A 124,641-nucleotide genomic window follows, 5' to 3' on the forward strand; every position below is an offset into this window, starting at 1 on the left:
TTATGCCATGTGAATGTGGCCCCGCCTCAGAGAGCACAGATCAAAGTCCTCACACCTCCCACTGTGTCATTTCTCTGTGCCCATGGCTGCTTCTGCCACCTCACCCTGCAGCCAATAATCCAATCTGCATCCTAATTTTCACTGTAGAGATACACTCTGAGCTGGACTGCGACACCAATAGGGATCAAAAATAATCTTGGAAAGAAAAATGGTCAACACAATACCTTGGAGGAGTTTTAAGCATCCATAGAGTTTACTGCACCTTTTACTTGCCCGGAGCAGCAGGGCAAGGAGAAGCCAGCAGTGCTGAGTCCAGCACGGTTACATGCAGCAACATCCCCTGGAAATGAATTTCAGGAGCGTGCAATGGCTCAAGAGCTTTCTGTCAGTGGAAGAGAGAACATTTTGCAGATGAGCAACTCACCCTTCAGCCATGAAGCATGGAGGCACCTCGTTCTTCCAATCCTATCGCACAAATATGGAAATATTTTGTAATGCAGGTTGTATTTGTGCTTCCTTTCCCACTGAATCCTTTTACAGCCACTACGTACATCCAAACCCGTGACTGTGGAACTGCTTGTCAGAACAGCTACTGTCTTTGTGTAATAACCACAAAGAAAAGAAGAGAGGAGGGTTCATTCAAAGGATTCTTTTCTCACAGAGAAGAAAGATTTTTTTCTAGTTCAAGAGAAAGAAAGAGAGCTTAGTCCCAAGCAATTCAGTCTGTTCAAGTATAGCTCCTCAGCATGGGGTGGTGGGGTTGGAAATGCACCCTCCTGACCTCCTATTCCCATGGAGGCTTCTCTTAAACACAGACCTACATGTGTTGAGATTTTCCTGGAATCTGAAAGGAACAACATGCCAAAAATATGGCAAGAAAACAAAAGAATTAATTATTTTATCCTAAGGCACAACTGTTCCCAGGAAGTGTGGACAGCTGCAGACAATTTCTGCTCTGTGATTCCCAGCAGGACTCAGAGCAAGCATAAGCTGGATCAGATCTTCTGAGCACACTGAAATGCATCCTGGCTTCCGCATTTTGAAAAAAAAAAAAAATAAAAACTTTGCATGACAAGAATTACCATGATTTTTGAAAATGAGCATCTATCCAGAGGGTTCTCCTTTCACAAAGTAAAAGAGCAGGTGGTTGGTTTTGTCAGTAACATCCAGGTTGGCATTATACAACTCATCTCTTGGAGTACAAACTCAGTGTATATTGGAGATGTGCTTTAGCCTTTTCATCCAGACCAATTTCAGACCATATTCCTGTCATTTATATTTCTATGTCAGATCAAAGAAGTCACAGAAATGTTTACAAATATTTAGTTATAGCAAAAATTCTATGGGTCAAACCAATCTCTGAGTTTCTTGAATGCTTCTGCATGGAGCAGGACCACAGCCAAGCACCTATTGACAAGCACTTCTCATCTCAGTAAAGGTGAAGGCCTTTACTTTGGAGATCAAACAGGGAAAACATAAAAAATAATTTTCTAGAAAGCAGGATGGAAAGCAGACACTTCGGAAAACCACATAAATGAATATATGTACTCATTTATTTAGGGATAGATTGGAGAAACTTTTTTAAGGCTTTCTTCTATTGGAGTTTGGTGAGCTTTATCCATATGCACATTAAGTCTGACTGAAGGCCACATCAGTATAAAAGCAATGCCAAAACCCTCCCCTTAATTCATCATCCGAAGGCACTGGTACATGCAAATGAATTATGGCCCTTCATTTATGATCAACATCTGTTAAAAATAATAATTAAATGTCTGCTTTGCCCTGCCTTGTCATTTGTTATTGTCACACAAGGAAAGCATTTTCCATGTGTTTTGGCAATTTTCCTACCTCCTGTTCAACAGAAAGTCAGGAATAGCTAATAAACAAAAAGGAACAATGCCAGAAAGTGGCTCACATGAAGAATAAATATCTGGAGTGGTAAGTGCATATGTGAGGGAGAGGGAGGATTTCCCTTTGCAGAGGGACAAACAAGCCTTTCAAACATCTTTGGCAGCTCTTATATTAACATACACTTAGTATTATCCTGTAATGATGTGGGGAAAAAAATTGCAAGTATACAAGGTATATCAGAATACATCAAAGGCTGAAGAGTGGCCATGAAGTGCAGTTTTCTTTCCCCAAATTAAAGAGGAGAAGAAATAGAGCTCAGCATTTCTATCTTGTTTGGATCAGCACACCCAGAGGTTGGCTGGCCTTATCTGGTTATGAGATAAAGCTGGGCAAGGCATTGGAGAGGGGCAGAGTGAGGACAGCTCTAAGGAGACTTAGAGGGAAGATTGGAATTCCTAATAGCTCTCCTGCAAAGAAGAGACCCTTGGCTTGTCAGAAACAGGTAAAGAGTCAGGGGAATTTGCCTGAAGTGGAGAGGTGTTGCTGTGAAAAGTCCTATCTTCAGGGATGGGGCAATCAGGAGGGCAATGGTCCCTCTGCCTTATGGTGACTTTTCACACCGAAGTTCTGTCCCACATGGGGTTGAGGGAAAGAAGATGGTTTAGGGGGAGATCTGCCATAGGTCCTCACTGAAGATGCTCTTCTCTCCTTGCTTAGTGCTGTGGGACTGCGCCCAAACCTGTGTCCTGCTGAGAGTCCTGCCCTGTGTCACCCTGTCCATAACACTGGGGCAGAGCTCAGCTGGACAGATATGGAGGGTGAGACCATAGTGTCTAAGACATCAGCATGAGGCCCCAAACAAATTTGTGCAAGGGCAGAAGGGCAGAAGGCACTCAGGGCAGGAAACTTGACAGATGTTTCTGTAGAAGTCCACTGATGTGTCAAAAGGTTTTGAAATATATCTTCAGAATGAATCAAAGGAAAACTGTGGGTGAGAGCAAATCATCATTTCCTGTTCTTTGAACTCATTCACTGTCATGCCCCCAGAAGATGCCCCTAGTGATGTGCTGGGCAGGGAATGGAGCCCAGGTAGCAGGTGGGATGCAGGCAGTGAGGGGCACACACACCGTGCTGCAGCTGGGAGGCTGCAAGTGCACTGGAAGCAGGGTGAAGAGGCTGCCTGGGTCACTGAGCACAGAGGAACACAAACAGGCTCTGTTTCTTCTCCCATCTCCAAAGGAGAAATTAAACAGAGCCAGCCTCCACATCTCCTGCTGGCACAAGACCAGGGAGAGCACAGCAAGTACAGATCATGGGACCAAGATGTGGGTGTGGGAGCAGATGAGTTTTTGGTTACTGGCCATCATTTCTTGTAGCTTTTGTGTGTCAGAGACTGGCTGAGGTCAAGCTGACTTCTGTGTACTCCACACTGGTGGCAACTTCAGGGAAAGAAGGGCTGGGGAGAGCTGCCACAGGAACATGACTTGTCCAGCCTCATATGGAGCCGAGACACTGTGTGAAGGCTGACCCAGCTCTGCTGCCCCCCAGCAAGGGCAGGTAACTCCTACCCCAGCATCTCAAGTTAGGGCTCACCTTTAAGGTACCAAAAGTGGAGACATCTGAGCCTTTTGCTTTCTGTCCCAGCTTCTGGGTTGCAAAGTTAGGCTAAGAGCAGTACCAGAGGTGCCAGTGGGACCAGGCAACATCCTGGCACTGGTCTTTTTCCAGCATCTTCTGAACGACTTCAGCTTCCCCAGCTGTAAGGGTGCTGGCCCCACAGTGGCAGGCAGCGAGGGGCTGTGCCCTGGGACAGACAGGGTTAGACAATCTTTCTCTTCCCAGAGGCCTCTAAGAAGTATCAACAACAGGGAGCTTTGGCCAAACATGAGAAACCGCCATAAACTGATGACCAATCCCACACTGGGACAAAGGACTTGCTTTAGAACCAGCTGGGTTTATTTTTAGGGTGTGAAATGGCTGGTGGACACAATGGTGTAAAAGAATTTATTGAAACAGTGCTAAATACCAGACTTGCCTGCACACCCTCGCTTTTAACCATTGTGAGGCTGAAATGGCAATTGAAATGATGCTATTTTGGTGACTCTGCCTCCCAAAACCTGGAAGCAGGATGGACGGTGTCTTTAAGTGCTCTGACAAGAAGAGGATTCATTGAGTGACACAGGGCAGTTACTGAGCTCTTTTTGGGAGCTGTTCTACTGGCACCCTGGAACTCTGCTGGGGAAAAAGGCAGAAAGAACCTGGTGTAATTCCAGAATTTCCTGCAGCCTTTACACAAGAAGTATTCCACTGGTGCCAGTTTCCTGGCATGATTTCACTGCCCTCTTACAGCAAGGGATGTTCAATGCTTAAGGAAGATTTTCTTTGTGATACAAATCCCTCAGAAGCCATCATGTTTGTCCTCAAACCATGTGGTCATAGTGTTTTAGATTTGTGCCTCTGAGGGCAATAAGGTGAGATGGACAGTACTGGGATGTGCATCCTGCTGCCTGGTGTATCTTACTTTAGAACACCCATTTTCCAGAATCCATCTATCTGCTCCATATTGCACAGGACTGGGATGCTGCCTAACTTGACATGTCCTGATGGTGACCACTCCTGTCAGGAGAATTCTCAGTGCCAAGTCAGTGCTTGATGCCTCCTGGCTATGCCAGCTTCAGTCTGCAGAACAGCATCCATTCCCTGCCTCCCAGCGCTTGCAGGATCGAGCAGCCTTTTATCCAGGGCCTGGGGAGGCAAAGCACAGTTCAGCACAGCACAAAGGAGCCTGAGATGTGCTATTTGAAAGCCCTGAGTGAGTGCTGGTATTCGCTGTTTTACATCACAATTTAGTCCTTTTGCTCAGCACTTGCACAGATCCAAAATGAATCCAATCTGTTGGTACAGCACTTATCAGTGTTTAAGTTATTACTAAAGCAAACAGAAAAATCTCCACCTATTATTTCCAGAGGTTCAATATTTACAATAGATTAACACAGTCAGCTACTATTTGCAGAATTATTTTTTATTCCTGTGAAAATTAGTTAAAATCACTCCGAAGTCCTCAAATGATAACACTTTCAGAATTTATCATTTATTGTACCAGTGATCTTCTTCATTCTTTATATAGGGCTTCTTAGCGAGATTCATACAGGTAGATTTTTTTATTATGTATGTTTTTATTACATATAGATTTTTGTTATATATATATAGATTTCAAATATGTATTTAATAATCTATTAAGAGCACAAAAGCAGACTCTGGCATGTAATGAATTAGAAAAATTACTAAACAATTAGAAACAAATTTATTGTCAAATTTAATTTGGGGATTTTTAAGTTTGCCTCAGATTTATATCTGGATATTCATAAAGAGAGAAGGATCTCTGATTCTTTTCACTGCCTTGTAAAAAGGTATCAGAAAACATCCTCTAACACAAACCTGTCTAGGACAACAGAAAGCTCACTGCTCAGCCTACTTTTACCTCAGACAGGGCTTGTCCAGAGGAAACAAAAGGAAAGGCCCTTGTCACTGCGTTGATGTACAGATTAAAAATGTACCCATTCACAGGACAAAGTCTTAGGTTAAAACAACCAAAAATAACGAAAAGAATGTTGAGCTTCTACAAAGACAGTTAGTGACTGATTCCAGTTCCACGTATATGCACTTGCAAAAAGGAGAGTCTAATGGGGGAGACATTTAGAAACAATGAAAGAAATGAACTGGAAATGTAAAATCAAAATAGTGAGTTTATTTGATATGCACCCAATAGTCATAACCCTCAGTTTCCACCAAGTCAGATGAGGAAGCAGCTCAGCTCAGCCTCTTCATCTTGGGGGACTTAGCCCACTCTGAAAGAATTCAAACTCTTACCCAGCTCAGTGTCTTGTTGGAAAACTAAAGCACATGTTCTTGACTTTGGAATTTGTGTTTGAGAGCACCAGCATTCCCTAAAGCACTGATGGTATTTTATCTTAATCAGATCTCTCTCTTCGTTCCTCTTCATTCTTTTGAGTTTTCATTGAGCTTGGTAGCAGCTTGCCTTTATAATTTGATCTATTTCTTTCAGTTAAAATACTTGCCCCATTATTAATTAAAGTCTTGAATGATAAGATCTTATTCTGTGCTATTTGACTTGAAAATGGAAGTAAAGGTTGTCATGTTTCACATGTGTAACCTTAAACATTCCTTTCCTCCTCATGCCAAGCATTTTCTGTGACTGACTGGATCACCTTTATTTCCCTATCCATCCAGGTAGCAAAGGATGCCTTTTACCCCCCAACTTCTGCTTGCTTTAATAGCCAGACAGTTCTGAAAAAAAACCCCACCTCTGCATTCCTTTGGGTTTCTGCATCTCTTAACTCTGCAGAGAATACTGCACCACTTGTTGCATTTACACACAGCCTCAGTGCTGCTTCATAATCTCTGACTCACCATTTCACCTGGAAATGCTGTTACAATGACCATGTTTAGGGATTTTTAACAATCTCCAGCTTTCCAGTCAGCTGAACTGAAGACTGGGGTGAAGCTAAGATCAGGACAGTAAAGAACAGCAAGAACATCACACCCTTTGGACTATGCTGCTCACTTTTCTTACTCTGAACTGGAAGAAAATCCTGTGGATCCCAGATTCCTGCTTACTGTCTTCTTTGGTTGACATGCTCTTGCATACATCTGCTTTTAAAATAGGGGGATGAAATAGCACTAAGTATAATTTCCTTTCATTTCCCCATAATCAAGCAGCAGTGGCAGCAAGGCTCACACTCAGTAGGTGAGCCTGGAGGACAGGCTCTGCTATTGCCTTGGAGTGAGTCAGAATGGGCAGAAATATTTGGTGTTAATCAGGCCCAGTCATCAGGGCCTTTGTCTCCACTTGTCATGGACAAGCAGCTCCAAAGCAGAGCCCTCTGGTGCGGGGTAGGGCTGCAGGGTTCTTGGGGTGATCGCTAATGATGTGGACAGCCTTGGCTTCCCATCCACAGTGTTTTCCATTGTCTACAAAGATAATAAGGACACCACAGGCTGTTTCTCATGTGCACCCTGCACTTCAAGGGCCTCCTTCGTAAGATACAATAAAACCATAGACACTCCCATAAAAGAAACCTCCAGTACATCTCCACAGTGCACACTTTTTGCATGTTTCTAGACACATTTTGGGCAAGGGCTCAGACTGACAACAAGTGATTGAAAGTAAGTTTTCCTCTGTAACCAAGGGAGGGAATGCATACCTCACTGCAATGCTATTTTGGTTTCCCCAGCTGCAGCAATGCAAGAAAACGCAGCATATTCCCACAGGAAATTCTGAAGGAACACCAGGTTGGACCCACCAAGGTCACTTTCACTGCACAAAGCCCCATGCAGTGGGCTGGAAGCAGGGGCTTGCTGTGGTCCTCTTCACCGTGTTGCCACATATGTGCCGACTCACTGCTGCCCCTGGGCACAGCACAGCACAGCACAGCACAGCAGCCGGGCACTCAGGCAGTGACAAAGTCCTCAGCACACTCTTTGTCCCTGCTGGGCTTCGGAGGCCAGGCAGGCGCGGGACCACCTCCGGACCCCGCAGCTAATCCTTTCCTAGGAGATGTCTATCACAAATACAAGCAGCAGCAAATCCTATAAGCCCTTCACTGCTGGCTGGTTTGCTCCCAGCAACCAGGAATGGAAATCCGTTCACCATTTCTCACCTAACCCTGGGCATGGGGAGCCTCGGAGGTGCCTGCACTTTTTGGGGGTGTTGACAAAAGGCTGCCAGGATCTTGGAGCTCCTGTGAGGCAGAGAAACATTGGAGACATGTCTCATTTCTGAAGGCAGAGTTGGATTCTTCAAAACACAGGGTTTGTTTATCCTCTCCCTTCCTGGCACAGAATGGAGCCTTTTTCTGCAGAAAAGAGGCGGGTTTCAGTAGGGCTCTGCAGGGAGGGGAGGACAGGAGAGGCCAGGAAGAGTGTGAGACGGGGCCCCAAACCACCCGCCCTGTGCAAGTGCCTTGGCGGCGGCTTGGGAGGAGAATCCCGGGCCGGGAGAGAGATCCGTAATGCATTTTTGCCACCAGAAGGCAGCGGGGAGCTGCGGTTGAGAACAGCTGGTGTTGGCAGGACCTGCCCCAAGGAGAAACAGCAGAAGCAGCTTCTCCCCCTGCTGGCTACGACACCCCTCGTCCAGCCCCCTTCGCTGTCCTTAGGAAAGCACAGGAGAGTACAGCTTAGAGAGAAAGCATTTTTCTTACGATTTTCTTTGGAAAATACATATGTATCAGACTTGCCTTGCCTTCCCGTCTGCTGAAACCCTCCTGGGGTGAGCATAGGCGTGGATCCCGCCCCAGCGTGGACCACCCCCCTTGAGCAGCTGCGGCACTGCTGCTGTTTTTGAAGAACGAGATAAATGTGCAAAGTCCCTCTGCCCTGCGGCTACAACCTATGACCCAGTGGTTGTTAGGGATACAGTGAATGCACATGAAATCCTCGCTGGCTGGTTGCAGCCTCCACGGCCACAGTGCAGCTGTGCCATGACCCTCCCTGTGGCCACTTGCTCCTCTGTACGTCTCACGCACGATGGGGGGCAGAGCTGTTACTGGGAAGTGGTTTTCTTTCGGGGGGTTGTTTCTCAGACTCAAGTCCCTCCTGCACATTACAGAGCTCTCTGACTTACAGGGCTCTTGACAGCAATTTAATAGGTTGTCTCAGTTTTCCACGGGGGCCATCCACCAGAAGGTGATGCTCCATAGCAGGGGCAACTGAATAGGACCTATGTCGCACCTGGGCTGTTCTGAGCGGAGTATTTCAGCACCAACCTGCCTTCATCAGCAAGTGTTAGAGGTTCAGTTTCTCAGGTCGTTCAGGCACATCCACATCTGTGCTGCTCCTCAAAAAGCCAGTTCTGCTATTCCAGCAGAGATCAAACCATGTGCTTTTTACTTGATTTGATTTCAGCTGGGACAGGCGCCCAACACCAACCGTGGAACAGCCACATGAGCATGCAGGAGGAAGCCACATGGAGGGTGGCACGCTGGTAATAGAAAGAGGCTCAGTGTAAAACCACATGCAAGATTTAAGTGAAAATGGTAGGGAAGTATAAAAAATAGGGATCAAAAGACAGCGTGCAGGGTACTGACCACATCTGGGTTTCTGTCTTCCTTAAAAGAAGAGAGTGGTGAGGGTTTTCTCCTCAGACACAGACAAAGATGCATTAAAATGGCTGAAATGTATGTTTTCTGTTAGCCAGCCTCTTCAGCTCCTGCAGCTGATGATTGCAAGTGGGAGAGTGGCCAGTCTGGAGAGGTTACTGAGTTAAGTGCTGCTAATTCCTTGTTTATTGACTTCAGTAAATTTGGATTAGGATGGGCTAGGGGCTCCAGGTGGTGGCCTTGTGTTGTTTACATGGCATGTCAGGAATGCAGCAACTCTACAATGATTTTGCTTGTTTTTCAAGAGGATGTGGTGGGGAATGCAGAGAGCCGAGGAGGAGCACAGGGCTGGGGCCAGCTCAGTTAACCCAGGGTTGCATCTGGCTCCAGATGCCTGGCCTCTTGTGCAGGGCTGGAAGAGTTCTTGTCCTCTAAAGCCAAGGGGAAGTGGGATGTGGGTGGGGGGCTCCTGGGCAATCCTGGCCATGGGACCTAGCTGTGCCCCAGAGCAATCACGTGTTGTTATGGGAGAAGAAGACCCTTCCTTTCTCCCTTTCTCTCTTTCTCTCTTTCTCCCTTTCTTCCTTCCTTTCTTTCTTCTTTTCTTCCTTCCTAGAGTCAGTCTGGACATTGTCTTGCCCCTCTTCCCCCTAAATAATAAACCGATGTACCACTTTCCTTTCTCCGTGGGATATTCTGTGTTTTAATGGAAATTCAGTTGCCATTAATCACCTCCGATCAATCTGTCAAAACTTAAGACATTCAGAAACTTGACCATTGAAAAATGATTGACTTTTGTTTGTTTGTTTGGAGGGAAATGTTTTTGTTTGGTTGGTTTGGTTTTGTTGTGAGTTTGTGAGGGGTTTTGCGGGTTTTTGTGGGGTTTTTTCTTAGTTTTGGGGGGGTTTTTGTTGGTTTTTGTTTGGTTGTTTTTGTGGGGTTTTTTTCCCTTAAAACAAACCACTGCTTCCAAACACACAAAGCACAAGCTCTGAACCAGATGCCCCCAGTGGTACCATGTAAGGTGGTACCAACTCAAGAGGTTATCATACAGGAATTATCACAGAGCCATGAGCAGCTGGGAGAGAGCAGCTATTGCCAGTCAATCTCTGATCTGGTGAATCTGAAACATGTGAGCTAAAGTGGGAAAACTCTGTTCCAGCACAGCATCTCACTTTTGGCCTTGCTGCTAATCACACAGCCTCTTCCACGTCCTGGCTCTCAGAGAGCTGTGGGGATTGAGCATTTTCTTATTTGCAAAGGGTTCTGGGCATTGCTGATGCCCTCAGGACACTAAGGTGTTGGCAGCCTCTTGCTGTTTCTGGCAAGTCTTCAGCTGTGTTTAAATCCAAAGGGTAACCTGCATTTCCCAAGTGAGGGAATAACTCCCATTGCACGCGTTGCAACCGTGCTTGGTTACAAATGCCTCAAGGGTGAGACCCTCAGGGAAGACACAATTCTGGGGATATATGAGGGCCACTCTCAAGCAATTCTACACCAGGTCAATGAAAGAACTGGCAGAAAGGGGCACAGTAGAAATCAAATGGTACTCAGCAAACTGTTGCAACGCCTATGGGAGCCAGGAAAGCTGTGTACAGCCATCAGGATTTCCCTTCCTTCTGTGCAGACTAAACCTGTGCCTACTGTATTGTCTTGGGTAACAGTGAATTTCTGGGTCCTAGAAGTTGTCTGTAAAGTTTCTCAGGGACACTTCCCAGCTTGTGCAAATGGTATCAGGTGGATAGATTGTCTTCTTCCACCTCAGTACTGTGTCTGCCTGTCTCTTTCCATCCCTCTTTGAGTGCTCTGTTACTGTTTCTCTGTTGATTTTTTCTTCTATTTATCTACTTCATCTTATTACAATTAATTTATAACACTTCTTACATTCATGTTTATTAGCTCATTATTTCCCTTTAAGATGATTATCCTCCCTCCATTCTGATGTCCATGTATCTTTTGCCATCCTTCTCTTAAGCATTATCTCCAGACGTGTCTTTGCAATGAAATGTGTTTTCCATGGAAAGCATTCCAGGGCACATGGACATTGCACCGTACAGAGATGTGAGCTTGCCTTCCCTCCTGCAGTTCAAAGTTTGAAAGAGCAAAAGTCAGTGTTCTCTCATTGGTTGTCTGCCTTGACTGCCTGCTCTCTGCCAGTGTGGTGTCTCTCCTGTCACGCTGACCTGCTGGATTTTCCACTCACTTCTTGCCAGTTTTCCAGAGGAGATGAGTCTTTAAAGGTGTACTACTAGTGCTTGAAATGCAAGGAGATCTCTAGCAATGCGGCAATGCCCTGAAAGGATTAAGGAAGGAGAAACGCTTTGGAGATCAATTTAGAGAGAATTAAGAAAGTACCAGTGGAAAGGACATGGGGTTTCTGTCTGATAACACTCAGGGCAAGAAAGTTTCCCAAAATGGAATTACTCAAAGTTCTAGTGCACTTATAAACTGAGCACTGCCTCTCACCTCTGAGGTGTGCATACTCAGGCTCTGCCAGTCTCACCACACTGCCTGATTTCTGCCTTTCCAACTGTACTGCCAAAGTCAGAGAACAACATACTTCCCGACTGTTTGTCAGTGGGACAAAGCAAATCTGCTGCAATAAAGCCTGAATACACCAAAATGTTTTTCCTTGGCAATGTCATGTTTGCCATGTGGTATGTGCCATTCTCTTTCTTTCATCTTCCCTGCCCTGGCACTCCAGAGTCTAAAAATAACACCTTCTCAGCTGCCAAAGCAGTTAAATATCTGTGCATATTTCTTCTGTTTCCTTTACTCATCCCTTTTGTTTTCCTTTTGGATTCTCTCTCTCTTGTGTTCATTCTGTATTTCTTTTATCTAAGTTCAAACGTCTCAAAAATCCCTGCATAGGATATGCTTTTAGCAGGTTCTTTTTTTTTTTTTTCTCCCTTTGTAACTTACATTGCTCTGTTCTCCTCGATGACAAAGCAGCACAGGCAGGACCTAGCTCCAGGGCTGCCTGCCTGTGCCATGATTCAGCAGGTTGTAAAAGGAAGGAATGGGTTTTTTTGGGAAAGGGTGGGAGAGAAACGGGAAGCACGCGCGCGTGTGTATGTATATTTGACTTCCTGGTGCTTCTGTGATTTCAGCAGGAGTATTATGCTGTCCTGCAGTCATGTTGGAGTCAATAAGCTGTTTCAAAAGAAAGGATTAAAATATATTTGCTAGGAAAATGGGCTTGCCTAGATTGAGATAAAATATACTGCTTTGTTACTCTTTAAAGTATTTTTCCATTGTGTTTTTAGATTCTTCTTTAAGCATTTGATATCTCCTGTGCTGCCTCTGTTTCCCTGCCTGTCTGCATCTTCTGCTCAGTCCGAGTATAGCTCAACAGAGCAGTTTAGCAGCCAGCTTGGTGTCTTTCTGGAAAAATGTGTTTGATTCCAAACTTTGGTGCAAGCAGGGATTTGCTGATTTCATTTATGCTGAGCCTTATTTCTGAGTGCTGGGGCCCTGCTTGCTTTGTCCTAACACGGTGGAATTTTCTCTGTGGGGAAACTTATACTGCTGACTCATTGCATCAACTCAAAACAGATTTATGTTTACAAAGGAAAAAAACCACCCCCCCCCCATTTCTTTCTTACTTTTCCCTAGTAATATTGGATTTGTTATTCCTACAGAATACCTCCTATCTTCGGGAACAGGCTGCAGCCCACAGACCACACAGGAGCTGTCTTTGAACTGGGTGGTTCAGACATAGCTTTCTATTGAACTGTTCTTAGCTGGCGCAGCTCAGAGACAGCCCAAAGGTGCTGCGACTTCCAGGAGCCTGTTTTCCTCACCGTGGGGCCATGTTCCTGCCCTCCCACACGGCTGTGTGTGCGGCAGGACACGGAGACTCCCCAAGTTCAATCCCGACCTCGTTCGTGCGGCCCCATCACACCCGGCATCTCCTATGGCCTGTCTGTCCCATTGGCCCCACAGGGACGCTCATTTCTGTATTTCCCTGTGTTTCTTTTCTGATTCAATGTACAAACGTTCGACATTTACACAGTATTTCACCTCTACAAAACTATGTTACTTTCATTTTCAACATGCACACAGGTTAAAGTTTCCGGAATTGCACAAGGCCTTTGGGCAAGCAGCTGCTGAGCAGCACTGCCATGTTCCGAACACACTGCAGCCTATGTCACTGTTCACTATTTTATTAAATCCTCGGCTTGAACTCGAGGAAAAAAACCACCGGATATATTGCATTTTCTGAATAGGCAAGAAAATCCGAGCACCATTTCTAATGAACGAGGAGATATAAAGATGGCTTTGCTGTTTCACACAACGGTATTTTATGAGGCAGCGGGTGAGGGGATGGGGGGGGCGAGGGGAGGGCGAGAGGCGGTGGCCCCGCCCCCTGCCGCCCCTTACCGCCCCCTACCGCCCGCAGCGCCCGTTCAGCCTCTGCAGCGCCCCTGGACCGAGACCCGGCGGGACCCCGCCCACATCCCAACGGCCTCCCCGCAGCCACCCAATCAGCCGGCACTTCCTGCAACCCCGCCAGCCAATGACAGCGCTCCACGAAGGGCAGCGCCGTTGGGGGCGTGTTTAGAGGCGGGCCGGGTGTTGAGCGGCGCTGATTTCAGCCAGTCAGAGTGCCAGACGGGCGGCTGGGCGGGCGGACGGGCGCGCTGTCCCCCAATGGGGAGAGGATGAGCGCCGTGAGGCGGGGGTGGGGCTGGCGCGCGGCAGATAGGCGGGCGGCGGCGAGCGCGCGGGCACGTGACGGAGGTGAGGGGAGCCCGGCGGCGGTGGCCGGGGCGGCGGAGGGTGAGTGTGTCTGTGCATTCGTCCGTGCCGTCCCTCCACAGCCGCCGCGGCTCCGGAACATCGGGGCGGGGGAGCGGGGAACCGAGCTGCCCGCGGCGTGAGGCGGTGGGGGAGCCGGGCCTGTCGTGGGGCGCGCGGCGGGTCGCTGCTGGGCCCTGGGGGGTGGGCGGCCCCATCCCGGCGGCGGGAGGAGGCGGGGAGCCCCCGGAGTCGGGGCGGGCGGACGGCTCGGGAAGGGCCCTGCGGCCGGAGGCGGGCGCGGGGCTGCGGCGGCGCCGGGTCCCGCCCGGCACCCGCAGGGCTCGGAGCGGCCTGGGGGGAGCGGCGGCTCTTCTGGTAAGTTCTGTGAGCGCCGCTCTGGGCAGCGGCTGCTGCCAGGGCCGCGGGGTGGAACCGGGATGGAGGCAAGCTTCGGACGTAGCTGTGGGTAGCGCGTGGTTTAGGTTTTACGTGTTCCGGTGTCGGAAATAATCTTGAAGGTGCTCCCAATGAAGCCCCGCAAAGGGAGAGCGGGAGGTGGGTGCGGAGCGTGGCGTGGGCCTGCCCGGGGCTGTGCGAGGGGAAGGAGAAGCCTGTGGAAAGGGGGAGCTCAGGGCGCGGAGCTGGAGGCCCAACAGGTGAAGTGCAGGCAAAGAATCTGCAGCAGGAAGATCTGAGAATTTAAAGGAATTCAAATGTCTGCTTTGATATTTGTCCCCCATATTCGTTCGCATTGGCTGTCTTTAAAATAACGTATAAAGGATATTTCTCATTTCTGGCTGAGGACTATGTTGTGTGCTTTTAAAAGAAAAACACCCACTTTGAATTAAAACGTGTACAGCACATTGCTTTCTTCTCTGTACCGATTCTGAAGTGTGAACTTTCACATGCGGATTTGTGGTTCGGAACTTTCTAGGCTGCAGAAAGAGAAACGCTGCAGGTGTTTTGGTTGTGAAGGGAAGCAGACATGTATTAATGGTAGTAGTAATGGTAAAGACCATTGTTATGGTCAGTGATATGTCACTGTGATATGTTCATATGATCAGGGTTAACATAATTAATGCTGCAGAGCTTCTGCAGTTCATCGTGGAAAAGTCTTTCTGGAACTTATTTAGAGTATGTTAGATGTCTTTAGATTGGTCTCTAGGCATGTAATGAATGTATTTCTAAATGTAGTATGTTTACTTAACGTTGTCAAGTAAGCATAGTTAACACGTGGGGTTTATGGGACAGTTTTGCACGTAGTGGTTTTGATGATTGCTGAAGTACTGCAAAGAGATAGCAGAACTATAATAATGTATGAGCTAATGCAGATAAAATAATGGTTAAATATAGGCTGGTATATATATTACTCTAAGTTCATGCTGAGGTACCTGACTTCAAACACCACCTTATTTAATTTGGCTGTATTTGATGGGCTCATGCAAAACACTTAATAAAATTAATAAATTCTCTTAATAAAATTAGGAAAAGGTCTGAGTAAAACTTAGTGTTTGTATTAACTTTTAGTATTTCTAGTTTAAAAGAACATTACTAAGAAGATACTTACACAAATTGCAGGTAGCATCATAAGCTGTGTATGATATGTAAACTGCTTTTTGGGATCAACTGCTCTCCTAGGAAGGGAATCTGGTGTAAAACAGTAAGAAAATTTTCAACTTCCATCAGATTACCCTCTCATTTGGTGTGCTGTAGCACTTTCCCCCTGAGTAAATGAATAAATCATTTACGGAGAATACACTGAGACTTGTACTTAGCTCTGCCTTTTACTTCCTTTTCTGGCCTTTGATTTTTCTGCCTCTGGTAGTAATCAGGGTGGCAGCCTGTTCTTGCTGGAATCAGTTCTGTAGCAGGGTGAACTTGAATTGATTTCTAGGTGTGATGGTCTCAAAGATCTTGGGGTCCCTCCAGATCTGCCCCCACCTAATATAATTTTTGTAGCAGTCCATCTGTTTTATGAGGTCAAAAAGCCTCATGGTTCTGACTTTACCCTCCAAGGACTTCCAGTTCTGCAGGAAGGATATCTATGCTGACAAACAGTATCTGTCTGCTTTTTGCTTCTCTACTGTATCTGCACTGTTGTACATTATTTTTAGAAACTGGCATATTTGAAATGCCTATTAAAAGCAAGCTTTTTTTGCTTTCCCTTTTCACACCTAATCCCTTGCCTGGTTTGTGCTCTCTACAACCCAAACAGGAGGGGGCTTTTTTTGTGGGGCTGCCCCGAGAGGTTTGGCTGATCCTTTCCTGGAGATTTCTTCCTCATGTAGAAGTGTATCCCAGCCACTCCTTACTGAAAAAAAAAAAAAAAAAAGGGGGGGTAGGAGGATAAACTACCATCATGGAGAGTTCTTGCCTCTCTTCTCTTGTTAGTAAGGTGGTTTTCTTTAGCCTTGTCTGCTGTTCATTGAGTTAAATGTTAAAGGCAGAATCTTCACAGTGCTGGAAGTTGTCCTGCTGAAAAACGGTATTTCAGGGGAAAACGTGTTGTCTGCATTATACGAGTTGTTGTATATACATGAACATAATTTTATTATATCCCATTTTGAGGGGTCCTGAGGCACTGTAGTGGTTGTTGGAATTAAAGTATTTGGCCACACAGTTTTTGCTTCACCGTGATGTCTGTCCTCCAAGGCTGCCTAAAGTCAGGTCAGGCAGGTGCAGGTGACAGACCTGCACTTGAAACTGTGGCATTAAGCTGGCTCTGCTGCCCACAGCTTTATTTCCTCTATCCTTGGCCACTTACTTTCACTGGTACTGCTACAGCTCTTTTTGCTTTTGCTTCTGGGCTGGCCTGGGGTATTGATTCAGGGGTAAAATAACATGGCAGAAGGACTTCGAGCCATCTTAAACCAGCAGCTGGTTCATCATGAGGCTGTGTAAACAGTTACCCTGGCACCGCAGAGGAGGCAGGATGTGGAAGGCAGAGGGATTGTGAGGTGTAGAAGAGATTTCCTCTGCTCTTCTGTAGTTCTGACTTTAGGAAATTAGTGAACTACCAAGTAGGGTAACTGAGCCTTTGCTCAAAACCCACAGAACTCATTTGAGAGAGAAAATGGTTATCTGTGTCTCAGCCTTTCTCTTCTTGTCTCCTTGCATTTTTGTGTTGTGATGAATCATCTTTATGTTTGACTTTAAATTTTTCTTCCCTAATTCTTGCCTTGTCTGAGGCATTGTGCTTGTTTTCACTGGTGTGCTGCTGGGAATACAACACTGAAATCCAGTGTTTGGAGCAAAGCTAGTGGGTTTTGTTCTTCCTTTGCTTAGGCCACTCAGCTGAGACTTCAGGTACTGCTGAAATAGAAACCATTGATGCTCATCCAGTTAAACTGCCTAAGTGTAGTTTGTAGTGACTTTTTTCCTAAGATCTCTTTGGTCTGACTGTTAATTATTTTTTAAGTAGTAAACCATATAGCCAGTAGCCATTCAAATGTAGTTATACATTCTGAAATATGCTGTATTAAGAACTGGCTTGATGAACCACTGAAATAGATTAGTAACCAAGGAGATGATTAAACTGGTTTTGCAGGCTCTGTTTGACCTGACAGGGAAGTTACTAAACAGTATGTTCTGGAAGAATGATAACAGAGGACTTGAAGATCCTCTCTGTGAGCAATTTCACTCTCTTCCAGGGGACAAGAATATGTTAGGGAGAACAGTGATAACTGTGTTATATGAGTGTTTCCAGTGTTGTGTCAGTAATTACAAAGAACTTTCTCCATTATGCCCGGAGAAAGGAGAGTACTAAATAAAAATTTATCTTTAAAGATGCATGACTTTCTTAAAAACCTTGAACTCCAGAGGTAGCATTCACTTAGTCCTACATGTCGGGAGTGCTGCTTTTGGGGTAATGTCCTGATTCTGTTTCTGAATCAAAACCAATTTGGTTTTGGTTTTTCTTTGTCAAAAAGTAAAGTCTGTAGTGCAGATGTTCCAGGAGTCTGTTTCCAGCACTCTGCTATAGATCTTATAAATATTGCGGTAAAATATTTCAGCCTTTTGACAATCAGATGAATAGTGCTTAAATGTCAGCTCTGAAGTTTTCTGGGGTAGAAGCTGGCCATGGGTGTGTGCAGAGAGAGAATAAGTAATCTGTAGCACTGACAGTCTCAAACTTTGCAGTAGTTTTCTCTTCAATCTGAGTGGTGCACCAGTGTCTGTGACTGAAGACCTTATTTTAAAAAAGTACATGGAATTGTTATCTGACTTGAAACGTTGTTATGGTGAAAGTGATGGTTGCACTGAAGTAGGATGGAGACGTCAGAAGCTCTCACCTATTATGAAAGTGTTCCTTTGTTAATGGCTTTCAGCAATTGCATGATCAGAAATACACCAACCTTCAGAAATGCTGCACAGTTTAACCTGAAGAAAGGAGGTGCAAGCATAGTAAAAAATGGCTAAGGATGGTAATTGCTTGGAAACTGGACACTTGTTTAATGGAGAAGTCTGATCATGAATGAGTAGGTGAGAGTGTCTGAAGGTTAGACTGTTTTTGAGGTGACTAATTGAACAGCTGTAGTTGCCAGCAGCTTAAAGTTCCACTGAAAAATTGATTTATGCCTGTTTTGTATTAAACCTGAGTTGCATCTCTCTCCCCCTCCCCTCCTCTTCTATTTAGGAGTAACCTAATTTACTAGGGCGTAATTGTGTTTATGTTGCGTCCCTAAGGATTGTGTAAAGTGAATTTGAAATTTTTCCTGTAGCAGTACATCCATTATGGATAGAAGTAGCTTTTTAAATATCGAAAATGTGTACTTCACTTAAATTGCTCTTCTGAGAACATAGTGCCTTTTTTCTATAATTTAGTCAGCTTTTTATATTGTTTCAGGTTAAACAGAATAAAGAGTTTGGCATAATAACTGACAGTTGCAGAAGAAAAAGCTACCAGTCTGTACTCAAGGTATATGAATGGTAGCTTATGTTGAATTTTGGACTAAGTTAATGTGTAGGAAGTGTCCTAAGCAGCTTTCTGCAGGTATATAAACTTGTGACAACTGCTTGCCAATGACTGTAAAGAGGTAAGCACATGAAACTAGATTAGCTTCTCTACAGACTTTTTTAGCTTTTTTTTTTTTTTGCAAAGAAGGGTGAAGCTTCCTTGAGAACTTGACCATAAAATTTTCCCTTGAAATGAGGTTTAGCAAGGCCTGAAATTCAGACAGCGCATTAAATGATAAGTGTAGCTGGGTAGATACCTGTGGCTGTATCAGAAGCACAGATGTGCAGCAGCAGACTTCTGCCTCTGCTGTGTGGTCCCTGGCAGAATTGTCTGATTTCACTAAGATGCTTTGACAGAATTTCTGAGGCCCCATGGCTTTGCCACTTGGGTGTGAGCATTTGCCAAAGTCCATTTGCTGCTGACAAATATTTTCAAAGGGTGGTAGTTGAGGTGGGATTGTGAAGTAGGTAATTATTAAATATGGAGTCAGTACTGGAAGGAAAGTTGTGGGGGATGATTTAATTCTTTCACTGAAACTTTCGTGCTGGTTGGCTACTGGTGAGATTGCTTAAAGGATTACTTGCATGCTAAACCATTAATACCCTTTGCACAAGGTTGGGAGGAGGGGTGCAGAAACTCTCTCCTTTTAGGAAAGGAAAGAATTGGCTCATTTTTAACCTTGGTATATTTTTAAGATTACTTTGTTGTATCACTTTCCAAATCATGACATGCATATTTTATCTGCTTGGTATAATTTGAAAGCAGCTGTAAAACTGTATTGTCTTCCTGAATTTGCCTCTATTTAAAAATACTTAGTGAGGCCCTGTTGGTATGGTAAGACAAAATGAAACCCTTTCCATGGAAAGGTGTTTTTGTGGTGTCTCATCCATGGTTGCTTCAGTCACACAGGGCACATCCAGCGCCATAAAGATAATTTTTTCAGATGAAGTTTCAGGCTCTTGTTTCTGTACTGCCTTTATGATGGTGGGTATCAGTTTATTCAAAGAGCACATTATCTGTGCAGAAAGAATTTGCAGCTCCAAGGGTGCTGATGTCTGTTTGACTGTTTTCAGTCCTTGGTTTTGTGTTCTGGCTCTCACAGTAATATTAAGAGCTGTGAGCTGTTTTGAGATCTGAAACTTCTCAGTTTTGGCTGTACACTGTGCATTAAGCAAACAAGCTTTGCTCATATGTAACAGCCCTTGGAAGTTTTTGTCAAGTATTCCTTCTGGAATGATTGTCGTTTTGGCTCAGAGGTGTTGGGGTGCAGTTGTCTGAACTGCATGGGGAGGTCTGTGCACATGCATTTGGACCATAATCCTCAAGGCCATTGCTATTGTTGGAAAACTGGCTGCAATTGCATGTTGCTGTCAAACTGGACATGGCCTCAGCTCAAGTCTTTAACATACAATTTTGTTGTAGTTCTAAAACTACAGTTACAAAGTTTAGAAACCCTGTCTGTCATTAGAAGTAAGTTAAAGAATAATCTAAGAATGGTAGATCAAGTCGACAGCATAGTTTTGGAATATTGGATAGTGCTGATAAGCCTTTGAGAATGTAAACTCTTTTAGTTGCCTAAACATGCTTTGGAAAGTTGAAAGTTTGTTTCCTAGCATGATCTTAAGCCCCTAAAGGCACTGTTAACTCTGCTTGAGTTATGTTTGAAAGTCTGCAGCCCTACAGTGTGAGGTAGGAGTGTAAGGGAAGGAGGAGGGGATGTTTGGTTTTATACTTGTTTTCAAAAGAAATTCAATCTCAGTTACGCCTCTGGTTTTGGAAGGAAAATTTGGAGTGAGATTAAAAGGAGAAGAGATGAGCAAGGTGCAGGTTGTTGTGAGGATTTTGGGCAGATAAAACTGAGCAGCGTTCTGGGAGCATTGCCTTTGGTATAAACCTAAAGATGCAGTGATCTTGTAATTTTTCTAGGAGGAAAGTAAAATTGAAACCCATTTTACTTACAAGATATTTAAGGTACAGCTTGCCGATGTCCATTGTGTTTTAGATGTGACAATGTGCTGAGCACCTTATGAACTAGTTTAAGTGTGATATTTTAATTCTTAAAGGCTTCAACAGTTAACAGCTACTCTGGTCATCTTGTTACATTAGAAATTGAAAGGAGGGAATTGAATCAAGTGGCAGTTTCCAGGAGCTTCAACTGCTCTTAGGCATCTGCCAGTAGTAACAATGACTGTTGGCAGTAATTCTACAATAAAACCTGGGGACGAGATTTGATGACTGAAAACAACAGAGCTCTGCATTTGAAAGGACAAAAAAAATATTGAACAGGAGATGAGGATTGATTACTCTGCAAAAATGACTATTTTTGAATAAAATAGAAAATTTTATTTCAATTTCTGGACTGAATGGAAGCTTGAGTTCCTGCGTGGTGTATTTAAAGTCCTTCATAAGCACGAAATAGATTTTCTTTTTAAGCTTTTACAGCCACATGTTGTGGTGTCATGTATGTGTCCACTGTCTGGGCTGTAGCAGTGTAAGAGCAAAATTACACACTTCTGCAGCATGATCTGCAGAACATGCACATGTGGTTCTCCACTCAGTTAATATCTGTTTGGTATTAAATACTTAGCTTTATGTTGTGTTCCTCCCCAGCTTTTAGAGCTGTCTCGGGCAGATGCAGTAAATAACAGAGCTGGAGAGATAAGTTTGCACTTCACCTGTTGCCTTGGATGCTCGGATTTGTGCCGAGAAGCAGCGCGTTGCTCTGCGTGCAGTGCTGGCTTGACCACTTTGCCTTGTCTTATTTATTCAGAACATGGAGCTAAAATGGCTACTGTGTGTGACCCTGCTAGCCCTCGGGATCTTTGCTGTCCAGGCACATGATGTGGATGAAGACAATGATGCTGATGATGTAGTTGATATTGAGGATGACTTGGATGATGGTATTGAGGAGGTAGAAGAATCAAAGTCTGAAACAAGCAGTCCTCCTTCAGCTCCAAAGGTTTGGCACAGAACTTCTTTTAACAATTGAATTATTGCTTGTGTTTCGGTTAATGTGAATCTGATCGGTCTTTATTTTCTTAACCTTTAATATGCTGTAAGGTTGTTAAAGATAAGGGAGTAAGGCTTGGAATTAAGGTTGGCTGCTTTGTTCCTGTTCTCATGTCCCCTATGCTCTTCCAGAAGACTTAGATCTAACCTTGATGTGAGTTAGATTTAACATGTTACGTATCAGGAGTTAATACTAAAATTTCCAGCTAGATATAAACTTGAGTTTTAGTTGCAGACAAGAACACAACTTGGCACAAGCAGCAATATTTACGTAGTTTCTGTGTTTATGCTTCAAGAATGTGCAGGTGAGCTGTATTTGAGTGTAGGAGGGAGTGTGAGCTTTACATGCCTGTATTTCTGTAGAATGAAGAATGTGTCTTGAAGGGTGCATAAATTCCCCCCTTTTCAACTAGGTTGCTTACAAGGCCCCTGTCCCGACTGGTGAAGTGTATTTTGCAGAATCTTTTGATAAAGGAACTCTGGATGGGTGAGTATAATCTGAAGGATGATTTTGTACAACAAATAATGTAAAATCTCAGTGAAAGGCAATGAAAACCTTCTCTGCAGAACTTATGTTATTCCAAACTGAATCAAAGGGCCACTGTTCGGTTGGATTACAGTAATGACCTCTTGAGACTAGCTGCTCAAATGCTGAGTTAAACCAGTATTTCCTTAAGTTCTAGTAATAAAGGGGAGGTGAGGCCATTGCATGTGGCTTTTTTACTTTCCTTAGGTGATGTGAGAATAGTAAGGTGCTACTTCTGGGGTTTTATTACAGGAGTGAGGTACTTGCTCTTGAGGCCATAGTCCTACCTTGGGGTGGGAAGCGGCAAACACAGAAAAGTTTGTGAATTTGGGAACAGAACTCCTCAGGGGATGGAGATACTTGGGGTGTAGTCATGAGATAGCCAAGGGCTGCCTTATCTTAAGGGCAGGATTTTTAGTGTGTGTGTTGTGGAGGGGAAATATGGTTTTCCTACCATTGGATATCTGTCTTCTAGATGGATCCTTTCCAGAGCCAAGAAAGATGATACAGATGATGAGATTGCCAAATATGATGGTGAGTCCAACCCAGGTTTTGGGTGATACATGTTTCTGATGTTGTTTGTCATGTAGGAAAAAGAGATGTAAGTCTTTCTTTTCTGTTTCTCACCTAATATTATATTTGCTGAAGAAAATGGCAGGGATATTTATATACCTGGCTAACAATATAAGATTTAGTTCTGATTTAAACAAAATAATCTGCTTGGAGAGTCTAAAATAGATGAACATTTGGTCAATTCCTTCCCCAGGTAAATGGGAAGTCCAAGAGATGAAGGAAACAAAGCTTCCAGGAGACAAAGGGCTTGTAATGGTAACCCGAGCCAAGCATCATGCAATTTCATCCAAACTTTACAAGCCATTTGTGTTTGATACCAAACCTCTTATTATACAGTAAGTAAAGAATAATTTAATGTTCTGTTGATTCCAGGGTGACATGATAGCAAGCTGAGGTTAATTCCATAACTGAGCTTTTGATGACTGGGGGTTAGATGATACAAGATGCTGTAACATATTATTATACTGTTTTGAGTAAGAGTAAAATAGTAACCCAGATTCCCAAAGTGGAGAGTTAGTAACAGCATGGGTCCTTCTGAAGCCAGAAAAAGAAAGAAATTTCTGCAAACTAGACTTGGTAACCTGTCTTGTGGCTTCAGTTCACTTGATTTAATTGTAGTAACAAGGTCAGGGAACTGACTTTTGTACAGCTAATTGTGGAAGTCTTTGTCCTTTTGAACGAATGCTGGCTGTAAGTAGGTCAGTGTGTTTTCTTATACAGTAAACTGCCTCCTGTTTCTGAGGGGAAGTGGACAAAGGGGTAAAGATGCATTTGTTTCCTCCTTCCTTAGTTCATTTGCCATGGAAGATGAACACCTTGCATAGCTCTGGTCACAACTGTTTTAGAAGAATCTGCTTCCATATATGTGAGACAAGCAAGGCAGGGGAAAAGCACAATTTCAGTCAGAACAGTTGAATTGTGCATTATTAGTGACATTATAAATTTTAAACAAAGAGTAAATTAATTTGTATTTGCACAAGATAATGAATTGGTCACTTTGCTTTGCACTGTTTCGTTTTGGCTCAATAAATACAAGGCTAAAAATAAAGCCCAGTGGTCATCCACTCCAGCTGCTGGCATTGTGAGAGGATCAAGCATACTTAGCTTATTCCTGAGAGAAATGTTTTGCCTTTTTCAGGCTCCTTGGCATCCCTAAATAAACTGTTGTATGCTTATAACCCTAAAGGGGCTTCTCCTAAAATCCAATTGTTTTTGCTTTGTCGTCTTGCAAATTGACTTGTCTGTCTACTGTAGCAGTTGTGGGGAAAATAATTGGTTTGCCTCAAGTTGCCACTTGTTGAAGTGTCATATATGGGAAAGCTTTTTCTTCCTCCTCTCTCCTTCCAGGTCATTATCTTCTAGGCCAGCACTCAAATTCTTTAATCTTTTCTGTCAGGTTAATTCTCCTAAATCTTCAATTTTTAGCTGTTTCTCAGACTCTTGTGAATATTTTCTTAGTTCTTATCTTTATATATCTGTATGACTGTATCTTTAATATTCACTGGTGAAGTGATTAAAGCAAACAACAACAAAACAGTGTTACTGTTAATTTGTACTGAAGAAATTGTAATTGTGTATTACAAAAATAAATTTTCCTCATGTATAACATGTGCTCTCCTCTCTTCTATCCAAAACTAAAATTAGGTATGAAGTAAACTTCCAAAATGGAATAGAGTGTGGTGGGGCCTATGTGAAATTGCTTTCAAAAACCCCTGAGTTGAACCTGGTGAGTAATGCTACTACTTTTGGGTATTAGCTGTGAAACAACTTGAAGTTTTTTCACTTTGCTTCTTTCTGAAGAGACCCTTTTAGTGAAGGCTGTGGGCCCTGATTGCCCAAGTACTTTGCACTCAGCATTTTCCCAGTGCTTTCAGTTGGAGAGGATAAGTACTGAAATGTGACAGCCCCTTGAGTGGAAACTGAAGTTCTCTAATAGCTGAGCAGTTGTAGACCTTTGCCAAACTCTGCAGTACTTCAGATTTTCCTGGGTTCTAGAAAAAAACCAGGAGGTGCTTAGGAGAGCGGCCAGCTCCTAAGGCCTACGAAATGCATTTTGTCCTCTCATTGAAGTGGTTTAGCCTGTTCAGATGAAGCTGAACTGCTGGGTAACCTTGAAGCCTATGGGTCTCTTTAGTATCTTGTACAAGTTTTCTTTAGCCATGTTCCTAGACTTTATAGGATGTACCTTTTATGACTTGTTATCCACCCTTCTCCTTCTGCACACCCTTCTGCAGTCTCATTGCAGTTGTATTATTAATACAATTGCCAGACTATTGAAAAAGAGCAACCACAAACTCCAAGAACACAATTTGGCTGCCTAATCAGTTTCGTATGTGCATTGAATTTTCAGATAACATTAACAAGAACAAATACACCTGTGGAGTTCAATGGTGATTATATCCAGTTACAACTTAGATTGAGGCAGTACCCCAGTTTGTAGGTGTAGACTAAATACAGCTTGGCTTCACTTAGAGTGCTGCTTATCACTTTGTGTGAAAGAAACTCAGCGGCCTTGCTACCCTTTCATTATTGCCAGTACCTGATACTTCTAATAGCTTTTAAAATATTTTGTTTTAATGTGGAGATACACTTTAACATTGTGGATGTCACACTAATCTTTGAGATGACGCTTGACTAGCTCGTGTTTTCCATGTGGAAAATAGAGCCCGGAGGTGCAAAATTAAATAGCTGGGATAGTTCTCAGCACATATTTTTTTTTTTCTGGAGGCTTATATGAGGCACATAAGCTTTAGTGTGGGGACTTCATGGGCTTGACATCCAAGTTGCAGAATAGTTTTAAATGTATTGGGAATTCTTATACCAGACAATGACTCAAGTTGTAATTCAGAATAACAGAATGAAGTGTTGCATTGTTTTTAAAGGATCAGTTCCATGACAAAACTCCATATACAATAATGTTTGGGCCTGATAAATGTGGAGAGGACTATAAATTGCACTTCATCTTCCGGCACAAAAACCCAAAGACTGGCAAATACGAGGAGAAGCACGCAAAGCGTCCCGATGCAGATCTGAAGAGTTACTTTACTGACAAGAAGACTCATCTTTATACTCTAGGTATGGTGACTGCTAACTATGCATATTAGTAATTACTGCATTTTCTGCACCAAAAGCTCATAAAGTGAGCTGTATGAACAGGTGAATATTTGTGCCAGTGCAATAAAACTGAAAACTGCTTTAAAGCTTCAAGTGCAAAAACTGATTGTCTATGCAAAGGCTTATTTCATTCTTCCAGGAAATATTGATTCATGTAAGAAAGGTCATATGACTTGAACTTAATACTTAAAGGAGAACTGAATTTCAGGGCAGCTGTAAGTAACTTGAGCCAAATATATTTGAAATAATTATCAGCATGTGTAAACTGCCTGAATGCTGCCTCTGGGTAACATGGGGTACACTAAGCTTTAGATGTAGAGACATCGTGGTTTCTTTTTTTGGGTTTAGTTTTTTTTTTTTTTTTTTTTTTTTTCCCTGCTTTCATGTACCAGACAAACTCAGGAGTTCTTGAAATAGTGTCTGGTATATTAGCTATGATCAAAATCTTTCAGGAAGTACATAGGAGTGTCTCTAACTTTTCCTACTACAGAGACAGCAGTAGATAAAGAAGAGAGATTAAAATGCTCTTAGTCAGTAGTAGGAGGCCTTAGTCTGGTGTAGAATATGAGAATATACATTCTTACTACTAAAGCAATTCTTACTGTGCCAAAGTCAACTTGTTGTGGTAACTGCTAAATCACTCTACAAATCTCTGTGCTTTTAACATATGTAGGACTTCTGCCAGGAGTCTGCCTTCTCACAGGGTGAAATGTGGTGCATCATAACTAGTTGCACTTTGGTGTAAGGAAAAAGGTTCTTAGCAGTTGTTGATGGGTAGGTGGTAGCTTGGGTTGTACAGTGGAGATGATTGATGCTTTGACTCATGCTTTGTATTGTACATGCAATGACTACATCAACTTTTTTCCTTACAGTCTTGAATCCTGACAATAGTTTTGAGATACTGGTTGATCAAACAGTTGTCAACAGTGGGAATTTGCTAAATGATATGTCTCCTCCTGTGAATCCACCCCGAGAGATTGAGGACCCAAATGACCAGAAGCCTGAGGACTGGGATGAGAGACCAAAAATCCCAGACCCAGATGCAGTTAAACCAGATGACTGGTAAGGTGTTGGAAGTGTGGAATTGAGGGAGTCCTTATAATTTGGTCCTGATCAAACTGTCTTTCTCACGTGACTTATGGAAGGTTTTGAGTCTCACCCTTGTAAGAAAAACACTGTCAGATTAGACATCTTAACAGCACTTCAGTAGGCAAAGGCAGAGAGGTTCCACATCCTCTGGGAATTTCTGTTGAGAGATCCTGTTTCTGTGTTGGCCACAGACAAAGATTTTACAGAAATACCTATTGAACCTGTTGCTTTCGTCCTTGATGAGATAAAAAGGTAAGCTGCAGAAGGTATAACTGAAGGATCTTTGTAGCTGTTTGTGTAATGTATAGATAAGGTAACTTAAAAACCTGACTCCCTAAATCAGAAACTGATCCTGCCTTTCTTCCTGTGCTTTGTAAATCATAGACTCAATTTCAAGCACAAATGTGTGTTTGCAGCTGTGAAGAAATGGCATTTGCTCTAATGTGCCCCTTTTAGATTGGTTTAAAAAAAATCAGTAGTAGTACTTTGCAGTTGGCACCTTGATATGCCATGAGGTGCACCTGTTAGGATTGCAAGGCAATTCCTTTCTGAAATCATGGAGTGGCCCTGACAGAAGGGAAAGTGGCTGGCTGTCTAGAGCAGCGGACTTGTTCAGAGTCTGTAGAACCATGCCTTGGGCTTAAGAACTCTTACGTGTTGTGTGTTGACACATAATGCTCTGCCCTCAAGGGATGAGGATGCTCCTGCAAAGATTGCGGATGAAAACGCTGTGAAACCAGAGGGCTGGCTGGATGATGAGCCAGAATATGTAGCAGACCCTGATGCTGAGAAGCCTGAAGATTGGTGAGTTTGCTGCCTGTTGCAGATGGCTGCAAATATTTCATGACTTCGGTACTGATGTTTGCAGTTCATTGTTGCTTGCTGACAAAGTTGCTGTTCAGGCTGTTTTTCTTCAAAATTAGAAGAAAGTAGAAGGCCGTGGTCTGAGGACTCATGTCCTGCATTTGCCTTTGCATTTTTTGGCTCTTCTGTGACTGTAAGCAGAACAGGGCAGGGATGTTCACCTTAAAGTAGAACCTACTTGGAAGGGGCAGTGGGGGAAGCTGTGCTCGAGCCTGGATTTTGTTGATCTTCTGTGTTTCCCAATTAGTCTTTGAAATCCTTGTTCCTTCTACAGTATATTTATCTACAGACCTATGCTATACAAAGTTTCCATATCTCTATTTAGAGGTAGGAATTTTGATTTTCCTGGAAGTTGGACATTGTCTGAGCCTTATTCTGTATGAAGTCAAAGGGTGGACTTCAAAACCTTCAAAACTGAATTTGCCTTTTCAGGGATGAAGATATGGATGGTGAATGGGAGGCACCTCAGATTGCAAATCCTAAATGTGAGACAGCTCCTGGCTGTGGTACCTGGCAGCGCCCAATGATTGACAATCCAAACTACAAAGGCAAATGGAAGCCTCCTATGATTGATAATGTGAACTATCAGGTTGGTGTTTTCATTGCTTGAGCTGGCAGCCAATGCAGCATCTCTCTTACAAAAAAGCAGAATGATTTGGATTCAGCAGATGTAATTAAAAATTCAAGTGCTATCATGATTGTACTGTGTTTCAAGTGGACAGATTTAAAGTGCTTTCTTACCAAGCATCACTTCATTGTATTGATTCCCAAAGACTGATGAGTTGCACCAGTAGATGTTGTAATTAAGTGCAATGGATTGTTATATCTCTCCATTCATAATGGGCTGAAAACTGAAATTTGTCTTCTAGTAGATGAGGCTGCATGTCTTTTGTCTTTTCTAGGGTATATGGAAACCTAGAAAGATCCCAAACCCAGATTTTTTTGAAGACTTGGAACCTTTCAAGATGACTCCCGTCAGTGCTGTGGGACTTGAGTTGTGGTCCATGACATCTGACATCTTTTTTGACAACTTTATCATCTGTAGTGATAGAGCTGTGGCTGATGACTGGGCCAGTGATGGATGGGGACTGAAAAAGGCAGCTGATGGTGCTGCAGAGGTGAGAGAGGATGGTTTAATTGTATGCTGCTGAGTGGAACAGTAGAAGCATCTCTGCTGTTCTCTCTCACAGCCTTTGTCAATATATACCTGTAAGTGCTAAGGCTGAGGATTTAGCTAAACCAGGTCAGAGCCTCAGTTCATAATTACACTATGTTAATATAGGTAACTGAGAGTACTCACTGCTCTCTTCTGAGTTTTTGCTCTGAATTTGTAAGCTATGGGAAAAGTACCTGTGCAAATTAGCTTGATTTTTTTTTTTTTTTGAGGTCTGAAATACAATGTTTAAAGTTGCAAAAAGCCTATTTGAAAATTCTGTAGCTTAAACTTAGCTGCTGAACTTGCTGTCTGGGGTGGAATTTGACAGTTCTTTTGGTCTTACAGCCGGGTGTTGTGGGCCAGATGATGGCAGCTGCTGAAGAGCGTCCTTGGCTTTGGGTAGTCTACATCCTCACTGTGGCTTTGCCAGTGTTCCTTGTTATCCTTTTCTGCTGTTCTGGGAAGGTAATGCATTTCCTCTGATAATTAGTCTCACGTTTAAAGGGAGGTTCAGTAAAATCTGCCTGAATGTCACAAATAATTTCCTGGGTTTGCCTTTCAGAAACAGCCAAGTGCTGCAGAATACAAGAAGACTGATGCTCCTCAGCCTGATGTGGTGGATGATGAGAAAGAAGAAAAAGATAAAGGGGAAAAAGAAGAGGAGGAGGAAGAGGAGGATGCAAATGAGGAAAAGCTTGGTAGGTAAACTAGATAACCTTGAACGATGTTCTCTCTGATAGAGTAAACCAGCAGGATTGACAGATATGGAATAAAGCCAATGGTGAACTGAAGATAAGTCAGGAAGGAGAATGATTTTTTTTATTTTTTTTCCCCCTTAAAGAGAAGCAGAAAAGTGATGCTGATCTAGGAAGTGCTAGTCAAGAGGAGGAAGAAGAGGAAGAGGAAGAAGACAGGAAACATGCATCAGAGGTAAGAGTGCTTAAACTTTGAAGGAAGTTTGTGCATTTTCTTTCATATGTTATGTAGAACAGGCCTTTAACTACAGTGTTAAAAGTTAACCTGACTTGCATCATGACCCTCTCTCCCAGTTCAGAACTTTGGAAAATTTAATCAACCTGAAGAATAGGAATTGCTGTGGCTGACTTCAGCAGACTTGAGCACCCTGCTAAAAGCACTGCTGTAGAGCCTGCCTTGGGAGGGGAGTGGGACTGTTGGAAGGCATCTTCTTGAGACAAAATACTTATTCAGCTTCGAGTGCAGTCAGGATGTGACCTTGAGTGCTCCACACTGACACAATGGCTGACTCAGAAATGGGTGGAGGTGTTGCTTGAAGTTAAAGGATTCTCTCAGTATCAGAAGCTGTTGAGCACTCCCCCAGCAAATAATGTACATCCACTGTGAAAACAAAGAATTTGCCTGTTTGCCACAAAGTACTTTCAGCAGTAGGTCCTTTCAAGAACTAAATTCTAATGTAGAAGAGAAAGTGGAGTCTTCATAGATTTTCTCAAAATGGTTATTAAGGGTATATTTAGGTTTTGTTTTATTTTATTGATGCTTACACAAATTATTTTCTTGCAGGAGGAGGAAACTGTGAATAGATCACCCAGAAACAGAAAGCCAAGGAAAGATTGAAAAAAGTCATAAGAACTTGATCTGTGATTTCTTTTTTTTTTTTTTTTTTTTTTTTTTTTTTTTTGTTGCTGTTTTCAAATATGGTTCTGGGAGAGGACCTTGGACACCTTACATTGAAACTTGGACAAACCTCAAGATTTCACCATCCACAGGTTCCAGTCACACGATCCAATGTAATGGAGTGTCTAGCAGTAAAATATTTGCAATCATCTGTTCTAAAAAGAGCATCATTCCTGTAGAAAGAAAGCATTTAATATAATGGGCTGTGGATTTTGGAATGTAACATAACTAACCTTTTCATTTTTGGTTTTAAATATTCTTTTCTGTTCTTAAGTAGATTGGTAGAATTTTTCTGGACTCAAACCTTGGCTTAATTTAATATATTAATTAGTGAAATATAACAATGAATCTTGAAAGTGCTAGGTGATAAAAATACAGTTTTATAAGTAGTTTGTTGTTTTTTTTTTTTACAAATATGTAAATTCCTAAATGCACCAATATACCCCGTAAAATTTGATAATTGTTTGAAGAAAAGTTGTCAATGCATTTGACAGCACCCCTGCCCTCAAAAGAAAAGACAACTGGGGGGGATGTACGGGGAAACCAGTAGTGAAATTCTAACCAATCAACTTCATTCTTTTGGGGGGAGGGGAAAGAGGAAGAAGGGGTGGACGGGAAGGGGTTAGGCAGTCTATAGAATATATGCATACTGTGCATGGCTAAAGCCCTGTTAAATGTTGACAAATGATCTAAGATTTGGAGTGGGTCATCTTAATGTGGCATTTGATCCTGCGGAGCTTGCAGACAACCAATTTTATTTGTTCTTGAACTGTTTTTGTAAAGCTGAGGGTTGCTGGAGAGGTGTGGTTAAGCTACTTCCCCCTTTGCCCTCTGTTCAGCCACCAGTGTTTTCCTCTCTGTGACGGATACAGCTCTTCCTGAGAGCAGCTTTGCCTCAGTTGCTGAAGCGTCTCATGTTCAGCTCATTGTCAAACTCGATTTCATGGCTAGGCCTACTCCTTTCCAGGGTCCAACACTGAGTAAGACCGTGTCCCATATCCTCTCACTGTTGTCACTGTATGTCTGCTGTAGAAATGGGGGAGGTAGGCAGGTAGACAAGTTGAACTGAGTATTTGTTAAGGAAACAAAAACCACAACCAAGATGTCAGTATTGTAGGTGGGGAAGGAGCATGTGGAATCTCTTTCTTAACTGGTATGTGAAACTGTTTTAAGTCCTTTTATCTGCTCTTCATGTAACAAATGCATTCTAAATTATATTGTGAATGTTAGGAAATTCCAGTTCCAGCTGAATAAATTTTTTTAAAGTGTCAAGTCTACCATACTACACTGTTTCAAACACCTTTTTTGTTTTTGTGGAATGCAGGTGAGCACTACAAGAGCATTACCTCTGAGGGTGAGATGGATGTAATTCATTACACTGTTCCTAATATGTTGGCGTTTGGATGTCTATATAGATAAACTTTTGCCTTTGTTTAGAATGAAGTTAAATGTCCTGAAATTATTCTTCTTGCACTGAACTAAAACACTCCAGTGTTGTTTGGTCATATGATAGGTATAGTGTGTGGAATAATTCCCAGGGGTTATGGGGGGAAGAGTGTTCCAATTACCTTGCAAACAATCTAACCAATTACTAAAAGATTCTTGTTTTGGGTTTGGTTTGGTTTTTTGGGGGTTTTTTTGTAAAACACCTTTTGCTGCCTGTCCTTATGTTGTATCCCTTGGTTGTTGTGTTTGAAATATTAGTGATCACAAATGCATAGCAGGATTTCTTGATCTCTCTGCAGTGTACAAATAAACTATTGTAAGCAAGATACTGGAAGTAATTTCAGACTTCTGTTGGGAGCTATTGCATGTTTAGAATGCCTTTGCCTGTTGAACACCTGGTCAATACTGCTCCTTATTGCAAAATAGCTTATACTCTGACATGGAAGATGTCATAGCTTAAGCATTGCTACTAGCTTGTTCTCAGGACTGTATTTTTATCAAGGAGCAGCAGCTATTTATGACTCTCAGTCCTTTGAGATGAAGTATGTGTAAATGGTTTCAATTCAGCTAATGTTTTGAGCACAACATAAAAATCTAATTAATCTAATGTTTTTTTATCTTAATATGCAAATTGCCTTAAACTCCCAAATGATCCCTGTGCATACATGTTCTTTCCAAGCATCAAAAGTGAATCTGAGATCTGCTATCAGCTTTTAAATAGCATCATATTAAAGCTAATTGTAAATCTACATTTGCTTCTGCTAAATCTCCTGAAAAAGTCTCCTGTCTGCATGTTACGGCTTTTTTTGATACCATAGTGTATGCTTTAAATAATCACTACAATAAATGAAGACTTTCCAAAATGGATAGACAACTCAAGTTACTTTTTATCTTGCTTATTGGCTTGGGTGCTTCAGTTTGACCTTAGAATTGCTCTTATTTTTCAAGTCTTGGAGGAAAAAATATAGCTCCCTGCTTATCCTGAATGCATAAAGCATAGCTGTGTTTTTTAGAGTAGTGAAGCTCCACCTGGCTGTAACCTGTGCACTGTGTTTGGGACTGTTACAGATCCTTGAAGCTGTATTTGGATCCTTTGTGTCTGTGCGGCCAAGGGTGGCAGCTCTTGGAAAGGATGCTGAGCTTGATGTGCTGTCTGACAAGGGCTGGGGAGGGCGCGTTAGGCTGACGAGGTGAATCCAAACACAACCCCTAGGATCTGCCACACACAACACAGAAGTGCTGAGAGCAGCTTTGCTCCTCCTGGAGGTTGGTAGGGGCAGTTCGTAGGTCAGGGTGCATCTAACCCACTAACCCCTTCCAGCAGTGTCCCTGGATGTGATCTGCCCTCGCTGCCTCTGCTCGGTGCTGAACTGACGCAGCTTGAGGCTGTGACCTCTCCAATGCGTTACAAATGTCTGTTTTTAAGATTGCCTCCTGGGCCTTGGGAGGGTTTCTTGCAAGTACTGACTACTTGTACATGTCCATGGTTTTCTCTTGCTCTTTTCTTACTGCTCCCTCAAAAACTCAGCTCCTCCACTGAGGCTGTGAGTATAGACGTGGGGCTTGTGCCTGCTCTGCTCATCCCAAACTGATGGTTAATACCCTTCTTGCCTCATGGTTTGTAAAAGGGGTATTTGGTTGACTGGGTTTTCGTTTCGGTTTTTTTTAGTGTTGCTGGACACAACGACTGTGAGTTCATGTCCATTTCAAACAGGTACTTGTAGAAGCAACTTGAAAAAAAACATGTAAATCTAATCAATAAAGCAACTTAAATCTGTTTGGCTTTCTTTGTCTAATTAGCAAAGCTGCATCAGGCTGAGGGTGAGGTGAGCCGTGCCTGGTGCGGTTTTTTGCCAGTCCGGAGCCAGGTAAGCTGTGCAGGGCAGAGCGGTGCCCGGGACACGGGGCCGAGCCGGGCTCCGATCCAGCTCCCGGGGCGCTCCTGCTGCCCGCCCCTTCCTGTCAATCACCCTCGGCTCCGCCCACCGGCCCCTCTGGTTGGCTGGGCCGTGGTCGCCCCTCCCCTCCCTACCTGTTCCTTTAAACCGCGCCGAGCGCCGCCTCCAGCTCGCCTCCGCGGCTTAATTCGCGCCTCCGCGCCCGCCTATTGGCTGGGAGGGGCGTCGGTCACGGCTCGTGACGCGCCGAGCGCCGTGACGTACCCCCCCACCCAGGAAGCTCCGCCCATTTATTCTCAACTCGGCTCTGGAGGGGAAAAACAATTTCAAGATGGCGGCGGCGCGGACAACAATGGGGGGCCGGGGGTCCGGGCCGGCCCGCGCCTGAGGGCGGCGGCGGGGGGAGCGCGGCAGGCTCCGCCGGGCCCCGCGGGCCGGGCAGGGGTGAGGGAGAGCGGGGCAGCGGAGCGGCGCCGGGCTCGGGGCAGAAGGAGGAAGTGGGGCGGGGGGTAGAGGAGCGGGCGCCGGGCCGGGCGAGGGCAAGACCCGGGGCGATCCCGGAGGGGAGCGCAGGTAAGGCCGGCGGGAGGGGCGGCGGAGGCCCCGCCATGGCGGGCGCCGGAGCGAGCAGCCGGTGAGCGGCGGCGGCCGCCCCTTCGCCGCCCGGCCCATGGTGCTGCCCCCCTGCCCCATGGCGGAGTTCGTGGTGCCGCGGCACAGCGCGGTGATGGAGCGGCTCCGCCGGCGCATCGAGCTCTGCCGGCGGCACCACAGCGCCTGCGAGTCCCGCTACCAGGCCGTGTCCCCGGAGCGCCTGGAGTTGGAGCGCCAGCAAACCTTCGCCCTGCACCAGCGCTGCCTGCAGGCCAAGGCCAAGCGGGCCGGCAAACACCGGCAGCCGCCCCCGGCGCCGCCGCCGCCCGCGCCCCCTCCGCCCGCCGCCGCCGCGGGGAGCGCCGAGAGGAGCGGAGCCAACGGGCTGGACGGCGAGACGGCGAGCGGAGAGCAGCAGCACGGCCGCAGCAGCGCCCTGATCGCGGTAAGCGCCGCCCGGGGCCGGGTGCTGGGGCCGGGAAGGGACCGCGGCTGGCGCCGGGACCTCTCGTCTGGAGCTGGCCGGGGGAAGGAAAACAGGCTCTCGCGGTTGGTGCGGTGGCCTGCGGTACTGGGGCTGGGCTTGGGGCTGCTTTGCGGAGTGCCCTGTCTGCTGTGATACAACTTCGCAGCCGATAAAGGGCTGTTTTGTTGTCGCTCGTCACCTCTGCACGCTGGAAGAGTACATAAAAACTGCGGCGTGGTGGGGTAGGGATAGTGGCAGATTTCTGTGATGCTTAAATCATTCAGAGAATTTTGTGAATCATATTTCTGGCTAATTCACCTAAAATGCCCCCGTAGAAACTGTCAGGGGACACTAATACCGCGGTGCCTTTGGATTTTTGTTTGCTTGTGTCTTTAATTTGGGGTGTCAGGCTTTTGTGGAGTTATTTGATAAGAATACGCTTATTACTGGGGGGGAGTTGTAAGACAATGTGTCTGTTAATTCTGGTACATATTGGAAGGAATTTCAGTGGAAAGGCAGCTGCTTGTTTGCCACTCACTTTAGTGGGTGTGAACACTATGAGAATCCCACTCCACCCATTTAAAACTGGCTTAGCTCAAAATCTTAATGTTTCTCTGGCTTCTCTAGCATTTCTGGTTGTCGGGACATATTCACATAGCCCTGTTTGTATATCAAGATAGCTATTGCTTAACTTATTCTGGGCCTTTTAAATATACTGCTCTGTGCTAATGTGTCAGTAATGTAGGTTAGTAGGATAACCTCTTAAAGGCTGCCTGTCCTAATACCTGTCTGCCTTAAAACCAGGTATTTTTAAATGGTGGCCTGTATGAAAATGATTCAGTACCGCTCTGAGTGTCTTTAAAAGGGGACTGGATTAAACTAAGATATTTCCAGGTTAATATATAGAATAAATCATATTTTTTAGGATGCTCTGTGTATTTGATTGAAGCAGAAAGGAAGGAGGATATACTTCTCTCTGTCTTGGACCTCATTTACTGTTTTTAAAATAGAATCACGATAGAGCTTATTGCATACTTGAGTGTCCAGGACATAATGTGAAATACTGAAACATGGGGTTTATCAATGTCATCTTTACCCAGCACTAGGCAGCCTGGGTGCAGTTTGTAGTATTTACAAGATGAACTGGAAGTGTTACTTAACTGAATTGTGTCTGTTCTTGCTAATACACCTATGAGACTCGATGCCTTGAGAAGACTGAGGTCCTTGTGACACAGTTAGAGCACTTCAGAGGGCTGCTACAGAAGGGTGCTTGAGGAAGAGAGGAAACCTTGTGCATTCCTGATACTAATTCTACAAAACTTTATAGTTTAGCTGTTGTTTAGTAGACTGACCTTGAATGTAAAGTTGTGTCAAAACAAAAATGACTAAAACTTGTGTTTTTATTATCTAAAAACTTGGTGGGGGTTCTGTGTATTTCCTGCTGGCCTCTCTGGTGTTTTGCATATGGGGCTCTACCCCTTAATAATGTGTATTTTCATTACACTCAGGGCTCTTTAGCATGTCAAATCCCGTTGCTTAAACTGCCACCACACGACTTCATATTGATCTTCTAAAAGAAAGATGTCTCTTATTCACTGGTGTTGTTTCTCTTAAATCACTTTGGATGTGGATTTGATCTAATTAGCATCCATTATAATGAGGGCTCTCAACAGCAGCCGGTTCTGAAGTGCACTGCACATCTGGGGAAGCCCTTGTACAGGAAGCTGCTGCCAGTGGCCAATTTACACAACAGAAGAGGGTTTTAGTGTATGAATGACTCTTCCTCAGGCTGGCCTGTTTCCTTCCTAGGATCCGTGACTGTGAGCTTAATTGCAGCTGCTGATTCATCACCTCCTTACTGGGGTATAAAGTTGGTTTGCTTAGTAATTCAAGTCTTGGAAAAAAACACAACAACAACACCTCTGCTGCTAATTTAATTCCTCTGGCCCAGAAGGTCCCTAGGTTGGTATTTTACCTCTACCCATCGTGTTGCCATTATCAAGACCAAGCATGTGCTTTGAATGGGAAGGACTTGGGCTTGATTTCCAGAATTCAATAAAGTTTGGATGAACACCAGAATTGTCTTTTAAAGCATCCTGGCCACATTCCTTTCCAAAGAATGCTGCTAGCTCAGTGCAACATGCGTTATATCAGCAGTTGCTGCAGTAGCAATCCAGATTTTTCTGTGAAGCTGCATATGAATCTGCTCTTGGAGATTAGTACTTTATGTTGACCATTAATGAAGCATTTATTTTTATCCCTGAAGGAGAAAGCAGTTAATATAAAGCTGAAAGCTTTTGGGAGGTCCTGTAGTAGGAGGACATGAAGCTACATTGCCCCAGGTGTGGGCACTGCCAGGTGCTGGGCTGCAGAACATCCTCTGTAAATGCACCGTGGTCACAGGGAACAGGGTGGCACCGCCACTTCCTCCTTAGTGTCTTGTGTGATTTGTCACGTGGACAAAATCAGATATTTTCTCTTCCATTAGTAGTTTCTCTGATTTAGGTCCTGAAGTTGAATGGCTCTTGCTTACAGGCAGAAGTAAGGGGTAGTTTCTTCCTTGTTTTTTTAATAAGCAGCTGTAAAATTTAAGCTATAGAAACTGAGAGAATACAGTATTGATACAGAAATACCTTGGATTATTTATGCATCATGTAGGCCTGTCCTTCATTTGAGGAAAATGTTGAAAAACCTTCTAGCTTCCTTCTCCTAAAAAACTTCCAGACCCTTATTTGATGGGAAATCCAAATGTTGGCATCTACTTCCCATTTCTGTTGTTTAACGTGACATTATTAATGCCGTGTTCAAAGTAGAAGATGCTTGATGTTTGGATAATGTGTTTGCTGCTTTAATCTTACATTTTTGAGAAACTGGGAAGTTGGGAAGAGATGGGGCTTGTCTCCTAGAACATTTTTTTCTCTGCCAGGTTCTGATACATGAAAGTTCATTGAATAATGCGGTTTAAATTCTCTGCAAGAGAAAAGTTGACTTTCTGACATTTCTGTGATAAGCTATAAGGCAGTGTATGGCTGAGCTGAATAGAAGATGTTTCACTGACGTGTGAATGAGGAGAATGGCAAGATCTGGATTTTCATCTCCACTCCTTGTTTTATGATGTGGTGTCTTGGAAGGAGAGCTGCTCCCTGTTTCTTACTGGGTTTTTTCCCCACCTGAGAGCAGTTGTTGTGCAGAGAGCTTGCTTTGTCTAGCACTGCCACAAAACCACAAACAGTATTTCTGGAATGAGCACAGAAGGTCTAGTCAGTGGCCTGTCTTGAGAATGCTTTGTGTTAAAGCTGAAGAGCAGCATTTATTTGGGAATGATAGATGTTTTACATGAATATTAGTTAAATACTAAAGTAAGCAAAGGCTCCAAGTAGAGAGTTTCAAATGAAATTTAAGTCCAAGGAGAGCAATGCAGTGTTTCTTGGTTGAAAGATCTAAAGTAATAAATTAAAGGGAATAGATTGCCGATCGTGTACTGACAAGAGTTAATGGTGTTCCTCTAACGAAGCTCAAGCTGGTACTCTGACAGTTCAGAAGACCTCATTTTTGTGTAAGCTGTGGTGTAAGGATGTTAAATTGTGAAATTATGTTTTTACCACAAAAATAGCAAATTATTTACATCTTATTTATATATAGCTATGGTGGAGTGTAGTCTTGCCACCATTGTTTGTTTTTGCTGACAAGTCTGATAGTTTGTTGCCCAACAACTCAGACAGGTTTTTCTTTGTCTCCTTTTAATTCTCTGTGAGGTATTGTTTTATGTTTGAAACATTTCCCTTACCAGATTAGTTAGATATGCAGTGATGCTTCCTAAGTTGTAAGGATCTGGGAGTGACTGAGCTGCTGCTGTTTAAGTTCAAGTGAGGTGGAGGATCCGGCATTGCAGCTGAAGGCACAGGAGTTTTTTTGATTCAGCAGAACAATTCCTGTAGCAGAAGCTGCCCCTTGTGACTAATGCAGGCTTGGGATATTTATAGACATGCCTATCCACAGCCCTTCTTCACTCCAGCAGGCAGTCACCCAAATACAAAAGTCTGCTGGAATTAAAGTAAAAATTAAAATGAGTCCTACGGTTTGGTTCTGACAGCACAGTGGAATGCAGAAACACATTGGGAATGCAACTTTGGAAGCTGAGGGTAGATGCACAGTAAAGAGGGAATTCTTACTATGGTGTGTAGTCAAAATGTTATGTTTTCTATCCAGAATTCATGCACTACAATGTCTGATATTTGTATTGTTATTCCAGCTTAAGGAGTTGTCATCTTTGATACTTCTGTCCTTGGAGAGGCAGGAGAGGAGAATCAGTGTCTATAGAGCACCTACTGTGAACACTGGGAGCTTATCTGTGCTGTAATACTGCCACTTCCATGGCAGAAAAATGGATGTATTCTGATTTGGTTTCCCCTTCTAGGTGAGAATGCTAGGAGCCATATTGGAGCTAGTTTTTTATTATGCTTATAGTCTAATATAACATTTCTTCTTTGAAAGTGTCCAGCATTATGTTTCTCTTGCTGGTATATCAGGACAAGTAATCCTTGTAGACTTAATTCTGATACTGAAATCGTAAACTTAATTTGAAATAAAATACGAAAAATTAAAGCTCTACTGAATCCTGTAAGAATATTTAAATCTCTGTAACAGATGCATTAAAGAACTAAATAAGAACATTATACAAAGCCTGAGAGGCACAGTGTGTTTACCAGATTTTTAAGAAGCTTCTCTTCTGCCATGTTCACAAGGTGGTTTGGTTTTTTCTAAATGAAACCTGCATACCCTTTGTATTTTTATGTATATGTATTTACCGTCTTCAGTAACAGGACTCAAAGTATAGCAAAGTACTGGATTTTTGCAAAAGAACTTTAGCTGACTGTTCTCAGTTTAGGTGTTCTCAATGGTAAAGGGTTTCTTGCTTTCAAGCAAACAATGTGAACTAAACTTTAATGCCTGTTAAATTCTAACGCATTGAAATGTCATTGGTTTTAGATAATTATCTGAATCTGGTTTCAAGCATTAAGTCCACGCCAAAATAGTGAACACCAACCAACCAACCAAAAAAACCTGAACAAAACCCCCAACAAAACCATTCAGAACAACTTTGTACCACTTTTTTGGCCAGCGTTTCATGCCCCTTCCCACCAAGGCAGTAAGAATGCACTGCCCTGGCCTCTGAAGGTTTGAACTGTGCCAGTGGTAACAGACAAGCAATGGATTAGGTTTTCAAGCTTTCTGGTTTCTGTAGTAGTTTTTGGACAGCTTTTACAAAGTCAGTCTGCCCTTGCAGTGAGACCACAGTAGGGCTGAGCATCATTGTGGTAAAACTGGTGGGTTTAAGACACAGATTGAATATCTCAAAATGCTTTGTGTGCTCTCTCTTTTCTGCTGGAAGCTTTATCATTGGCCTGGGCACGCATCCATCACTGGCACTGCAGGCCTGTCAGTGTGGAAGTTCCATGACCAAAGGTGTGTTGGACACCTCTTGTTGTCATGGATGGCACCTGGGTTTTGTCAGCGTGTGTTCTGTGCATGAGGAATGCAGAGTTTGGCACGTGTGTTCCTGCCAAGGAAGTGTTTATGACCACGTTGAGGACTGTGTGTTCTGCTCATGTGAATAAAATGCAGCTCAGGTGATGTGGTGTGGAGAAGGTGCAGCCTGTGGCCCCTAAGTGGCTCTTTGACAAACTGTCTGTCCTGTCCTGGGCCAAAGGATTGAGGCCAGCTCACATCCCCTGCCTTGCACTGTTCCTGTATTGGTAAAAATACTTCAGATAAATGCTTTTGGGGAATTATTTTTAGGCATAGCTAGATAGCAGTGATCTCAGAAGTTCATCTTTGGTTGGAAAATTGAATAGGCTGAGAAAATGAGAAGACATTTCTGTATCTGATGTTGTGACAGTGGAAATGATTGGCTCAGTGTTACAAATAAAATTGATTGATTCTGCTAAGGAAACCATGGATAGTGTACTGGAGGAACACTGTGCTTTGCAGGGTGGTAATGAGCAAGAAAATTAAAGCTGAATGGATTTTCTTAGTGAGTAGCAAGCTTTGCTTTACTTCATATGTGAAGTACCTACCTCCACAACTACCATGTATTGGTTGGTTTTTTTCCTGAGTTTTGGCAGAAGGGAACAGGTTTTTCTTGCCTTGAGACTCTGTTGGAGCAGCTTGATATGTAGATAGCTTGCAGTCTGACTTGTATCTCACATGCAGCCTGTTATTTTCCCCCTCAGATCAGATTATTTGGACACAGACAAACTGAGGAGGAGCTTAATCTCCCCTTTTTTGCCAAAGGAATACAGTTTTAGGTGAAAGGAGGATTTTGTCTCGAGCAGCTTACAGTCAAAATGTCTCCAAGGATCAGATATCTGAGTGTTATGGCTGTTAAAACCCATAGAGATATGGCAGTTCCTGTGCTGGATATTAGGGGTCTGTAGCTTTTCCTAGACTGCAGTGAGTGTAGCTTACAAAACAAAGTTATTATTTTGATGCAAGTTTTCAGGGGATGGGTTTTTTCCCCTAACTATTTAGAATTGAGGAGGACCCATTCCCAAACTTTGAGTAATTTGACTCATCATATAACCTTGTGCAAGTTACTCATCCACCTTGAGCTTCAGTTGCCCTGGTGGGAGTATGAAGTAAACAGTGGAAAACACTGAAAGCCAAATGTTCTGATGGAGTTGAGCTTTTTTGCTCTCTGTTGTTTTGCCATTTTACAGAAAAGTAAATTTCCGTTTTTCTTTCAAGCTGGTATTTGAAAAATTCACTAGAGAGCTGCTACTCCAAGCTGAAGACCTGATGTTCAAATTAAGAGATTTCAAGTTCCAGCCTCCTCTCCAAATGTACAGTTTACCTCATCCTACTCAGTCTTCTGCTGATCTTGCTACTCTGCTGCTATTTCCATGTGCCATCTAGAAGATCACAGTCTCCAGGGAAGCTGGAGTCTGTCTCACAGATAAAAATAAGGCTTTGCTATTACCTATGCAAGCATTAAACAAATAGTGGGGTTTTTTGCTGCTACCTGTGCAAGAATTAAACAGATGGTCTGGGGTTTCTTTCCCCCCAAAGATCAGCTCACTGTAGACAGTTAAAAAAAAAAAATAGAAACAATTAACTGTGAACCAGTCCTTCTGTCTGTAAATCAAAGAATGCTGTTGCTCAGGCAAGTGAATAAAATTCTTCTGATAATTTATGCTGGCTGTACATACAGCCTCTTGCTTGAACGCTGAGATCTTGAGGTTTCCCGTTTTTCCTTGGATGAGAGTTTTCCCCAGGGGTTAGTGGACTGCCTTGTGAAGACTGCAGGTAATAGGAAAAAACCCATACTTGTCTTGAGGTTGGTTTAATGAGCTGCTTTCCTGCCATCTGAGAGGGCTGTTGTTAGCCCACACCTCAGATGGGTGGCTCTAGGTGGGGATTCCTGTCGAGTGTCCTGCTGAGATGTAGCAGGGTGTCTCACCCAGGCCGGGAGCCGATGGCAGTTCCCAATTCAAGCTCCCTACACTGTTGGAGCAGCGTCTCTGCCCTACAGGTTTGTCTGCGTTGGTGGAGCGTTCCAGCACCAGCAAAGCTCAGATTTTTTTACAGAATGCACCCGAGGGAAGGAAAAGTTTATAGTCACCTTTGATGTGTGCAAGAATTCTGTTTTCAGATGCTTTTGAGGTCAATAGAAAGAACTTCTATTTGCAAGAATGCTGGCAGGAAGGAGAAGTCGAACAAAGGCGCTCAGGCTCTGGCTGTGAAGCTGCTGCTGTAGCTGCTGGTCGCTTCTAGGTGGCACCACGAGAAAGAGAATCTGTGCCTTCACCATCTGTGAGAGGTCAACTGTGGAGCTGCTTGGGGCTCTGGTGATCACAGCAGCTGGCAAATACTTCAGGAGAAAGGAGGAAAGGAGTCAGCTTACTCTGCTGTGTTAGAACTGGCTGAACTCTGAATTGCATTTTCCACAAGTGTGAAGCAATGGTCGCTAAGTGACAAATTTGTTTTGCTTCAGTGCCAAAGTGTGATTGTGTACAAAATTTATACACAAAGTTCTTCTCTAAAAGTTATTATCACAGAAGAATTACTTGTTTTTTCTAAATATTTAAATGTGAGACTGCTTTATAAATATTTAAATGTGAGACTTCTATAAAACAGTCTCATGGAACAATTATACTGTGTGTGTACATAGGTCAAATAAAACACAGGTTTTTGTTCTCATCTAAAATTTGTTTGTTAACATTCTTCAATGTTTTTCTCATTTTGAATAGGAATAATCATAACATATTCCAGTTCACGGCCATTTTTCAACTTTTTGTTGTTGTCAGACTGTATGGTAGCTTTTGGTTTTGCCTGCCTGAGGGGGCCTCTGTTTGAAGTAGTACATGTTTTTTGAAAAATTTCCCAAAGAGATTATAGTGAGGAAGTCATCTCATGTGCTGACTTGTAAAACAAAATGCTACCAAAACAAAAATGCAGTCTTTGATTTTTCTTTTTTCTGAAATGTTTTATTCAGAGCAAGACAATGTTCTGGTAAGAAATAAAAAATCCAGATCTATGTAACACAGAACTACATAACTCAAATACTAATTTTCTTTTTCAGCAGCTCCATGAGACTGTGAAAAGAAAGCTTGATAGTGCTGCTTCCCCTCAGAATGGAGACCAGCAGAATGGCTATGGTGATGTGTTTTCTGTGTCCAAGAAACTGCGTCGTGAGGATGGTCTGGGAGTGAGTGGTTCTTCCAATGGAATGCCCCCTGTGTCTCCCCTCCATCATCTTGACAAGAAATCTGGTACTGGTGATACCTTACAACTTAATGGGAAACATCCAATGGGGCTCGATGGCATCAGCAAGAAGTGTCTTCCAGATTCCAGCCTGCAAATGAATGGAGGTGGTGATGCTGATGATTCATTTCCTCTCAGTTTGAACAAAGAGCTGAAGCAGGAGCCTGTAGATGAGCTTCCCTGTATGAATCCTGTAGCAGGGGGTTCTATATCTCAGAATAACCTGATGCCTGATCTTAATCTAAATGAGCAAGAATGGAAGGAACTTATTGAAGAGCTCAATAGATCCGTGCCCGATGAAGACATGAAGGATCTCTTTAATGATGACTTTGAAGACAAAAAAGATGCAGATTCTTCAAATTCAGCTGCACAGACACCATTGCCACAAGATATTAACATAAAGACTGAGTTTTCCCCAGCACCCTTTGAACAAGAGCAGCTGGGGTCTCCCCAGGTTAGATCCACTTCTTCAGGTTCAGCATTTATTGGTGCTGCTTCTGTACCTGTAAGTGCCGCTTCTACAACGGTTGGTAGTTCTCAGGCTATGTTCCAGCCTTCCAGTCAGGCAATGACTGAAAATCCTAATCAGCCCATGATGCAGGCATCAAACCACTCTCAGAACGTCCAAAGGCCTGTGTTGTTACCTGGGAAGTGTGCAGGAAGTGCCAAAGAAATGTCTTCTGCTCATCAACTTCAGCAGATTGCTGCCAAGCAGAAGAGAGATCAGATGTTGCAGAACCAGCAACAAGCTTCACAAGTCCACCAAACAAATCAAATGTCAACATGGCAACAGTCTGGGACTTCCCATAGTCCACTGGCTGTCCCATATACCATGGAAAATCCTACTAGCCCATCAGTTTATCAGCCAGACTTCAACAATCAGAAACTCATGATGCCTAATTTGGGAAATAAAAGCTCACCAAGAGCTGGAGGCAATTATCATGTGAACATTTTGGGTCATCAGCAAAACAGCTTGAACCAGAACCCTGTGAACAGTCAAGGCTCTATGCTGGACTATGGGAACACCAAACCTCTTTCCCATTACAAAGCAGAGTGTGAGCAGGGGGTGGCAGTGTCTGGGCAGAACAAGACTTCCATGCTGGCATACATCCAGCAGCGCCAGCAGCCACCTCTGTCCCACGTAGGTGACGACCAAAATGGGATGATCCTGTTGAAACCCAAGTCTGGAAACATTGCCTACCGACTGCCACATGGTCAGGTGAGTGTCCTGAATTACCTTTGCTCAGTAGCAGAGACTTAAGGTTGTTGGGTAGGTAAGGCTGGAGTGCAGATTCCTTGGTGTAGTTTCAAATGTTTTCATTGATTTTAAAGAGAAAAATCCTATGTGCAAGAATCTCAGACAACAATCACGAGGTATTTTTTCCACTGGGGACAGTTTTTAATTCTGGGTTCTAGGTCAAGTAACATGTGATTTCTAGCTTAATATACTTTGTGGGCAAGAAATTGTGTCGTGCCTCACAGAAGCGTCTACTTACAAAGATAAATAGATGCTTTGTAAACTTTTGACTAAAATAACTCATATAAAACTGTAGTGTTACACAGTGTTCTCAAAGAAGCTTTAATTTCTTTACCTTGTTTTTAGTCCCTACTTGTGTCAGAGTTGGCTTACTATTAAAAGACCTACTTTTAGGGGGCTGCATTCCTGATTTCTTGGGTGTTCCATGGAGCCTTTCACTTCTATGGATTTTAATTGGTTAAGTCTCTGGGCATTGGGGAAGTATGGCATAGGAGAGAAATACATCATTAAGAACAAATAATGGTAATGATTGTTTGCTTGAAGCATATGCTTCAGGTTTTCCTGTAACAGAAAATTCCAGATGGTGCTCCTTTGCCTTGTATAGAACTGTTACTACAGGTGTGTTGCAGGTGAAAATTTCTATAGACTCATTAGGATTCTGTAACATGTACCTGCAATGCACATAAAAGAGGACTTGTTGAAAAAAAAGGTATTTGTTGCAAGGATTTAAGTTTCTCCAGCAAAAGCTGTTTGAGATCCATCTCTAGTCATATGTTCCCTCAACAAAATAGAAAACCTGTGGAAAAGCTCTGATTAATCTGTGATAAAGACACACCAGTGTTAAAGTAGAAATTTGAGATCAATATGTGCTTCATTAAAAAAATGAATCTCTTTGAAAGCTGGCAGAAGTAACAGTCTAACAGCATTTTGATGGAAGAAGGAGGGTAGAGACAATTTCACATCTCCCCTTCACTGAAAAACACAAGGGTGACCTTGCATCTGCACTGCCACACTTGCACTGAACTAACAGAAGTACTGATGAAAGCTTTGGAAGAATTTCTCCAAAGCTTGCACACGGAACAATTTAGCACAGCATTCCTTATATTTGGCTCATGATTCCTTATGAAACTGCAAAGTGAGAACCAACAGCCAAACCCATTAGCTGAATGCTTAACTTCAACATAATGTTTTGTTCATGTAATTAGAGATGAGACTGAACTGTGCTTTAAAATGATGAAAACTGTCAAATTTCAAAGGGATTTGCTGATACTAAGAGGGCAGTATCAGATCTTGAATGATAATTGTTCCATGTTATTTTTGTTTATCCAAGTTCCAGTCTCAAAAAAAAAAAAAAAAGAAGCCAAAAATGCAAATTAAGAAAAACTAATAATATCAGAGTTATACCTAGTAGTATTTTTGTCTGTGGTGTATGGTGATGGTGGGATTGCTGGAAAAATACTTTAAGACCCATTTTGACCAGTGGAAGCCTTCTCCCCTTCACCTGCAAATAGTAAATTCTCTGATATTAAAAAAAAAAAAGCAACTTTAGCATGGGAGACATAAACACTTACAGAATGAAATGTTGACAGAAGAGGCAGGATTTAAATAAATGTTTTGTACAACAAAAATATAAAATGTAGTGTTTGAAAAACTGCTAGCAGAGTAAACTGAAGCTGGGGCATTTGAAGTGCAGTTTGTAACTGCCTGAAAAAAACCCACACAGAGCTATACTCACCTGTTTGAGCTGGAAATTGGGAAGTACTTTGAGACTGAAGTTAAACCCCTATTCCTAAATGTAGTGGAGCTCCTGACCCGAATTCCAAAGTGACAGTTCTGGGTCTGGCTTTGTACAGATGGGTGTTTGGTTGTCTTTAATTAGCTGAACTTCCATAAGAAGCTTCACAGGTGAAGAAGTTACTGTATTTCTGTAACTTTTGTCACTTTTCCTATGTTCTGCAGGATCAAAACCCTGCTCCTACTGTTCCTCGTGTTCCTGTTTCTGTCCCGGGCCCTGGGGTGGGTGCCCAGGCTCCAAATGTCTCCATGGCAGGTAACCACAGCAACTCAGCTTATCAGCAGCAAGCAGCAGTGATGAAGCAACACCAAATGCTGATGGACCAACAGAAGCAGAGAGAGCAGCAACAAAAGCACCTGCTCATGGAGCAACAGAAGCAGCAGTTCCTAATGGAACAGAGGCAGCAGCATTTGCTGGCAGAACAGGTGAGAGGGGCCAGCTATCTGTTTGTTAAGTTTGTTTTGCTTTGCTTTAGTGCATGAAATAGCATTTGATGGTTTAGAATCAGAGAATAGTTTGGCTGCGAAGTACCTTAAAAATCACCTCAGTTCCAACTCCTCTGCCGTGGGTAGGGACATCTTCCACTAGACCAGGTTGCTCCAAGCTCCATCCAACCTGGCCTTTAAACATATCCAGGGATGGGGTAGCCACAGCTTCTCTGGGAAACCTGTTCCAATGCCTCACCACATTCACAGCAAATAATTTCTTCCTAATATTTAATTTGAACCTAACCTCCTTCAGATGGATGTCTTGGATTCCCCTTTCCTCTATCACATCATTCCATTTTGAAACACCTTCCCTCTCCAGCCTTCTTGTAAGCCCCCTTTAGGTACTGAAAAGTGCTCTAAGGTCTCCCTGACTCAGCTGCCCATCAGAAGCTTTAAAAAGAATGAAATTATACAGTCTGCTCTGAACTGAAAATGTATGAAAGCCCATCTTGTGGGGATGATTGCAGTAGAATATGCAGGATTGTGGAGCTATGGCTGTGCCAACTCCTAGCCAATGGCTCTTTATCACCTGGAGACATCCTGATAAAATTGAGGTCTCAGTAGAGGTGACAGAAAAACCCCCTCAGTTCTGGACCCAGTGTAGACAAAACATAGTAATGTGGTTGGCAGTGTATGAGTGTTGGTAAAGATATGTTTTTGATATTTGGGTTAAAACGATTTGGACTAAGGGAATACTGTGGGGGAATTGTGTTATTAAAGACTGAAAGAAAATGCCCAAATCATCAATAAAATCACATCATCTCTATGAGTTATGTGATCTTATGTAAGCTTAGAATACCTTTTATTAAATCAATCAGTCTTTGGTGACTTGTATGTTAATATGAGTCAAATGTCAAAGATGAGTAGTCATTACTCTCCAAAATGTTAACAAACGGGTATTGTTTGAGAGCAGGTGGGGAGAAGGTAAATATGGGATGTGACTTCCTGCTTGTTCTTTTGCATGTCTAGTGGATGGTGATTATTACAGCTTTGTTAGAGTTCTTAGAGCTGTGGCCCAGTAGGTTTCCTTAGGACAATAATGGACCTAACACATGTCAGATCTCTGTGAACAGTGAGGAGGTGATAAGTAGCATATCTCAAACACAGCATTGAAATATTTTTTCCTATCTATTTGCTTCTGCTTTGCAGCACATGTTGCTGCAGTAAATATCAGTATTATGAAAATGCTTCATTCATGTCCTAGTTATGGTAACTACAACTAACTTCTGTAATTTCCATTTTTCTATAGTGATGCTGGGACTCTGGTCCCAGATAAGGAGTGGCTTTGCCTTGGAGGTGAACAGCTTTAGATACTGCATTTGCCACATTTATTGGCCTTGTGCTGCCTAGCCAAGCTAGGTCATGGTAGCATTCTAATTTGATATTTATTTATTTGGATACACATGATACTGGATGCAGTTTTACAGAAAGATTCCTGAATCTGCTGATGTCTACTTTGCAGGAGACTTGCAGTTTCAGGTAGCTCCAGTGCCATTCCCTGCCACTATAAATTTGTCTTTTCACTTGGCATTCTGCATATTTTTTTTTTCCCCCCAAGCCGGGTTCTGCAGTTCTTAGTTTCTCTCAGAGCTGTGACATCTCTTGTTGGCTTCCGTGGTCAGCCTCTTTCAGGTCTGACTGGTCCTGCAAGCAGCAGGTCCTCTGTCAAGCAGCCTGCCCTCATCATTCCTGTGCATGTCTCAACAGCTTCGCAGCTGGAGACATTTGGGAAGGGTGGTAGTGATTTGTATCTGCTGTTTGTTACATTGCACCAGTCTCTCCCTAAAGGCCTCTGGCTTGTGTCTTGACCCCAATACTCATGGAAGGGAATTTCTGTCCCCTGCTGTGCTCTATGTAACTTTTTGGTTAAGTAGGTAGTTGTGCATTGTATCACTACTTGGTTATGTCAGAATTTCAGTCTGGCTGAAGCTATCTGAGAAAGGAGAGACAGAAATGCTGTGCCTGATACGTTTCATAGTGTAAAAGCAGCCTGTTAATAGTGTCAAAATCTGAGTCTATTGTCACTGCATCTACATTCCCCTCAAGACTTTGTTTCATTTTCCCCCAAAGTTTCCTAATAGAAATTTTTCTTGATTTATTTTTCAAATGGTTTGATCGTAAAATAGATATGGGTTGAATCTGCTTTTATTTTAAAGAGGCACAATTGTTTTGTGAGTAGGGTTTGCTTCAGCATTGCTATGAAAATGGTTTGAAATAATGGTTGAGAAACTTGTATGACTTCTGTTATGGACTTAGTTCTGCAGTTTTCTATAATCTTCTAGGAAAACCTGTGGTAAATGAGAATATGGATTTGTGTGTATCTTTTCATGTTTGTGGACAAGGACTAGAAAATATTTACATGTTCAGTTTTTGATATTTCTGACTTGGACTTTTATTGATTTCTATAGAGGGGTCTAAAATACATTGAATTGGAAATAAAGACCTAAAAAGTAAATGTTTTGGGGGTTTTTTATACACTCACTTTTGCACTTTTTGTACCTGTACCTCTTTTTGTCTTAAGACTTTTGCTAAAAGTGCCTGTTGATTATGTTACTCATTAGGAGACTAATATCTCAGATTTCCAATCTTTGAAAGGCTTCAGATGTGCAGTGCAGTAACTCTGGTAGTGCATGCTGTTGTCTCTGAGATCCTGGCCTTGTCACTCATCAGATTAAACTGACTGTATTTGAGCCTTGGGAACAAAGTCTGAAGTGACTGTAGGGCTGCCTAAAGAAGCCCCTTTAGTTACCAGCTGTGCATAGGGGTATGCAGATGGCTTCTTTTAATCCAAGATAGCCCTTGGAAAAAGCTTGATCTGTTTTCAAATGATCTGGTGTTGGGCCTTTCTTAGGAGAAGCAGCGGCAGCAGCAGGAGCAGCAGCTGCAGCGGCACCTGACACGGCCTCCTCCCCAGTACCAGGATCAGCCACAGAATCCATACCAGCAGCAGGTTGGACAGTTCACAGGTGAGGAATCATGGCAATTGAAATAATAGCAGAAGAAATACCGGGAGTGAAAAACAAGGTGTCTTCAAATTTCCTGGATTAGATAGCTTTTAATTAATTTATTACACATCACTCTGCCTTAAGAGCTCTTGACCTATACTCTGTTTCAGCTGCAAATTAACAGCTTCCCTGGTCACAGGTATCTGGGACAACCTAAGCTTCTGATTCTTAATGTTGTTTGGGAAATGAATAAAATTTTTAAGTACCTTCATTGTTCTACAGGCTTCTTTTATACTTCTGTTTCATTGTGCAGTTGGAAATTCTCTATGTCTTTGATATATTAATCTTCAGATGGTTTTTTTTCTGAAGCCTGACATCGCTACTCCCTGTATCTATCACAGGCCCTCATTAAAGAAAAATAAGTGGTGTATTATTTCTCTCATCTCTAGGATGAGTTTAAGTCTCTAACATTTTTATCCCTGCTACCTTTAAAAGGGAATGCAGTTTGAGTTCTCTTCATTACATGTTAACTGTCCTGTGTGGGGCTTTTTGTATGAGAAGCAGCTTAGTATGTCTATAGGGTATTAATTCTGATAAATAAAAGATGTTATAACTGTTCAGCTGGAATAGCTTCAAAAATGTGGAATAGCTAGGAAGCAATAAAAGCTCATCCTTTTACCTTAAGAGCTGTTACTTGACAGGGCATCAAGAAGCCACATGTCTTTTTTTTTATAAGCCTAGAGTACAAGAAAATTTCCCTTTGTTTTCTTTTCTTACTCTCCATGTTCCTGCAGAAATAAATACTGAAGGAGGAAGATGCAAATGGAAATATAATACCCTCACCCTGTTAGTGTTTGTGCCTGTGCAGTGTCAAGTGCAGCTACAACTGGGTTTTGTTACTTAACTGAAAAACTCAATGCCAATACAAAAGGAGTGTGTGCTAACACAGGGATTAGTAGCATCCTTCAAACACTGCACTGAAATGTTTTTTTTTTTTTATCTTGCCACTTTTCTACAGAAAGATAGGCAAACAACTGTTAGAAATAGTGTAGGTTTTGCTATAATGAACATCAGTACTATTAAAAATAATTTTTATTGCAATGATGATTGCACCTATTTTTTGCACCTTAAATCCTGATATGTGTGCTATCTCTTTGCTGTAAATATTGTCACAGGAAGACTCTTCCCCCACCCATCAATTCCCTTGACATTGACGTTTTTATGATGTGCTTTGTTGATAATTAATTCAACATAATTTGAATTCTATTTGAATTTATTTTTGATAATTCTGGTTTTATTCAAATACAGTATTAGTAGTAGTGGAGAGCAAATATTCCTCAGCTATCATAAAATAGGAAAAAATTCTGCAGCTTACTTTTGGATTTGAAAGTAAAGACATTATTAGTGTAGGTAGGTTTCCCCTGGTTGACTGTAAGGAGTGTGGGGGGTGTTACATGCACTACACTTTACACAGCTTTTCTGCTTTTATTTCCTTCAAATAGGGGTCTGTTTCTTTTACAAGAAGAAATTTTAAATTCCAGATTTGCAATAACAAAGGACTGTATTTGGTTTGCTGAGAAGACATTTTTCCAAATCACCTTGCTTGGTTATCAGCACTGCATATTAACACAGTGAATACTTCACTGTGGAAATCCAAAAGATAATTGACCAAAAATTTCTGAATTAGATATTTCTATATTAGATAAATGGAAGATATTCCTGGAATTGGGAAAATGCAGAACTGGCGACCCTACAGTTGTATAAGAGATGCACTGTTGTTTATGCATGACTGACTGTGTGTGTGTGCAGTAAGAGGTATTTTTTAACAGCTTAGTAAATTGTTCATGCACTTCAAAGTATCTGTTTACCTTTGTTCACAAAGAAATATCAGAGTCCTGCCTTTAAAGTCATAATTTTTTTTAAATTATGTTGCTGAACTCTTAGAAGTGGTATTCAGATTTTTTTAGGACATTGGCATATCTGTGTTTGAGATCAAGGTGGAGGTGCTGACTGCAGCAACAGTTGACACTCTTTAATTAAACTCCTGCTCTCTGTGTGTTGCTTGCAGAGGTCAGTTTATACGAATGTAGCTGCACCTCTCTTCTGGGTTGTTGTGCCTACAAGCCTGGCTTGGCTCTGGTTCAATCTGAGGAATTTAATGTGCAAAATATTTCTTTGTATTTCAGGGTCATCTTCAGCCATGCCCGGGGTCAGTAATTTAGGACAGTCCAGCTCCGGCAGTCCCCGCATGTTTCCTCAGAGCCAGAACATGATTCAGATGGGACCTGGACACACTCCTGTGGCTCCCCTGCAGTCGGGCTCCAGCCAGCAGGAGCGGGGGGTGTCTCAGTACCCTGGCATGCAGAACATGCAGCGTGGGGGGCTGTACAACCTGGCACCTGGCATGACCCAGATGGTTCCGCCGCACACGACTCCCAGTGCCAATGGACAGACCCCGATGCAGAGACAGGGCAGCTTGGGCCAGGGCGCTGCCGTTCCTGCTGCCTACGGGCAGAACACCTTACCAAACTCAAGTATTTCTCAGCAGCACAATAAAGGTGCACTGAATCCAACCTTATCTAAGCCACAGATGGCAAGAGTCCCAGCTGCTATGGGGGCTCAAAATCCATCTTGGCAACACCAAGGTATCCCTAATATTAACAACCAGACACAAGCAAACAGTGGCTTAGGACCATTTACTGCCAACTCCTCTTTCCACATGCAGCAAACACATCTAAAGATGTCCAACCAGCAGTTTGCCCAGGGAATGCCTCAGGTAAGCCTAAGCACCAGCAGGCCCATGACCTCGATGAACGCTGCTGTCTCTGGGCAGATGCTGTCGTCCTCTTTGGGAGCACAGCCGCGGACAAACCCACCCGCACAGCAACAGGTACCCTCACAGCAAGTCTTGCCTGGCATGAACCAGACTGTTCCAGACCTGAATGCTTTCAACCAGAACCCAAATCAGCAAATTCCCAACAGAGGAAACCTGCACTGTAGCCAAGGGTACTCTGTGAGGACGACCAGTCAGGAGCTGCCTTTTGCCTACAGCAGCCAGTCAGGCAATAATGGACTTCAGAACTTAACTGGTGACACAGATCTGATAGACTCTCTGCTGAAAAACAGGACTTCAGAGGAGTGGATGAACGATTTGGATGAGTTGTTAGGAACTCATTAAAATGGGGCTGGGGGCGGGGGTTCTACTTTTTTTTTTTATTATTTCATGAGATATTAACAACTCTTGGACCAAAAAACCTGTGGCATTGAGGAGACTTGCAGGCATTAGAGGTAAATGGTTGGGAAAAAGACTGGAGCTGCTTCTCAGTGAGTGTTGACACGTGGTCACGGTGCACCAAGCAGGTCTGCAGGAGGAGTGCGCTTTGTCTGCGGTCCCTGAGGAGTTGCACATTTGAACAGGTCAAAAAAATGCTGTGTCCTAGCCAGCCTTCCAGAAATTTCTTGCAGTGTTCTAAGACTAAATATTTTAATTATTTAAAAACAAAACAAAAATTCCACAGAAATAGTGCAGAAAGAACGCAGATAGTTGCACAAATTGTGTTTAGGGCTTAGTCTGCAGCTATTACTTGCAATAATTATTTGTTCATAGCTTGACATGCTGTTATAGTATTGTCCATCAAACTCTTGACTTTTGTTTGAGAAGAGGCTGTATGCACCTGAGTATGCTTGCAAAATGTTTGGAATTGTTTCTTTTCCCCATTGCTGAAGCATGTGCCTGTACTCTCAGTAAGCAAGTGATATTTCACAGTAATTATTTCTAGATGCTGGTAATAGATGAAAAGAAAGTATTAAAACCTGGCCAGTTAGTCTAGATAGTCATCTTCATAGGTTGTAGTCTTTTAAGCTGCAGTTTGCACTCTGTTGTAGAGAGGCACAGTTCTTGGCTTGTACCTTGCTGTGTTTAAAGGGGGAATTTCTTATGGGAGAACTTCTAAACTATAGTAGGTTTAACATGAATTGTAAAGCCATTTACTTTGCACCTGTTTCTTCATAACTTATTTCCAAAGGTAGTTGTATTTAAATGAAGGCTTTGCTTCATGACAGCTCATCTAGTTTTCTTTGTTGTAAAAAGTGAAACTAACCTTTGAGATCAGTTCATCCCCCAAAGTTAGCAATGAGCACAAGACTTTGTCACTTCAGGATAAAAATGAGGAAAGAAGAATTTGGCTGGGAGGTGGAAAGTCCTTATTAGCAATAATAGCACAGGCAGCCTGGGAGAATGCTTGTATCAGGGTTGCTCCAATGTGGAAGTCTCCCCCTTAAATACTTTGGTTTTTTTTAATACTGGCTTACAAGTTTGATGATCTTTCTATGGACTGGTGGATTTACTGTTTTAATATCCCTTGAAGCAGATGCTGTTCTTCAGCTCAGCCCAAGGAGACCTCTTATCCATATGTTGGTGTTGGTCCCAGAAAGGACAAAAACCACAATGGGAACAGTCAATGTTCCAAAGTCCTTACTCTCTACCAAAAAAATCCCTTATCCACCAACAAACCACCTTGCCTTAACATTTATTTTAAAATGAAAATAAAGTTGAAAGCTTTTGTTTTAAATGCACAAATACCTCTTCCCTTTCTAAATCCACTTTCTTGGAAAACTCCTCTAAACTTTCTAACCAAACCCAGCGTTGTGATTTAAAAGCAATTTCCTTCAACATAGACTGGCTTCTCCAAGAGTTTTCTGCATTGCAGAATTGTGAGAGAGGGTTTTTTTCCAGAGGGGGTGAAGGGAAGTGAAAGATATCATTGGTTTCAAAGAAGGAAAATATTTTACTGTATCTGCAGCTCCTTTATGAGACAATTTGCACTTTTGAAAACTGCTTTTTTAACACTAATACTTTAACCCTTTCCAAATATGCATGGAACATGGTTTGTCCAGCACACTTAGCTAGTGTGGGTGAATTCTGCTCTGTTGATCAGATTTGCTGTTTTATCATGTTGAACTGTTGATGAAAGATGTGCATTGATCAGTGGATCCCACCTTTGAACAGTGGATAAAACTTCACTGAAGCAGGCTTAATCCCTCATAAAGCTTTTGAAAAGATAACATAAAGATTGTCTTTGGATGGGAAGACGAAGGTGTTGGTGACTTTGGTTGTTGACACTTCTGATATTTTCTAGAATAAGTAGTTGAGATGCAAATAACCGATGCTAGCTTTTCTCATACTGGCAATCTAAGAAAAGAGCTAGTGAGCTTGGTTTACTATTAAGTTAAACCAAAAACTGGTCCAAGGTAAGTGTCATTAGATGAGTATAGATATAAACTAGCAACGGCAGGGGAAGGAGTGTTTGCTGTATTTTTAATTTCAAAGGTTAACTTTGCACCAGTGTGCCTTCCCTTCCTGTCAGGGGTGCTTGGGACCTCAATTTCAAGTGACATCCTTCCATGTCACTGTTTTTTTTCTCCCCCTTACAAACACTTGACAGAAATAACAGGGTAGTAGGATTCAGCTTCTCTTTCTCCCTGTTTAGGTTGTGGTGAAATCTGCTCTGTTTTCCAGTAGATTTTGCACACAAGCTTTGTTCTGAATAAGTCAAAATACAATCCATCCAGTTGTGATTTCTTAATTGGAGGAAAAGAACATCTGCTGTTTGCATTATTACTACCAAAAAGGCAGTCCAGTGAAATGTCCAGGAAAATGCAGGTGTGCTCTTTCCTCCAGTGTTTCTGGAAGCTAAGGTGGATATTGCTCTGCTTGACCAGAGGGTTTGTTCAGGAAGGTATCTGGATTTGATGACAGGGCCTTTTCATGGTACTGTTGGAGTAAAATTAAGTGTGACTCTAGACAAACTGGCTTATAATGCCCATTGGTCTCCGTGTGTGAGCAGGATCCAGAGAGGCCCTGGCTTGGCTTTGGTCCCTGTGCACAGAACGCAGTCGGAGCGTTGGGAATGCAGTGCCACTGGAACAATGTTGGAACAGTTCAATGGAAATGAAAATAGGGTTTTGATGTATTGTGGATGCACGGGCAGGGCTGGGCTCTGCCCTGGTGCCCTGTAACGTGTCACTGTCTGTGTCTGCACTCGGGCTTTCCATTTGCTGCAACTTCAGAGCAATAAAACCAATCTCCCCTGAACTGAACCCAGCCGGCCGCCCATGGCTTTATTTATAAACTGCGGTTTTGGTTGGGCAGGCAAGGTGAGAGTGTCACTGTGCAACATCCACTGCCTTCCAAAAACCACGATCCAATTGAAAAGGGTGCTCAAAATTTTGTTATACACATTTCCTTTGTGTAAATAAATGTTTACAATTTTATATTAAAGATTTGAATAAGAGTTAGATCTTCTGACTGTATATTTTTTACTTTTTATAGATTTTAAAACTATAATTCTTTATATATGTGTTTGGGGGGGTATTATGGTAAGTTTTATGCTTGTAAATGGAGAACAGTTGAATTTGATGCTAACCTTTATGAATTTTTGTCATTGAAATGTATAAAGAGTCCATTAATCCCCTTATTCTTTTACTACAATTACTGGTGCACACCAAAAAGAAATCCTTCACTTCTGTTTTATCATTATGAAATAAATATTTTGCTAGTGTATTAAATATACATGGTGTGACTTTATACATTTGCGTGAGCTGAGCAGAGTTCAGCAGTGTCATTCCTAGTGAGATGGTTCCTTCCCTTCATTCCAACACACAATTTTTGCTCAGCTTATTACTAAGGCTTGAATTCTGCTTCTGTGTCTTACCAATTCTTAGGTTTCAGAAAGTCCTTTTAAACAGGCCAGAACTGGATAAAGGGGCCTTAGAAAATGTAACTTTGAAAATCAGGCTTTATGCTACTCCTACTGCTTCCGGGCTTTTGGGTTTTTTTCTGGAATGCATTGTAAGCCTTAAGCTGGGAAATTCAACTGCAGAGGTGGCTGTTAGTAGTGAAAAAGATTTTAATAACTACCAAGACCTCACATGTACAAAATTGTAGAGTTCCAAAATGTCCCAATTCCCTCAGAATAACAGCCTTTAGAAGTTCAAAATTATTTCCTCAAGACTTGTCTCATGCGAGCACATGGCACACACATGAATCCAGCTGAGACCTGGGACACGTGCTGCAGGCAGGAGCTGATGTTTCTGAGTGCTGGCAGCAATGAGTGTGGAGGTCTTGGCTTAATGCTGGTGAAGTCCTACAGCCACTGCCCAGCTTCAGACATGATGGGTCATTCTCCAAGCTTTGCAGTTGGTGCCATTGTGCGGTTGAGTTTGCAGCCCCAGCTCAGCCTCGAGGTTTCCTCAAAGCATCCTGACTTACCAGAGTACATTTTTAATGTAGTCCTACTCTACAAGTCTTGTCTTTTCTTTGGGAGAGGAGGAGACCTGTAACTTCAGGAGTTTATAAAGAATAGAATGTAACAATCAGTAGCAGTACCAGAATCAGCTGTGTGAAGTTACATTAATTTTTGCTTTATTACCTCATTAAAATGCTGCATTTTAGTTATTGTTGAATGAAACAAAAATTTCCCAAACCGTCACCCACTGAAATGACATCCATGGTTTTCCAAAGATTTGTAGAAGACAGCTTCTCATGAACCTTTGCTCAGAAACTAATTTGATTTTTTTTTTCTTTATGCCAGTGTTTTTCCTGAGAGTAATTGAATTCTGTAATGGAAGTGTTTTCTCAAGCCTGAATTGTTTGTTGAAATATGTTGTAAGGAGACCCTGGTGGCATTTCCCCTCTTTTATATTGGACACTACAGATGAAATTTTTGGTCACCAATAGGTTCAGTTAAGGTTAATTTTTGGGTTTTAGTTCTATTTAGTCTGAGTCTGCTGTACCTTGGAGAGTATGAAGTCACATCATATGAGTGTTTTTTTAGAGAAAGGGAGTGGTTTTGCTATTCTTCATGTGTGGTTGTTTATAAAATACATAACATTGGATATTTGATTCAATAACTTTGAACTTGATGAGCTGTCACAATGGGGTTTTGAAGCAATGAAGAGCCAAACTAGAAAAAAACTTGCTGTGTGTAGATCTGGTACATGCACAAATTCTGTAGTGAGGGTTTGTGTGTGACTGAACAGGGAGAAATGTAATGGCTCAGCCACCAATGTTAAGGAAAAACCTTCCTCCTCTTTGATTTTAAAGTCAGTCATCCATGTAAAGTTTTTCAAAAACATGAGGTAACTTTTTGAACTGATGCGTATTTTACTTTTGTGGCATGGGGAGAAAAGTTATTCAGGGCTAAAACATTGCTGGTTTTCAAATTTTACATTTAACAATTATAACTCTGATGTCAGTGTAACATTTCTCAGGGTCTGTACGTTTCTACATGCTCTGCTGCCTTCAGATCTGGGAACTATTATTTTTGTATGTTAGCCAAGGAAAGATTTGTACTGCTTAAAAACTTCAGAAAACTACTAAGGATGAATGAGTGCTAGAAAATAACTGTACTCCTCTTTGATAAACTTAAGAGTAGTAATTAGTAGGTCAAAGTATCTGAATGTTCTGTTAAATTACAGAATCTGGTAACAGAATTAAGTTATTCCAGCTGGAGTGTATCAAATCTTTCATGTGGTCAACTCCACCACTTGAAATAAGAGCAGAAGGTCAAGTCATTAATTTGTAAATGCTTGTTAATAATTTTTACAACCTTGCATATAATTGAGATGCTTCAGAGCTCATTAAAACTAGCAACAAAAGTGCTGGAAAGAATTCCATCATCTTTCCACTGCCGGCAACATATAATTCAATCATGGTATAAAAATCTGTAAATGTAATTAGAAGAATTTCACAGCTTGCTCATGTACAATTCTTCCCTGCTCCATTGTTCACCAAGAGGCTGGAATAGACATTTTCTGGTGGGTGGCTGCTTCGAAAAACCACGTGGTGTGGAGAGAGTTAATGGTAGTTAAGGTGTGGTGGAGGAAACTCCTGTGCTCAGAGGCAGCTCGGTGGAAGTGGGTGTTGGTGGTGGGGTGTGTTGGGAGAGCTGTAGCCAGTGCATCAGGCTGAGGTTTGCTCCACAGTTAGCAGCATGAGAGATCAGATAGACCTGCTGGCCACAGTCACGGTTCTGGGGATCCTGGAGCAAGGTAAATGTCCTTTCTACAATGCCAGTATTGAAGTAATTATGTTAAACTTTGTGGGACGTGGTTCCTGTATTTTTCTCCGGGTGTCTGTAGAGTGAAAGTCCCTGTTTTCCAACATGGCAGAATGGTACAAAGTTTTGGCTGGTAATGGCAGAAATGTCATGCCTGAGTGGTCATTATTTAACAAGGACTAAAATGATCCTCAAAGCCAGCAAGTAAAACTTCTAGGCTTAAAGCAATTTCAGTGTGATGTTCTTAAATTAAACTAGTTTGTGATTGAATTTTAGCAGGTAATTTGTAAACTGCGGTGGCTGGAGGTAGCCAAAATAAAGGCAGGTTAGTAGATGTGCTGCTGAGGAGGTCAGTGTACAGACAGAGCTGGTGTGGGTATAGAAAGGAGCCTCATGCACACAGGTGTTTCTGTGGGACCAATATCCTTGTGTTCTGTGGCACAGGGCAGAGGACAAGATCGACTGAGAGCACAGTAACTTGGAAACTAATGCTAGTTCTGGTCAGAAGTAGACACAGAGCTCTTCAAAGGATTCTTCTAATTTGGTGACTTCTAATTTTGATAGATGAATTGTGTTTAGACCATTTAGAAGGGAACAGCGTTTTTGCCAAGCTCTGTTTATTTGTGGGCCCTTTGGGCAAAGTCTCTCCCTCTTGAGCTTCAGGACAAGCCCTTCCCTGTCTGGGACAGGGGCAGAGCCCCCATTTAATGGAAATCCTCACCGTTCTGTAAGGGAAGGTTTGTGGGGTTTATTATTACTGTATTAATGCACCATACAGATACCACACCTCTGCTTATAAATGGATGTTAATCTCTGAGCAGTGTCATGTGCTTTTAGCCATCTGATGATAAATCTCTTAATATGAGCATTATTTAAAACAAAATATGTCACTTTAAAAATAGAGCTCAAGACTTCTGAATTCTTGGTAATTTCCACTGAATTTACACAGACATACCACCGCTAAATGGAAGAAACTTCTGTACTATGAATTTTTTTGTTGTCAAACTAAGTGGGGGTGGAGTGAGTGTTTAGTATGCAAAAACAAGACATGAAAAAAACTTGAAAATGAGTTACAAAAATGCTGCTGAGCCCTTTTCCTTTAGGAAACCTTCAGTAGCAAATCCCTAGATAGCAGGTTTGTCTTAAATATATTTGTTTAATGAAAATTCCAAGTAATGTTTAAAGGTTGCAGCATTAAGCATTTTACTTTCATGGCATACAAGCCAGGTGTGAAGCCAGCAGAAAAATAGGAAGCCTTAGCACCTTCCTATCTGTTTGATCAGATGAGGTATCCTGGTTTTATGATCTCTGCATGGGAAGCCAAGGAGCAATTGCAAAATCCTGTGTGTTTCCTTTCCATCTACTCCTATGAAATACACGTGCCTGTGTCACGGGTTCAGGGCTGTTGCAGTGGCTTTCTCTGCATGTTTTGAAAGGACATTCTGTAGGTGAGTTACAGGTCTGGGATTCACCCTGAGCAGGTGAGCACTGAAGAACAGACGTGGGCTATCCCTACAGACACTCCTCCATCACACCCTGGTGTAGGAGATGTAATTTAATGGCTGACCTTGGTACAGTGTTGGTTGATTTTTACGTTTCCTTTTGAATTTCCTGGCAGCCTGCAGTTTCCACATTCTTTCAAGTAACTTTCCCCTTTTTAATTTAGTATTCTCAGTTTAGTGAAACTCTGAGTTTAGCACTCTTTAGATGTGTGCCCCAGCCTCGTGCTGAATGTTGTACCACAGAGCAAAATTGTTCTACTCCAGTTTTTTCCCCCACTCCTTTATTTGATGGCTTCAAAGGAAGCAAAACATGCGATGTCACTGTCAGGCCCCACAGGGCTTGTTTGCCAGGTTCACTCAAATGTGGCAGATAGCAGCTGTGATATGATTTGACAAGTTTGTGGACATAATCAAATAGAGAATGAAGAATATTTCCACTGAGGAGCAAAGTTCAGGGAGAGATGAGCCCCTAAGCCACACGGCAATCCACACAGGTGATTAACCTTGAGACACGAATCACAAAAAAAAAAAATGGTTTGAAAGGTTCTGCAGAGTAGATTGAACTCTCTTTTTCTAAGAGTCCATGCTGAGAAGGCTCATGCAGTGTGGGTTTTTTTAACACCTTATTCTGAGAAGTGTTTTTGTGGATTGATTCTTCATCCTTAATTCTTCACCCTTACACCAGGTTTGGGGAACTGCCAGCTGTCCTCCAAAAGGCTCCTGCTCCTCTTGAGTGGTTGTTTTATTACCCATCCCTAAGAGTCAGGGATCTGTGTAGAATTTGTCTGAATATTAGCCCCTGTGTACAAGCAAGATGCCAAGTGTAGAGCTGATGGAGAGGTTTGATGTGAAATGACTCTTACCTCACCCGTCAGTCACAAGAATCCTCCCTTAGGAAAGGTGCAGATGGCCAAAGCAGGATGAAGAGCATTGCCCAGTGCAGTTGGGCTTATGCCACAAGCCAGATCTACTCATGATGCTGTAACTTCAGCTCAGTCCATTTCTGCAGAGGAGACTGGGATGAGACCCTGAGAGCATCAGGGAGGAGGAAAGGTAACAGGATGGGTCGTGGTTGCATCTTATTCCCAGAGCTCTGCCAGCAGCTGCTGAATTCCCATTGTGTGTTATACGTCTCTGGATTCACAGAGGGAATGCTGTGTCGTGTCCTTCTGGACCTCTGGAGAAGGGTGACACCCTCACCCATGATCAATCTGCTACAAATGAATCAAAGAGTGGAGAACATTCTTGCTTCCCCCTACTTCTCTCTGTCAGCACCTCTTGTTTAGGGCTGGTCACTGTGGAAGACACTAGAGCACGTTTAATTGTCCTTAAATGTGTTCTGAAAGGAATGACTGTATTTATGTTACTAAAACTTGGTGATAGACAAGTCACATAGCATCAGATTATTGAAATTTCTAATTCCCTTCTACATATGTTCTAATGCATTTCTGCAGGCATATGTCTTGTCTTTAATCTTGGAACATCTGTCCCTACTTCCCCTTCTCTATCCTGCTGTTCTGCTTTTATCTTTGGCACAATAAGACCGTCCCCAAGGCAGGCCTTGCACCCTGGCTCCTTGTCTCTCTGTGCCATGCTCTGGAAATGGTGCTATGTGAGGACTGTGCTCACTCAAGTGTCTCAGTGACACCACCATAGACCACCAAAGTAATAGTTTTTATAACTTAATTTTCTCCTGTATGAAAATAGAGTTTTCAATAAAGGCAGCTGTGTAGTAGTGCACCTAAATAAAACACTCAGAGCATCAGCAATGCCCTGTGGGAGGGAGTAGGAGCTTTCAATAAATAGTGAAACACTCCAAATCTTCATGTTAGCAAGTTTTCATTGTTTTGAAGTGACTTTCCATGTCCTTTACAAATTTACAAAGGACTGATGTAGCAGACACTGAGTCAGTGCCTTGGCTTAAATGTGGTCCAGGCTGAGAGCAGACATGGGCAGCACCTGTGCTGCTTGAGCTGCTGGAGCCTTGGGGCTGCCGTGAAGAGCAAGAAATAACCACCCTCTTCCCCATTTCCTTTAATGACCATGATTAAGAGCATCTCTAATTGATTTAATGATATCCTAGTGTTTGACAGTTTGGATGCTGCTCTGTGACATGGGCCACACTTTGCACCCACTAGGAATAACAGAAAGTGTTGTACATCATTCCCCTCAGACTGGCTGATGGTGCACATGTGCTCTAAACACAAAGTGCAAGATTAAGAAATAATTCTGTGGCTCAGTGTGGACCTGGTAAGGTTTTACTGTGTTTGATGTGCTGGGGAACAGCACTGAGGGCTCTGCTGCGTGTGAGATGATGCAAAGCACTGGCACCCAGCTGGGATAACTAAACCTGAATTCAAAGCATGAGAGTGAAATAAATGGCACATTTATTACAGGTCATGTGTGACAGCCCTGGACTATGGACCTAGATCATATCTGCCCTTTCATTCTAACCACTTGCTTGATTCCAAGCCAGATAAAGCTTGGCTAAATAAACACTGCTGGTCTGTTACCATTCCTGTGTTCTGTTTTCAGCCTATTTTGCAATGCAGGTGATCTATGCCCGTCGGAAGTACAAGATTTCCCCTCCTGAAACAACAGGTCACCCTGAATTTGAGCGGATCTTCAGAGCTCAGTAAGATTTTGACGTTTTGTTGTGACTTTGTCTAGATAAGACTTGAGTCAGCTGTCACTGTTGGGAGAGACTGGTCCCCCTGAAGTCACCTTTCCACTTACTGATATTATATATTTTTTTTTCCAATGCTTTGTGTGCAAAGGTCTGCATTCTGATTTGGAGCACTTTGGCTGGGGTGTTTCTGTCCATCCATGATAATTCTCCTTCTGGCATTGTGAGGCAGCCAAATCACAAATTAGTGGCCGTATGGAGGAGGCGCAGAGCATTCACGACTAGAATCATTAAATTTAATATTACCATTGGCTCCAAATGGTGAGAGCAGCCAGAGCTTTATTAATAACCTGATATTTTCTTGTAATGATTTGCTGTTGAATTGGAGCAAACGGCCTTGCTGGGCCCTTGAAGCTACAAGGGCATTTTAATTTTTTCCCTTTCAGAAGCCATTGTACTGTGAGAATCAGCACTCGTAGGCCCCTGCTGAGGGCTGTTTCTTTTTGCTCTGTTCCTATGGAGAGAGCAATGCTGGAGCTAAACTGGAAACGTTCACAGATCCCTTCAGCTTCCAGCAAGCACCAGATTCCGTCTTTCATCTCAGTGGTTCTGTTTTGTAAGCAGCTGAAAGGAATTGGCTGGAGCTGGTGTGAAGGGGAGCTCCAGCCCAGCGCTAAATCCCGAACAAAGCGGCTGCGTTCCCTTGCCAGCGCACAGGAAACATTTGTGGAGTGACAAAAACACCGGCTTCAGCCCTTCTGTGGTGCCATGGAAGGCCAGCCTGCCTGGAGACATCAGCCTCTGCGAGCTGGGGAGCTGCTGACGTGGCTTTTAATTAAATACTTAACTACTAAATGTGTGTTAACCAAGTCATGCCGTGGGCTGTGGTGCTCTGGGAAGCAAACCCTGGCTGTACTTGGCAGGGAAGGTGACCTTGGGCAACTTGGACTTGAGAAGATACTGCTTCTCTGTGGGTTTTTCTTCTCTTTTCCCTGTGGAAGAGTATACAAATTTCATATATTGAAGAAAAAACAAATGGGAAAAGGTGGTATTGATGTATTACTCATTTGAAGAAACCTGGCAGCCTCCCCTCACTGAGGCTCAAACTGCATTTACAGAATAAGGTTCTTCAGCCTTTTTCCAGCTCCCAGTCTGGCTCCATTCTCCAAATGTTTGTACATTTTTGGCCAACATTAAGATTAAATTGCCTAGGGAATGGTAAAATGTGGGAGAAGCAAAACCAATGTCTTTAATAGCACAGCTCCTACTCTTGCAGAAAATCTGTATTTTTATTACTAAAGGAAGAAGGAGGAAAACCTGGCTGTAGATCTGATCACCTCCTGCTGAATTTTATCTGAGAGAAGGTTTCTTCTTGGACCGTGACTTGTGTGAAATTTGGGCTGTGCTCACCCAAGGGGAAGAGAAAGCTCCTTAAATACTGACGAGAAGGCTCTCCCCCAGCAGCTGGAGGTGCAGCAGCTGTCTGTGGTGGTGCTGTGTGTGGGATGGAGCCCACTGAGAGTCCAGCAGAGACAAATCTCCATCTAAGCCACAGCTTGTGGGGCCATGTGAATGCGGGAGAGGTGAATGCTGTGTGTTGTTTGGGTGCTTTTTTTGCTCTACAATACAGATATTTGGTGGTGTTGATCACAGAAAAGGCCCTTTTCCACAGCACACTGATGGTTCTCATCAGCTCTTTTAGTTTGCTCCGACGTGAGTTTCCAATTCCCTTCTCCAGCCTAGGTTATCCAGGCTCTGATGTACAAGGAGGCAGCTTTAATTCTCTTCTCTGTTTCTCACCAGGGCAAACTGCTCAGAGTACTTCCCTATCTTCATTTCCGTCCTCTGGGTAGCTGGAATCTTCTTCCATCAAGGTAAGAGGGATGTGGGGGGAGCTACAACCCAAACCTTGTGAACAAACACGAAAACCCCAGCCCCAATTTAAATCCCATTCTGACTCAGGCATTCTCTCTGTGCCTGTGAGGCTCTTGCTCATGGAAAGCAAGTTTCCCCTTTAGCTGGATGGACCGAGGAGTGCCCCAGCTCCAGCTGGGAGCAGCTAAGCCCATTCCTGCCTGGAGGAGGAAGCACTGGCAGCCCTTTCTCCTTTGCTGGAGCCTGGCTGTCCCTTCCTGCTGCTTCTAGACAAGGTCAGGCTGTCCCAGGGTGGCAGCAGTTGAGGCAGAGCTATATCAGAACAAGAAACTATAACCCAAACATTTGCTCATCTACTGTCTATCCCTACCAAGTGAGCTCAGGGGAGCTGGTTGCTGCAAGAGCGGAGTTGTGAGGAGAAACCATGTGAGGGAGCATTGCCAACCCAAGTCCCAGGGCAGCTCTGTGGGCCACAGAAAGCTCCATCCCTCACAAAAAGGGAAGGAAGAAAACTCATTCAAACTCCCCCAGTGGGTTTGAAGCCGAATCACTCTGTGGTTGGTGTTCTGGTCACGCCCCATCTGGGTGACTGCCGGAATGCAGCTCCGGCGGTGTCCAGGGATCCGTGTCCCTGCAGGTGTGACAGCGGCGTGTGGGCTCTTGTACCTCTACACCCGCCTCAAGTACTTCCAGGGCTACGCCGTGGCTGCCCAGGGACGGTAAGGACCTGACCGGGACCTCGGGCACCCCAAACCAGCCCAGGGAGCCTGGGGGCAGAACGTGGCTCCTGGAACAGGTTTCCTTCCCGTGGGTGGGACTGCAGGTAGATTTTCACCACCTCCTCCTCCTCCTCCGCTCCTGCCCCCATGTGCTCATGGCTGTGTCACCTCTTCCCTGACTGTCCCAAAGGCGGGAGGGGACTCACAGCCCTGCCAGCGTGCCTTGTGCCCCGGCTGGGCTGGCAGTGCCTGACGGTGTTTTCTCCCACCCAGGTTGGGACCGCTGTATGCCAGTGCCTGGCTGCTCTGGCTGCTGCTGGGGCTGGCACTGGCCGGGCTCCTGGCACATTTCCTGTGGCCCAGCTCCTCCACATGGATGGCAGCACTGGTGTGGCCTCTCTAGCTCCTGGTGCCTGGTGAGAGCGGCCACGGCTCTCCCCAAAGCCACCGTTTGCCCTGGCACAGGGGAGCCAGTCATGTGGCACCAGCAGAGAGAGAGATTTCCCTGGCTCTGCATTCCCCGCTGGAGGGAGGTGGATGCTGGCACTCCTCTGCTCTTCAGAGGCAATTTCCCTTCTCGAAAGCAAATGCTTTCCAGCCCCTGCCCCTGCTGAGGAGCTTCACTGCTGGGCTTTGTAGCACTGTCTGCTCTAAAATGCCTCTGGCTCTGCCTCATGGAGCACAGATTGACCCACATGCTGTCGTCTCTCCTTCTTACTGCTGTAATGATCTGTATTGAAGAATCAGACCATGGATATACAAAAATAAATTATTTTTCTCACTAGAAATCACCCGTGATTGTCAAAGGTGCTCAGAGACTGGTGTGAGAACATCTGAGTTGGGGACTGGGTTTCATAAGAAAAGCTGCTCTGATGGGTAAGATTGCCTAAAACCACATCCAAATACTGTGAGAAAAGCCTGACCCGAGTCCAGTTACTAAAGTCTGTGTTTGGCATTGATTGAATTTCACTTACTTTGCCCCAGCTTCAATTTTCTACACCTGCAACAAGACCTTGCCCTCCCTGGATTCCACCCTCTCCTGTGAACTTGGGGTTCTCAGGTGCCTAAAGCAGCCCTGCTGCGAGTGACTCTCACTACTGCACCAAAGGTTTAAATTTAGCTTTTATTACAGTGCACATTGTTTTATATATTTATATAGAGAGATGTACTTGAAAAATCAAACGTATCCAATAATAAAAAATACAGAACATTAAAGTAGTATAATGCATTCCAGTGTATAGCTGAAAGGACATTGGGATTTACACTAATCCCTACTATTTTTGAACTGGGCTACCTCTGCTTTTTTTTTTTCCTTCCTCAAAAAACCCACATCAATCAATAACTGAAATAGTTATTTAAAAAAAGACAGTTTCTGCACTCCATCTCAAGGCATGAAGACACTGGAGACTTCACCATGAGTTAAGGGGCTGTGTTAATGCTGGCAGGCACAGTGTGGCATATTTTATTTTTTTTGTTTTTCCCTGCCATAATCATAGCTCCAACCCCTTTGGATTCATTCCTCCTCTGCTGAAGGAGGGTCAGTCTTTGCCCTCACTTAATCCTCAGCTGTGGCCAGGACCGTTGCCTGGGAGAGGGCAAGGCAGACCTCGGTCCCGGCACGCTGGTGGGGTCAGCTGGCAGGGCTCAGCATGACCTGCTCTGTCCCCAAATACAGCCAAAGATCGCCCTGCCCGGGGCTGAAGGTGCTTTTTGTCCCCGCGCTGGCTAAAGCTCATCCCGACCCCAAACTGTCCCGTGTCCCGAGCGGCAGCCGGCACCCCGAGGGAGCGGAGCAAAGCCACCCCTCTGCACAGGGGGTCAGGTTCTGCTTTCTGCCCCTCTTCAGGAGCAGTCGGTGCCCGTCCTGGCCCCGCTGGGGGTGGTGGGGCTGGCACAGCAGCAGCAGCAGCAGCGTGGCCGGGGTCTGTGGGCCAGTGTCCCCCGGCAGCCGGCCCCGCGCTGTCCTGGTCCGGGCAAGGCGCCGCGGGGAGGAGGGAGCAGGACCAGGGATCCACGAGTGTGGCCCTTCTGCCTCGTGCCTGCTTCACTCTGCCTTTTTGATAAAAATCTGAAAGAAGAGAGAGGTGGGGTCAGAGAGATGAGCTGGGCAGGGGTGGGGAGGTGCTGAGGGAGCTCGGCTTACCTCGCTCAGGATGATCCACACCGGGGAGTCGGTCTGGATGGACAGCCTGATGGCCTCCAGCGGCCCAAAAGATGGGTCCACCTCACCCTCTGCGACGCCCTTGGAGAACGAGCCTGGTGGGGACAGCACGTGGCTGACACAGGGATGGGCCTCTGGCATTGCCCTTCCTCCTCCCCTCTCCCCCGGGGCATCACCAGCAGCCCCAGCAGCCCCTGCCTGCAGCTCCCCAACACAAAACAGGCTAAAACCCAGCAGCCAGGATGGCAACACAGTGCAAAATGCCACACTTTGGAGAACAAAAATCAGGTAAACAAAATGTATTTGGAGTATTTGGCGGCATACCACTGCTGTGGGAAAAAGGACAGAGTGGCCTGACATGCTTTTTGGTTGTGATTTATTTTTTTTTGAAAATGTAAATGGGAGAAACCAGCCAGCATGCAGAGGAATGAGAAAATGGCAAAACACTGCATGTGCCAGGAAATTTTTCTTTTATTTGTCTACTTAAAAAAAAAAATTACATCTTAGCAGGGACACCAGGGCTGTATCACACACAGACAAGTCTCTGGAGGCTGCAATTGCTCATTCTTGTCCAAGGGCAGGGCAAGCACTAGAACAAGCTCAGGTGGCAAGAGATTCTGCAACTGGTATGAGTACAGAGATGGCAAAACTGCCTGTGGTGGAGGTTTTAAACCCCAGGGTAAGCAAATTAATAATCTGCATCATTTGGTCCCAGTTCTGTGCAGACTGGCAGAAATGCAGGACTGAAAACTATCTGAGGAGGACAACCTGGTCTGAGAGCAAGGGCAGTGGAGGAGACGAGACAATGACAATTAAATCCTGTTCCAACCTGGCTCCTGGCAAGCAGAAATTACTCTTTGCCAAGCAAACAGCTCTAAGGTTCTTGACTGACATGCAGGTGAGGACAGGGGCTGTGTTATCAAAGGCAGCAGGCCCTTCACCACCCCACACCCCGCTGTACCTATCTGGATGTAGCCATCCGCTGTCCTGCGGTATTTGACGACTGCACCTCTTCCCTCCTGCAAGGCTTCCTTATCTGACTGGAGACTCTGCAGAAGGAGAGGAGTATTGTGCAAGGCCAAAGGCAAGAGTCACCCAAAAGCCCCAAGGAAAAGCAGCAATCCCAGAGCTGTCCTTGTCAGCAAACCCTGGCATCTCATCCCATAGCGGGCACCCTGAGACACTGCAACTGTCCTCTTGTTTTGGGCATGTCTTCATGCTGCTGTTTCATCCGTGCCATTTTGGCTTCATCCCCTCCTCTGCAGCCATCCCACCCACTGGAGCATCCCTTCTGCAGGCAGGGATGGCTCACACAGCCATGCTCAGTAAAGCATCCTGCTCCTGAGCTGGCATCACACCAGGCATGACCCTCTGGCTCCCTGCCAGCACCTGGAAGAGGCACTTGAATTTTGTAAAGATTTTCCTGAGGGCTTTAAGCAGTTCCCTCCTCTCAAGCCTCTTTTGCTTCCCACTCCACCCTCACCTCCAATCTCAAACACTTACGTCAAACGGCAGAACCTCCACGGTCGTGTTGAAGAGTTTGTCTTCTGGGTGCTCGATGTTCCCGCTGCGGAAGAAGAACCTGTGACAGAGATCAAATCCACAGAAAGGCACACTGAGCGAGGGGGCACATGATGGCTTTCACCTCATCTGAACCATCAAACAGCTCAACCCAACAGGCACCTTCCCAAAGAGCCCACAGCATTTGGCAGGAGACTTTCTGTGCCAGATCAGCTAAACCATGGACTGCTCACAAGTGCAGGAAAGGAAAGGGCTCTAGCAAAGGTGGCCCCACTGAGAAAGGGTCAAATTATCCTTCCCCTGGAAGAGCACTACTCTCTCCTGGGCAGCCAAGCAGGAGACAGGCAAGAAATTTGATTTAAATTGCCAGAAGAGCAGAAGTGAAACATCTCCACATGCTCTGGGCTGTCCCCACACCCCCGCTGACCCCTCCAAGCACTGGCCTTTCAATACGGAGTGGTTTGAAGAATCTGAATCGGATGAAGTCTCCAGCAGTGGGAGTGAAGGCCCAGAAGAAGTCCTCCCGCAGGTAAGCCTTCTCCAAGGTGAAGTGCTGGTAGGTTTTCAGGCTGGTGCTCACCTCGGCGGGGGGGTTGACGTGCTCTTTCCGCAGTGCCTGTTTCCCAAAGTCCTTGTCCTTGGTGGGCACAAAGAAAAAGGGCAGAGAAGGGCTGTGAACTGCTCTGGTCCGTGAGGAACCAGGGTGCCAGCTACAAGGCACTGCAAATTAAAATTTTGTGATTTGCAAGGCACAGAAGGATGAGAGATGGAAGTAATTTGGGCAAGGCACCAGGCAGGGGAATGTGTGACTGGATCCCAGGAAACTGCTTCAGGAGAGGCAGCTCAGAGAAACATCCCAGCTCTGTGCTCTGATCCAGCACAACAAGGAGCTTTTCATTGTCCAAATGTCCCTGAACGCCTGTCCCTGCCCCAGGAGCTCTGGAAACAGTCTTTACACTTGAGGAGAGAGCAGCTGGGAGGCTGACAATAGCATAAAATGACTGGATTACATGGCCTGACTGCACTGCACTGTGATACAAACTGGATTATACCATCCATTTCCCTGGAGATCACACAGACAGCACAGCCCAGGGATGTCTGTCCATGAGTTCTGCACTTGTAGTTGCAGGAAGATGCATTTTGTTCATGTTTAAACACACATCAACAATTCCAGCTCTTATATAGTGACTTATAATTTGCCTATCACCAAATCCCAGGAGTATGGAGTGGAGTGGGAAGGAAGGCAGACTAAACCAGGAGTCATCTCTCCAAGGTTTTCCAGAAAATTCTTCGAAGTCACTTGCCTGGACCATGGTCTGGCATTCAGGATGGGTGGCCAGGGCTGCTACAAAGGCTTAAAATCTTGCAGTGACTCTTGGTGCATGTCACTGCCATTCTGAGGAGCAGGAGCTACCTGAGCTCACTGTAATTCAGAACAAAACGAAACCACTTCAGAGAAATCTAGCTGCCATCAGCTGCTGTCACTGATGTCCCCACACAAAAGCAGTCAGTTCCTGGGTGCCTGCAGGCCAGGCCACCTGTAGCTTGGACAGAGAGCTGGTACCCACCTTCAGCTTCTGTATCTTCCCAGCCAAGGAGGAGTGGGTTCCCACGTGCTGGAAGAGCGAGGGCTTGAAGCGGATCCTCAGGTTTGCCTTCTGCCTGTCGCAGTGTTTCTGAAAGGAGACAGCCCCACAGTGCCCCAGGCTCAAACCTCTGCAGGCCACTGTGGCCCACAAGGGGGATGGACAAGGGCACACGGTGGGACAGACAACCCTGTCTTCCATCTCTGTGCCCTTCTGTGGTACTTGGGTTCTATTCTGGCAAGAGGGCTTTTAACCACACTCTGGAGAAACCAGACCGTGACTCTCAGCCACTCATCCCCCAGGCTCTGCTGGGCAGGATCCAATTTAAGTGCCAAATTTCTCCTTGCCAAGCATAGCTAGGAATGCTGAGCAAATCCCCTCTGTGCTGTCAGGGAGGAACACCAGAGAACTGGGTTTCCTTTGCCCTTGGCTTATTGGGAAAGCCTTTTTCCTACAGCTCAGAGCTTGGGATCCCTAATGTCTGAAGGTACAGTGATCCTGGGATGACTCAGAGCCCAGGTGAACAGGTACCAGGTGTGGGCTCTCTCTGGATGGGCAGCTCCCAGTTTGCTGGCAGGAGCTGTGAGCAGATGTGAGCACGTGCCATTGTCAGAGCTGCTGGGCTGTTTCACGCTTATCCACCACATAAATAAACTTGGAGATGCCAATGTGATGCTGGCAGTGATTTACCATGGAGTGGAGGGAGAGAGACGATGGAGAGGGAATACAGGACAAAAGGCAGAATCACTGAGAGCGTGGGGAGATGAGAACTCACATTTTAAAATAGCTCATTTCTCTCAGTTTGGGGGAGCAGGACAAAAATACAGGTTAAAAGCTGTATGGAGAGGGTTATTTGTTATCCAACTTTGGCTTTTTCCAAGAAAAGAAATGCATGCAGATCCCCAATGCCATCTGCTCTTGCAGCCTCCCACCCAGCAGAAATCCCACGGCGGGTGCGGCGTCGCCGGATGCCTGGAACAGACAGGGTGTCACACCAAGCCCCCACCACAGGCCTGGAGCTGGGAAATACCAGGCATGACCCCTGCGAGCTGCAAAAGAGATAATCCCCTAATCCAGCTCACGTTACATTAGAAAATTAAAACTAGCCATGCTAATGGGACAGACTGTACTCCCTGCCAGCAACTCTGGATGCAACTCCGTCATGGCTATCTCACTCTGGATGGGGAGAGGAGGAAGAAGGCAGCTACAGCATCTCCTGAGTTATATTTCTCCCCTTTTCCTGCACTGCTAAAGAAATGTTTCCTGAAAGCAGCCTTGTCACAGACAAGCCAGGAGGGGGAATAGCTCAGTTGGTGGTAAGAAGGTCATCCTTTCACACAGCTTTACCCCAGGTAATTCTAAAATTAGTTAAAAAAGAAGGTGCAGAATATACCCAGAGCAGGTAAAGCGCTTACCAAAAGCTCAGGTCAAACAAACTTTCAATCAAAGAGACAAATCCTCCCCACTATCAATTTGATTCTGCACAGTGGGATTTACAAGAGAAAGTCATGTTTGAAAGAGCGCTGTGCAGAGTTAATCATGCAAACAGTGGGGGAAAGGAGCCAGAAATCCACATGGAAAGTAGGTTAATTTTTAAAAAGGCAACATGTTTATAAGGTTTGCAGTTTCCCCTGAGAAAACCTTGGTTCCATCAGGTAGGAAAAGATGAGCACCAGATGAGTTATGGAGAAGATGATCCTGCACAGCAGGATCTGCATTTAATCAGTGCTCAAGCTGAGGAATTTGAAGGTGGGGGCACAGACAGCAGCATCATTCCCAGCTCCATCCCAGCATCCCACCCATCCAGCTTTACCCACAGCTGTGAAGACTGTGGGGTTGCCAGACAGTCCTGGGGACTGCTCTGTCAGACCTGAGCACGTGGTTTGAACTGCCAGGAGGGTGCAGGGGACATCATCTGAGACTGGTCCTGCTGCACAAGGGGTACTGGAGCCGATGCCATGTCCTCTGCCAGGGATCAGGCCAAATTAAACCACAACCTTGCCCCAACTCTGCAGAGCTCTGAGGATGGTCCATCCCCCAGCACTTAAATACAATACTAATTCCCAGAGTGACCACTTGGTGTGGCATTTATTACCACATGGTTGTCACCATGAAGTCTGCTCTTAGCCACCGGCTCTGAGCTCTGCACAGGGACTCTGCTGCTTGTTCTCCACTGGGGGAGGAGGGCGAGCAAGTGTTTGAGTAAATACAGTATGTTCAGGGAGAAGACAGGAGAGTATCTGGTGCTGAGCTCATCTTACATCTGCTGCCACACACGCTCCTCCTCTGCTCTTCCCACTCGCTTTAGCCCCTTGCTGCTGGAGTTCAAACACAACCTCCACAGGGCACGGGGGCTTACTGGCAGCACAAAACCAGAGCCCATTTCACCTCTCTGCACCCTCCTAGAAAGCCTGACAAGAGCTTTTTGTAATCTGGCTTCATCCTGGCAGACTGTGCAAGGAAGGTCTGCTCCGGGTCGTCTGGGGTGAGCTCTCTGGGCAGTCTCCATGTGTGCTCCAGGCAGGAACAGCACACGGATCCGGCGTCAAAGGGTTATTCTGGGGTTGTAGTCAGTGAGTGGGAAAGGGCTTCAGGGAGAGGAGCACACCAGAATGCAAAACAACACAGAAGAATGGGGAACGACTCCTGTCCTCGAGGACTGGAGGAGGAATACCCTATTAGTGCTTAGATGCAGAAATAATGCCTTTCCTGGCAGCTGCAGACTAGAAAAGCCTGAACTCCCAGGTCTCCACTTACACAATACACAAGGACACCCTGCAGCACGCTCCACAGGGATGCCACGGCTCGGTGCAAAGTCAGTTAGCACCAGAGCTCACAGAAAAGATCCTCTGGAGGCACAGCCAAGCTTACATTTGCCCACACACAACAGAACATTTCCCTTCAACAGAGGTTGTTTACATACTGCATCTTTCTCAGGGTTGCAGACTTTCACCCAGAGGATGTGATCCAGCAGCCAGTCAATGGGTTTGTCCTTATAGAACATCAGGATGAACTCCACAATCAAGCTCAGATCCAGAGACTTGAACATTTTTCCTAGAGCACAGAGAGAGAGCAGAGAGAGAGAGAGAGAGAGGAACTTTGGTATGAAATGGTCTAGAATCAGAACTGGGAAAGAAAAAATTGGGAGACTGGGCTATGGGGGTTAGATGTGTCCATCTATGTAAAGGAAACAACACGTGGCTCCTGTTTAAGTACCAGCACTGCTGACATTGCTAATACAGTTCCGGATTTAATATTCGTCGCAGAATTAAAAAGCATTAGAGTCTCACAGGTCATAATAGTATCAAAAGGTCTAAAACTCTCCCATTCAGTAAAGAGAAACAAGGATGAAAAACACAGCCAGCTGCATGACAGATCATTTCCTGCCCCAAAAACTACAAGTTTTAAGCCAGTCAAACCAGTATCCAAAATAACAGATCAAGCTGCTACTGCAACCATGTACTGCCATTCCCAAAATAGTTCTGGGCTGATGTAAACTTCCTTTTGCACACTCTTAGGCAAATCCAGATCCCATCCAGCCTAAAAGCTATTGGCCATATCTAAACTGTTTGGCTGTCAGCTGGGCCACTCACCAGGTTTATTTTTACTAAAAGTGAGCAACAGCAGTACCAGCTGAGAGGATCTTTCTCCCCTGTGCAAACACAAGGGTCATTGCAAAAATAGGAGGGGATCAAGTCCAAGTATTTTACCATCTTGTGGGGACAATTCCTTGGGCCAAGAATGTAGTGCTGGCAAGAGTCAGAAGGCTCTTATGCCTTGTGCCTGATAGGACTGGAGTGAGAGGGAGAGAACATTACCAATGAACCCCAGCTGAGAGAACTCCAGGATCATCCACTCCTCAGAGGGCTGCTGCAAGGCAAAGTTCTTCATCGTGCTGAGATAGTTTGGTTTGGCCACAATATCATCCTCCAGCTGCAAGACAAAAGGGCACAGTGCCAATGTCCCATCCAGGTCCCAACAAGTGTCTGTGCAGAGCAATCACACCACAGACCAGAGGGAAGCTTTGGCACAGACCCAGTTTATTCTGGAAGGTACACTTTTTCCCACTCAGTCTAACAGGTAAGAGAAACAAGGACTTCTGCCTTTCCTAAGTGGGAGGTTTCCAATTCAAAAAGTATTTTAAAAACCCAACATTTGAACCTATGTGGTTAAAACCTGCTCCCACTCTGCTGCATCACAGAATTGGATATGCTCTTTGCTCTCTCTCAGCTGGTATGAGACAGTACAATGAACACACAGGTACACCCATCTTCCCTCCAGCACCAAACCCACCTGAACATAATAAATGCCTTTGGACTGGGCATACATCATTAAAAAGCAGTAGTCCAGGTTCTGCTTCGTCCTCCACCTGCAAGAGACAAAGACAATGACAATGGGAGTGTTGGTCTCTGCTGGGATAGTGGCTGCTCCAGGGAGCCTGCCAAGGCTGGGTTTGAGATGGGAAGGTGACACAGCCCTGGGAGGCAGAGGGGATGGGATATGGCCTCTCCCTTTGGTCCCTGGTCAGCTAAGAGTTACTGGAAATCTCAAGGACTTCCAAAATGAAGATAATTTGGGTTAAAATGAGCCCCTCGCTTGGTGATGGAAACACCACAGCACAAGGGAAGCCTGGCAAAGTTTGTGCCAGTTCATCCCCTTGTCACCAAACCACATCCTTCCAGCTCTTGGATAATTCATGTTTAAAGTCCTCACCTAGCCCTGCAGAAGAGCTTTCCTAGCTGGAGTCAGTGAGGAACTTGCTACGGTTCCTTAATTCAGGGCTTGCTTGTTTATAAGCTCATTCATTCTCACCTGACTCTTTCCTTGGGGTCTCCAAAGGATTCCCGCAGGTGGGAGAAATCAGGATAGAAATGTGGAGATGGGGAAATTACCTCCAGGAGACCTGAGTGTATTTCCTTCGGGAACCTGAGGGAGAAAAGCAGCAGTAAACAAATACCTCCACATCTGACAGAACATTTTGTAGGCCAAATCACCGGGTAAACACTGAGCCACAGAGCCAAACAAAAAACACAGACTCTAGGGTATAACTTCTCTGGTATCTCATGCACTTCCAGGCCTCATCAGAAGACATCAGCAGGGATTGACATACACTTTTCAAGTTATCTTCTCCCTCCCACTGTCTGTAATAGCCCCATGTGCACATGCTCCCCACCAGCATTCTTCTCCATCCTGCACACACACACAGGTCAGCTTTAAAGACCAGCCCTGAGCACCATGTACTCTTTACAGGATTAAATGACCTGCAAACTGTTTCAGCAAAGAAAGGACCTGGCACTACAGGCATTTAGAGAGTTTCCAAATGCATCAGTAATTAAAATTAATTTTGCCGAGGTTGTGCTATACATTTCTGCTAAGCTGCTTAAAACACTGCTGTGCTGTAGTTCAGAGAGCCAGCAGGAAGTCTACCTAGTTCTCTCATGCTGATAAAATCAGCATCTACTTTTCCTATCATGTGGCTAAGAAACCTTTAAAGAGTCAAACTCAAAAAGAAAATAATGTCACCCATCTGAAAAGCAGGCACCTACATCAGCCTTGCAAGCAATACCTTGGGACTGCTCTAACAGTGAGAGATAAGCAGGAAAACCAGTTATTTTTATACTGCCTTTTTGAGAACACTTGGTGCAAGGCCGATTTCCTTTGTTTGTGCAGAGCCTGGAGGACGGGAGATGGGGCAGAGGGAGACAACGCAGGGAGACTGCCAGAAACTTCCCACTTCCTTTTTCCCTTCCTTATTCCTTCCTTGGCACTGGCAGGTCCTTCAGCTAACACTCTCAAATTTTCCCTTCTTCAGGCAGCAGTGAAACAGCAGCTTCTCACCGAGCTGACAAAACATTGCAGTAAAGCAGCAGCAGCTTCCCCGCTCCTGTGAGAGAAGCCCAGCCTGCCCTGGCCCCGCACCACCTCAATTCAATTTGGAAGAAAAATAATTCCAGTGACTCAGGGAGGGGGCAGGAGGCACTGGAGAGGGGGAATGATGAGAAATCAAATCATTAAGTCAATTAAAGTTTCAGGACTTCTACTAGAGGCACTCTCCGCAGCAGCGGCCGGTAATTTCATCAGGATCCATGGGACAATCAGTCCATTATCCCCTGATAAGTGCGTCCTCCTGCCCGCAGGCACAAGCAGGGGAGCCCTGCCAGCTCCTGCACTGCAAGATGGAGGGCTGTGTTTCGGCTCTGCCGCCAGTGCCCGAGAACAAAACCCTCCCCAGCCCCTCTCCCATCCCATCCCTGCCGGCACGATGCGCTGCCCCGTCGCTTCTCCGGACACCGCGATCCGGAGCAACCGCGGGAGCTGGAAGGAGTCACCGCCCTTCTCTCCCCACCTTTCCCCTTCGCCTCCGAGCTCTGATGCCATCAACGCCCGGACCCGCTGATGGTTAATAATAATCCATCAGCAGCTTCTGCTTAAACAGCCACAGACCAAGCTGCAAAAGACACACCGAGGCTCCTGGACATAAATAGCAGCCAGCACGAGAGACAAATGTAACTAGAGCCTGGAACAAGGGGAAAACAAACAGGCTGGAGTGGGAAGAAAGATGGATCATGGATTTTAAAGCAAAATAAGGCAGGAGCATTTGTGTGTGCGTACTACACTGCCCAGACTGCACAGAGCAAATACAGGGCTGCAGCAGACACTGAAACAACTGCCAGGATCGCTGGAAATCTAAACAATCCATCTCTTCACAATGCCTCAGGGCAGAAGGAGCAAAACAGAACAAAATGACCACGTGTGTTAAATACTTGGAGCACAAAGCAGCCTCCTGGAAGCATTTTAGAACAAGCAGAAAGTGGAAGCAGCATCAGCAAAGACAGCACAGAGTTTTAAAAGAGGAAAAAAAACCCAAGCAACAACAACAAAATACGAAAGGGAAGCAAAAGAGTGTGTGTTTTCTCCTTAATGAAGCCATTCCCTGGCCTTGCTGCAGGCACAGGCTGCACACTAAAGCCACTTGGAAGTGCTTACAAGTTTTTGATATTTTCTGCCACTCCGGCTGTGTACTGTGGATCCGTCTGAAAACAAAAGAAAAGCAGTGTTAGAGCCTTCAGCCTCAGCCTGTGTCCCCCATGGCTCAAAAATCTTCTTCAACACACCCTGGGGTACTGTCAGCACATCTGTATCATCTTCATTCACCTTCATGTCTCCTTTTATCCAGCTTTACTGCTCTCCCATGCTGACAGGCTCCCAGGAGCCCTCCTCTGTGGTCAGTGTTAACCAAAGGCAACACACACCAAAATCCATCCCAAAGGACAAAAGATCCTGCACATCTTCCCCATGTGCTCTCCTGGCACTTCTGCCCCTGCCAGCACCAAGTGTTTGCACAAGTTTTAACCTCTGGGCTATTTATTTTTTCCCTACACACGCTGGCTTGCATCCAAGAGAACACTCTTGGCAGCGAATACTCTGTACCCTTTGATGAAAAAGAGGGCTCTATTTATAAGTTTTTCATTTCAGGTTCATTTTGACACTTTTCTTCCTAAAGCCCCAGTTTGTTCCCACAATCAACGTGGCAACCCATAACATTTGGGAGACAAGGGTGGCCAGTGCCACTCGCTGCTGTCTGCGGGTGAGATAAGTGCAAGCACAGGGACAGGCACTGGACAGAAACCGTCTGCACAGTGACGGCGAAAACAAAACCCCAGAACAAAAGGTCAGGAGACCCAGGAGCAAAAACTGTTCCTGTTCCCTGGTGGTGGCATTGATTTGGGCAGCCATATGGCTCGTGAGGCGGCACGTCCCGGGTGGATCTGCCGACGCAGCACCGCAGAAGCCGGGACCAGCTGCTGCTGCACTCGGCGCCGGGAGAGGTGAGAATGAGACACCGGGATGTGTGTCACAGGCTGAGCACAGCACTTCTGTGCTGGCACAGAGACAAGGGAGGGTTTTCTCAAGAGGAAAAGGTCCCTTTCCTAAACAGGACTCAGAGTCCCAGTGCTGGAATGAAGTCTTAGCTCAGCGTGCCAAGAAAACAGCAATGGGAAAAAACAAAAGCAGGAAAGATGCTCCTGGCTTTGGCAGGAACCATGCAGCTCCACTCCAAGTGTCTGAAGCAGTGGGTTGGTGACAGCCAAGCCAGCCATCTCACCCCAGGGTTCCCCTCAAGCAGCTGAGGAAGCCTCTGCTCTCCCAGGCAGCCCAGCCACTGTGGATGACACCTGCAGTGGCCAGCAGTGACACTTGGGAATGAGAACTCCCTATCCCAGAAAGGACATTCAGTTGCCGCACTTGTACTGAGTCTTCAAATTACTCAGCATTTGCTTCAGGTTCATACCACCCTCTCCACTATTTATTCTTTATCCCATGCCCAAGGAGCTCTAACAAGTGCAGGTACTTGGAAAAACACTTTGGAAAGAGGCAGAGCAGGCACAGCAGTGGCAGACACTTGCACAGAAGGATGTTGTGCAGCTCCAAGACCAAACTTGGCCAAAGGAATCTGCAAGAACTGCCATGGCTGTTACTGGGATGTGATGTGTGTGCTCTTGCACTTCAGAGGATCAGAATTAATTTATTTATTTTTCACTTTCCTCATCATGGGTACATCCTGAAAATCAGGAGCTGCCATCTCAGCACACACCTTATTTTCATGTCAACTAAAGCAGTATTATTGCAGTCCAAAACAGAAGCTGGTCTGGGTCAATTTGCTTAAAACCTCTCAGGCTTCAACTTACCCACTGCAAAAACAGTCCCCAAACTTGTCCTGGCTCCAAGGGAGCCAAATGATAGCCAGGACCAAACTCTGTCCCGGGCCCTTTGGGCTGCACCATCCGTGCACACCTTCCCCCTGTACAAAATACCGCCAGAGCCCTGAAGGCCAAATGCTACTCAAAATGTCAAATTATGGATAAACAGACAGCAAACCCAGACATTCATCTTTGCTCTGCTCCCTGTAACAGGCTACTGAGGTTTATCTTTCTCACTGGATTTCTGGAAATTAAGACAAATGCACTTCAGGCTCAAGAAAATAATCCTGAGAGGAAAGCCATGGAGAAAAATAACCATCTAAACCCATAGATAAGAGCAGCTCTCGTGGATTAAAGTATCAAGGCTTTTTAGCCCTTGGATTCAGCAACTGATTCCGGGCTCCAGGCACCAGTACAAAGAGGCGTATCAGTCTCAACCCCAAATCACCGACTCTTGGGTTTCAAGAGGGGTTTAGTGCTGTGTTACAGGTACATGGAGAAACAGAGCTGCTGCAGGAGCAGGTCTGAGAGCTCTCCTAGACGTGGTCAAGGGGCTGCTCCAGCTCATTTTGTGGATATCCGTTCAAGCACCCTGCAGGAGGCATCTTGATTTAGGTGAGCTGTGCCACACGGTAGCTGCTAACGGGATGTGTTTGCCTACTCACACCCTGATCCTCTCTGGCCCAGCCAACATTTCATTTTGGGCAAGACAAACCTGCTGATCCTGCTGGATGGCAGCCCAAGGTCAGGCTTATCTACCCAGCAAGTGGCAGAGCTGATGTCCGGGTGGGCAGCATCCTGTTTGGCACCAAGTCTGGCAGACAGTGGGAGGAGGACCAGGGAAAGGGGGTAAACTGGCAAAGCTGTGCCTTACCTCGGCAATGAGGACAACGATGACAGAGTCCTCCTTCTCCTGCTGAGTGAGCTCTGAGATGAGGGAGTTGAGGGTGTCAGTGAGGTAGGAATGCACCTCCCGCTTCACGCTGGGGATTCCCATCACGACGGACACTGCCCAGGGCCACAGAGAGATTTTAGAGAGGGGGCTGTGTTGGACACTTTGCTCTGCTCCTATGACCATCTCATGGTTCACCTAGTCAGTGCCAGGCTCTGTCATTAAAAACCAGCAGTGGTGGGTTCCTGGGCTATGCAGGACTCCCACAGTCCTGTCCTCAGCCCAGTGCCAACCAGCAACATTCCAGTGTCCCAGGCTGGCAAGGCACGCGTGGGCAGTCAGATATGCTCTGCCTTTTCTCCCTGAAGGAATGACCTCTGAGGAAATGCCAAAAACCCCTCTCCCTCCCAGGGGTCTTTTCAACTTGTGAACAGCAACTTGACGACCACCTCTTGTTCTCCAAATCCCTCCCACGGCCAAAAGCACTACAGTTTAGTAGGTGCAAGTCAAGTCTTTGGGGTTGGGGGGATTTGGGAGCAGGGGGAATCATCAAGTAACCAAATGAGATGGAAATCCCAATGGGATTTGTTCCCTTAGTTGGGTTAGAGTCTCCATGAAGCAGCCTACAAACTATGCCTTCATCTGAAGCCCTTCCTGGCAAAGTCTAGAGCGCTCTGGATATGGAAAGCAGCAAACAACATCTGGCAGAAGCATCGAGAACATTTTAGGGCCAGTCAAGAACACAGACAGCACTCCCCTGGAGACCTGCAGGCGTGACATGGCTCACCCACCCCACATGTCACCATAACCAAGGAAGCTTGCATGATGCATGCAGCCCTTCCTCCAGTCCTGCTTGTATCTGTGCAACAGCCAGGCCCGGAGGAAAGGGGAGGGACAGGCACCAAGGTGAGGAAGAGCACCAGAAGCAGCACTAATTCCCATTTACCTCCAGTGCGCCCCTGTCCCACATGCACGGCTGGCTGCAGACTGTTCTCCTTTGACAGCAAATGTGGCAAATGATGGAAGATGGTGGGAAGGTGCAGCACATTCTTGTTGGTGATATTCCACAGTTTTAACTTGGTTTCGTCTTAAAAAGGAAAAGGGAATCAATTGCAAGGTAAGAAGAGACTGCAAGGCAAAAAAGCCTTTTTACAGCAGCCTGGCCACCCGAGACTACTGCTGGGTTATAAAAAATCAGGCCAACCTTTAACATGCTACCACAAACCCAATTAAAGTTCAGCAGGAGCCAGGAGGGCCTTAAAGAAGTCCCAAAATATTTGGGAAGGAGAGGGGAAAATGAAGATAAAATGAAGGTCAAATCAGATCTTTCTGCAGAGATCCAATTTTCTTCAACCGAGCAACTTAAAAAAAAAAAAGAAAAAAAAAAAAGAAAAGAAAAAAAAGAACAACAAATAAATTGGCAAGGGGTGCTCAGCCAGCCTAACTCCTTCCCTCCCCCCTCTCTTTGGATACCCATTTTCCATATGGGTTGAATACAGCCATAGGAAATGGAGTGTATGACTTGCAAGGGAGAAAAAAAAGCTTGCAAGCAAGCAAATTGGCAAATATCCTCAGCAGAGGCAAATCCATGTTTAATGATGCTTATGCACCTCTAATTAAACAGGAGTTTAAGAGCTCCCAGGTCTCTCTGAACTCCACAATTTGCTGGGGGAGAGAAGAGCAGGTCCTGTCCGCAGCCCTGCGCACACGTACACACACACACACCTCTCTCTACCTCCTCATCAGAAACAGCTTCAACACAGCCCCAGATGTTCAACGCCTGTTTATTCACCAGATAAGCTGCTCCAGGTCCGGTTTATATCCCGCAGGGCCTGCTTCTCCGACAGGGCTCTCTTGATCTCCTCCAGGACCAGGTTGAGCTCCTTGGAGCGCTTCAGGCTCTCCTGCTCAGCCGTGTGCAGCCGGTCCCGGAGCGCGAGGAACTCCCGCTGGTAGATGTCCACAACGTCACCTGAGGATGGAGAAGAGAGAGAAGTTTTGTCCTCTGTGCTCAAAAGGGTTTCGTTCACACCTCTCTTGCCCCTTCAATCCTTAAATTATGGATTTAGGGAGCTGTGGTCCAGCACACATCCATTGGGGAAAGGGTCGCGGGGAGGGCAGTTCAAGTTGCAGAACTACAATAATAAAGCTACTTCCATTTTTCCTCTTTCAGCTTGAGTTTCTGGGTCATGTAGAAATAGAATCATAGGACAGGTTGGGCTGGAAAAAACCTCTAAGATCATTGAGTCCAACCATTAACCCAGCAATGCTATGTCCATCATTAAACCATGTTCCCAGGTTATATCTTTTCAGGGATGGTGATTCCACCACTTCCCTGGGCAACGTGTGAGAATGATTGGCAGATTTCTCCTCAAGGATTTTTTCCTAATATCCAATCTATCCTTTTGTACAGGTTGAGCCTTCCCCAGCTCGTTTGCCCTTCTTTGGACACACAAATACAACCATAACCTGGAGGATCCTGAGTGATGGAAAGAGAGATGTTGGCAAGGGGGAACGCTGCCCTGCAGTAAGACAATGGTGCAGACACCAGAGAGCCCCAAATTTTAACAGTCAAAAGATATTTTGGTAATCTAACCTCTCCAAAAGATGTCAGGATAAAGAAAATCACATGGCAACAGCTGCCTGGATGCTTATACGAATTCAAGTGTTTGGATACACACCTTTAGGACACATCATAAATGTATAATAACCCCTTCTGATAGGCTAGCAAAGCTTTTTGTTTTGAAACATCTTATCCCATGCTCAGTAAACAGAGCAATAAAACTATCAAGAGCTTTCAGTCAGAACTAACTGTACAACAACTGGGAGTGGAATCAGTGAGCCACTAACAAACCTTCCTGGGACATTTTTTCCCATTATTAATGAAACTGCTCATTAAAAATACACTTTTATCTGTGGTTATTCATGTGTTTCCAGTAAGATTATAACTCACAAGACTATACCCAAAGCAGATTTATCCACTGAATGGTAGACTCTTAACCCAAACACGACTAGGAGAGCTAATGATCAAAAATACTGCACTGGAACTTCCCAACACAGGGCTAAATATAAATCAAAGCAATTGAAAAAGATACATTGACTGCATCAAAACCTTCTATTTTGAGGTCCATGAAGAAAAAGAAAAATGAATTTTGAAAATCAGACGTATCCAGCTTCAGTGCACAGAGTTTCCAAGACAACAGTGCTTCCCAGTCCAGCTACCGGTAATGCTTTTGCCTAGAAAAAGTTTCCCCTCTTCAGTCTTCCTCCCAAGAAAAACCACCTTAAAGACTCACTGCTTCAGCACAAGGGACCCCCCAAGGCAGTCTGGCTCCTATTAACCTTTTGACATTATTTTCAAAGCCATGGCACACAGAGAGGGAGCAGAGGAAGTTACACCCATTTGATGACTCTGTCCATCTGACAACACATTATTCAAAGAAATTCAAGGGAGAGACATAAACAAGACCAGTCCTTCCTTTTTCCTGTGCGGTGCTGCTCACTTTCCACTCCCATCAAGAAAACATTTTCAAATGTGCAGAAAAATAGGTTAACACTCGGCTTTGAGAGCTGCCACAGGAATTCACAGGAGGAAGCCAGGCTCTCAAAACTCACCCCACGATGAGTGAGACCTTTACTTACTGGTACCACTCAGACATAAGAATACAGCTACATTCAGGTTCCCAGTACTCAACATTACAGGTTTTCTTACTTGTATCTTTACTGGCTGCATCTGGGAACACCAGCAAGGAACAAGTCTCACTTTCTGTTTTTTGCACAACATGATGGCTCGTGCAAGGCTGGAAGCATTTGGCTCTAGGCATCCTGGGGGGGGTTACTGTCCTGTGGATGCTATCAAAGCCAAATCACAGCTAAAGGCTGCCATTAGATCTTGTTCTGCAATACCTGGAGCAGAGTAAAGGCGAGGCTTTGCACTTAATGGCTTTTTCCAGAGCACTGCACTTCATTTGTGTCAGATTTAGAAGGGAAATGTCACTGATTATTCAGTCACTAATGACCTGCCTGCTGAAGCCAAGAGATGTACTTTCTTTAGACTGCAATGGCGATGTGCAGTCAACCATTTGCTGCTTTTCTGGTTAATGGTTGGAAGTGAAACTGTATTTGCTTCCAGCACTCTTGTCATATGATGTCTTCGTAGGCTTTCCATTCATTCTTTAATTAAAATTTCATTAAATTTAAAAGCTGATCGATCGTGACTTGTTCTGATGACAGCCTGAACAATCCTAGACAAAGCCCGAGATGGGTGCACAGCTTCCCATGAATTTCCAGTAATTTTGCACTTGTTGGCCTGCAATCACATGTGGCTGCAGATCTGTGTCCTCACAAAAACCCTCACTGCTCAGCCAGGGAGGGCTCTGAAAACCCACAAAGGGCAGCAGAGGACAAGGAGGGGGGGATTGGCTCCCATCTCTACAAGTAAGGTTGGACACAGAAGTGATTTGCTGCTAATTAGGCTGAACAAATTTTTCAGCTAGTGTCAGTTCAGCACAGACCCTTTACATACCTTTCGAAGCAGCAGCACTCCCTATCTACATATTTATTGTATTCCCTCCCAGCACAAGATAACAGAGCTCTTAAAATATCCCTAGACTCAGGCACTGCAGGACAAAAACTCCTAGCTATATCTAAAAAGAAAAAAAGGAAAAAAAAAAGATATAGCTTATTTTTTCTTGAGAGATAACACATTGCTTTGGGCTTAAAATATACTGGTTTTAAGAAAGAAAGAAAGAAAGTCAGCGTTAGGTGGCAGGCTGCAGGACTGACCTGAGAGACCAAAAACCTCTCAAACTTGCAGCACACATGTGCAAAGAACTCATTTCTCACCTTGCCAGGGCCCAAATTTGCACTCAATCGTTTTTCACAATCTGTTTTTAGAAGCAGGTTGGCTGTGAGGCTCCAAGTGGGAATCAGGCATCCTCAGACATGCCGGTGCTCAGCAGGGCAGGGAAGCAGAGCTGGGCACAGCTGAGTGCCAGTCACCATCTGTCCATGCCATGCCCGCTGCCACAGCTCTGAGAGGGGATCCCTGGAGGCGCAGCAGCCTGAGGCTGAGGGACAGTGGCCATAGGAAGTGTCCAGCTGAGCACCACTCACTGACCAATGTCCCCCACACTCCCCTCTCCTGCACGGCTGTGCCCAGACACAGCTGCCAGGGCTGTGTTTGCTGAGCAACAGCAAAAACCACCGGGGACACAAAAGGCAGGGATGGCTTGAACAGGTCTTTTCAGGAGTTGGACTTTGATGATCTTAGTGGTATCTTCCAAGCCAGGACATTCTGTGACTTTCTGGCAGCTGGGATGCAGCAGAGTGCAAGGGATGGGCACAGGCTGGTGGGGCTCATGGGCTGCTCCCCAGGAGCCTGTGGGTGTCCCACAGAGCAGAGCTCCTGCAGCCTTCCCAAAGCATTCATCCACCTAAGACAGCATCTCCTTAATAAAAAGCATTTCTCCATTACGGAGAATTCTGTGGCTTCATTCTTACTCAAGTGACTCCTAAGTGCAAATTATGTTTGCTAGCAGAGGTGAGGGTTGGGACCACTGCATCCACATCCATTTTCAGTTTTTTGAGTGCAAGCAAAATAATCTGATCCTAAACCAGAAGACAGACACAAAATCAGACCAGTGCCAATAAAACCCCCACCCTTAAATCTCACACAGTCATCCATCCACACATACCTATCTATATATAAAACCCCATATATATACAAATATATCTACATCTATATATATCTGTATACACACGTATATATGTATCTATCTATACAGTCAGGAATGTTATAATTCTGCATTTTGCATTCATCTTTCCAATCACACTCCAACCTCCCAGGGAGTCTGCAGTGCATTTTAAACACATCCATATTTCAATTCCAATTACTTTTGGTTTTGTTCTCTGCTGATAACCTCTCCCAGCAGAGTGGACCCATGGCCAGCGCCAGAGATTTCCCTCCAATTCAATCTTTTCAAAAGCAAACACACAGTCTTTGCTAGCTGGACTTGCTTCTCATTAGGAAGACTTTCAAGAGACTTGGTTTAAAAACTAAAAACAACCCTCAAACCTCTAAACTGTTTAGCTCTGTAAAATCTTGGCTTCAAGAGCATAACTGCACCTTTTGACCGCTGTTGCACAAATTCCCAAAGCCAAAAGAGCAAGAAAATGTGCAGCTCCTTTACAACATAAATGAAGTTGAAGCAGAAAATTCATCTGCCTTCAGAAAATGTATCTGTAATGACTATTCTTCCTCATTTTATTTAATGCACCCCTTTAAGAAATAAATGCTTCCCCCTCTAGGACTTGAAAGGGCCTGAGGGGACTGCAGAGCACACAAACAACCCCCTCTCCATGCTAGAGCATCTGTGTTATCCAAAAATGCTAACAGGGAAGAACAGGAACCAGGCTGGTGAGCCACTGTCCCCATCCCAGCCAGGCACCCATACTGGCCCCAGCTGCTCCAGCCCCAGCCATCTCCAGCAGCTCCTGGAGTTAGATGATGATTAGGGAATTTTATTGGTTTTTTTTACATTTTGATGTTTAATGATTTATATAATGCTGGCACCACTCCACGCATTACACTCTAGATTGCCCTGATTGAATCGCAACATTCATTAGGTCTTTTGCTAACAGAATTTCACTGGACCATTAAAATGGGTAGAAGGAGTTACTGTGCCGTATCGGTGAATTAAATTCAGCTCCTGAGATGCAAAAAAGGAACAGTCCTGCTTCACATGGAAATCTGGTGGCTGGTGCAGCACACAGGTGTGAGGCACTTTGCACACAGGTACACAGAGATGGCAGCAACCTCACAATAACCTATTTATACCATTAGAAGCAAAATGTTGCCCTTTGCTTATCTGGCTTTAAAAGGTAGAAACCAGCTCTAGGCTCACCATAAACAAATCCCCAAATCATCCCTCAAAAAATCACTGCAAACAGACTCTTAAGTAGCAGTAAGAAAGGATATTTTAGCATCCAAAATACCCAAATATCAACCCCTCCTCACCCCTCCACCAAAAGCAGGATAAAGACTGAGCAGGTCTTTTCCTTCAGCTCTAAAGAAACATGAACAGTGCTCCTGTGAGATGAGAAAGCTGAGAGACACATCCCCTTCCCTTCTGTGAGCCAGCAGGTCATTGCTCCCAGTTTCAGACTCATCTTTTAAAATCATAAATATTTTGGCAGCGTGGGATAGATGCAGCCCCTGGGAACCTGATTTGCATTAAGGAACTGAGCACCAAGACATGCCAAGCAACAATTCAAACAATGTCAAGGGTAGAGTTTGGGGAGTGGGTGGTATCTGGCAGGGTGGGCCTCCCAAAAGGCTCCAGCAGTTGCAATTACCCTGTTGGAGGCTGATTCATCTGCATAGAAAATGAGTGTTTCAGCAGTGCCATCACCACACAGCAAACACGGATGCTCTATTCTGTAAACATTATGCAATATTTACTTCTCCACTGTGTCCCATACCACCTGGATACTCAGTCAAAGCAGACATTTTCTAGCTGCTACTTATAAGTGCACCCCAAGATTCTTTATTATAAGGTTCTTACATCATTTTTTAAAGAAAAAAAATTAAAGCAAGAAAAGTTTTTAAAGAAACTTTTCCGAATTTTTAAAATTATATTATGTTGTAACTTGTGGTTACCACCAAGGCAAAAATAACGTGGAAAGTAGAATCTTTAGTACCACTAGAGAGCTGATTATTGGGAAAATGGCTACATGTGTGGAGAGCTTCAGGCAGGACAGGGACTAGGGAAGGAGAGGGGTGGTATGTGGGTTTCCCAGCTCAAAGCAATCGGGCTGGGTTAGGTGGTGCTGGGACTGGCACTTACAGAGAAGCCCAGTCACCAGATCATGGAACAGTCTGGGCTGGAAGGAACTTAAAAGTTCATCTCATTCCACTCCCCTGCCATAGGCAGGGACACTTTCCACTAGATCAGGCTGCTCTAAGGCCCATCCAACCTGGCCTCAGACGTTGCCAGGGATGGGGCATAATGGGCACTGGTGGTCAAAAGAACTGTCAAAACCAGCAGCTATGGTTTATAGTTCCTTGTGTTCATCCTCTGCCCTTTATTTACTCCTTAGTCCAGTTCAGTCAGTACCTACAGCATATGGTATCCTGAACTGGGGCTGAATAAAACATTTTGATGCCCTCGCCACCCCGATGCACCCCTCTGTGCCACCACTATGCCCCAGCTTGTGCTCAAGAACTATCCTGATGGGATGCAGAGCTGTTCTGGAGCACCAGAGTCTACAGCATCTTAGAAAAACCAGTACCCACCCTCCACACCCAGTAAAAGGCACTGGTTGCCCAGGAGGGTGATGGCAGCAGGAAAGATCCCCCACAGTCAGTGGAGGCTCCTGTGCTGCCCCTGGTTTGGCTGCTGGGTTTGAGCATCCCATGGCATCAGCGTCACGCTGAGAGAACTCATCAGCCAGGACAAGAGGCTTATTAAAAGTCAGCCTGTCTGAAAAAATGATCCTCAAATAAAGCAAGAGCTTTCCCCAGCTCCAGTCTGGTGTGTGCGTGTGTTGTTTTCTTTAATATGGCCATTTAATAAGAGCCTGTGGTATATTTAACAGCATTTCAACCTTCAGCAGCTCCGTGTAATGAGATAGAAATGCAATGCATCTCTCCACCGACGGTCCCTCCCCAGGGAACACGGGCACCTTTAAGTCACTATTTCTTTTTGCAGCAGTAGGTGTTGATCATATTTCTGTTGTGCGTCTCCTTGCTGGAGTTTAATGTCTCAGCACATACGTCATCAGAAGGAGAGAGGAAAATTCATATCCCCTGCGCCTTGTTATTCCAAAGCATGAGCCACTGTTTGCATTGGAGAGTCAGTTCAGACAACACGCACACAGATATTTCAAAAAATAAGCCTTTTGTTTTGCTTCTGAAGTCCTAAGTAGTAAGTTTTCCGAGATGGGGATGAGTAGATTTCCCATTGTGGGGCTGCTGAAACACAACACAGATGGTGAACATTAAATTCCCCATTCCAAGGAGGAGAGCAAGCCACAGGGTGCCTGTGCCCAAACCCAAACGCTCCCCGGGGGGGGATGCCGGCTCCAAAGCACGGGTGTAGAAATCCACAAATTAGGAATGCAAACAGCAGTGCCCATCACCTCTGCCTAAAATGCCTTGGGTCAGGGCAGAGGAGGCAGCAGGAGCCGTCAGACTGCTCTTGGGTTCCTGCAGAGCAGGTTTGGGATCTTTCTGCAGCGCAGCTCCGTGGGAGACTCACAGCGAAGGATACAAAGGGCTCCGAGATCACCGCGAATCCCCTGGGCTTCACCTGCCAAACAAAAGCGCTGGCAGGAGAGGAAATTCCCCGCAGGTATAAACCATCAGCTTCTGACAAAGGAACCAGTCCTTCTGATTTGTCCTGGGGTTTTATCAACCCCTTCAAAGGATTTACGAGATGAAGAAATCAGACGGCAATTCATTTTGCTGCAAAAAAAACCTAAGGAGGAAAGGGGAAGAGGGCAAATGCTGCCATTGAGCTAAAGAGAAAAAAAAATGGGATTAAACAGTGAATTTTCATCATAGCAAAAGGTTAACTGTCCAGAGGAAGCCATAAGGATTGGTATTAAACTCACCAGCTAATAGATTTAGTGAGGATCTGGGGAAGGAGACGAATCTGTGAAGAAGCCAAATATGGAGTGGACATGGAGATAAGCTCATCAAAGCCAGAAAAGGAGCAAATCATCAGGAGAAAAGTCAACCAAGTGCCAAAGTGACACCAAAACTGATAAATGCAATTTAACTGTGGGGAAATCAAGCTATTTTTTCACATGGTTCTTAATTAGCAATATTAACCAGGGAGGAAACCATAGCATCAGCGTCTGCAGCCCTATCTGCAGGCAGCAGCAATCCAGGAAAAAAGGGAGGATAGGGAGGGAGGCAAACAAGATGTTAGTGTGGTTAGTGAACAGGATGGGGAATAATAGTATGACGATTATAACATTATTAAAATGATGCTGCCTAATCCCACAATAGTTTTCACCTCATCTGAAAAAGAGTATTAATACAGACTTAAAAGGGGCTTTTGAGAGGGTGATAAGAATGATCAAAGGCTTGGGAAAAAATCCTGCTCTGTGAGGAAAGAAAAAATATATGAGATACTTCATCTTAGGATGGGCATGATAATAGGGCCTATGATGAAAAGCATAAATAATAAAGGGTGATATAAAGAAAATATACCACAGGCTTCCACTGTCCCTGTTTCAAAACACAGCAGTAAGTAACCATTTCATTCAAATATTAATTTGAAACTGAAAAGGAAATGTGTTGCACAGGTAAAGTGTATTATTTCTCTGAATTCACTGAGGAATTTAAACAATGTCAAAGAGCTGGAAGGTGCTGAGCCAGAGCTCAGGTAAAACAATGTCCTGCAAGTGGTCCCTGGTCTCAGCTGGGTTGGGAGCCCCCTTTTCTCCCCTTTTCCTTGGGAGAAAGGCCACACATTTCTACGGCTCTCCTCACAACCTAATTAGGAACACTGAAGCTTTTGTCTTCAAAGCAAAGCTAATTCATTAGCAATCTAATTATTTACCTGTGTAGCACCAATACAGCTTTCGAAGCATTTTTCTCTGAAATGGAAAGTGAAGGCTTTGTACTTGGTAGGGTTTTTAATACCCATTATTTGACTGGGGAATAAAAACATGCTGAAAGTGAACAAAATGAAGCATTACAGAAATCATGGATCATTAAACCTTGAAATAATTGCAGCCTGACAGGATTTTTAAGCGAGGACATTACACAGCCAAACCTGGGCGAGGGGTGGAAAGGAAGTGGGGAAAGGGGAATGGGAAAAGCTGGGAGCTTGTACATGTGGTCAATCCTACCAAGCAAACCTGTGTTTGGTTTAAAAGGAGATGCACTTGCCTGATGCACTTTCCTTGCATGGCATGGGCATGGAAAATGCCCCTGGATGCACCTAAGGGCAGCAGGAACAGTCTGGCAGTGGAGGGCACGTTGTTCTCCTGCTCTGAACATGAACATGCAGGAACCTGCAGCAGCCTCACCTGTGCATCACTAGGGTCCAGATATGGCTCTGGGCACTCACCATGCCATGGGCCATGACTTGTCACTTGTCATGCTGGACTGTGAACCATCACGATGCAGGAAAAGCCCATACTGGATTTGCTTGGCTCTCACCAAACCCTATGGACTGCATTTCTCTCTCTTTCACCTCGTTCTCACAACAAGCAGCAAAGCCAGTGAATAAAATCTCATGAACCAAAACAACCCCAGAGGAACAGCTGATGGCTGGAGCATGTCCCCATGGGTGCCCAGCTCTGGAGCTTTACAGAAGCAGAAAACCCTGAAGCAGAGCAAATGCCTCGCAGTCCAACAGGAAAACCCTTTCTATTATAACCTAATTAAGTTAATAGTGAAACAGAGACCTTGTTCCACCAAAACCCATAGCGCCCACGCATCCTGCTCTGTGCTTAGTGCTAATGGCTCACGAGTCCATCCAAAAGGAATCCCTCCAAGGGAAGTCAATCCTTGCAAAGGTCACTGTGTTAATCATCACGCCCTTTCTCTAGCAGCAGCTGTCGGTAATTGCCTGTGAAGGAGTCGAAATGAAACTCTTGTTAATCCTTCTCCCAACATTACCGAAGTCAAACATCATCATTATCCCCCCCACAAATGACCCTGAGCCACCAGCACTTTGCAGCTGATGGACCAGCTCAGCCCATCTCAGGAGAGATGTGGCACTGACCGGTGGAAAAAGCAGCTCCACTTAGCAAATTGAAGGTGAGTTTATTGATTAGCAGCAGTAAGTGCTGGAGCCTTGTATTTCCCTACCTCCTGTACAATCGACCATTGCACTCATCATTCCACTAAAGTTACCACCAGACTCAGAGCAGCCGAGATCCTGGAACAGTGGGAATTTGTTTAATCAATAACATATGAAGCTTTTGGCAGCGCTGAGTGTATGAAAGAATTTTACAACAGTGAAATAAAGTATTGCTGTGTTATAAATCAGAGAACACATATGGAAAAGTCAGAGTGATGTACTAAGAGGGATATCAAGGAAATCACAGAAGTTCTGGCTGGAGTTCCTGGCTCCCCTGATGTTAATAGCTGAGAACTTCAATGCAAGTCAGGTTTAACTTCCTTTTTCAAAAGAGTAGCTCGTTTGTAATGCATGTGACTGTACTGGAGTGAAAGGATATTGAGAGCACTCCCCTCATTCCACTGTTTATGTAAATTGTACATCTTGCCTACCTGCAGATCCACAGCCACAACAAGATTCCAATTTCCCTGTTGTACCAACTGATCAGATGCATGACCATGCTGTTGGGTAGAGAAGACTTTAAAATCACCACATACTGATCACAAGATGAGCTGATCTAAATTGCATTCTGTTTTAGTAGTCTTAAATAATTTGCAGAATGCTCAAAATAAAATGCATGCAGAACCTTTTAAAAATTACTCAGCATTAATATTTGAAATATTTATCCCCTGGGGTGCAGGCTTGTAACACGAGCACTTAATGGGGTACATTTTCTTTTCTCCAGAGAAAAAACAAGACCTTGCCATAAAATAACACACTTAGGCCAACTATAGTTGTTGATGCTATCTGAGGGCTCTTGTTTCATTTTATATGCTAGGATAGTTCCTGGGAAGAAAAACACACCACTAAAAGAGTGGGAAGACCCAATTCTCCCTTATGTCATTCACCAGCCAAGAAAACATGAGAAAAGGTTATCAAATAATGTCAAGACCCTCTCCCACAAAGCCAGACCAGCTGCTTTAGAATGCATAAAATCCACCCTTATTTCTTCCCCTTGCAGAAAACACATCACTGGAAGTAGAAAGACAGAATTCCCGACTTGCAAGCAACAGTAACCTGCAGTAAATTAACTTTTCGCTATTCCAAAACGCAGGGACTAACCCAGAACTAGGTGGCCTTGGTTCCACACAGCCCAGGACAGCCCAGCTGCAGAGCTGCCTGCCAGCCCCTGCCAGCAGCAGCATTATTCCAGATCAGCTCTGCTGAGAGGCTACACAGAGGCTACCCAGATTGCACAAGGTGGGGGTTGCAGGACATTTCAAGGGTAGAAAATAAACAGCTGGAGGGGAGGAGGATGCTGACTACATGGGTAGTCTACTGCTAAGACCTTTGGTTGCTTATTAAATGATGCCTGAAAGCTTCTCAACAAGCTGCTGCTCTGAAATGTTACTGGCATCTCCCACTCCCCTGTGCCGAGCTCCAGGCAAGGTGTCACCAGTGGCTTTGGGCGAGCCAGGAGTGTCAGAATGCACAAGGTGCTCCCTGAATCCCCTCAGAGGGCACCAAAACCCAGTCAGCCCCACAGCGTGATCCAGCTGGGAAATTCAGCATCCTTACTGCAGGCTTCATTTTGGGTCAGATCATCCTGCTGACAGAGCCAGTAATGCAAAAGAAGCACAGGGGAACCAGGATGCCCTTTCAGACAACAAGCCAAAAGGAGAACAGTTTAAACGTCTGTGAAACCACATCCCTGGAGGTTTTGCCTTCCTGCAATGTCAGGTTTACCTAAAGGCTTAAAGGCAGTGCACTGAGCCTTACACAGCCTGCTGCTTACCACCTCCAAAAATAGGTGTGATTCCGGGAGCCTGGACCACAGGACCATGGTATTTATGCTTAATTTCACAACTATTCTTATAGTGCTGCTGAGCCCCAGCAGAAGATCCTTCACGCTCCCTGTGAGCAAAGACACCTCACATTGCCTTTGAACGTGTCTATTTAAATGCATTTGGCTTTTCAGTATTTCACACACATTTACCTTTACTGATGCCACCTATAAGGTAACCTAATTGCTGTGGATCAGTTTTCCAGACCTTCCACCCCGATGGAAGCTTTGTTACGGAAATCTGACATCTTTAGGTGCTGCAAGCAGAATGCAAGATGGGCTGCCAGAACCTGTGCCCAGCAAACAGCGTTAGAACCCTCCAGGGAGAGTTTTCCATGATTAAACAGTTGCATCTCATGCAGCCCAGAAAGCAGCAGTGCAGCTGCCCATCCTCCCAGCAGCATGTGAAGGATGACATGGGATCAGGCTGTCAGCTCCAGGAGGTGTGAGGGAGAGACAAGAGAGGGCACAGAGCCCCAGAGAGGCCACGGCTGCTCAGGAAAGGCGCAGGAGGAAGAGGGATTTTGCACAAGAAAAACCTCAAGCACAGCTGAGCAAAGCCACAGTTGGTATTGAAGGGGTTAAATAAATAAGGAGTTAAAGTGCAGAAATCGCAGCAAACTCCACCAGCAGGGGTGAGGGACTGCAGGGCTCACTGCAATCCTCTGTCCCAAGGGTGCCAGGAGGTCAAAGCTCAGGAAAAATCCCACCACGGGGGAGAGAGGCTCAGCACAGCACAGGGAAAACAGCAGTGTGATTCACCCACAAGGAAACTGCCCTTGAAACTTGCAGCATCGCTGTGTAGTGCAAAATTGGAGCCCTTGCTCCCTCTCTACAAAGAAGTTTATTGGACTTCAGTGTCCAGGGAGGTAATTTCTGTACTGAGGTGCTTTAGGTACCCCTGATGCACCCAAAATGCTCTCTTCAAGGGCCATGGAGGCTGCTCAGCACCTCCTGGAGTCCCTTGGAGTGCCTTGCTGATATATCCATAAAACAAATCACCCTGGGTGAGTCCCCAGTTAATAACTTACCCTCACACCCAGCTTCCCAAAGCTTCCTGCACACAGATCAGCTTTGTTACCCAGGATCGCTGCTGTGCCTGGCTGAGAAAAATCTAATCCAAGTTCTTTCTTCTTTAGGAATAAAACATCAAGGCCGGGCAGTCAGTCAGATACAGCAGCAATGTGGAAGCAGTGGCAGCACAGCTGTGTTATCATTGCCAGCAATCCCATGGCTGAGGCAGCAATGGTGATGGGGGAGTTCCAGTGCTGGCATGGGCTGGGAGGAGTGGCTCAAGACACACAGCCTCTTTTGGGGAACTCAATATTTAATTTTATGACCATGGAAAGCCCCAACATGTGTAAACTATAAGATCACGACTTCGCATGTAGGCATTCATGACTACAAAGACACTCCTACAAGGTTCCCATGTCCAAAAGTGCGTGCAGAGGCATTCTGACAGCCTTATAAATCCATACACTGGAAAAAATATCACATTAACCCTATACTGCTGCAGACTGAAGCAGCCTCAGCAGAGCCACCCACTGCTCTGCACCACCTCCTTGGCATGAAGGTTTTGCCAAGGTACATATCCTTGTGCACCACCCAGAAGTGGCTAAATCACTTTAAAAGCCACAGTGGGGTCAGGATGCCACAGAGCATTGCCTCACCACTGCTGTGCCCTAGTAATGTCCCCTCTTGGGACCAAAACACACCCTCTGCCAAACCAGCTCCAGTACCTCCGCAGCTCTGGCAGCCTGGCCAGGGCACACACTGCAGCCAATTCCCTGGGCATGTTTTATGGAGGACAAGCCCAGGAACTCGTGTGTGTGTGAGATCACATTTCAGAGAGGTGATGTTTCTAAAACCCTTCCCCAGCAGAGATTTGGAAGGTGTTGGACAAACAGCCGTCCAAGCACCCAGGTACAGGCAGGACGTGAGAGCTAAACCAGCCCTGCACACCTGACAAATAAATTCTTTAACATTAGACAGGAGACTATAAAATGAAGCGATAAGCACATATCACTGCACATGAAGGAAAATGCATTCTGCTGTTAATGCCCATAACTTCCCTACTGAGAGTAATGGATACCAACAAAAGAAAAGACATCCAAGAGTGCCAAAACATGCACCTGGTTTGTTTCTTTCCTAAGCTTGTATTGGGCATACTATTTGAAATACAGAATGGCTGAATTCTATTTTCTCCCCAACCCTCAAGCCAACATAAAATGCCCATGTTTTAATAGTGTCATTAAGCATTAGGATAAATTACCAGGGTTATAATGAATTCTCAGAAAAAATACTTGTGTCTTCAGAGCAGTGTTCCAGTTATACACCAAGCTGTATTTCAGATTAAATAAAAATAACTGCTATGATGGGTAGCAGATAAGAAGCCAGACTAAATAATGCTGGAGGTCCTTCCCACCTTTGAAATAAAAAAACCCCATATGTGTTATTTATGATCAGTGGACTACAGGGCCTGGCTGATCCTCCGGAGCTGAAAAGGAAGAGCTGGACGATCTTCCAAAGGAGAAGGGAGAGGAAAAAAGCCAGCTAAGTTTCCCAGCCAGGGAAACAATTTATGGCTAGGAGTATTTTCTTCAACTCCTTCAGCAAGGAGACCGTGCACACTTATCTTGCTTTTCAAAGGACATTTTGTGCGTCTGAGCAAATTTGTCCAAACCGTTCTGGCTCCGGCCGCGGCAGCATGTTTAGTACACTATTTCCAGATGTGCTTCTATCCCCGTCAGTCCAGCTGCTGCCTCAAGCCAAGAGAGTTATATAAGCTGCAAAGCTTAATTGGATTATTTAGCCCAAATCTTTGGCCGAGAGGCAGCGGGGCTGGAGAACTGGACAGGCAGCCTGGAGAGGAGCTGCAGCCCCACCGGCTTGGGGGGGAAAGGGAGGAGCAGAACCCAGCGAGCAAAGAGCTCAGAAAGCAAGACTGGCCTCCCTGTCTCACTCCAATTTCTCACACCTCCTGTCCCTTTTACAGAGGGGATAGTCGTTGGTATTTTATTAGAACCATGTTTTCCTACTATAACAACAATTAAAAAGGAATGCAAGAAGCATTTAGAAGACATGAGCATTTCCTCTCTGCACTAACAAACATTTCCTGACTGCGCAGCTCCACAACATGGAATAATACATTTAGCAACCTTGTTTTCCCACAATAATATTTTTTCGCCCAAATTTTGGCTGTTGTGGTGGCTTATTTTCCATTTAAGGGCATAATTCTGCTCGTGGGATAACCCATCCCAGCGGATCTTCGCAGATGTAATTATTAGGGCAAAGTCCTAAAAAAGAAAGTGTTGTGACTATTCTTGGGAAGAAATCAGGAAAGAGAAGAGAGAGAAGCTGAAGTGTTTCCAAATGCTGTAGCTATCAATGTGTGCCAGAATCATTTTACTCTTTTTATTTTTAATACACTGGATACTAAAGCCAGAAGTTAACATGAGTGTATAAACTCACATTAAACTTTGAGCAGGTTGCCCGCTCCATTGCTTAAACAAAAGGTACACGTATGCTTGACAACCACTAAACCCTTTTCATGAGGCCCTGGATGGACTTTGCATGGCTTTACTACAAATAAAAATTTAAAAAAGCAGCCTGGCATCCTTCTCTGCCACTGCTGACAACATTCCCACCACTCTCCACCAGGCAAAGTGCCACGGATGAATTCAACAGATTAAACAACCAGAACAGTACAACAGGCAGGGATGTGCTCAGTCCTGCTGGAAACAGCTCCACAAACACTGCAAATCACACACAGAGAGGCAGGATGCCTCTCACTGCTCCAGCTCTGGTCCCAGAAGCATCATACACACAAGAACCCCAAAATCCAGAGCATCACTGCTGGCATCCACGCTGCAATTCCTGATGAATATTCCCATGAATGAAGAGCTGCAATTAACACGCTGTACAGAGTCATAGTAAACAGCAGCAGTGACCAAAAAGCTCTTTATGGAAGGGCTCTCTGCTACAATACCATGATTACTAGTTATGGAAATATTTCAAAACAAGGCAGACAAAGAGATTTCCACAGGGCACAGCGAGCTATCTGATTTGTGCTGTGCTTGGACTTCGTAAATCAAAATCCAAGCGGCATTTACAGCACTCTATCTATTCCTTAAACTATATTTTTCTTTACTGCGTGCATTTTGTGCCCTCAGTGAGCTGCAGCTAAAGCTCTGTGTGACTGATGGGAAGGAGAAAGTTGGCTCAGGCTGACTGGGAGAAGCAGGCTCACCCCCTTCCCTGTTATCTGCATTAAGAGCTTCAACAAATTTGTGTAATACCCAGCATTACAGAAATGGATTTCCAACCAGAAGAGCAGTTGGCAGGATTAAACAAGTAGAAAAGCACATGCATATAAAAAAATCAGGAGGTCTGCACACGAGCTAATGGAGCAAACAGAAAATCACCGGGCACAGTCCCTGGGCTGGAGAACCACTTCCTTTACGACAGACAGTAACGTCTCATTACAGGAGAAACAAATACAATAAAGATGAATATTCCATCTTCCCCTGGCTATATTTTAAGCGTTAAGCCAATACAAATTCTCTGGTTATATTTCACAAAAATAGCTACTCAAAAAAGCCCTGCTGGCAGCGCAGCAGAGCAAATTTCATTTGAAAGATAAATCCTACATTTTTTTTAGGCAGATGTGAAAATATATCAGACTTTATCATAACAGCCCCTCCCAGGAGCCGAAGAAGCCACAGAGTAAAACTGCAACAAAAACGTTGCTTATTTTCCCTCCTTCCCCATGACTGCTTAACACAGTTTTGCTCAACCCAGACAAAATCAGGGGCAAACCACCAGTTACTTCATGTGGTAAAACAGAAGTCACACACTCTCCCAGCACCACGGTGCCCTGCAAACCCAGCAAGGACCAACCCGGCGCTTGGGACCATCAGTAAAACACTTGGACAGCGGAGCTGCATGGATGCTGTAATTACTGCTATCACAAAATGACCATTCAGCTCCTCTCCTGCACCGAGGCAAGACCTACCAACCCTCAGCAAACAAGCACAGCCTTGTCGGGGTGTCTGGGCACGCAGGCGCCTGACACCGGCCAGCGCCTGCCAGGACAAGGCTGCTGGCAATCTCAGGAACACTGCCAAATGCTGAGCTGCAGCAGGCCATTGTAACTCCGCTATTTCTGGCTGATAAAAGGGCAAAAATCAAGCTACCTCCAGAGTTTAGTGAGAAGTCCGACAAAGCGGACACGTGAAATGATCTTAAAGCTGCTCGTCGGCGCAGGATTATAAATCTGGATCAACACCACCTTCCCTCTCGCTGCAAGAACATGGCACTGAAGGGTGATTATCCACCTCTCCGCAGGATGGGGCAGGGAGCAAAGGAAGCAGCATCTTTAATCAATTAAATCCCAGCTTGGTGTGAGCGAGCCAATCTCTGCAAAGAACATCCCACGGCTGCTCCCACAAAGCAAATGAAATTCCCTATAGAAGATGCTGAGAATGGAGGGCAGAGAGACATGCATCCTCTCTCCAGGAGTGTGCTGGATGCTTAATCATTAAAACCTGTGGTTCCATACACGTCTGCATCTGCAGCTCTCACCTACTCCCACGGGAGGGGATGGATTAGGGCACGGGAGCTGGAATTGTCTCAGGCAGTGGTAGCAACAGAGATCTGAGTGTCACTTCCAGGCTTGTGCCTCCTGCAAGCTCAAGATCTTTCTGGATGCAAAATATTTTAAATTATGACCAAATAGTTAATTATGACCAGTAATTTTAGCTTTAATGAAACTGTGAAGTAGACAATCACTTTTAACCCAATAACTTGGAAAAAATAAACCAAAAAACATGTATATAAAATAAATCTGGTCTGCTTGGCAAAGCTTTCCTGCTGCCTAAACCAGGATCAGCGATTACCTGAAGTGTCACAGAGCTGTGCAAGGGCATCAGCTCCTCAAATTTGTAGTTTTGGCCAAACTGACTACAAACTGGAAATCTTGCTGGCCTAAAGTCCCCTGGATTCAAGCACTGGAAGCAAACCTGCACCAAGAAGCAGCTGTTTCCATGGACTGTAGATTGGAAGAGGAGCTTAAGAGTTTGAGATTGCTTATTTTTCTTAAGGTTGGTTTACATCTATTTATTCTTTCTACAATCTCCCCTTGCCTTGCATCTCAACTCTGAATTATTTATTATCAGGTATTACATTCAATTGCATACTTTATGAGGTGCAAATCAAATGATCAGTCATTCCATATTAGACTTTCCCAAACCATCTGGGCCAGGCTCGACAGCAGTCTGGTTTTGGTTTTCTTTAATACTTGGAGGGGAAATAAAAGTTCAAGGGGAGAATACTGGATTAACTTGAAACACAGTGTAAAATAATCCACGTTTGTGGATACAAAGCTTTATTACTCTGCTAGAGCCCTGCTCCTCCAGAAAGGTGCAGATGATCATCTTCAGTGTAATTTAACCAGTGATACAAATTGCAAGCAGCATTATTTCAAAGACCTCTGATTATTGATTAGAAACAAAGTCCTTCTCTTCCTGCTCCCTCCTTGAGTGGTGCTGATTGCACACAATAGAGAGCTATCACTTAAAGAGGCAATTAAGTCAACTTCTGAAAGGTAATTGAATAGCTGGAATTCTTAGTGCACTATTGTACTGCATTATCTTGATTGCAATAAGGAAAAACAAAGCAGCCAGAGCAACAAAAATTAGAGAATGAGGCTCTGGTCATAGGTAAGAATACTGAAATGGATGGGTCCATTAGTGCTGCCCGCCCCTCCAATATTGTCTTTCTGTGGTTACTTCTAACTCTTCCTAGAAGTCTGAGGGCACAAAAAACTTGGTCTTGTTTATATTCTGCATTGGCAGGACTTTATGAGGGGCACAGAGAATGTTGCTGGCTACAGCCCCCCCAACACATCCCACTCCTGGAGGGAACCCAACATCTGGCACCCTGTACTCAGCCAAAAGCTTTGGTTAAAGGAATTCTTCTGGCTTGGGCTATGAAGATAACACTCTACAGATTCACCCATGCCTGACAGAGTCATCAAGAGATCTCTTTTCTGCCCTCCTGGCTACCTTCAAAATGCCCAGAGGACTTCAGATCACCTCTGGGGTTTCCATACCATGGCTAACTGGGCTCAAGTGAGACCTAAGAGTTTGAAAGCTATTGGGAAAAAGGACATTGTTTTAGTCTCTTAGGAAAAAACAAGCTTAAAAAAACTCCAGTTATTGTAAGCCTGCCAGCACTCAGAATTTATATAAAATAACTCATTTAAATGCAGCAAAAACATGCATCACAATCTGAGAGAAGAATCCTCAGAACTTGAAGGCACTGTCTGTACATGGCCAAAATTCACCATCAATTTTTGAGCAATTACTCAAAGCACTCACAGCACTCACGTTATAAGGCGTTTACACAGACACATAAAACACAAGCTTTTTCCAAAGCAGGAAAAGAGGCGCCACAAAACATAAAAATCTCCCTCATTCTTCTCAGCCGACAGCAGCCTGTGGTGTGACCTTCCACCTCTGTCCCCTGGCCCTGGGTTTCCACAGCAGCACAATCAATCCACCCAACCTCTGAGCACACTAATGGCCAACTCCAGCAGCTTTGGCAGCAGCTGCCTCCCCACACATGTGTTTTGTCTGGCACTGGAGCCTTGCTGAAGAACAAAGGGCTGAGCAGGGTGAGATGCTGCAGGGAGGATGCTCTGTCTGTCCTCCTGGCACACCTCGAGGTTCCTGCCCTGAGTCCCACAGACTTCCCAGCCCAGAACAAGCATAAGTCTCCTGGAAAAACCAAATAAATGCCATTCCTCCCGTAACAAATATGCCAGCAAAGAAATGCAAACCCATCCTTCTGTAGACATGGCTCTTGTGTTTGAGGGGCTGCAGGAGGGATGCTCAGAGGGAGTTTCCAAAGGGATCTATGCACCTGGCAGGCTGGAAACCTCTCCTGTGCCCTGATTTCCCACCTGTGAAACGGGCTGAATGACACCCAGTCTGGCAGAGAGCTTTGCTTTTCATCAATCCACTTCTCTGTCTAAGAGTCAGGTGACTCCTACTGTCACCAACTCCACCCTCACCCTGCTGCTGTGGGGCCTCAGGAGCCCTCACTCTGAACAGACACATCCATTCATCCACTGGGAGTACCACATAAACAGCCTCTGAAACACACCTGGTACCATCATTGGGCACTGTGCACCGTAAGTATGACTTTAGCACACAGCCCAAACTTCTGCCTCATTCATTTCTGTCAGCCTCTCCTCAGTTTACTTTGCAATTATCTCTGCAATTCCCACTGAAAGACAGGACACAATTTAAGGAACTTGAGCAATTCTTTCAAACTTGAATGGTCTCTACCCAAAGGAAGCCAGAAGGAAGGCCATGCACTCAAACACATCCCCAAGAGTCTCAGTCCTCAGACAACACATTGTGAAGTGGGAGCTTTAGTTTTTCTTCATTAGCAGACTGAAAGCCCATCAAATACAGCAATGCAACAGCCTCTCCCCCATGCCATTCTCTACTCGAGACTTGTTCTATCTTTTCAAAAGCTCCTTTCAGTTACACAATCGAAAAATTCTTTAAGGACTGTATCTAAAACAGCTCTAGAAATTGTTAGTACTTTCTCCCTTGTCTACTTATTGGATGGAGGAGCCAAGAGAAGAGAACAAATACTTCATGGAGCAGCCATTGCACATAAATATTGCCCCTGACACAGATGTGCTGTGAATACAGTTGCAGCCCCACATCAATTACACTCCGGAAGCTACATTTGTAGAAGTCAAACAAATAAATGTAAACTTAAAATAAAAAAATATTTAAATTTCTTGCAAGCCACTTTACCTTATAACCATTCTTTCCTGTGACATGTTGTGCTGGTTCCTGTTCTAATAACACATTCATGTACCTGCACAGGTACAAGGGATCTATACAAATCGCATCTTGCAAAACAACTGCTGGCGAAGAGCAGGATTTGAGTATTCATTACTCACTGCTCAACAGCGACATACATTTTAATTCTGACCTCAAAACATAATTTGGGCCATGGCAGATGTTTCCTACAGCTCAGGCTGCCTTTGGATGAGAGTTAATTCAGTTTGAACATGGCAGCAATGAAGAAAGGGATTTAAACATTTTCTGCTCATTCTCCAAGCTTAATGCTGCAGAGGTAAAAATGAGGGAAGACAAAATTGAATGGCTGAATTTGCCTCTCTCAGCCTCAGCTCTAGATCCAGACCAGCCGTGTGAGGCTGTGCCTCCCTGTCCCCTCTGTGACATCAGCCTGTGTCAAAAAGAAATTAAATTATTTTAATGAGGTTTTGCTGAATGCACACTGGTGGAACCAAGAGAAGAATAACCTCTAGTTTTTAAGCTGCCTAATTTTCATCAGAAGAAGGGGACATACTCCTCTGCAAAACTCTTCCTGCTCTCCCCTTGTTACCCTGAGCAGCTCCCTCCCGCTATTTGACATTAATAAGTAGATCATTACTTCAGCAGCCTCACTTAAAATCTTCTGTGAGGTAAGATCCAATTGCGATTTTACATCCGCCTAGTTGCCCACACTGAAGGGCCCTGAAATGCTCTTAACGAGTTGTGTGCACAGGGCTGGGCTCTTCACACATCAGCGGAACAGGCTTGGGAAGAGACAGCTGCTTCCATAGTGCACAGGCAGTGGAGCAGTTTAAGGGGAAGAGAAATGGTATAAATAATTGAAATCACAGCAAGAAATGTAGGCAGAGCAGAGGGAAGGAGGGCAGCTCCAAAGAAGCTAGCAGCAGGAGAAGAGAAAAGGACTTCTCCTGGAAGCCAAACTAAACATGAGAATGTGCACAAAATCCACACCTTCTCGCCAGTGTGCTATGCCATACACCAGCAGACTAAAGGATTTCTCGACCTTTTCTGCATTGGCTGGCAGTGATCTGAATTCTACCCATCTACACACCTACAAGCTCTCCCTTGTCCACATCTTCCCTGTCCTCCTCTCCATGAAATCCTGAAGTCTGATGCAAATGACCCCCATGTATGTCCCAGCCCTGCAGTGACCTTGGCAACCAAACAATGCCCATGAGTCAATGTGGATTTCAAATTCTGCCACTGACAAACCACCTCACCCACAGGGACCCACTCCACCTGGCCCAGCCTTTCATGGCAAAGCTCCCTGGGAGGGTTCCCAGTGCACCCAGGACATTCAGGGCACACTAGAGAGGATCCTGGTCTCAGCTGGGGCCTCTGAGCACCATCAGGTCACCATCAGGTCACCATCAGGGGTACCTGCAGAAACACCCACCTTTGGTTTGCAGAGCAACTAACCAGCACTCTGGAACAACAGACAAGTGCTGAAAGTTTCAACCCCAGGAGTAAAACACCTCCTTTGACGACCACAGCTGCTACAAAGGTCTAAAGGCTGTAATTTTGCTTGACCTTTAAGTATTACAGCAATACTCCTTGACCTGCATTTCAGAAGGTATGAACAGACAGCACAACTCAGGCTAAGCGATCTGCCACTGTCTTGACAGATTTCCAAAGAGACATGAAATATCTGCCTTTCTGTGTGTGCGCATCGTGCAAGTCACTTGAGAGCTGTGCAGACAGCTGGAAAAAAACACAGTTTCTCTCTGGGTAGCGCTCACCCAAGCAGGAGATGGCAGGAGATCATTTATAATGCTCTGTGGAGGTAATACTTGGCATAACAGCTCCAGGAACTGCTCCATCACAACACCAGGTTGAAGAAAGGACACTTCAATTAGCAACTCAGCTACACCTTTAATGGAGCAAGTAATGAGATTTCTTAATGAGTGGTTCATCTGAAGGGTGTCCAGTGATACCAAGACCCAAGTGAAAATGCCCATCAAGATCTCTGTGCAAGGCACGAGTGTGTAGGATGGATATCTTATCTTAAACAGCAATCAATAGATTTTTAAGGAATCAGCTGTTGAACTCTGCCAAATTCTTCTTGTAGAATGTCAGTATTTCTAGGCAAAAAGCCTGCACCAGGCATCACTGTTAAAGTTCAGCCCTGCTCCTAGAGCCACAGGGCACACAGCTGTGATCAGAAGGTGAAGAAACCTTGATACTGATCCTTCTGTGTGAGCATTTCAATTTAAGAGTTGCTGTTCAAAAAGCATGTCACCAAAACAAAAAACGACCACATTTTTTAAACATGATTTGTTTCCTAAAGAGCCTTCCAGAGGATCCCACATATCCTTTTCTCTACATACAGCCCTGTTTGGCAAGTGCCTTATCAGGGTGTGTCCAGCTGCACATCACACCCTTGTACAGCCTACCTGTCCCAAATCCAAGCCTGGTATGGAAAGCCTGAGCTTCATGTGCCTCCAGTTGGGACAAGCAAGTGACAGCTCACAGCAGTGTGAACAGCAGTTCTGGTGTCAAGAGCAATTTACAGTTCACAGCAAAAAGAGACACACCAACCCCCTGAATTTCAGCACAAAACTGGCCCTTGTAACCTCTCTCTGCCACATGAGGGAGATTGGAAATCCAAGTCCACCTTGCACGGGACAGAGTTTCTTCTTTGACTTCTCACTAAGAACAAGGAAGCCCTTCTGTTCTTCTAAAGACAACTGAGCCTTAACCAGGCTGCCATGCCAGCAAGGAAAGATGGGAAACTTGTGGTTTCAGAGGGTCTGCAACTGAGAAGCTGCATTTGGGCACTCTCCAGATTAATGATGGGACTCTTTCCCTGACAAAAGAGCCATGAACAGCATGTGTCCTCTGGAGTGCAAAAGAATGGTGCCAACTGCCAATCCTCCTCTTCCAGCTGGAGGACAGCTTGTGGGCAGGATCTTCAGCTGAGAGTCTCCAGATTGCTCCCACTGTGGGACACACAGCCTGGCTCACCAAAAGATGCTGTAGCCAGCTCAGACATGCCTCAGTTCACTTGGGGAACACATGATGTGAGGCTAGAGAGAAATGGCTCTCTGACAGCTGGAAAATGCAGTTGCCTGAGCTGCTGGGGGATAATGAAGAATTAGCCACTTCCTAGGGGTGATTTTCTGTCACCCACATTCTTAGAGGTGCATTTATGTCACCCTTTGCTCTGACCATGGGGTCTCAGGGAACAGAGTTTCTGTAACACAAAGCTTTGAATGCTGTTAACTGAGCCAGCCCCATCCAAATGTCATGGTCTCAGTCACTACAAAACTGTTCCTTTCTCTTTCTGCCATCCTCTATTCCATCCATGGGGTGTTCATTAGATTCAAATGCAAAGAGCCTACAACAAGAGCCTCATTAGCTGGCTGTACAACTGGATTTGTTTTGCAGCACAGCGCCGTCCCCCACACTGCAAGGCAGAGCTCTTGATGGAGGAAAAAAATGGATCAATTTAAAAAAATATCTCGCACACCTAAATGTTACATGCAGCTCTTCTGTCAGACTTAAAACAACAGCACTACCAGCTGTAAAATGGGGGAAAAAACCCCAGGAAGTCTCTCAAAACAGCAGACCAAATGAAAGGAGAAAAAGATGAAGGAGGTTTCAAATCTGCCCTGGAGAGAATGTGTGTCACAGCTTTAACCTGCTGTGGGGAGGGGGGGAAAAAAGGAAACAGGGCAGCAGAGACCAGAAATGAGATTTATTATGACCAACCAGGTAGATAAAAGATAGATGATCACCAAGAGAGGATGGCTGTGTTGGAATCAGCCAGCTTCTGAAAATGTCTAGTCAGCTTTAGCTGATTTGATACACATGAAATTGGTGTCCGCACAAGAGTATTCTCCTGAAAGGATGGGATTTAATGCATCCAGATAATTATCTAGATCCTTCTTTATCCCATTAGTGGTTTTCATTCGCATCCTGGAACACCATAAGAGGATTGTTCAAGAATTATTTGCCATCCGCTGTTTCAATCCCGATTGGAATTATCTTTATACCTCAGTATGAAGAAAAGAGATTACATCCCTGCCAGGGCTTGCTGGAATGCCCTCTTTTCTGAAGCTCCCTTTATCATTCTTGTTCTATAAGATAATGAAAAGAATCAGAAAATAATTGCCATGGACATGATTTTGCCTTCTCCTCCTCTTCCTTCCCCACACGTGTTTGAGAAGAGGAGGAGATGCTCTTCCCACTGCATCCCCTGCAGGAGATGCATCACTGCACCTGCAGAGAGATGAAGCTCAGCAAGACTTACTCATCAAATTACCCAGGACAGGATCCAAAAACACTCCCAGCTTCCTTTTGCACCACGATCCACTAATAAAAGGACAAGGATGAAACTGTTAAAACCAATTAAACGTATCACTTGATGCATGAGCAGGAAGTGGGATTCACTGCACCAGAGATCCCAGGGGCGTATGCCAAACGTCGCCTCTCGTGCTCTCCAGCAATGCATGTCACTGTGCAAGCTCCGGTGGAGATCAGGCCAACGTCACTCAAACAGCCAACACAGCCCCTTGCTTCAAGGCCTAAAATAACAAGAAGACAAAATTCCCCTCCCAGCCACTCTAACTGCCTGCCAGGTTTTGTGTTAATGGAAGAATTACAGCTCCATGCAGGTATGGCAAGGACACAGCTCGTCTCCTCATGGGCAGCCATGACTGGCCAGCAGTGAGGAAAGATGCCTGGATACCTCAACAACCATCCCTTCTCCTTAAGGAACATGAAGGAGGTAGGTATTCAGACCCGACATGAATAGGAATGCATGTATTTTTTAAAGAATCGTGCTTTATGGCTGTGTAATGAGATCTGTAGGAGAGGTATCTCTATAAACAAGTTATTAAAAGGGGGAGGAGGGACACAATAATAGCAGGTGCCAATTACTCAGCTCCCAGCAGAGACTTTTCAATTTCTCACCTTCCCCCAAAGCAAGATGTGCCTCTGTATGGCACCACATTCACTTGCAAGTGTGAGACCTTCGGAGGGTGGCTTCTCTCCCCGCCAGCAGAGCTCCACTGCCACCAGAGCGGGGCCGCCCCTCGCCCCACCAGCCTTGCCCCAGAGCTGGGACCAACATACCATGAAATTAATTTGGAAACTGAATACAACCATATTTTTGTTTGACTTCAGAAACCGGCTGCTCCTCCCATCAAGAGGAACAGCGAATTCATGAGCTGACTGCAGCTGCCAGGTTTGCAGCTCTGCAAGTATCTGCTTAGTTTTGGGAACAAAACACCAGTAATGATTTTGTTATTTTGAGATGGTGGCATTGTTTCAGACAGTAAATGTCCACTCTGGAGCTGTCAGAGGGACCCCATCCTTTAAAGCAAAGCACACCAAGGTAATGATTAATATTACAAAAGTGAGTCGAGCCTCTAAAATAATTGTTTTCAAAATCAGCCAATAATTACCAAGGCCTTCAGCAATCAATACCCAAGATAGATAGAAGATTAAATTGCAAAAGAAACAGAAGAAAGTACTTAATATTTGCCAAAGACATGCCAAAAACACTTTTTCATGGTAACCAAATACTTCCAGTAAATAGATATTTTAGCTCACTGGAGAGGCACTTTCAGAAAGTAATAAATTAATCCAATAAAACGGACAGACTGGGTGGAACCAGACATTAACGAAACACAAACTGATCTATACAGAGCCAACCCACAATCCATGTCCTAATTATGCTCATCCACCACTCTGAGTACTTACCTCCCCCACCCAGGTCAGCTCTTTAGCTCAGGGAAAATACATGTTTCATGTGGATTCACTGGCACCACAAAGTGGAGAATTTCAGCCATCAACTGACAAAGCTTGTGTTCAGCCAGAATTTGCATTTCCAGGTTTTTTTCTAAATACTTCTCACTCCTCAAAGTTAGCAAATTAATCTCCTTTTTAAACACAATTTTCACTTTTCCTTCAGTTTAGCTGAAGCTCTGTATGTGAAGTGCAGGATGAGCTCCTGCTGCCCATCGGCACCAGCCGCCCCACGTGTGACTCCTGGGGAAACATCCCCACAGCATATCCTCACTGGCATCAGGATGGTTCTTCCTGGGGGCTGTGCCTGGCCTCACCACCACTCCAGGGACCCAAATGGACTCAGAACACTCCCTGAAACTCGGGGCAAAGACCAGCCCCATCTCCTCCCCAGGCAGCCTGAACCAGCTCCAACCCAAAATCATTGCTTGGTGTTAACAAAGTCATGCTACTAGGTAAGTATCTGGTAAAGTTCTTCAAAAAGTGGATAACTTGAACTGGTCAAAATTAAGAGAGGGAAGACATGGGAAGATCTCCATCCTGGTCATTTTCTACAACATCAAAGGAAGAAGAAAGGGAGGAAATGGAAGACAAAGAGAAGGGATATCAAAGCCAGCTCCAGAGAGTGCAATCAGAGATGGCATGAAAAAGGAATAGTTAAAATGTCAAAGGCAAGATCAAATAAAAGTAAAAGCTCACAGTCTGGGCACAGAGCAGAGGGAGGGGAGACCACCCCAACACTTCTGCCAGCATTAACTGAATAATTCATCTGACAGATACTTGTCTGTGGTTGAGTCTGAGAGGGCTCAACCACCATCAGATCCATCCATTCACCTGGCAAAGGACACAGACAAACACTGCTCTTGTTTTTCACGTGGGGACGCACCTTGGGGACACTGTACAGCAGCTCTGCTCTTTTGGGAGGAATAAAGAAATTTAGTTATCCCTCAGAAATCTTCTCCAGCTTCTGTGTGATGTTCTTGGTACTGGCAGGGCTGGCCTCACTACTACACTTTAACTAAACCACTACAGGTTTTCTCTATACAAAATTTATATACACAGATCTTTAAGGAACTAATTTCTCAGGAATGGAAGTGTTTCTTTGATTATTTACAAGAGCTTCTAAAGGCTATATAACCTTTTGGTACCACAGGCCTCCTCCCTAAGCCATAGCCTTCCTCAGAACACTGACAATACACAGAGGACTTACTGCCATGTAAGTACAAGCAATGAGTGACAAAAGTGTCTCCAGGTTGAACCTTCCAGAAAGCTCTTGGCATTGCAGGGAGAGAAGAAAGTGCTCTAAGGCAGACCTGAAAATATGATCAGGATGGTCTAAAAACTCATTGATGAACAGGTGTGGACCAGGCAGCAGCACTGACACAAGCCAACACCTTGCTCTTTCTACAGTTCAGCATCCATCCCACTACCAACAACCCCTAAACCATCAGAGTGGCAATTATAGCCACAAGTAAACAGACACTGCAAGGCAACAAAACACATCATGAACATAAAAGACAGGTGGAGATTAATTTTTGCCCAGAAGCTTCTTTAAAGCCTAATGATTTACATTTGAACGCTACTGCTGTCCACTTTAATATAAGCAGAAATTAAAATATCTTGCACAAGACATTTTCGTGTGCATGTCTAGTCACTTCAAAATACAGATTAACCTTTAGGTAAGCATTTATCCTGTATGTAGCACAGAAGGGATGGAATATTTAAATACTGGCAAGGCAGGGGCAGGCAGGAGAGATGACAGAGTTACAGAGCCGTCTCTGTGCATCAGAGATGCATCCATGCTAATGCACTGATCCTGGAGACTCAAATGTGACTTGACACCGGGACAAAAACAGAAGGAGAATTGGCCAGTGACACAATTAATGCAGAAAGAGATTATTTAATACAGGAATCTGCCACTCCCAGACTTTCCTGCTTTGCAAGGGAAGCCTGACATAAGCTCAAAAATAAACCCAAGAAGGGCACTGCTGAATAAAAAGCCCCCTGTGCTGCAATTCAAATGGAAAAGGCAGAATTTTTTTTTTCCCTCCATCAAAGACAACAATCCTCTGCCTGTATCCGGAAGCTGCTAAGCAGATACTTGATCAGCCCTCCCTGAAAAGCCTCTCCTCATAACAATGCTAACCTGCCCGCCTCCACTGAAGCTCTTTGATTATTTTAATACTGTCTACAATCCTTTAATTTGCCCAGTGAGTTCTGCCACCACAGCAGCCCTGTTCACCCACCTAATCTCCCAATCTCTTGATCTCTGCCTCACGAAAAAGAAAACTTGAACATTAGAATTGGCACAATAATGATATGGAAAATCTTCATCTGGAACATTAAGCATTATCTCCAAGTGTTTTTAGGCAGGTGGCTCAGTCTCAAGGATTTCCTTCAAAGTCCTGGTGGCTGTGGATGCCTGTGCTGAGTGAGACACCCCAGCATGGATATTTGTTTGGGTTTCTTAATACCACAAAAAGAAAAACTGGTCTTTTGGTGACTCCTTTGGGTTTTGTGAACAGGGAGAACCATGGATAATCAAAGCCTACCTACAGCAGCCTTGTCCATCTATTGCTAAAGAAATTTCTCCAGCACTTAGTGGCTTCAAGGCTTTCTGGAGATGACTGGCAGCTTCACTTAAACTAGCCAGCTATAGATGTGTTTCACATTAAACACTAAGTGAATAATCAATGAACATTCAGGATATAAGTACAAATCAATGATTTGTTTTAGATGAATCAAAGGGAATCGCAAATGAGTTTTGTTCTGCAACAGAAGTAAACCAAGAGAAGTACTTGATGTAATTGAGGGTGTGTGTGTTAACCTCCTCTGACTGCTCCTCTCCTACATGCTGACACAGACCCTGCTGTCACAGAAGCGTGGCGGTGTCCTCCAAACCCCTGTGACAAGGGGTGTCACTGTCCCCAGAGAGCAGATGGGAACTGAGGCATGAAACCAGCCAGTCGACTTTTCCAAGACTGGGAGGGACAGAGCATAGCAAGGATACAACTCCAAGTCAATGCTGAAGAACACAGATTAGGAGAGAGCCCTCGTAACTTCAGCTCCATCACACAACCACAGTTCTTACTGTGGGAGCAGCAATGGGACACAGCAACTGCACACACCATACAGGTCAAGAGCCCTGTTTAAAGGCCTTTTAAAAACTGCAAATAAATAAAAAACAGATATACAGGTGACTCCAGACAATGAATAACTTATTTTGATAAATGCCTATCAACAGATTGCACAGTGCCTGTTGCTCACGGGATGAATTTGTTCAAGTCACAGGTGCGAAAATTTTGCAAATGCTGCTGCATTCCAGCCACAATTTCACACAACGTCTGCTGAGCACCAGCCAGGCCACGTGAAGTCTCTCAGAAATGCTCCTGCACATCTTTTTATTCACCATGCATTTAAATGACAGATTTCCAAACTCCACGGTTCCCTAGCCAGGTCCTTGCCTGCACCTTCTCAGCCCTCAAAAGCACTTGCTGGGTCTCCTGCTGGCATCTCTCCTCCTGGGAAACGCTTGCAAGGGTTGCCGTGAAATGATCCCAGCTCAAACCAGGGCTTTCACTCATATCCATTTGGCTGTAGGCAATGCCCAAGACCTCAAAGAAACTACAAAGACCTGAAGTCAAGCTGGTGCAGGCAACAGAAATGAAAAAGCAGCGGGAACTCCACATGCCGCAGGACACGGCTCGTATTTAACAGTATCAAGCTTTGACTCTGCTGCTTCCAGAGTGGATTAGTGTTCACGGCTTTTATGCACTATAGAAGAAGACTCTGTAAACACACTCAGAGGAACATCCCTCCGGGACAAAGTTTGCTTCCCACAAAGGACACCCCATTGAGCAGAGCAGCACTGCACGAGTGATATTTCCTTATGGAGACGCTGCCTGAGCCCTCCCTGCTGCACCAGAGCAACATCCACACTGCAGCCACTGCCCCACAGCCAGCAAACCCAGCATCCTGCTCCTCACCACACTCACAACCCGAGGCAGAAACCCTGTGCTCAGACCTGCACCAAGACACCCACTGGGATGCATGTGGTGAGTCCCTCAAGGAGCTGCGCACGCCTGTTCGGAGGCGCATCCACAACATCCACAGGAAAAACAGTTCCCACAAGGTGAGCACACAGTCACTAACCACCAAAATACCACACAGTCACAACTCATCTTAGGGGTGTGAAGACACCATGCAAACCCACTTTGCAGGCAAATCTACAGGTACAGAGTTGACTGCAGTTGGGGTTTTACAATGGAAGCCAGGAGCTGGCTGGCAGTGGGTAACCAGAAATTATTAAAAGTTGACAGAGAAAAAAAACTTTCCAGGGGAAGCCTGCACAGGCAACATGGATACAGAGCCTGCCCTGAGCAACACAGACATACTGAGGAGGTACCATGCCAAACTCTACATGTAGCATTTCCAACAGGCAGCATGTTGGGAATCTCCTCAAAGGTTCAACACAAGATTTAAAAGCTCCTGTTCAAATAAAAATCATATCCCAACACTTAAACCCCAAATATCCTGCAGCATTTATGGCTCTGGCATAGGCTGCAGAGGACAAAGAGAAGGACCGTATAAAGAGCACATGGCTGGTCAAGATAAGAGCAAATGGATTTGAACTGAACAGTTTTCACCACTGGAAATGAAAAAAACCACAACAATTTAATTGGTAGGTTAAACTGTTTGCCTTCATGCCATCTGTACTTGTGACTCACCTAAAGTCATGAAACCTTTCTGTTTTTACTGGTCCCTCAGTAAGTCCTGGGTCCCCTTGAGTCCCCACATTGGGCACATTAACACCTGAACCTGCCTGCACCTTCCCAAAGGTCTGATCCTCCACAATTAAGCCCTACACATCCAACACCTGACACCAGGTTACAAAAGAGCTTTCTACAAGGCAGCTCATGGTTTTGAGAAGTGAAGCCATATTTAAAACCTAAAATCAGCAAAGAGAGAATATCAGACTTTGGCCAAGACACCCACCACCATGATGCACAGCACGTGGCCCACCTCCCACAGCCCGTGATGCTGGACACAGGCTGCCTGGGTGAGTGGCTGTGCTATTTGAGGCTGCCCTTCTCTTCCCACTCCAGCAGACTATTTCAAACCCCGTTTATAATTGGAAAGAGGCAGCATCTGTTTTTGCAGACCATGAGGTCAAAACTTTACTAATAACCACAGCACAGCAGAACACCATTAGCAGGTAAACAACCCCTGAGCTGGTCTCAGAAAAGCAGCTCTAGAGATGGTTTGTTCTGGTTTATTTTCTTTCAATTAATTGTTTTGTCTTCCCAACACAGAGTGGGAAGACAAGCAGACTCTGCAATGCCTTACATTTTAGTATCATATTATTCCCCACTGGAGGCAATGCAGACACCTTGCCAGACTTCCCCAGAACTCAATGACATGAGTAACTCAGGAGCACTGGAAATTGTCTCCAATCACTCACAGGGGATGACTGATGTTACAGAGGACTGGCAAACACAAAGCCTATCTTTGAAAAATACTAGTATGGGAACAAGGAGGCAGGAAATTATAGAATAATCAGCTTAACTTCAGTTGAAGTGCTTATAAGATAGGAGAACTTGAGCAAGAGATAACCTCTGTTCATCAAGAACAAATCACATCAAATCTCTCTTATTTCTTTCTGTGACAGGGTGTGAGAACTTGCAGGAAGGGGAGAAGAAACAATGATTTCAGACACCTCTGATAGTGTCTGATGGGACATTCCCCATAACGTAGTCAGGGATACAGGGACTGGCCTGAGCTGCCCAAAGGTAGGACCACCCCTTCTGGGAAGACCACCTGTGAACGGGCCACTGCTCTTTGAGCACAGACTGCGGGGCTCTATTGAAGTATCTTCCAGTGGAACTCATCCCAGATCAAACATCAGTTAGTGTTTTCATCCAGAACTTGGCTGATGGCAGAGAAAACAGGCTGATCGCCCTGGAATGCTACACCAAGCTATGAAGGACTGCAAACATGCAGGAGGACAAGATCAGAATTCAAAACAATCGTAATAATTGAAAAGAAGCGGTCTGGAAAAAAAAAAAAAAAATAAAAAGGACGTAGTTCAACAGGAACAAACGTGAGGTAATGCAATTTGGTAAGAATAATTAACCAGGCAAACACAAGCAGGAAAACATCTGGAGAGCAATAGTTTGAAGGGTTGATAGGATGAAAAAAATAAACATGAGTCACCTATGGCAAAAGTGAAACACACACACAGTGGGATGTATAAGCAGGATCATTGTTTATAAAAGATATGAAGTAACCCTCAGTCTTCTGAGCAAAAATATAGCAGCAACTTCAGCCTTTTATCCCAGGTTAAGCATCACTGCTCACCAAGGATGATGGTCCAGAAAAGAGTAACAAGAGCAACTGCAGACCAAGAATACATCACCTAAAATAGAGTGATCAAAGGAACCAGTGTGGTTTAATCTGTATTAGTAAGGGAAATGGTAGCAACTTCCAAACATTTACTGGCCCACTGCACAGAAGGAATTTTTCTGCCTGTTCCAAATAGATGGAAAAAAAGATGACCAATCCTGAAACTAATCTGAAGAAGATGACATTTTTGTACTATTCATAAGAAAAACCTAATATGAGGGCTGCTAAATGTCAAACAGATTGTCTGGGGAGCTTAGGAGCCCCTGTCATCGGAGGTTTTTACGAAGGAATACGACAAACATCTGTCAGGACAGGGTTGGTTATCAGCGATCCTACGGAGGGCAGGAGATGGACTGAATGACCTCTCAAGGTCTTCTCCAGCTCTGTACCGAGTAAGGAACGGCCAGATACGTAAATGACCATAATAACTGGAAACCTGCTGTGCTGACACAGCCGCTGTGCTGGCTGTGACCTGCTGCAGCCATCGCCGTGTGCAGCTGACAATCTGTTGCTGCCAGAGGAAAACTCTCATCCCGGGGAGGGTCCTGCCGAGAAGAGCAGGGACAGTGGTACCCAGGGTTGTTATTTTGGCACTTGCATGAGCCACAGGGGAAAGCTGCTCGTTAAAAAATAAAAGTGTGTCAAAGGACAACACAGCCCAGACAGCACAGACTGCCTAGTGGGGTTGGCCACCCTGCTTCTGAAAGCAGGAGGGGCTGGTCAGAGCCCACACAGCACTGCAACTGCTTTTGCTTTATTTATGAGAGGAAGCTGCAAGCAAAGCCACTGCTCGGTGGTAACCACAGGGCAGTTCTCAGAGCACTCCTCTGCCCCTGCTCAACTACTGTAGTCTAGCACTTCTGTCTGAAAGCAACATACAACAACAACAACTGGGTATGTAAATATTTTGGCCAGTTAAAAATATCACCAGCTGAAGCAAACCAATCTACTGGTACCAAGGCAGCATCCCTGCATTGCAAACACCCATCACACAAACCTCCACAGGAGGCAGCTCTGGTGGGATTTAAACCACCTTAGCAGCACAACAGGAGAGCCTTCAGCGATGAATGAGGCAGAGGAGTTCAAGCAGCCACCTGTCAGACACCCACAGCTGCCAGGACAAAATGGCACATCCCAGGCACTCCTGGCCTGCTGCCAGGGAAGGGGCTGGATGGGCTCGTGTCATCCTGCCCATCAGAGCCGAAAAACCCTTCCCCAGAGCTGCCCAACCCCGATGCTGGGATTGCACTACACACAAGTAGTGATGGTGCGTGTTGTGCCACAGGATTGCAAATCCACCAAGTCACAACTTAAGCTCAACAAAAGCTGTGTCTCACCTGTAGCAGGGGGAGATGCTTATACAGCACATGGGAGGAGAGAGTCAAGGCCTGGTTGGCCAGACCACATACCTTTAATGACCTCTAAAAGTGCAGGAACTGGAAGAGCTGAGCAACTACCACAGGCGTAGGAGGTCACACACTCATACACAGTACAGGGACACAATTCAGAAGCAACTGCCAGAATTGTCCTCCGGGCCAGAATAAGTCCAGTGCACTGCTTGAGTGAGAGACTGGGTGGTGAAAAGCAACTATTGTGTTGTCGGGAAAAAACAGCAAACAAGGATCTCTGCGACACCTGCACAGGATTCCTCCACAGCTTCTGCGGGACAGGACCCTGCACCTTTGCTCTGCAGCTGCCTGCTCAGTGCACAGCCAGCACCAGTATTTGTGTGCTGAAGCCACAGCCCTCACACCTGTCCCACATCCCCTGAAGTTACTGGACTCAGCAACGAGCCACGAGAGACGCGTGCAGGGAAGGCAAAGATGCTCAGATCCCCCCTCCTCAGTTTGTCCAAAAAACCCCCAGCATCTGAGAGCTCCCCCCAGTTGCTGGCACTACCACACTTCCAGGCAGATTTAACCCACCTGGCTCCCATCGGCCATGAAGGTTTTGGCCATAAACATGGGGGTGCAAAGGAGCACATCACCAAAGCCAAACCAAGCGCACCCCGACCCGGACAACAGCCCGCCCATCACCCCACAGCCCCCCGACCCTCCGTGGGCACCCCTGGGCACACCGCGCCTGCGGGACGAGCACAGACCCCCGGCTGGGGTACGGGCAGTCACCTCAGGGGTTCCACAGGTCACGGGGTACCGCGGGGCCAGGGGCGCACAGAATCCCGCCGGGTCCACACCCCTGGCGCTCCAGCAGGATCCTGCCCTTCGGGATCCCCCAGGTCCCGCAGGATGCTCACGGGGTCTGGATCCCAACGCACCCCCGCGGTCCAGCCGGGCCCGACTCGCGGAGTCCCCGCGCTCCCTCCCGGCGGCGGGGCGGCGGCCGGGCCCCCGCGGAGGCGGCCGACCCCCCTTACCTTTGTGCCCGCCGAAGGCGCCGTACCAGGAGAGCGAGAGCAGCGCGCACAGGCAGCCGAGCAGCAGCGTGAGCGCCGTGCCGCTGCGGAGCCTCATCGCCTCCTCGCCGGCGGGGGCGGCCGCATGTCCCGGGCGCGGCGCGGCCTCGGCGGCCCCGGGGGCCCCGGCGGAGCGGAGCGGGGAGCGCGGAGCCGAGAGCGGGAGCGGAGCGGGGCACACCGCCCGCACCGCCCGCACGCAGCGCCCGCGCCGGGCCCGCCGGGCGGGCGGAGCGGGGCGGGGCCGGGCGGGGCCGAGGGGCGGGGCCGAGGGGCGGGGACAAAGGGCGGGGCCGAGGGGCGGGGACAAAGGGCGGGGCCGAGGGGCGGGGCCGAGGGGCGGGGACAAAGGGCGGGGACAAAGGGCGGGGCCGAGGGGCGGGGACAAAGGGCGGGGCCGAGGGGCGGGGCCGAGGGGCGGGGCTGCAGCGAGGGAAGGGCGCCCTCGTGCGGGAGGATGCGGGATTGCAGAGGGGTGGGGGGTGTGTGTGGGTGAGTATGGAGAGTGTGTGAGAGTATGAGTGAGTGTGAGTGTGAATGTGTGTGTGTGTCTTTGTGGGTGAGTATTGAGAGTATGTGAGAGTATGAGTGAGTGGGAATGTGAGAGTATTGAGAGAATGTCAGAGCATGAGTGAGTGTGAATGTGTGTGTGAGAGTATTGAGAGAATGAGTGTGTGTGTGTGAGAATATGTGAGTATGAGTGAGTGTGAGTGTGAATGTGTGTGTGATAATATCGAGAGTATGTGACAATATGTGAGTGAGTGTGAATGTGTGTGTGAGAGTATTGAGAGAATGAGTGTGTGTGAGTGTGAGAATATGTGAGTATGAGTGAGTGTGTGTGTGAGACTCTGTGCATGACTGCATGTCTGTGAGGGTGTCTACACATCTGTGTTTGTCCGCACGTGTCTGTGTGTGTATCTGTGTGTCTGTGAGCGTGACTGTGAGTGTGAGATTGTGTCTGAGATTGTCTGTGTGTATGAGTGCATGTGCACCTGTGTGTTTGTGTATCTGTCCATGTCCATCCGTGTATGCGTGTGTGTGTACATGTGCATGCACATGTGCATGTGTGTGCAAGAGTGCACATTCATGGGTTACATATATAGATGTACATACCTGTATCCTTGGCTTACTCCTATCCATGCACGCTTGCCTCCTCATGCTCACCCATATGTTCCTACAAAGCTACAGATACATCTGTGGGTGTCTGTGTGGGCCTGTACACGTGTGTGTGTGTGGCTGTGTCCATATGTGTCTCGCTCTGTGTCCATATGTCTGTCTGTGTGTGTGAACACGTGCCCAGGCACATCTGTCCGCAGTGTGAGGGAGTGCACACGTACCTGTGGCTGTGCCAGGGTGATGCACATCCTGTGCCCCTGGATGGAGGTGTGTGCTCAGCCCCTGTGCACAGCGATGTCCCCACGGGGTGTGCAGGATGAGGTCGGGGCCAGCAGCTCCAGGAATCATGCAGTGCATCCTTGCTGCCATTCCCACAGAAGTGTTTCATCTTGGTTAAGGAAACAGTATCTAATGTTCATTGAGAGAAAATCAATGCCAGATGAATATCACAAATGAAAGCTGCTGCCTGGACGGACATTATTTCTCTTCCAAAGGACTTGGCATTCAGGGGTTATGACCTCAAGCTACTTGCCTGCTGAAGGACAGAAGAAATCAGATTACAAAATTATTTTGCTTCTGTTTTCTTCTGTTAATGGGTCCATCTTATTTCATTACAGACTGTACTGCGAGGTCAGGCTCCACAGGCATTTATTTGCCTTCACCCTCTGAACTTGTTTCTGTAGGTGAGCACGAGGTCAGGCAGCTCAGGTGCCCTGTATGCGGGTACATAATTCCTGAACCAGCGAAAGCTGTCATTTCCCATTCCCCAGAGTCCTTTTAGCAAGTAAATATTTCTCAGACATGAAAATATTGCAGGACTGGCTTCCAGTGGCCAAGGTCTGCTGCTTGAAATGTTTGGATCAATTAGGGTGCAACGTACAGCAAGGTGTGTGCCCGTGCCAGAGGCAGAACGGGTGTTGCAGGAGCTCAGCAATGCTCGGATGTCAGTGCAGACAGGGATGAGCTGGGAGCTGGCTGCCCTCCGCGGGCACAGCTCCTCCCAGCAGCGCTCCAGCACACACGGGATCCTCCTGAAAAGGAAAATCTGCCGAAAATCCGATTTCCTTGTGGAAAGGAGCAGCGAAGGGAGCCCGGCGCCCGGGAAGGTGCAGGGGCTGCCTCGAGGTGCTCTGGGTGCCTCGTTGAGGGCAGTGCACGTTTATGAGGAAAAGGACAGGTCACCCATTCCTGCAGTCTTGCCTAACTGCATCCTTAGAATTTTCTTCAGTTCATGAAATAAAGCACGTTTTTCAAATCTTGGAATGGCCTGTGCCGGTGGTTAGAGGATCCGGGAAGGACATCGGCAGAGGGAGCCCTTTGGACGGCATCACAAGTTTCTGCCTCCTTCCGCTGACAGAAGCCAGGGAGGAGCCGCAGGGCCGAGCACACACCGCAGCTCACACGGGACACCTCCCCGAGCCGGGAAATCCCCTGAGCAGAACTCTCGGGATTGCTGAAAAATCCCCGTGAGGCGGGGCCCTGTGCACTCTGACCTGGATTTTACACAGCATTGCCCAAGGAACCCCAGCAGAACGTGTGCCAGCAGCAGGTCCGCAGGAATTAATGGCAACATCCCTCTCCTCTCAACTGTGACAGACAACTAAGAGCTGCTGGTGCTGAACGCTATAGTCCATTAAATGTTGGCCCTTTGTTTTCAGAGGTGCAAAATACTCCCACACCACTCGGGATATGTGGTGTGTCTGCAGCGGAAGAGAAGAGAGGAACATTAATAATTTCTCCAAGACAATTAATTAGACTCTTTCCCAAGGATAAAGTTTAATCTAATTTCTGCTGTTATACTTTGTCTTCATAAAAGTCTGAAGAAATTAATGAGCTTTATACCACCCTCTCATGATAAAAACCTTGGGTTCTCTTGGAAAAAATGAGGGACAAAGCCAAAGTATAGCACCTGCCATTCTTCTCTCAGACCTGCAAAGGTCTCTTTTACTCTTGAAGTGCATCCATCTTTTCCCAGTTTTGTCTTTTATTCTGTTTTTAAAGTTTTGAGCAAATTTTGAGCAAGTTTTGAGCTTTGGTCCTTTTGCAGAGCAAAGATTAAAATGTGAACTGCAGAGACCCAAAACCCTGGCAGCTAATAGAGAGAAAAGGTGTTTTTTAATGTGATCTCATGATCTTTGAACAGTTGATGTTGGCAATGCTGAGCGTGCTGCAGAAATGAGGGGCTTTCATGGGAAACATTCCCATTGCAATCCACAGGTCCTGAGGCCATTACAAAAACTAGAAAGAGAAAACATTTATTAGGTTTAAGTATAAAATGTAATCCAGATTTATAGCTGATTTTATCTAGTGCTCCAAAGAGCTTGGCTCAGGAGTTTGGCCCATCTTTAGGCTTGATCCTTTTGAGGCTGCATTATGCAAGAAACAAAATTATTTCGTTTTCTATGTGCCTTATAGGCTGCTGTGTTCAAACATCACCATGGCTTGTTTCACTGCAGTATGTTTCCAAATCTCCTTAGCCATGAGAGAGGAAGGTGACAGCAGGGTGCTTTACCTTCAAAGTGTTGACGTGTTGATGTTTTAATTCAGGGCAAAAGCTACAAGTCAGATTTTTCAAAGCAACGCTTGCCCCAAGCAATTTGCATAGGTTGCAAAAAATTCTTTCTCACCTCCAGGAGCATAAAATCCTTATGGAACTGCATGACATCCCCTAGTGCGCTTGTACCTTGTGCCTGCTCTCCACCCATTCTTCCTATCTGCTCCTCTGTCTCAGTGAAAAAACTGTCCCAAAGTTTTCTGCCCTTAACAGGTTCACAGCAATGAGAAACGCTGCTGAGCCTGTGTAAACACCTGACGTGGCACAGCTAAACTTCAGGAAAGCTCAGCCTCAAAAATGAGACAGCAAAAACCTCCCTGCTCGGCTTTCTGCTCTGCCTGTGCCTATGAGGAAGGAGGGTTCTGCTTCCGAGGCATGAACAGTGTTTTCACTGGGCTAGAGGAAAGATGTGGTCATGGGACCGGGTTGAGTCACCAGCCTCTGACCCGACAGATCTGGAGGATCCTGCATCTCTCCAGAAGCCTCTGGAAAGAGTGTGTGAGATCACAGTGTGTGGATTAGCGCAGCCTGGAGAGCTGTGAATGGTCCCTCCATCACCACACACTGTCCCGCCAGAGCTGGGAGGGCACAGGGACCGAGCCCTCCCCTCCTCACCAGGAGTGCCGGCACAGTGATGGGAGCTGGAGCTGTGATTTGGGAGAAAATTCCCTCTGGAAAGTCCTCTTCAGTCTCTGCTGTGGTTTGCAAGCAAGGAAAAGATTGGACATTTCCCCTCCTCCACCCCACATTCTTCCCCCTAGGGCTTTACTGCAAACATAAGAAGTCTGGACAGAAGGAATATTTCTGGTGATTGTGCCCTCAGAACAAAAACCTCGCCAAATATTTTTAAACATTTCCCAGCAGAAGTGGGTGTAAAGTGAAAGCAGAGCACTGAAGCTAATTGCTCCTTTTTAAGCCTTTCCTCTCTAACTTGAATTTTTAAACTCCATCAGCTTCTTTTTTTCCCCTGTTCCCATTACTGTTCTTTGCTACATCCATCTGTGAAGCCGGTTTTTCAGCACCTGGGGCCAACAAGTCACTTTTTGGGCAGGGATTGCTGTGCTGCCATGGGATTCCTAAGGAATCATAACAAAATATCCACACAGCCACTGCTTCATGCTGAGAATGCCAAAATCCAGATCCACTTACAAACAGAAAGAGAAACTTCTCAAATGGATCTGGAAATACAGCACAGCTCCTCACATGGCTTCTCCAGAGGAATGAGGAGCTGGCCAGAGGCACAGCCCAGGGCTGGAGGTAAGGGGGGAAAGGGAGGTCTGAGCTGGAGAAGGGCTTGCTGGGAGGAAATCCCCGACCTCGAGGAGGAGACTCACTGAGTCACGCTGTCCCGTGATCGGTGAGGTAAGCCAACAACAGACCGGTGAAAGCCTGTTTGCCTTATGTTTTGTAAAAGTGCATTATGTCACACCCAGAAGGCTGAGCGTGACTCAGCATGTCCCACCAGGAGCACTGGATTGAAGTGGACACAGAGGAAAACTCAGATTTCTGATTTTATTTTCGCGCCTTGCTTGATAATTATAAATGCAACAATCAATGAGCCTGGAGACAGAACTGACATGTAAAAACACAGCAACTTGAGGACAACTCCTGTGCCTTCAAACACAGGCAGGGATGGAGAAGGGAATAGGAATTGGAGCTGTCTTGGACAGCAGCAACTTGGAACCTAAGGAATGAATGTGCTGGAGCTGGGTCTCAAAATACGAGTCTCTGGCTTTATAGATGAGAACAAAAGTGGCCCTGGAGTCCTCAGGAATAGGACATGAGATGGGCATGCTGGAGGTGCTGCTTGGTGAGGCAGATCCAACAGAGTGTCCTCTGGCAGAGCGTCCTCTACTGCATGTCCTGCTTCTGCTGGTGCCACATCAGATTTTATGGGGAAAATAGCATTCTTCAATAATGTCAAGTCCTCAGCTTTCACTGACATTTTCAGACATAAGGTTCTAGACAGCAAACAAGCAAAAGAGAAGGTGAACACAGTATGGCTTTGCTTTCTGCCCAAATCTTTCAATATTACCTGCTGAATCATTTCCTACACGGCATCATCCATGCTCCACCTGAGTCTGCTGGTGTTTGAACTTTAACCCACTGCTTTGCAATGGAAACATTAGCCATGTCATACCTAGAAACTGAATTTTCTAGAAAACATTTTAACTTAAATGGGGCAAACTTTTCCACTGTAAATACTATTTTCTGGGAAAGGGTTGCAATTCCAACATTGCCACACATATGCCAAAAATGTCTCTACATGAAAGGCCAAGTGTTTTAACATATATACTTTAGGTCAAGAAATAAACTACCTTCCCATTGTGGAAATTAAAATTATGCTTCTCTTGATTACAGAAGATGATAAATCATGACACAGTTTCTCCTAAGTTCTTAATATCTTAAATGAAGAAATACAGCACCAAGAGTCAGAGTGGTCAGGCCCTTGGGTGAGAGGAAATTAACACCAACAAGGAACCTAATAATCATTGATCCATCATTATTTAATTATGCTTGGACAGCACAGATGGTGTGTTCTGCCAGCTGAACCCTCCTGTGGCCGGATTAAGAGGCCTGTCAACTGTATCTGATCTGCAAAAGAAAACTGCTGCCAACCAGCTCGGAAAGGCCACAGCACATCCTCCTGAATGTCAGTTGTGTTTGCACCAGTGTCTTTATTTTTAGTCCCCCCCCTTCCGAAACACGAGGTTCAGGGCAGAGTTATTTACTCCTGTCATGCCCGGCATGCAAACCCCTCCGGCGGGAGCTGCACGAGCGGGGCTGGAGCGTGGCTGCCACCTCTGCTCCCTGGCCGAGTTGGCGCTGGTGCCGCTCGGAGGGAAGGGACAGGCAGGCCCGGGATGGCCAAGTGCCGTGCTGGCACTGCCGAGCGGTGACGGGACCAGGGCAGCCCAGCGCTGCCC

At 45.2% G+C, this 124,641-nt stretch overlaps 5 protein-coding genes across 6 annotated transcripts in view; 3 read left to right on the forward strand and 2 right to left on the reverse strand.

Annotated features, from left to right (window-relative positions):
- The window catches only part of LOC136367473 (leukotriene C4 synthase-like), a 6,476-nt gene extending 5,676 nt beyond the window's left edge, over positions 1-800 (reverse strand). The window contains exon 1 of the mRNA XM_066329127.1: positions 425-800. The gene's annotated coding sequence lies outside the window, so the exon portion shown is untranslated. The remainder of the gene's footprint in view (positions 1-424) is intronic.
- A 12,878-nt stretch (positions 801-13,678) lies between these two features.
- Positions 13,679-32,428, forward strand: CANX (calnexin). The gene is made up of 15 exons (XM_066329131.1): positions 13,679-13,754; positions 21,443-21,631; positions 22,095-22,168; positions 22,683-22,741; positions 22,974-23,115; positions 24,425-24,506; positions 25,663-25,855; positions 26,767-26,956; positions 27,674-27,787; positions 28,280-28,436; positions 28,750-28,965; positions 29,349-29,468; positions 29,566-29,701; positions 29,845-29,933; positions 30,543-32,428. The coding sequence occupies exons 2-15, from the start codon at positions 21,446-21,448 to the stop codon at positions 30,594-30,596; spliced, it is 1,812 nt and encodes a 603-aa protein (XP_066185228.1). The 5' UTR covers positions 13,679-13,754; positions 21,443-21,445; the 3' UTR covers positions 30,597-32,428.
- A 1,858-nt stretch (positions 32,429-34,286) lies between these two features.
- MAML1 (mastermind like transcriptional coactivator 1) lies at positions 34,287-56,880 on the forward strand. Of its 2 annotated transcripts, none has more exons than XM_066329132.1 (5): positions 34,287-35,039; positions 43,642-45,042; positions 47,041-47,301; positions 50,216-50,330; positions 52,496-56,880. In XM_066329132.1, the coding sequence occupies exons 1-5, from the start codon at positions 34,671-34,673 to the stop codon at positions 53,485-53,487; spliced, it is 3,138 nt and encodes a 1,045-aa protein (XP_066185229.1). In that variant the 5' UTR covers positions 34,287-34,670; the 3' UTR covers positions 53,488-56,880. The 2 variants fall into 2 exon arrangements, with proteins under 2 accessions (XP_066185229.1, XP_066185230.1); XM_066329133.1 differs by having other exon boundaries at positions 43,645-45,042.
- A 2,344-nt stretch (positions 56,881-59,224) lies between these two features.
- LOC136367479 (leukotriene C4 synthase-like) lies at positions 59,225-66,629 on the forward strand. Its single transcript, XM_066329136.1, has 5 exons — positions 59,225-59,360; positions 63,406-63,505; positions 65,300-65,370; positions 66,009-66,090; positions 66,364-66,629. Exons 1-5 carry the CDS (start codon positions 59,303-59,305, stop codon positions 66,491-66,493), a joined length of 441 nt encoding a protein of 146 aa, XP_066185233.1. The 5' UTR covers positions 59,225-59,302; the 3' UTR covers positions 66,494-66,629.
- Positions 66,630-67,199: 570 nt separating this feature from the next.
- On the reverse strand, positions 67,200-118,211 carry MGAT4B (alpha-1,3-mannosyl-glycoprotein 4-beta-N-acetylglucosaminyltransferase B). Its single transcript, XM_066329135.1, has 15 exons — positions 118,006-118,211; positions 82,745-82,924; positions 81,899-82,039; positions 80,935-81,068; positions 78,346-78,392; positions 76,171-76,284; positions 75,652-75,727; positions 75,177-75,291; positions 74,282-74,412; positions 71,341-71,448; positions 70,216-70,409; positions 69,755-69,833; positions 69,213-69,300; positions 68,234-68,346; positions 67,200-68,158 (listed from the first exon to the last, which is right to left on the reverse strand). Exons 1-15 carry the CDS (start codon positions 118,100-118,102, stop codon positions 68,135-68,137), a joined length of 1,641 nt encoding a protein of 546 aa, XP_066185232.1. The 5' UTR covers positions 118,103-118,211; the 3' UTR covers positions 67,200-68,134.
- Positions 118,212-124,641: the final 6,430 nt, after the last annotated feature.

The sequence above is a fragment of the Sylvia atricapilla genome, chromosome 14 (assembly GCF_009819655.1).
Source record: "Sylvia atricapilla isolate bSylAtr1 chromosome 14, bSylAtr1.pri, whole genome shotgun sequence".
Taxonomy (NCBI): Eukaryota; Metazoa; Chordata; class Aves; order Passeriformes; family Sylviidae; genus Sylvia; species Sylvia atricapilla.

Bases quoted from the DNA above. Each gene is read 5' to 3' on its own strand.
- CANX (XM_066329131.1), top strand. From the start codon at position 21,446: ATGGAGCTAAAATGGCTACTGTGTGTGACCCTGCTAGCCCTCGGGATC. The intron at 23,116-24,424 runs GTAAGTAAAGAA...AACTAAAATTAG, and splicing joins ACCAAACCTCTTATTATACA to GTATGAAGTAAACTTCCAAA. The intron at 27,788-28,279 runs GTGAGTTTGCTG...TTGCCTTTTCAG, and splicing joins GCTGAGAAGCCTGAAGATTG to GGATGAAGATATGGATGGTG.
- MAML1 (XM_066329132.1), top strand. From the start codon at position 34,671: ATGGTGCTGCCCCCCTGCCCCATGGCGGAGTTCGTGGTGCCGCGGCAC. The intron at 35,040-43,641 runs GTAAGCGCCGCC...TTTCTTTTTCAG, and splicing joins GCAGCAGCGCCCTGATCGCG to CAGCTCCATGAGACTGTGAA. The intron at 50,331-52,495 runs GTGAGGAATCAT...TTTGTATTTCAG, and splicing joins GCAGGTTGGACAGTTCACAG to GGTCATCTTCAGCCATGCCC.
- LOC136367479 (XM_066329136.1), top strand. From the start codon at position 59,303: ATGAGAGATCAGATAGACCTGCTGGCCACAGTCACGGTTCTGGGGATC. The intron at 59,361-63,405 runs GTAAATGTCCTT...TTCTGTTTTCAG, and splicing joins TCTGGGGATCCTGGAGCAAG to CCTATTTTGCAATGCAGGTG. The intron at 66,091-66,363 runs GTAAGGACCTGA...TCTCCCACCCAG, and splicing joins GCCGTGGCTGCCCAGGGACG to GTTGGGACCGCTGTATGCCA.
- MGAT4B (XM_066329135.1), bottom strand. From the start codon at position 118,102: ATGAGGCTCCGCAGCGGCACGGCGCTCACGCTGCTGCTCGGCTGCCTG. The intron at 78,393-80,934 runs GTAAGGCACAGC...TTTTGTTTTCAG, and splicing joins TCGTTGTCCTCATTGCCGAG to ACGGATCCACAGTACACAGC. The intron at 71,449-74,281 runs GTATGTAAACAA...GTCTCCTTTCAG, and splicing joins GCAACCCTGAGAAAGATGCA to AAACACTGCGACAGGCAGAA.